Source organism: Zalophus californianus, chromosome 3, assembly GCF_009762305.2.
Source record: "Zalophus californianus isolate mZalCal1 chromosome 3, mZalCal1.pri.v2, whole genome shotgun sequence".
Lineage (NCBI taxonomy): Eukaryota > Metazoa > Chordata > Mammalia > Carnivora > Otariidae > Zalophus > Zalophus californianus.
The window spans coordinates 179262095-179406273 of record NC_045597.1 but is presented as its reverse complement, the minus strand read 5'-3'; positions in this window follow the sequence as shown (position 1 = coordinate 179406273).

The window sequence follows — 144179 nt, the reverse complement described above, 5'->3', positions numbered from 1 at the left end:
GTTCAGGTGAATTTTGCATGTGACAAGAAAGAGTTGTTATATGAAAAGAAGTCTGGATAGAAAGTCAGGGTATTAGGACCAATTATTCCACCAGTGAGGAGTGAAGATCCCCAAATTACTTAATTCACAGTCTCCATATCCTCACCAAAAAATGGCAGTATTAATACCTGCCTTGTTTCTCATATAGAACAGTGACAAATAAAAACTGAAAATATAGGTATGAATATATTTGAAAAATGTTGAGAACCACAAAAATCTGTTGTTGATGATAGCACCAAAAAAGTTAATAAGGATTTCTATGGAAAGTTAAAAAATACATTCAACACAAAAAATACATATTTACTAGTTTTTAACTTAGTCTATGATTGAAACCCTTTGAACATCCAGGAGCTGTCATATAGATCCTAAAAGATTTTCACAAATAAATTTTGATACAAGAACATCTGCAACCAGTTCTTGATTTTTTTTTTTTAACTTAGCTTTAGATATCAGGTTCTTTCTCAAAGTCCAGGTCATATCTTATTTTATTGAAATAACGTAAATTATACTGCCTTCTTGAGTACTGTTCCTTTCATCCGAGAATGTTCCCTCACTACCAGACTTCTAAGTCTTCTAAGATCTGTCATCAGTATTCTTATAACCAGATTTCCAGAGGTTTCTACTACTTCAGTCCTTTATAGTAATGTTTTTGGAGTTAAGGGTTTTTGTTTGTTTTGTTTTGAGTTAGCCTATTTTTTTTAAAAAGCCAATGTTTCTGTAACACCTTCAAGAAGTCTTCCCTTCTATTTCACCTAATCATGGTTTCTTAAGTATAGTTAAGATGAAAACACTACAAGCGAATAAAGAGGCAAGGCACGGCGTGTATTGAGTAACCAGCATGGCAGAGGCATCATGCCGGACAATTTACATAAATAATTGCACATAATCTTCACAACTGCCCTACCAATTGAGTGTTATTATCCCCATTTTATGGAAGAGAAAGGTGGGGTTCAGAGGGATTAAGAGCCTCTCCCTGGGGCATGTCTTGATTCAAATCCTGGTGTGTCCTTTGGTGATTACAAAGCCAGATTTTTCTTTTCTATGGTTCAATGCCTCCCCAATTTTCTTTAATTCCAGAGATATTTCTTGAAGGGCCATTTTAACTTCAGTCTATAATAAGTGTGCTGGTGGTAACAACAAGATTATCTACTTTTATATCTTCCAAAGTCCCTCATACAACCCTCTTGAATAACGAAGACTCAATGAGTTAATGTTGAATAGAGTGCGTCAAGGGAGGTCTTTCATCCTTATAAACTTGGCCTCGGTTACATTAAGCATTTTGTCAGTATTGCTCTTTTCCTTGATCAATTCTTACAGACTAATGGTTTATCCCTAAGTTTTTCTATAATGACTTACAATGAGTTAACTTATTCACTGTTTCCTTAGCCTTGTGATCATGTGTTGATGGTTGCCAGAGGCCCTCAAGGATATGCCCAATTTCATTTGATTTTCTGTTATGTGCAGCAAAAGCATAAAAAATTCCTGAAACACCTTATAGACACCAGTCCTTTTAGTACAAAGTTTCTCAACAGTGGCACCTTGGCCTTTTAGGCTGGAAAACTCTTTGTTTTCCTGCTGTCCTGTGCATTGCAGGATGTTTAGCAGGATCCCTGGCCTTTACCCACAAGATGCCAGTCACACATGTGACAACCAAAAATGTCTCTAGACGTTGCCAGATGGCCCCTGGTGAGCAAAATCACTCTTGGGGGGCGGGGGGGAACCACTGCTTTAGCATATTACAAACGTAGTAAGAGAAGGGGAAAAAGAGCAAAGACTTCCATCTACACAACAAAATTTCTATTAAAAGGCATCTTTTAAAGATGCCTGAATATGTCAGTGTTTAAGATGGGGGTCCATTTGATTAAATTTAGACCATGAAATTAGGTCAAAAGCCATCTTTTCCTTAACTTTATATGGTATTCACTGGGTTGCAAATTAGGTGAATTTTTCTCCACCTTAAGCACTTCTCTTTGAATCACCTGTTCTGTGACACAAAAGAAAACCTGGGATTTTTTGGTTTTTGCTTTCCCCCCCTCAGTTGTGTATTTCAATCTTACTGGGATGACTTGTGAATATAGTTATTACTGACGGACAGTCAGGAATGACTGGGTCAAAGTGGCTGTGATTTCTCTAAGCTGCTTTGCCTTTTCCTGAGTTAATGTAACTTCAAAAAATTCATTATCCCATTTTATTTGTCAACTGGAAGCTTTTTCTACTTGACGTGGAAAAGGTACTTTGCCAAACTGAATGGTTAATTATCCAAAGGGGAAACACTCTCCCCACACTGAAATCTAGGATGCAAAACAATTAGTATCTATGTTTTCACTAAACTGTCAAAGAAATCTATTCTTTTGTCCTCAATTTGGCAAACCCTTGATTTTCTGGTGACATCTGCTTTCTGACTGCATACAACTGATCATGGCTTCAGAGCAGAAATCCTATCCCTTCACTGTGGTTGTTCCCAATGTTACAGGCTCTGATACTAAGACTGTCTTAACAATTAGAGGATTATTCAGTTACCTTGCATTTCTCATTCTTCAGACATTCACCAAACTTTAAATACAAATAACGTATCTTTGGGTAATAGTTTAAACTTTGGGCAACACTATCTTATCTGGTCTTCACAACAAGTTCCTGTGGGATGGATATTTTTATTGTCATGTCAAGGAGTAAAAATAAAAAGAGACTTAGCAAGTTTAAATGATAGGCCCACAGAGCCACAGTGGGTATGTATTTTTTTAAGAAGTACTGGCCACCTACAGTGTGTCAAGCAGAAGTCTAGGCCAATGGTGCCTAATAGAAATAGAATATAAGCAACATAAGTAATTTAAAATTTTCCAGTGGCCACATTAAAAAAACAAACCAATCAGAAATACTTCAACAAACGGTGTTGGGAAAACTGGACAGCTACATGCAGAAGAATGAAACCGGACCACTTTCTTACACCATACCCAAAAATAAACTCAAAATGGATGAAAGACCTAAATGTGAGACCTGAAACCATAAAGCTCCTAGAGGAACACACAGGCAATAATTTCTTTGATTTTGGCTGTAGAAACATTTTTCTAGATGTGTCTCCTCAAGCAAGAGAAACAAAAGCAAAATTAAACTATGGGACTACACCAAAATAAAAAGCTTTTGCACAGTGAAGGAAACCATCGGCACAATGACAAAGGCAATCCACTGAATAGGAGAAGACATTTGCAAATAACAAGGAGTTAATATCCAAAATAGATAAAGAACTTCTATGACTCAACACCAAGAAAACCCAAATAATATGATTTTAAAAAGCAGAGAACTAGGTAAAATTAATTTAAATCATGTTTTATTTAACCATATATATTGAAAAGAATATCATTGCAACAAGTAATCAATATAAAAATTATTCGTGAGCTATATTTCATTCCTTTCTACAAAGTCTTTGCAGTTCCGTTTCGCAGATTATAGCACATTCCAGATGGAGGAGCCACCATCTGAGCGCTCAGTTCATCAGTGTGTGGCTTGTGGTTGTGGTTTTGGTCACACACCTTTAGACATCAAGGATGTGAGGTATCTAAGGCAAGTTCTCTCGTGACATGAAACCCACCTTCCAGGGCAAAAGTCAAATAATAAGCAATAGCACATAAGGAATAGAAGAAGTAAAGCCATGTCTTCTGACTCAAGCTCATAAACATTTTTTTTCGGGACATCTGATGAGTTGCCCAGGTTTTCAGATGGCGGGCATCAGAGCTGGTTTGTCCTGGGAAAGCCACCTGAGGAGAAGGGGCAGTGAAAAGCTGTGGTGAGCGGGAGGGGGTCTCAGGGCATGGGCCGCGTGGGCAGGCTTGGGTTCTGTGAGGACGTGGTCAAGCCTGAGACCTCCGGGAGGTGACAGGTGGAAACAGGAAAGGATGTTCCGGCAGAGAACACGTTGTTGAAGGCCACAGAGGGAGGGAGGCCCTGAGGTTGAGGCCCGGAGCCCGGGGGTGTCAGGGCCAGAGAGGGGAGAGCCACGATGAATGGACAGTTTCTTTGAGAGCTGGCTGAGAGCAGTGGGCTCCCCCGAGCCCCGAAGTCTGCCCACCAGACCACCAGCTCTCAGCGTTCACCCTGTTGTTCATGATCTCAGTTAAGTGCTTTCGAGAGGGAGGGCAGAGGCTGCCTAGGGTGTGCCTTCATTTCTCATTCAAAGCTTTAAAAAGGGCTCTTTTATTGTCTCTGAAGGTGAAGATGCTGAATCAGGGAACCAGTGCAGATCTGGCTCTTTTGTTTATGCCCTTAGGATGCTCAGTCCTCTTTATCATCTCTTTCCTGCAGCGTTGGGTTTGTCCCATTTCTCCCTTTCACTGAGAACAGCGCTGCTGGCTGGCATGTCCTCCGGCTCTAACTGCCGCCCACATTGACCCGCTCCCCACAGCGCCCGCCTGACCTCACTGCCCCTGCCTTATCTGAACCAGGACCCCACTGCACCCTCTCCACCAGCAGAGAGGGGTGGGACTCAGCCAAACTCAGGGAATTGTGTGGCAGTCCTGCTGGTTACACTCCTTTGCTCCTTCCTCAGTTTCCCTTTGCCTGTCCTTCACTTGATAGGGTCTGCCTCCTACAGCTCAGGCTTAGACTCATACTTGTTTAGTTCCCAGCAAAGCTTGAGCCAAGAGCACGAAATACTTGATGGTTAGGCCCTTCCAATGGACATGAGGAAACTTGGACTAGAATACTCAGATTGAGCGTGAGACAGGGGAGAGATGAGGTCCCGCTAAGCCTCCCTCCTGTCCTGATACGGAGCATGTGGTTGAGACCTACTTTGAACTCACGCTGAAATAGTCACTCTGGTATAGCCTAGGAAGTACATTTTTTACAAGGCCTTGTGAAGCCCACATCTTTTCTTCTAGGGGGAGATTGTCAACATCTAGCAGAGCCTTTTGGCTACTCCTGCCACACACCAAGTCACACCTCTTGGGCTGAGTGGTTGTGCCAGAGATGGGGCTGGGCAGACAGCAAGCAGCTCAGCACCTGGGCTGGTGGAGCCGGCCTGCTCCCTGCAGTGGGAATGGCCTGGCTGGTTGGGCTCCTCCCAGGGTACACTTACAAGGCGGCTTCCCTTCAGGCACACCTGTGTCCAATTAGGAGCAGGACTACTTCCAAGTTCAGGAAGGTGCCAGGGTTCGTGAAGGGTCTTCATGTTTGTTCCTCCAACTTGTTTATACCTCTTAGCTACCAGCCTGCAGTATTTTCAAGGGTGCAGAGAAGAGCCACTGCATGCAGATTCCTGGCATGAAAAACAGAGCATTCTTTATAAATGCTGCAGGAGCTGATCACTCTTGGGTAGAGTGGATGGATATGTGTGCTTTGTATGTGCCCTGGAAGGGTGTGTCTGTGCTAGCAGGTCACCTGGATTCCACCACCAGGGACTCCCTTTCTTTATGTTTCCCTAGCAAGTTCTTGTTTGGAAAGGCTTACCAAACAACAACAACAACAACAACAACAAAAACCCTTGCACTTATTCAGGAATTAAAAATATTACAACATGGTTGATACTCATTATCCAGATTCAAGCCATGTAAAAGTTTAGAGTAGAAAGTGAAAGACCCCATTTATTTGAACCTTCTGTTTTCTGGAAGTAACCACCATTACCAGTTCAAATTAGCCCTCCCCATTTCCTTTCCTATGAATGCACTAGAATGTCCATAGAGAATATGCATATCTCTTTCCGTATACACATCCATGGCACCATCCATATCTTCTTAACCTGGGTGAAAGCATAAGGTATATAGTATCCCTGTCGTAAATGTTGTTATGTGACCTGCTTATTTTATTCTATAACATACCTTGAAGTGATACCCGCCCTTTTTATGGTTCTATAGTATTCTGTTGCATGCATGAGCTATAGTTTCTTTAGTTATACCTTTATTGGTGAGCATCTATTCTGCTCCCTTCCCCGCCCCTTAATTACAATACTGCAATAAAGTATAAACATCCTGGCACACCTACCTTTATGACGTTAAATAATCATTATATTTTTTTGAAAATTTTTTATTAACCAAAGACACATGCAACTCCCGATCAGTCTTGCTGATCAGTATGAGATCACCAGTACTATTATTGCATCGAGCTGAAGTAATTCTGGTCAAAAGCTTAGGAATGTGATTATGTAATTAGCCTGTTCAGCCTAATCTGGGAGACATATTTGATATCTGTTAGACTCTTTGAAATGATGAAAATAGTCTTTAGACCTCCCCCCGACCCCATGCCACCTCATTACATTACTACCTTTGAGAACATGAAAGATCTGACCTTGATTGTGAGTGTATTTGACACACTCATGTAACTCACAGAGAAATGAAAAATTCAACTGGTTGTAGTTTTGGCCTGCAAAATTTAAAATGAAAAGCATAAACAGTTTGGCTGACTTTCTTAATGGAATGTCTAATTTGCCTAACTGAATTCACTCATTTGATAAGCTCAATCAGCTTTTTCTTTGGCATTTTGTAAATACTGACTCTATGGACTTAACTACCTATACCAAATATATTACTGATTTTATGATTTTTAATCATAAATTTTGTGGTAACCCAATAATTTTTATCTTTCAGAACTTTTATGGAAGTGCTTTGTAAATTATAATTTTATTGGAAGCTTAATAATTCTGACACAGTAGAAATAACTCTGTAATTTGAATCCTATTGACAGACATGGGTTCAAATTCAGTGTACATCATGATTAGTTGCATGGTCTTGGGAAGGGCACTTGGGATCTTTGAACCTTGCGTTCCTCACATATGAATAGTGGGTAGTAATGATACCTACTTTAACCATAAGAATCGTGAGGATTAAATCAGATAATGTCTCTAAAATAGCTAGGTTATTGCTTGATATATTAGAGGCTTAATATTATTATTAAGCTATTATTGTTATTATTAGCTGATAAATAGACCATGTGTTTATACATTTTTTTAAAGATTTATGTATTTTATTTGGGGGAGAGAGAGAGAGAGAACGATAGGGGGAAGGACAGAGGGAGAGAATCTTTAAGCAGACTCCCCACTTAGCCCGACGCGGGGCTCGATCTCACGACCCTGAGATCATGACCTGAGCCGAAATCAAGAGTCGATGCTTAACTGACTGAGCCACCCAGGCATCCCATGTGTTTATATTTTTACAAAGGCTATGACTAAAATCAGAAGATACCTCCATTGGTATACTAAGAAGTCTTCCTATGAGAGTTTGAAACTCCCTTTCAAGTTTCCCTGAGAGAATAAAGTGGCTCTTATTACAGTCACTTCTTCCACGGCAAAACAGACACCGTGAGATTAAGCAAGTTCCCCTGGTGATGCAGAATGTCAGATGTGGGTCTGGACCTGCCCTACTAGGGGGATGACCTCAATACTTAGCCATTAGGCACACTTTAAAGGGTAATGCCCCTTTAAAGCCCCCTTTAAAAAAATCAAAATTGGGAAGCAAGATTGATGGCCCTGTGATCGCTGAGAGCAATCGCTATATAGAGATAGTATACTTAGAGGGATATGGTTTGACCCACAGTGCACCTGCATCTTTCAAATCCCTAGCTGTTCTCTAACTAGAGGCTGATATATTTCAGAAGTCTTTCAGGAAGAATATAATTTTTATTCTTCAAGTGTGATCACTTTAATCCACATTTTTGATCTTTCACATCAAATCTTGCTCACATCTCTCGAATGATTAAAACCAAACCTGTCTTTCGCTTCTAAAAAAAGTAGATTGTAAAATAAGTTTGTGAACCCGCAGTGATCAAGGAACTATACAAGCACATGCAGACACCTGTGTGTGCCTATTTCTTAAGCCTAAATTCTAGCCCAATGTTTTGCAAATAATAGGTGTTAAAGACAGGTCGACTGAAAGAATTAGGCTTATGGGATTCCAATGGCACCAGGTCTTTTTTTGTGCAACATCCTGGAACTCAATCTCTGTAAGGTGGTTCTGAGCATTGGTCCCCTTGGTTCTAAGGTTTAGAATGAGTGTGGGGTGAATATATATGGAGGAAGAACAACCTAGGACAGACAGATAATTGTAGACACATCATTTGTTTACAATGTTTTTTTTCTTTCTCATTTTGGACTCTGAATCACATCTCGTTGGCTAAAGGTTTCTTGTCACCCTCCCCAGAATGCTCCACATTAGAAGTCCCCAAGTATAAGACCTTAATGAGATGTTTTCCTAAACCTCTTTTCAAGATTTTATGAAGTAGTGCCCAAGAGGACCAGTCCAGTGTGGACTGGACTGTGTATGGGTTTCTAGGGTCCCTACTCAGTGTGCTTCAAGGCAACTGAGGACAGCACCCCAATTAAAATGGAACATCATGTTAACTTAAACTCTACTGTTTGGGTTGGCTGCACATGGGGATATTTTTAGGACCAGAACAAATATGTCACCCTTCCTTGTAGGGTAGATTGTATCTTAAGGAAAGTCTATAATTATTCCTTTAAACTTAAAAGCAGGAAATATTTCCAAAAACTAGCCAGTAACCAGAACACTATCATCCAACTGTTGTTGTGTTTGTATAATTTAAAGAAACACTGGTCACATATTACTTAAAATTTCAGGGATTTGGGCACCACCCAAATGCAGAACAGATTAATTCCATGGTTTCTATATGCATTTGCACAAATTAAAATATAAGTCCTCACTTGGTGTTTTTTGTACCTCTCCCTACAGTTAGTTCTATATGCAGAGCTGGTCAGACAAGAGTTTTCAGGAATAGCCAGGTTCTTCTGTATATTGTTACTGTGTACTTGAATCCCTTTATGTTCTGTATGCCATCGTGATGGGACTGATGTGTGAATTCTAAGTTACCCCATGCTGTTTCAGTTTGCCCCAGTGATAAGTCCTGTATACTGAAACCTGCAAAATTATGAGAAATCTTTCCGTAGGAATCTTCTTTTATACTATTGAAGAGTGAGCATAAACTCACTCTTCAATACCCATGGACAATGGTAGATTTCCCATCTAAACATCAAAGAAATGATTCTTACCTTTAATCTCTTCTAAAGGAAAGCCAGTTCTTGGTTAGAATATTTTAAATGTTAATTTTAACAACCTTTAAAGAAGTTATTGATCTCACAAAGCTTTTCAACCCTAGCTAAATAATGAACCCAAGAAATCAACTCCAATGGTCTGAATTTATAATGAGGAATTAAAGCTTCCAGATCGTTCTCCTGTCAATTACCTGTTTCTGTAACTGGACCATGTCTAGTGATACTTGTGTGTGTATATATATATATACATATATATATGGCAGCCCTAAAGCTCTGGCTTGTGCTAAGTCAGGGACCTGGGAGCAATAGTGGGTTTCTGGTCTAAAGTGAGATTCAAGGGCAATTTTCTTTGTAGTCTTGACAAAGGTGACTAGATAGAGCGAATCCCTCATCAATAAGAGCATAAAAGCAGGGAATAAATTGTGCTTTAGTCTCTTTCCTCTCTGCCTCTCTTTCCTCTCTCTCCTTCCTGTCTTTTCTCTCCTCTCCCCTTCCCTCTTTCCCTTCTTTCTTTTCATCCTTTAGAAAACATGCACAGAGAAGCTCATAATACATAAATATTCTGCTTAATAATTATAAAACAAATATTCAGGCACTCTTCACCCAGGATGCAAGACAATGTTGCTAGCGCCCAAAACCCCTGGCAAGTCCCTTCTCTAGGTAACCTCCTCCCTCCTTGCTAAAGATAACCACTATCCTATTATGGTATCCTATTATGGGATTATGCTACCCACATACCTCTTATAGCATTTATTTCCTTGCTTTTATTTTTAGTTTTGCTACCTAATTATGCATGCTTAAAGAATACAGTTTAATTTTGTTGAGAGTAAAGTTTAATTTTGCCTGGTTTGGAACTTTACACAAATGGAATCACATAGAATGTGTTCTGTTCAATCTGTCTTTTTGATCAATCGTATATCGTTACATTTTTTTATTTGGAAACAATTGAAAATTTTTGAAAAATTGCAAAAATAAAATACTGCAAAGACCTCCTATTTGCATGTTATCCAGATTTACCTATTGTTTACATTTTACCTTATTTGCTTTGTTATTTATGTGTGTCCTCTCTCCCCATAAATAGGTAATTTTTCTGAACCATTTAGGAGTAAGTTATATACATGATGGCACTTTATCCATAAATATTTTAGTGTGTATTTCTTAAGAATGGGGATATTCTCATATGTAATCACAGCATAGTGATCAACTTTATAGATTTACAGTGATCCGATACAATCTACTGTTCACAGTCCAATCTGGTTAGTTGACTAATAACCCTCTGTAACATTTTTTCCCTTCCAGGGAAGGTTTCTGTTTAGTATAGGACCCAGTTTAAGGTCACTTGTTGCATTTAGTTGTCATATCTCTTTAGCTTCCTTTAACTTTGGATACTTCCTCATCCTTTCTTTTTTTTTTTTATACGATAACAACTTTTGTAATACACACATTTCCCTGCTCCCTTTTACATGGAACATTCCTAATTTTGTGTTTGTCCGATTCGACATTATTTCTTAAGATTCATCCCTATTGTATTTTTGGTATGTTTTTCATTTTTGTTGCTAAGTCATGTGTGTGACATTGTAAACATATGGATGCAAATGTAGCAGTTAATAATTATTTCACATGCGTGCTTATATCTTTTATTAAAGAGAGAAATTAACTGAGTTGTTTTGGTATTGCCTCATCGAGTGTTGAGAAAAGCCTCACCAGCCCATTTACCAAATTGCACCCCAGGTTACCTGGTGGAAACCACCTGAGGCCTGAATAATGACCTGGGAGAAATAAACAGCCTCTTCAGAGTCAGGATTGCAAACTCGAAGCCACAAAATGATTGTAATCACATTCCTAGGACTTTGGCTTTAAATATCTGTTCTGAAAAGAAACAAAATTATCAGTCACTGAAGCCATTGAACTAGGATCAGGGGGGTATTAGGATGTACTGTTAATTGGAAAATGACTAGTGATGGATAAACCTCAGAAACTTTAATATTCAGGGATGCTTATGTGAGACTTTTAAAAATACTTTTAATCAAATGGACTCAAATCCTTTTGGTTAAACCCTTTTCCTCAATTACTAGTTCTCTTTCTACTCAAACCAGCCAGAATTCATGTTATTTGCCTTGCCTCCATCAAGATCTCCTTTCTCCTGTGTGAGAGTGATCGTCTTTGTGATACTTCACTTTGAAGTGAGTACAGGGTTGCAGTACATGACCACTTTTACGATAATAACCTTGCATTTGAGCCAAAAGAATTCCAAGAACTAAGTTTGTTCCAGGAAGTGGTTTTAACCTTCATTCTTCCATGTTCCAGTTCTGTATTTATCAGAACTTGCTCTTAAAAGGTAGATGCTTGTACATTTCATATGCACATTTACAACTTGTTGGGAAACTAGTCTCCTTCCTAATTCTTTTCCATAGGATTCAAATATTGGGATCATAGGCAATATTTCCTTCTTTCTAGACTAGATTCATCTCACAAAGAAAGTGATCACTGATGGTTGCAAACAAAGATTGGCACTGTGCTTGGTAATTCTGGTCTGATCCTTTAAACAGAGGCTTGGGGGTAGAATTTTGATTACCTTTAGAGATCTGCAATTGCTGAAAGAAATAATATATATAACCTTTTTTTTGCAGTGAGGTGGAGGAAGAACTAGAAAAAAATCGTATTTGAAGATAGCAGGCAAGCAGGCAAAAGGGTTTCTGTGTCCACAGATGACTCACTTTGAGAATAATAAGATGTAGGTTTGAACAATGCAGCTATACAAAGGTATCGGGTTTCAAGAAAGTAAATTTTGGGGAATTAAGAAATCCGGTGAATAAGGTGCAATAAGAGGAAGTATAAAATTCGCGAGCATGAAAGCAGTGGAGCAATCTTTTAAGACACCATAATTAAAGCTCAAAGAACCGCAGTCCTTCTGAAAAAACAAGAATGTGGGACTTAACAAAAATAGCATGTGTATAACCCGCCAGAGAATGCGGCGAGAGCTGTGTGAAGCTCTGAGAGAGAGAAACAAATCATTGCAGAACGATTGTCCTGCTTTCTAAATGGAAATGATGGGGCAGCTGGAGGGGGAAATATACAGAAAATGAATACAGAGAGTTATCTGAAACCCTTGCTAAAAAAAAAAAAGGAAATGGACAGAAACAATCAAAATTGGTTATTTTTAGTCTCCAGTGATGATAAAACAATTTTTATCCAAAATAACAGAGGAATTACAAAAAGCAAAAACAGAACGATATGCTTGAGAGAAGAAAAGCTTTCCATAGCTGAAATGATGGCGTTTGAACAACCAGTTTAGCTCTTTAAAGGGGAAAGTACACAGACAACTGGTAACGATTAAACTGTAGTTTAATAAATAAATTGTGAGATTTCGAGATTTGGTTAGATGGATGATTCAAGTGCAGAGGCCGTGAAGTAGAGGATTTGGAGAGATGTTCAGGAAGATTACTTTGGTCCAGAGAAACAAACGGTTTGGGTCTAAGAGAGACCCAAGAGCAGAATCAGCATGAAGGAGCCCCTAGGAAAGGAAGCAGTAAATGGGGCATTTTCCCTTGTGATTGAAGAAAATAGATGGGAGAATGTTCAGGTAACCAGGGAGACATGCCAGTGGAATATCAGACCTTTTTTTCCTTGATGATGAGGCTAATCTCACTCTTACATGTGTGGCCTCCTCACCTCTGGTTAGATGCTACCCATCTAAAAGCTCTCCCTGATGCTGGCCCTCCGAGGTATGACCGGCTGTCAGAGGAAGTGAGGCAGCGGGTGATAGAATCTCTGAAGGCCAGAAGGAATATTAGATAATATCGAGTCCAACCCTCTCCTGGACAGATGCTGAAACTCAGACCACGAAAAGGAGCAATCTACGAAAGATCAAAAATTGGTGAGTGTCCACCATGTAACCTGCCCTTTTAACATGGACTCCCCCACCTCACCGTTTTAGGGAACTCCTTCCTGTGGATAATTTTTCTGGAAGGAATCTACCTCCCCCCCCCCCTTTTTTTTTTGTGGCTCTGTGGCCAAAGAAGACAAATGACCTGGGCTTGGCCAACTAGTTTCTGGGAAGTTTGGCTCTGAAAGAAAAATGCAAAGATGTAGGATGCTTAGGAGTCATTGTCACATCAGTAGGACCTTGTATGGACCAGGCCGTTCTTGTTGCAGGATTTTTGTTGTGGTTCCAGTTGCCAGGTCTTTAGATTCCCCTGGTGTTCATTCATTTTTCAAGTTGGATGTTCTGGCCTATTGAGATTTTGCATCCTTAATGTCCTTCCAGTGATACTCTTTTTTGCTTACCATAACCAGAGCCTGTTGCATCCATGAACCATGTTTGGTATCCCAAACCCAAGTAAATCGGATAAATAAGTTGGGTAAATACAAACTGCCTCTTACTTCATTTTCCTTCCCATGACTCATTTCTTTTCAACAACATCAACATCTGTCTCCACCCTGTCCACCATCACCATTGGAGGTGGGGGGGTATTGCAGAAGAAGCAGAACTGTGCGGTAATGAGCAAAGCTATATACACGCGGATGGATTATTTGATGGAGAAATGAACAACTCTTGTTTTTTGCTGTTGGTTCATTGTGAACAAAAGAGAGATATTCCCCCTTTTCAGTGTTTAGAGGGTAACCACGTCTTTGTCAGATGGAAGGAATTCTTTTGCCCTAAGAGAGAATAGAGATTTGCCTTTGGATTATTCAAGAAAGGGGGGGACCAAAGGGCAGGGGAGAGGCTGATGGGTTCCCTAAAGGTAGGCACCCGAGTTCTGCTTTAATACTGCGCTCTGGGAATAGCAGCCCCTTTGATAAGACCTCACTGATACTGAGTGACCGGACACCAAGTGCTCAAGTGTTAGCTTTGGCAACTCCAGATCATGAGAAGTTGTCTTACAACTGAATATTGGGAAACAAATTCATACTTATTACCAATTTCATAATGCTATGCATCCAAATAAAGACCAACTTTAGGCAAATAGTTGAGTTTGTAAGATGTGAAATTTTGGAATGCAAAGTGAGCAGTTTACTCCTTTTGTTTTGGAAGTTTGATGTGGTAGGATGTAGCGAGTCTGGCCCTGACCTTTGCTGAGAAAACACTAGAGAACAAATGATGGAGAGAAAGTTGGCAAAACTGAGTAGGAACTTGGAGTAGAATAAGTGCAGTTGCTATTGGGAAGTCTCTTTTCACACAAATATATCAGAAGGCCTTATTTTAGTATCATTTGGAATTTTTACAACATTTCATACCCTCATGTGTGACACTCAGTCTTCATTCAATCCCCATAAACACTTACTGAGTCAAGCACAGTGGTAGGCACTCTTAAATTTATTTTCTTCTTGGAGCCTTGTAGTGAATGCCCCTTGCAGTATGACAGCCATTTTATCCTCATCTTAAATTGAGCAGGTTAAACTGATAACAGTCCCGGGAGTTGCACATTTTCCTCAGCTGGTAAATGGCAGAGCCAGTGAAACCCGAATCTTCAGACGCTGAGTCCAGTGTTTACCGACTTCCCCATCCCTGCCACCCACCAGATTGTCACTCTGACTCAGTAACTGAGATTTCCAAAGCTGGTTTGGGAAATCAGGCAGATTTGGAAATTTGGCCAAAGTACACTGAAGCAGAAAAGGCAGGGAGGTATGGGAAGGGTCCAAGAGCAGATTACTACAGTTTGTGGTGGGATTAATGGGGCAAGAATGGTGCTGATACTTCACATTTATGGAGAAATGAGTTTAGCTCTTTACCTGAAGTATCTTCTCTAAGCCTTGTAACAAACCCATTTCCCCCACTTTTCAGATGAGAAAACTGAGCCTGAGAGGGGCTAGGTAACTAATTCTAGCTCCCATAACTAGCAAGTGCCAGAATCAGGATCATGACCTTGTTCTGCTTGGCTCCCATGGGAAGAAGCTCTGGTGTGTTGATTTTAAGAGGTTGTTTACATTACTGAATCAGACTCATCTTCTTGTATCCAACTAAAATAGAATGTTTTCACTAACCAGATTGATGGCAGTTAATGAGGAAGACCAATCAGAGACATAAAGGGATCACATTATCTCTGCACATCTGAGGTGGTGAGCAGGTCTGAGATCCTGCAGTTCTGGGAGCTGTTTGAAACAGTGAGGTGTATGGTCTCCAAGCATGACAACGAACCTCTTCCTTTGAAACTAGTTTTTAGGCCAAATGAATTTAGTTGCCAGAAGCAGGAATGGCAGCTTCTTGAAGCACAAGTTCTCATGGGAAAATGGAGTTTTAATAAGGACATTCCTGCTCACCTTCACAAGACAAGAATGGTAGGAGGGACCGCCATGATCATCAAGCCCATTTCTTTTATTTTCTGGATGAGGCCGGGGTGTTTTAGTGGTTTATTCTGGATCTCACTGATAAGTGGAGGAAAGGCTGAGACTAGACTGACTAGGACTTCAGACTCCATAATCATGTGTTCCACCGTACCACGCTGTGTCTGCATTCTAATTTGACTTCTCTCTGTGTCCCGTAGACCAAGACTTGAGGCCATGGACTTGGTTACGCTTTCTCTTGGCATTATTTCCTAGTATGTGAACTATGCTAACTGTGCATTTGAAATAAACTGGCCACTAGGATCTGTTGACAATGTGCACCCAAAATAGACTTGAGCAATGAAATTAATGCTGTACAAAATCCTCAGTCTGTTCAGGAATGCTTCCCTACAAACTCTTTGGAAAATAATCCTCTTAAAAAAATTCGATTCAGTCATCACCATTCCAGTTTGGAGAATTCTTTATCTATTAGTGTTTTTACAGGGCATAAATTAAAAATGCATATAACAACATTTATTATTTTCCCATGCCATTGAATGGGAAATTAACAGAGTCAAGGGATGAAAACATTGAGGTAACACGATATAAACCTACTTTTTCAAGGAATGAATATTGCTGCATAAAGTACTGTATTTGGAAATTCATGAATCCATACTCGCATAGACAAAGAAAGAGCATTCTTCCTAAAAAAATTAGGAGTTTGTGCGGTGAGGGAAATGAGTTGGGAAAGAAACCAATGAATGAAAAATGAGTAACCAGTTAGGACAAAGAAAATAATTCACATTCGTAGAAGGAGCTTTGAAATGTTCCTGAAATGGAGCTTTTCTGGTCTGTCTACCTTTAGCCCCTTTAGCTGGTATTTCAAAATGATTTATGCTAGAGAGTAATTGTATCTGGTGACAGGCTCTCTTTGTGGTTCTGTACTAGCCTGGTAAGGTTATGCCTATGATGGCTGGTAATGTCACTCCCTACATCTTCTGCACTGCCAAGCTCTAAATTACTGGAGGAGCCTTCCTGATGGACCATGGAAGGAGCTGCTGGAGCATCTGAGGCTTAGTGAGTGACACTGATACATGGAGTCTTCGTGGCCTACAAGTAGAACTGATCACAGTGGAAATGAGCCTCATAAAAGACCCTCAGAAAGACAATCTGTGTAAATAACAACGGTTTCCCTTTAGGCAATGAGCGGGAAGGACAAAAGTGTGGGAGGACTTTCTTGCCATTCTTCCCCCAGTCTCTGGATTCATGGAATGACAGAGGAACCTAGAAAAGCCAAGGAAAGCCTTCTTTCTCTCAATGGTTACCAAATGTAAAAGGAAAATGAAGGTGATTGAGTGAAGGGAGCCCTGTAACCCTCTTCACTGTTTCTTGCCTATTCTTCCAGAAAGGCTTGTGCAAACACAAGTGAATATATACAACTATATCTATGCACATAATTAAATTTCTCTTTTTACCTGTTCTTTTCTGTTTACCCAAATGAGATTATAGAATACATATTTCTTGTGCTTTAATCTTAGCAGATTCTTCTAAAACAACATATATACATCCAATCATTTTATTTTAACAGCTGCTCAATATTCTATGGAGTTATCATTTCTTTATGCAAATTAACATTGTTTCTAGTTTTTTGTTGTACATACATCTATTTTTTCAAGAGACCATATCCATTGGATTTGTTGGGTCAAATGTATGTATTTTAAAAATTTGGTAAGATATTGCTAAACTGTCTTCCAAAAATGTTGCATTACTTTGTATGTTCACCAACAATTGATGAAAAAGACTGTTTCTGCAATACCACCAGGCATATGAGATTTTAAATAAACTTTTAGTATTTGAAAAATTTCAACCTTGTAATTGAGAAAATGAGTCCCCTTATTTTGATTTGCATATATTTAATTATGTGTGACATTAAGGTTCTTTTCATATATTTATTAGCTCTTTGTATATCATTTTCTGTGAACTACCTATTGATGGTATTTGCCAATTTTTCTATTGGCTGTTCATTCTTCTTTATTGATTTGTTAAAGCCCTGTGTGTATGATGGCAAATCTTGTCTTTTTCTGCTTATCTTTGTTTTTTGCTCTATCTACATATATACACGCGTGTATATGTTTTTTCCCATAGATGTTTTAATCTTTTTCTTTATGTCCTCTAGGTTTCATGGAATGCTAGAAAATTTTTAAGATTAGGGAATTTTAAAACTGGATTTAAACACAGTTCAATTTTATTTGGTCTCTTTCAAGTTTCCCTAAAATGAAGGGTCTGTGGGCTTTTCCAACCAATGCCAATTTTATTTTATTTTCATATGACAAAGTTCTAGAGGTAAACTACTACAGAGGTGCAGAGTGAAAACACCCATCTCTTTTGAGAATGATGATTAAATTCAGTAAGGAAGGGATGCCTCCCCTCTTCTGTAAGAGAGAATTCCTCTGTTCTGGGGAGAAAGGACTTGATCTCAAAGCTTAACATGCTTACCCTTTACAAAGGAGGGGTCAGCAACACACCATCTAAATTGAGCAGTTTCAGTGTTCTCTGAAGGAAGGATGGCTTGCTCGCAGAGAAGGGTAAAGGAGGGACGGCACTATTATTCAGGGTGAAGGGGTTCTCAGTCATACTTGAAGTTTACATCCCAGGAAAATATGGTTTATATGGAGTAGACTTATATAATTAGATTTTTTTCCCATAAGAATTAATATAAAAAGTTTAAGTGTGTCCTGACTACCACCAGGTAACAAACATACATACTAATCACACTACTCAAACTCATAAGTAACATTAAAATTTATATATTGAGAAATATTGAGATTTTTATAATATTTCTGACCTTAATATAGTTGATTCTGAGCTTGCTGAGAGAATTAGTAGGATATGCTAAAATGCTAGACCAAAGACAAGGGCTGAATAAGCTATTATATAGACTAAGGGTCATGGAAGACCATCCATTCCACCATTATTTCTACATCTACATCCAGATATTGGTACATAAGGAGAAGTCAAAGATGGTTGTGGCGTAAAAGTCCTTGCTCTGTGTCTCTTCACCCTTCTTGTACAGCTTAAGCAGGGCTTCCACAATAAATCCTTTTTTTTTTTTTTTAAGAGAGAGAGAGAGAGAGCGAGTGAGTGGGGTTGGGGGGAGGGGCAGAGAGAGAGCGAGAAGCAGAATCCCCACCGAGCAGGGAGCCCGATGCAGGGCTTGATCCCAGACCCTGGGATCAAGATCCGAGCCAAAGACAGATGCTTAACCAACTGAGCCACCAGGTGCCCCGATAAATCCTGCTGTTGAAAACCACATGCTTCCCCTTCAAAGCCAGAACTGTTGTAATCCTTACCAAAAGGCTCACTGCAAAATTTGTCTTATGTAATGAAATGATGTGGCTACCAATCAACTGGTAGAAGGTTGTTTCTGAATGGTAGGTCAGAGGAAGTGTCCTTTTTTTACATCTAGTTTGTGTTGTAGGCATTCCTACTATCATTTTCCCAAATTGTTGGGTTCATTTTCTGTAGCAGAGACATCTTCCAAGGTGGTTGTGATGGCGAAGGAACCACTGTCAGGGCTGCAATCAAGAGCCTAGACATTCCAGGAGCACGAGAGCACATCGAAGCCTAGCGGACATGTGAGGTCCTGCCGAGCCAAAGAGATGAGGGGGTTACAACCAGCTGGAGGGCGGGGGGAGATGAAGGAGAAAGACAAGTGACCTGAAGTGGCCAAGACTAGTTTTAGAGGTGCGTATGCCGGTATTACTGACTGACACTATGGTAAGGAAGGGCAAAGAGGAGGGAAGTTCCAGGAGCTCTGCACTGAAGAGGTCGTGTTTTGTCCTTTCAACACGGAAAGTGGAACCAAAGGTATTAAAACAGAAACCAGAGGGACAATTTATGAAGGAGGAGAGTGATGAGTGATGTTTCAGGGACTAGAAGTGGTATGGGTGGGATTTGCTGGCTCCTCTCTTTCTCTTGCCCTTTCTCCTTTTGTCTCTGTTCCTGTGGTTTTCCAGATCATTCCCTCTTTCTAATCCTTTGGTGTTTTCATGTTCTCTGGGAAATCTAGTTATCTTCCACATCTATTAATTAATGGCTCTTATGGCATAAAATCATGGCTACTTTTGGTAGATAATGACTCAATTTCAGTTTTTTTTAAAAATAAGAAAACTCACTAAAGTTAATTCTAAGTTGCTTCTTGTAACACCCTGTTTTTTTGCCCCATTTTTTCCCATCGCCATTAGAGAGACCTCTTAACCCAAACTGCCAGCTCAGTCCCAGTCTTCAGTACTTGTCGTAGAGGGCAAGTCAGTGTCCCCCACCTACACCCAAGTGAATCAACAACCAGTTATCCCTGCTCTACCTCTGGGATGCTGGGTTTGTTCTTGGGCTACTCTCTGCCTATTCTTGAATCCTACCATGTAGCCTGGGTCATGTGTCTGAGTTCTTGTCATATCCCCTTATGCCCCATTCCTGTTTGTAATACTCTGCCTAATTCTCTAGGCCTTGTGGGAGAAGAGCCTTACTTTGTTTTTGCCAGAATTAAGTAAGTGATTGTGATCCCAGCAGGATTTTGTAGTAGACTGGTTATCCATTATCATCCACTTTAAAAACCATGTTGTTGGCTTGGTTGTGTCCCCAACTCCGTTGTCTAGTTCTGGCTCCCAGGGCCCCCTTGCTCTCCCTCAACCCCCTGCTGCTAATCCATTTGTTCCGGGTCATGTCACAAGATACCACAATGTTGACTTATATTTGACCTTCAGGTAATTTTTTTTTTCTTTTGGGCTGGTAGCCTACAAAAGAAGAATTCCTCTCACTGCATCTAACGCTTTTTTTAAAATATGAGTGAATCAAAGCATTTTCCTTTTCATCCAAAATGACTGACCAATTTGCCACAGGCTGGCTTTACCCATATGACTTTAAGGTACACACAGGACACATAGGGGTGAGCTGGCCATTTTCGTGAAGGTGGGAGCTTGGGGAAGTGAGGGAGGTGGTTTGTTGAATGTTAAACCCAAGGCCTCAAGGTTTCTCTCAGGTCATTTGCTGGGCAAGTAGCTACTTTATAAAGTTATCCCTTTTATATGGGTATCCCTTTACTGTTGCAATTTGAAAGTACAAGAGTCATCTTTGTTTAGCAGAAGGCAAACAATTCCACTAAGCACAGTGAAGCATCTTTATTCATGGCTGATGTGTCCCATTGATTCATGATAATGAAAATATGGAATCCCTTCTTCTAACAGTGGCTTAAAAGGATCTTCCAGAATTAGCCATGTGTAGGAATCCTTGACAAATTAAGCCAGCCAAATACAAGTTAGCTACATCGAAGAGTGCCTAATCTATATTATTCCACTGAAAATATGGTTATAGAAAACATTTCCAATTAACATATCAATGCTGAATTGTTTTTCTTCTTTTTGTATTTAATTAATAGAATGATGGAACAAGGAAAAGACCTCTTCATTTATCTAGTACAGTGCTTTCATATTCTAGAAAAGAGAGGTGGATTCCAAAGAGATTACATGAATTGTTTGAGGTTACTCAACTTGTCACACAGTTGGGTCCAGAACCCTGATATCCTGGTTCTCCTACTGCGGTCACACTCTTTCTGATTTCATCCCAGGCTAACATGTCCCAAAGGATAGGAGTTGTTCTCAATGCTGGCTACATATTTAGAACCATTAGAGAAGCTTTTACAAAATACAGTTTTCTGGGCCCTGCATTCATTGATTCTCACTTCTACTTGGCCTTGAGTGAGCCTTGAACAGGAGAAGTCCTTTATGAAAACTGCCCCCTTGTGATGGCCATTTATAGCTGGGGTTGAAACTCATTGGCATTACAGAATAGGCAATTCAGAAATTCTGTGCATTTCTCTCCTAAACTTTGTGATTCTTCCTGGTAGAGACCACAGACACTCTCTGTTAAACTTTGTACTATACAATCTCCCATTAATCTATTTTATTTTTGACTAATTTTTCTTTAAAAATTTTAAGTACTTAGAAAAATAAATGGAATATTAATGTACAAAAACATCTGTTTGCACCACCCAACATTAACACTTGTTAACATGTAATCAAATGCGCTGAGTCTTTTTTCATTATTAATAACTGAAATGAAACTCTGCAAACAAAGTTGAAGTATACTCTTTGGGGCTCTTGTTTTATTTCCAGGTTTTCCTCTATTATGGATTAAGGTCAAAGAACAGATAAACAATGTACTAACTCTCTTCTGCCCTCTGCCTCCTCAGAATGCAGAGGATGGGCCTATTTGCAATAAGGAAAATGCTCACTAAGCTATTAAAGAGCTTTAAGATTCTCTCGATGATACTCTTATGGGTATGGAGCACACCAGCTGAGTCAGGATAGTAAATATCTCATCTGCATTTTGGAAGGAGAAAAGGAGCTTAGTGAGAAGTTCATGGAGGTCAGTTTTCATGCTCACAAAAAGACTTGAGAATCACAGACCACAGACATGTATTTAGGAATGCAAAAATCCAATAGCTGAAGATATGCAGAGCTATTATTTTTCTTGGCTGAGACTGATAATTTTCCTCTTTTCCCCATAAATTAGGGTTTAAAAATGTTGTTGCTACCGCTTATTTCTCTTGGCATATTAAATGACTGAGTTTCTTTGTTCCCACTGCCTTTTCCGTGGACCCTCTTGAGCTCCTTCTCTTGAGTAAATAATCTAGTTTTTCCGTGGCTTGTGTAGCAGCTTAGCACTCCTTTGGTAATTCTTTTCCTCTGGCTATGGGCTCTGTTGACCATGTTTGTAGGATAGTATGCTCTCCTTTTCTAGTTTCCGAAATTAAGGGCATTTTGTTTTATTGTTCTCCAATGGACAACTGTCCTTTCCCTGTCTGCTCTTCAGTAAGCACCTTGACCTAGACTTCTGTTCTGATTTCACACTCTATCCATTTATAGTCAGGCAGTGATTCAGCCAAATGCAGCAATTCCCCTGGTACCCTCTGCGTGGGGTATGTTTCTGCTGAATGGCATCATGTTCTATGCTCTACTTTTTTTATCATTAAAAAAAAACCCAGAAACGAGAAAAGACAGGTGAAGACTTCAATCCTTAACACATTTCAGTTATCTCTAGTTTTCATTTCAAGTCTAAGATCACTCTCTCTCTCTCTCCTCCACCCTTCTCTCTCTCGACATCTTGTCTTTTATCATTATGCTCCAGTACCACTCCAAATGAACTTGGGCTACAGCTAATTGTTTTCCCCTTCTAAGTCTTTCCATTTAGCACTTGCTGCATACCCCATAGCTGTCAAATCAAATTTTTGCCAAGAAAGAACAGACCTGGAAGATCCAAGGAACTCCTACAAGCAGATGCGTGTGTTTTGATAGGTTAATGTCGAGTATGCCAAACCATTCAAAGAAGAGGAAGGAGACCATGGGTGTGCGGTACCTTAAAGTGCCACATCCACCCACTTAAGAAGTTGTAATATTGAAAACACAGTGCCTGCCCACCATTCTGCTCACAGAAATGATTTGCTTTTTTTTCAAAGCCTTTTGAATTTCAAAGGGAGAGCTTGGGGATACCTGGGTGGCTCAGTCAGTTAAGTGTCTGCCTTCGACTCAGGTCATGATCTCAGGGTCCTGGGATCGAGTCCGGCATTGGGCTCCTTGCTCAGCAGGGAGCCTGTTTCTCCCTCTGCTTGTGCTTTCTTTCTCTCTTTCTCTGACAAATAAATAAATTAAAATTAAGAACAAAAGGGAGAGCTTGTCTCTCTGATTTGCAGTTTGAAGAGGGTGGCCACATAAACATGAGGAAGAAGGCAAGACTTAAAGCCTGAGAGTGAGCTGTTTTCCTAATGCTTGGGAAGCATTTAGCTTTCTAGGGAGGTTGAGGGAAGCTGAGAACTCTACCCATCCAGGCAAACCACCTGGAACATGCCAATGATATAAAGTTATGAGTCTTTAGGTCTCCCCATATGTCTGTGGTGTGCCTCTCAGAAACATATCACAGGCCGCTAAATTGGGTTTATCCTTTCTTAGGTTGGGCTGGTTCTAGTAGAGGGTCTTGATGGATGAGGAGAGTAGATTACCCCCATATTTGCTTTATGTTGTTCAATCTTATTTTGAATTCCAACTTTTAAAATAGCTTACAAATGGCTTATAGTAATTAATGTCGTTTTCCTTTTAAAAAGTTCCATTGCATACTAATGAGAAGTTTAATGCTAACAGAAGCTACATTGCCATGCAAGCAGGAGTTTGCCATATGCTTAACTCCTGTTTCACACAAGCACGAAGTTTGCAGAATGCAGAGTTGCCACAAATATCCAAGTGCAGAATAAGGTCCCATGTACAAGTATGTGAGTGAAGAATTTGGCTCATGCATTATACCCTTGGAAAAAATTTCCCATAGTTTTCTTTCTCTGAGGTATTGAATGGGCCAACACTTGTCCTCATGTTTCAAACATTTCAGCCCCCCTGAAACATTTTGATTGCCTCTTACATTGACTAGAATTGCAAAATACTATGTTCCAAATGATATCTTTTTCACTGGCGTCATATAATTTCAGAAGAAATCCTCTGCTTCATACCCTATGCCCTTATGTATATGGCTTCTATTTTTACTTTGGTTCTTCCTCTGTTTTCCTTCTACCATTTCATCCAACATGTTTTGAATTTGTGTAGTTGCTTATATTTGAGGCAATCATACTTGAAACCAACAATGCTTACTTTATTTAAAAAATATTTGTCTTGATACAGTTCCCAATTTTGGGACCTGGCACATCAAACTCAATAGAAAGAATGCAAGCCTTGGGAAGATGGAATAAACCCCTGATGTAATCGGCAGAGTTGGTGTGCTGATTCCATCCTGGTGGAATTAGGATCTTTATTTTATTATCTTTGAAACTCAGCAATAACGGAAACAGAAGAGGGATTGAGCCCCACATCGGGCTCCCTGCTCAGTGGGGAGCCTGCTTCTCCCTCTGCCTCTACCCCTGCTTGTGCTCTCTCTCTCTCTCTGTCAAATAAATAAATAAAAAATCTTAAAAAAAGGAAAAAAAATAACTGAAACAGAAGAGTACTCTTTCAAAAGTAATAGTTATTTTTTTTTAACGTGAATGAGAAGATTTGAGAATAAACACTCATGGTCGCTTCATTCCTTGTTCTTTTCATTTCACTCAGTCCTTAAATATGTGCCAACATAACCTAAGACATGACAGGGGTGTGTGTGTGTGTGTGTGTGTATGTGTGTGTGTGTGTGTGTGTGTGTGTTTGCATTTTAAAGTACTCACATTTTGACTGGTTAACAGCATGCCTTGCTCAGGAAATTGGAAGACTAGATTCTAGGTCTATGCCTTAGACCCAGAAGTCACCATACCCTATGGGGTAGGGAGATGCTCATGACACTTGGCTTCATCTCATTGACAAAGTAGAATCAGACACCTAGTTTCTCTGGCACAACTTGACTTCCCAGGGAAAATCCAGTTTCACCAGTCCACTTTCAGCTAAGACTCTACTGTAATTCTCATTAGTTTATGATATGTAGACTTTAAGCTTGTCTATTAACTCTATTAGCTATTATGTAAATTCACTTTTGCCTCCAGCTTTTCCTTGCCTGGATCATGGGCTCAGAACTAGCCCTCAGCTTTGTTTGACGAAACTTCTCCTGCGATCATTTCATATCCCTCCGTCTTGATCCTTGATTCCCTGATTAAGTGGCAGGAAGGTCCGTCTGTTTTGCTTAGTGGTGGCTGCATCTATGGTTTTGACCAGCTTCATGCCTGAACACTTACTGGCAATGGTCAGACTCTCCTGTCTTAACTCAGTGGCTGGGTCTCTGGAAAAGAGCTCTTATTCTTCTTCCAACCCCCTGGCTTGAATTCTGATACTTCCATAATCAAATGTAGTTTTATCTTTGTTCTTTGTTTGTCTTGAATTGCCCCACAGCAGATCTCAGACAAGGATTTGGGTATAAAAGTTAACTGGGGAGATGATCTCAGGCTGCACAGAGAGGGAGTTAGGAAGTGGAACAGGGAGAACAGGAAAATAAAAAAGGGTACATTAAGAATTGAGACCATGGCTGTGGGAAAATCCAGTTCTTGGGCAGGGGTGAAGGGGTAGCGGGACCCTCTGAGTGACTGTGGAGAAAGAACTTCAAGATTATCCAGCTAATGAGGCGCAAAGGTGGGGGTGTTTATCCACTCACCCTCCCTCATGTTTTGAGGTTTGCACTTAACTGGTGTTAACTCCTGACATTTCCAACCTGCCCTGTTGTTCTCTCCTCTGGTCAGATAAAGTGCGCTGACAGATGGAAGCAGGTGTTTGAGGTAAAATGCTGTCAGCCCACTAAAGAAGGGTCCACCAAGCTGCAGGTGACCTCTAGGGCGGACTACATCAGATACGGGTAAGGTACTGGTAACATCCACTGCACTAATTCTCAATATTCATGCTTAAAAGAACTTATTAGAAGGAACTGTTGCCAGGAATTAGGAAGTGCTAGTGATGGAGAATTTATTTCTTTGGGGGGAGAGGGGATTATCTTTCTGGATCCTTCTTTTTCATCAGAGGCAACATCTGAGGTTCCTGAGAGGTAACTGAATAGCCTTTTACCCTGTGGGTGAGAGACAAGGAACATAGAAAGCATTGAAAGCCAAGCAAGAGTCTAGAAAGGTGTTGTAAAATGAGTAGCATTAGATGTGCTCCCTCCCACCCCCAAAGTTCTGGCTATTCGGAATTATTCTGTAATTTACATCTATGAGAATTATTTGTGTTTTCTAAATGTAAGTGTTGTATAAATCTCTCAGGCCATTAAAAAAAAAAAGATTTATCTATTTATTTGGCGGGGGATGGAGAGAACACTGAGTGGAGGGAGAGGCAGAGGGAGAGGGAGAGAGCATCCTTAAGCAGACTCTCCGCTGAGCATGGAGCCCAACGCAGGGCTCGACATGGGGCTTGATCCCAGGACCCTGAGATCATGAGCCGAAATCAAGAGTCAGATGCTTAACCAACTGAGCCACCCAGGCATCCCTCAGGCCAAACATTTTTATAAATGATGGGTCAAGTCCACTTTATTGCTCTTTGTGGTTCTCTTAACTCATATGTATGTTAACTGGCTTGATGAAAGAAACAGTTCGCTTATGTCCTAAGCACAAAGACCTGCTCAGAGACTGAAACTGACATTCAACTGAGCTGGACTCCTGTGAACACAGCAGAAAAATGAACAAAGGCCCATATCAACTCTGTTTCTAATTCTGAGTTGGGGGAAGTATGGGTAATCTAAGTGAAACTCACATATGCATAGTTTATTTGTAGATATGGTTGTATAAGAGATTTGTAATGAGTTGTATATGCTTAATTTGAATGCTTGGTAAATTTTGGTTATACGCTTATGCATATGGTATGTGCATTAAGCCATTCCAAGGGTTGCCTTCGGTTACAAAGTCTCAGCTTAAGAAGTCTGGCAGGGCTGACCCTGCTACACATCTGGTTGTTTCTTTGTTCCCGGGCAGTGACTAATTTTGATCAGATCTCCTTGCACCTCCTACCTTCCAAGTAAACAGAAGATAGATTCCAGAATATAAACCCCAACATTGATATTTATAGAGAGAAATTTAAAATTCCTCTACAGGTCATAGGATCTCAGCATTCAGTGCTGGCAATGAACTTTCGGAAGATTAAGAAATAGAGGTTTCTGGAAGAAAAGTGATTTAGCCAAGGTCATAGACATAATGGCTTATCTTTAACTTGTATATAATTTTGGTGATACAGTTGCTTTGTTGATAACAGACGATCACAGTTTTGATTAATGCTAGTGTCTGGCCTCATGTCCAGTTAAGACTCATTTATGGATTCCTTTCAACATGGTAGAAGCTATTGTAGTCATAAATTTCCTCAACTGTGGCAGCTACTGTGCAAGACAGTAGTAAAAATTCTAACATCAATCTCTCTCGTTTTTTCCTGAAGATTTCAGTACTTTATGGACTTTTATACCATTCTTTACAAGTTGAACTGAGGCCATATGGCAGTAGCTTTTGCTAGAAAGCAGCCAGTGACAAGAAGAGCTTTAATTGATGCCCATTAAGGAAAAATCCTGGAAGAAACGGAAGATTAAGAGCTGTTTCACTTCAGGAAGGGGCATTTATATGAAGCTTTCAGTCCTAACCAGGCAATGCCATGAAAGAATGACCACGTTTGCAATTGGCAAGAAGAAATATGAGGCTAAAAGTCATAGTAAACACTCTTTCTTTCTTTCTCCCTAAAGAGTACCAACACATTTTTAATTCTCAACAGATACATTATACCTAGAGCTAAACAAGGCACAGATTTATCTTTCTGGGAATAAGTATGTATTAACTCTGTAGCAGTTTGGAGAAGGATTGAATCATTTATTTCATGGTCGGTAATAAACAAAAACACACAGAGAGAAAATTATTCCCCTGTACATCATAGACCTCTCACTGTCTGTTTTTGTTTAATAACTATCAATGTTTATAACTATCAAAGTTTTCTGACTTCTTGTCAGAGAAGATGGCTGCATTGTAGTTACAATTTATCCAAACAAATATAACAGATTTCTTTGATGCCATGGTGGTGTTTTTCAGAAATGGATTCCTTAATGGATTATAGGCTCCTTTTTCTTTTGTAAGGTTGGAAAGGCTGAACAAAGCATTTAAAATACAACATGCTAATAACAAACACCACATCCCATAAAGTAAGCAGGAAAACAAAGGACCTCATATTAGGGTACAGAAATATGTTGATGACTTTAATTCAGCAAGGAAAGATAAAATAAATATAGAGCTGTAACTGATGATTTAATCTAATTCATCTTTAAAATCCATGCAATAGTCAAGAGTTGGAGACACCTGCCACCAGGATGCTGAAATCTGAGAAAATGTTACTTGCCCTTGATGGCAATTGGAGGTAATTTAATTGCAATTACTGCACAAAATCTGTTGAATGGCATTCTAATAAACTCTGCTGAGGTAAGTATCATATTATTACAAATATAATTTCCGATTTTCCCTGCTTGAAGTAGATGAATGACAGAATTAAATGCCATTTCCTAAACATCTAAACAGCAGCTATAATCACAACTGTTTATAACGTCTTTAGTCTGTTTTCTGGTCTGTGGCTCAGAAGTCAGAAAGCCATAAACCGGTGTCTGTTTACATGATTGAAAAATACATTTCTCTCCCCAGAAGGAAGGGAGGAAACACATTTTCCCCGGCTCTTTGTGGAATCAATGGAATGAGAAGATGAACACCAGAATGGAAGTTTATGTTCAAGGTTGAATCTGACTGTTGGCTCATCAGGTGTTAGATTGAAAGCCAAACTAAGAGATGAAACTGAACTTCGTCTTAGAGTTCCTTTCAGTCAAAGAACATTTAATGGATAATGGACCATAAAATGGACATCCATTTTATGGATACTGACATATTTAGAATTTGTTTGAATTCACTTGAGTCGTCAATCACAAGGAAACTCAGAATTTAATTTTTTGGAAATCACACCAGGCTCTACTTTTCAAGCTGAAGATGAGGGAAAAAGTAATGGAGGAGTAAGAAGTGGGTAGGAGAGCATGACTGGTTTCCTACCTTGATCAAAGTAACTTGGTGACTCTAGAAAACACCTCTGTAAGCACAGAAATGGGCCAGTCTCTAAGAAGTATTTACTATGGAATAACGTGGGATTTCTGTCTATAGAAATCTGTAAACAGCTGCACCATTAGACCACTGTTTTGGCTAAAAACAAATGGATAGTGTATTAGTTTGCTAAGGCTGCCAAAACAAAGTACCATAGACTGGTGTTGTGGGTATATTGAGAAAGGTAAGTGGAGAACTAAGGTAGAAATTTAATCAAAAGATTTTCTATTCACAGAAATGGTTATTTTAACCTTGGTCCCTAGATTTTCCCCTGAACACACAGCCCTGTCTTTGGGTGGCTCCAGAAGGAAGAAGTAGCATGACAGAGTTGTCACAGGCTCTTGTGCCACCTATGGAATGAATAAGATGTGTCCACAGTATCATGGAAAGTCTTGTCTTGTCATGAATTGTCACGACTGGGAAAACTTTACCCTTCTCGATTGTGAGTTTCTAAGAAGGGAAAGTGGCCAGTGCTCTGAGTCCACTTCTGTTTTTCCATGCCTAGCCAACTGCCAAGCCATCAGCCTTTGGGTTGATACTTAGAATGGTTCTTTATTAACTAAGGCACACGTGTTTTAGGAGAAAGCTCCCTGTTGACCCTGCTTGCCTCCCACTAACTGTGCTACTGGACCAAAGTGGGTCCAAAGTGGGTCCAAAGTAGTTTCCTTGGTGAGCTGTAGATAGAGACCACATCAGGTGGATGTGGTCTCACAAAGTTGGACAAATGAAGAGAACATCGGGAATAATTTCCAAAGTCATGACTCTCGGAACAGGGTTGAGCAGGTTCCTTTTTACTGGGGCTTCGGATGAATATTCAGAGGGGGATTTTAACATTATAATGAAGACGAGGTAATTATCTGGCACTTTCTGATTCACCTACACAGGGATCCTCCTCAAATATTTCTTTTCCTATTCCAGCAATTTGTTAGTTTCTAAAAGATAAAATTGACAGGCAAGAAGCTTCTAGGATTCTCCTGAGTTTAGGAGTTTAGGGGATCAATCCTGAGTTTAGAGGACCAAGGCATCTCACTGGGGACCACTCTTCCATCAAATCATTTGTATCAAATATGTGCATTTAGCCACAGAGATTGCCAATCGAATCTATAGTTTGCAGATGAGACTGGCTTAAATAGTCTAATCGGTGGATTCTCTTAGTAGTAATATCTTCCCCACGAGTTCTCCATTCCTCAAAACCTAATGGAGTTTCTGGCTCTGGAGCATGCCCTCAGGACTCTATGAAGCAATGCTTCTAAGTGCTTATTTTAGGATTTACATTAAAGGTGACTTTTAAGTCACTTATGTAATATACTTAAAATACTTCTTCCTGTAGTGAGGGTTAGCAGCAATACAGATGCGGGAAACGTGAAGGTTATCCAATCTAAATACGTTTGACTTACCTTGTGTAACTTGAACTTGAATAGCTCTTCACGGTGTGTAGGACTTAGGGTTGGTAAGTAACTTTCACATTACTTGTTTTGAGATTCATAGCATCCATATAGGTGGGATGAAGAATTTTGCAGATGAAGGCATTTTGCTTCAGAAGTTAAATGATTTGTCTAAAGCAATATATCTATTATTGAGTGGAGGGACCAGGGCTCCAAGTTCAGCGTTCTTTCTATTACCTTGTACTTGCAGAGAACTAAGTCAGTCCTTTAAACCTGATTTACTGGGTAGGAGGGCATTTTTCTTTGAATGATCACAATAATTGACACAACGTGTTAAAGAAGACTGACTTAGCCTCGTGTTCCTCATAAAATAGGAAAAAGAATCATTAGAGGTCTTTCATCTTCATTTGTAAACTTTGAAGATAATTTCTGTGCCTATTTCTCAGGGTACCTGTAGAAGAATGATACCATGATACTCATGTTTTGAAGAAATGAATTCTTTTCCCCTTTCTTTTTGTTTGGGTATATATGTATATATATATATATATTTATATTTAATATGGTTGGGAATAAATAATCATGCTCAAAAGGGGAAAAACAGTATTATTATTTTATTTTATTTTTTTTTTTACAGGGGGAAGGCTCAGAAAGCCCTGGAGGAAGAAAAATGAATTGGAAAGATTACTCCATAAGAAGTATTTACTCCTCAAAAGTTATAGAATGGTTTAAGATTTGTCAAAATCATGCTTTATTACTCATTCATTTAATAGTTTCCTTGCCCTATTTCTTCTTTCTTCATAAACTTTCCAGATTTTCTGTAGCTCTTTCTTAGAAGCACCCTACATTTGGTATTAGGTTTATTTTCAATAGTTTGACCTAGGTGCATCTGATAGGACTTGGCTATATGAGGTGGACTTGAGATGAGAACCCAGCCATTCTGGTACAGGGTCCAAGCTTATATCGAGATGTGCCTGATTTAGATGTTCACCTATACCTGACATTTCCCTGATTTCTAAGAATTATTTTCTTTTCTGAGATTTTTAGTCATGTGGACAGTATCATGTGGATAGCATCCTAAGAGGCATCAAGTACTAAGCTGTCTCAATATTTTATGTGCTCTTCCCCTCTTCATTTTTTTTTTTTTTTTGGTTGCATGGTATTTAAAAGTCGGTGTACTCACATTGTTTAGGTTGAAATTAACAGAAACCCAGTTCAAAATAACTAAGGCAAAAATAAGAATTTATTAGTTCATGGAGCTAGGATGCCTGAGATCAGGTGGATCTTACTGCAGGCAAGGTTTGAGCTGGGAGTTCAAATAATTGAAGTTCATTCACTTTCTCTTTCTCTCCCATCTCAGCTGTGTTTACTTCAGGTTGGCTTCTGTTCTAGTTACTATTGCCATAAAACAAACTACCCTGAACTTTCCACTACATTCATGGTATTCTGTGGGTCAGGAATCAGAAAGGGCACAGCAGGGATGACTTTCCTCTGCTATACAATATCTGGGGCCACAGCTGGAGAGAATCTGGGGTTCTGGGGGCTGGAATCATCTGCAGGCTCATTGACTCACATGAACGGTGATTGGTGCTAGTGGTTGCTGGGACCTTTGCTGGAGCTGTTGGCCAGAACACTGGCACGGATCTTCTCCCTGTGGCTGCTTGGCTGTGTTCCATGAGCAAGCATCCCAAGAGAACCAGGTCAACCTGATTTGTCTTTTATGTCCTAGTCTCAGAAGTCACAGAGTGCCACTTCTGCCATTTTCCAGATTCAAGAAAAGGGAGGGTAGATCCCATTGCTTCAGAGAGACATGTTGAGGAACAGTATGAGATGGGAGACATTCTTGTGAGCATCTTTGAAAAAATATGATCATCCATGGCTTTCTTCTCAGCCTGGCTCTGCCCACATTGGGGTAAAGAAGGTCCACAGGAATTCCAGTCATACATGGTTCTTATTGCTGGGAGTCTCTGAAGGATAAAGACTCTATCTCCCAGTGTCATTGTCAATCCCCCCCCAAAAGGGCTCTGATCGACCAGCCTGGATCACATAGCTCCCAGTGGCAGAGAAGAAGGTCCACATGACCGCTAGTAGATGCTGAGAAGGCTACAGCAAGCCAGGGGTAGTCAGTTCCCAAAAGGAAAAGAGTATTAGAAGGAAAAAGGGATACTGGCAGACAAAAACAACCAATGTTCACTACAACTGGCTTCTTTTCTCTTCTCTTCTTTTCTACAGTTGGTTTCTTTAATCACTAAATATTATATGCGGTTCCCTCTTTCTTAAGCTAAATCAGCTTATGTGTGTCACCAGGAAGCCTGTAATTTTCTCCCATGATAGCACTCATCAGACCATACCACAATTGTTGATTTGCCTTCTTATCTTCCCTGCGAGAATATAAGATTTGTACATTCACAAACAGATCTTACTTGGCACTATGTCTACAGTGTTACTGCATTCTAGAACAGTGGTTCTCTCTTTTTTTTTTTTTAAGATTTTCTTTATTTGGTAGAGAGAGAGAGAGAGAGTGACAGTACAAACCAGGGGAGTGGCAGGCAGAGGGAGAAGCAGGCTCCCCGCCGAGCAAGGAACCCGATGCGGGACTCAATCCCAGGACCCCGGGATCATGACCTGAGCCGAAGGCAGAAGCCCAACCGACTGAGCCACCCAGGCGTCCCTAGAACAGTGGTTCTCAAAAGTATGGTCCCTGGACCAGCAGCATTAGCATTATCTGGGGACTCATACAGGCAAATTCCAAGACCCCCATTCCAGACCCGTTAATTCACAAACTATGGGGGTGGGGTGTCCAGAACTCTTTTTTTTTTTAATTTAAATTCAATTAGCCAACATATAGTTAGTTTTTGATGTAATGTTCAATGATTCATTAGTTGCATGTAATACCCAGTGCTCATCACATCACGTGCCCTCCTTAATGCCCATCACCCAGTTCCCCCATTGCCCCACCCACCTCCCTTTCTGAAATCCTTAGTTTGTTTCCCAGAGTCAAGAGTCTCTCATGGTTTGTCTCCCTCTCTGATTTCTTCCCATTCAGCTTTCCTTCCCTTCCCCTATGGTCCTCTGCACTATTCCTTATGTTCCACATATAAGTGAAACCATATGATAATTGTCTTTCTCTACTTGACTTACTTCACTTAGCATAATCTCCTCCAGTTCCTTCCATGTTGATGTAAATGGTAGGTATTCATTCTTTCTGATGGCTGAGTAATATTTCATTATATATATGAACCACATCTTCTTTATCCATTCATCTGTTGAAGGACATCTCAGCTCCTTCCACAGTTTGGCTATTGTGGACATTGCTGCTATGAACCTTGGGTGTATGTGCCCCTTCTTTTGATTACATCTGTATCTTTGGGGTAAATACCCAGTAGTGCAATTGCCGGGTTGTAGGGTAGCTCTATTTTTAACTTCTTGAAGAACCTCCATACTGTTTTCCAGAGTGGCTGTACCAGCTTGCATTCCCACCAATAGTGTAAGAGGGTTCCCCTTTCCCCACATCCTTGCCAACATTTGTTGTTCCCTGTCTTGTTAGTTTTAGCCATTCTAACTGGTATAAGGTGGTATCTCATTGTGGTTTTGATTTGTATTTCCCTGATGGCAAGTGATGTGGAGCACTTTTTCATGTGTCTGTTGGCCATTTGTATGTCTTCTTTGGAGAAGCGTCTGTTCATGTCTTCTGCCCATTTCTTGACTGGATTATTTGTTTTTTGGGTTTGATAAGTTCTTTATAGATCTTGGATACCAGCTCTTTACCTGTTATGTCATTTGCAAATATCTTTTCCCATTCCGTATGTTGCCTTTTAGTTTGTGGCTCTGGGCCGAAGATCCAGCATGGCCATTTTTGCACTCTGTCTTTTTTAAAAATTTTTTATTTAAATTCAATTTAATTAACATAAGGTATTATTAATTTCAAAGGTAGAATTTAGTGATTCATTAGTTGCATACAACACTCAGTGCTCATTACATCAAGTGCCCTCCTTAATACCCATCACCGAATTACCCCTTACCCCTCCCCTCCTCCCTTCCAGCAACCCTCAGTTTGTTTCCTAGAGTTAAAAGTCTCTATGGTTTGCCTCCCTTTCTGTTTTCATCTTATTTTATTTTTCCCTTCCTTCCCTTCTGTTCACCTGTTTTGTTTCTTAAATTCCACATACGAGGAAATCATATGGTATTTGTCTTCCTCTGACTGATTTAATTTGCTTAGCATAATACCCTCTAGCTACATCCATGTCATTGCAACGTTCTTTTTGATGTCTGAGTAATATTCCATTGTATATATATATATATATATATATATATATAGTATATATATATTCCATTGTGTATATATATACATATATATATATATCCATTGTGGATATATGTATATATATGTATATATATCCACACATTCTTAATCCATTTATTTGTTGATGGACATCTGGGCTCTTTCCATAGTTTGGCTATTGTGGACATTGCTGCTATAAACATTGGGGTGCATGTGCCCCTTCGAATCACTATGTATCCTTTGGATAAATACATACTGGTGCAGTTGCTGAGTTGTACGGTAGCTCTATTTTTAACTTTTTGAGGAATCTCCATACTGTTTTCCAGAGTGGCTGCACCAGTTTGCTTTCCCACCAACAGTGTAAGAGGGTTTCCCTTTCTCTGCATCCTCGCCAACATCTGTTGTTTCCTGACTTGTTCATTTCAGCCATTCTGACCGGTGTGAGGTGATATCTCATTGTGGTTTTGATTTGTATTTCCCTGATGCCACACAATGTTGCAGCACTCTCTCTTTTAACAAGCTCTGCTGGTGATCTTGAAGTAGGCTTAAGATTGAGAACCACTGCTCTAGATGCTCAAAAGAGTTTGTTGACTGTTGAATGAGCAAAATATAACCCCCAGAACTTTCTGTAAAAAATCCTTTGGCCAGTTGTTTGGATTGCCTGTGCACTGGACATTTGTTTGTGTAGTCAAAAGTGAACACTATGCCAGGGAAGATAGTTGCTAATGGCAGAATTGGAACCAGAACCTGACATTGAAGCATTGCCCCTCTGATCAGCTGTGAATGGAGGCAGGGTCTCCCAGGAGTGGGCAGGGGGAGGAGGGCAGATGGAACCTTTCTCATGGCTACCCATAGGAGCAGCAACTGTGTTTGCCAGGAACCAGCAGCACGCTAAAAGCAATAGAAAGGAAAGGAAATGCTGCTTGTCCTTACATTTGCATTTTCTTTTCATCATGTTGGCATGAACGCAGTATGGCAAAAAGATAACTCATTCCAAATAGCACAAGATGTAGAAACACATGAAGACAAAAGCACATGTGGCCAAATTATCTCCTGTTACACATGTACAACTACTAATGATTTCAATGGGAGTTGCCTGTAATAACCAAGGGTAGGATTTCGCCCATGCAACTTGAATTGAACTAAAGCCCAATTTGTAATACTTTAGTTGAAAACCAGCGGTGATTATAAGACTAGCGTGTGATTAAAGCTTCACCTTCAAAATCTGCTGCCCAGAAATAAAAAAGTTTAAAAAATCATTATGTATTTTTTTAACTTGTAGTAAAGGATGAATTGTTAAAACTTCCAGCCTAAGAAAAGAATTAAAGTATTGGGGGAAATTGGATATTCAGGGTGGCTGTTTTTCATTACTTTGCTGCTAATGAAAATAGTGAGACTTCAAATAGGATTGTGCTCTCATTGTTTCTATTTCCCCACAAGGACCTTCACCACAATTTCTGAAACAATATCTACAACTCTTTTTCTGAAGTCAGTCTGATCCTAGAAAACATTTTATGAATTTTCACATTCTTCAGTTTTAATTATTACATTACAATGTTTTGTTCTTTGTTACTGTGCCATAAAAAACCCAATAGTTAGTGGCCTAGAACAGCCATTCATTTTGTTTGTGATTTTGTGGGGCAAGAAATTCACGGAGGGCTCACTTGGCCCCTTGTCTCTGCTCCACCAGGCATTAGCTGGGGCAGCGAGGCTCTAGATCCACTTCCAAGATGGCTTCTTCCCTTGGATGCCCCTCTCTCCTAGATGGCCTCTCCATGTGGCTTGGGCTTCACCCAGCTTGGAGGTCTTAGGGAAGTCACCCTTCTTCCCCACTGGCTGTCTTCCAAAAAACAGGATGTGGACCCTGTCAGGCTAGTTAATGCTTCGCCTAAAACTGGGACATCGCTTCCATCATATTTATTGGACAAAACAGCTACAGGACCCACCCAGGCTCAAGGTGAATGAAACTAGATTCTGCTTACTGATGGGGGAATGACAAGGTCCCAGTGTAAACACATGTGGGAAGTGGGAGATATCATTGTGCCCATCTTTGGAATACACAATCTGCCACATTCTCAATACCTGAATTAGCTTAATATATCCTGATTTTGACAGCCTTTACAAATTTTTGTATCCAGTTTGTGATTCCATGTTCTGTGATCACAAAAACCAAATAGCATATCATTTCCTATTGTTAAACATGCAGAAACCATTCATTCTTTATACAAAGGAAAAGGTGTCCTTTTATACAAAGAACTAGGGGCACCTGAGTGGCTCAGTCGGTTAAGCATCAGACTCTTAATCTCAGCTTAGGTCTTGATCTCAGGGTCGTGAGTTCAAGCCCCTTGTTGGGCTCCACACTGGGAGTGGAGCCTACTTAAAAATCAATAAATAAAAAAGTAAAAATATAGATTCCTCTTTTCATGTGCTAGTTGGAAATGAGGGCAAAAATAAGTAGAGCTGACTTTAGAATCATGAAAGTTGTTTTGCTCGATTACCCTACTGTACAGATGAGATGATCTGATGAGATTGCCTAAGCACACACAGCTAATTTGTCTTAGTCTGGGTTTCCCCCAGTGTAGACTCTAAGACAGGGACTTGGTTATAAGTTGATTTGGGAAGTGATCAAAGAAGCAGATGTGAGGAAATGGGGAAGTGACAAGGAATAAGAAAATCCAGTAAAGGCAAGTCAATTAATAGGGTTACTCATGTGGGCAACTGAGGCTTTATCACACTGGAGATCCCCCCCAGCCCCTGCCCCCCAAACTGCATGGAACACACCTCAGCAATGTGCAGCCAGAGGATGGAGAGCCTGGTTAATTTATCCACCAACCTTCATCCTCCCTTGGTGGATGACTGCCTCTGGCTGAGCCCTTAACTCCTGCTTATAGTTGAGCAAGTCTTTGTGATGCCAGAGAAATCCTTCAGGCGGTGAAGAGAGATGCTGGTGCTTAAGGTGGGAATTTGACTGTGCTAGAAACTGTCCACCATACCTGCTGGTGAACTCAGGTGTATGAGGGGGGTGTGGGGCAGGGCATAAATAGCATCTGTTACATGGTTAAGAATGGACCAATTGGTAGAATGGATTTTGAAGTGTCATAATCACTCTCCTTTTGGGGGCACTCACTATATACCAAGTGCTCTATATGTATTATTTAATTGAGTCATTGTAACAGTTCTAAGGAATAAATATTATATTTCTCCTTTTTGATAGATAAGGAAAGTAGGACTCACTACTTAGTAAACATTTACTAAGTTCTCCAAAGTCATTTGGAGAACCATGGATCTGCTTTCTGTCTCTACAATTTTGTTTTGCTAGAAATTTCATACAAATGAAATCCTACTACATGTAGTATTTTATGTTCTGGTTTCTTTCACTTGGCATCATGTTTTCAGGTTCATCCATGCTGTTGCATGTATCAGTAAGTTTGTTCCTTTTTGTTGTAGGGGTAAACCATATTTTTTATCCATTGACCAGTTGATGGGCATTTGGATCATTCCCAGTGTTTAGCTAGTTATTATAAATAATGCTGTATGAAAATTTAAGTAAAATTTTTCATTTTTCACCCCACTTGGGTAAATAGCTAGTAGTAGAATTGCTGGATATATGGTAAGTATATGTTTAACTTTTTAGGAACCTGGCTGTTTTCCAAAATGGCTGCATCATTTTATATTCACACCAACAACCTGGGTGTTGGTGTCTCTCCATATCTTTACCAACACTTGGTATTGTTAGGCTTTTTGATTATAGCTATTCCAATGGGTGTATAGTGGTTATTTCATTGTTGTTTTAATTTTCATTGCCCTAATGATTAGTGATGTTGAGCATCTTTTTATATACTTATTAGTTATTTGGATATCTTCTTTGGTGAAATGTCTATTCAAACCTAATTTTTACTTGTTTTTTTGTCTTCTTATTATCAAATTTTAAGTGACTGTAATATTTTTAAAGTTCTTCTGCTTGTGGCCTTTCTTTTCTTTTTTTTCTCTTTTCTTAAAAAGATTTTATTTATTTATTTGACAAAGAGATAGCAAGAGCAGGAACACAAGCAGGGGGAGAGGGAGAAGCCAGCTTCCCGCCAAGCTGGGAGCCCAACGTGGGACTCGATCCCAGGACCCTGGGATCATGACCTGAGCCACAGGCAGACGCTTAATGACTGAGCCACCCAGGCACCCTGTGGCACTTCTTTTCAGTTGCATTAGGATTGTCCCTTGAGTGATAGTATCATGGTCAGATAATGTTAATACAGTCAGTGGCCTTGAAGATCATTTTTAGTTTTTCCTAAAGTGGTGTTCCAAGAAAGAAGGTTTTAGGAGCTGTTAAAAGGGTTCTTTGGTTAAAGAAATTTGGAGAGCTGTGTTTATCATATCTTTCACCTCAGAGGTCATAATATATGTCACTATATTAAAGGCCCTGAGAAGTTCTGCAATAACAACCCATTAGCTCTTTAACCCAAAATCTGCTACACTTACCTGACCATAGGTCACATCAACAGTTGATTAAGACTAGTGATATTACCATATTTGTAAAGCAGAGTTTTCGAAGCTGTGTTCCATGGACATAGTTAATAGACAAACATTAAAAAGAGGAGGTGCAGAGCGTGTAAATGATTTGTTCACGTTAGTGGCAAAGTTAGTGGGGAAGACATAGTTTTCTTGATACCCATCTTGGACCTCTTTCTTCAGTGCTCCCTTGGGTTGCTACTGGCTACTATGAAAACTGAAAGAAAAGAAAACCAGGAGGTTGAAATGTATATGATCAATTCCAGCCAGTGGGTTGGCCCAGGATGCCTGAAGCTCCTTTAACAGAACTAATTCTCAACAGTAAAACGTTGGGACTTCCACTGCTTCCTTTTGTTCTAGCAGGATTCTTTGACATATTATTCCAATAATTATTTATTTATATCCAGGTGTGTAACAGGCAATGCCTTAGGGACTAGGAGTACTGGAGTGAAGGAAGCATAGTCCCTGTGTTCATGTGGTCAGTATGAGGATAAGATGTTCAAGAAATAAATGGATAGACAATGTCATGCCAGATAGTGTTATGTGTTATGAAGGAAAATAAAACAGGGTAAGGAGAAAAGGAATAATAAAGAATAATAGAAGCAGTGCTTTTAGTAGAGTCTTGGATGAAATGAGGGAGACAGCTTTGTGACTATCTTTGGGAAGAAGGTTTAAAACACGCTAACGGGAAATGGAAAATCCCCAGCCAGGAGTGGGCTTGGTGTGCTTGTGTGGGGTTAAATGGGGTGAGAGGAAGAAGAGAGGAAATGAGTGAGCTTGGGTGGGTCACTAGAACCACAGTGGGGGATTCAAAGAATTGTAACATGCAACCACTGCCCCCTCCCCAGGAGTTTATAATCGCGATAAAGACATGAAAACAAACTCTATGATTGCATTCAGTGCAGAAATATCTTTTTATAATGGGGTTTTCATGGAACTAGTTAATAGTGGCTCCAACAAAAGGTGGCATGGAAAGGAAATTTTTAGATACTTTTGGGACCTGCATACTATACACGTATCTTGGAGATTTATAATGCATGCATGTGCATACACACAGTTCTGAGAAGTTCAGCAATGGAGAAATACCCTGACTTTGTTTAACTCAACATACACCAAAGTATTTTATTGTGTATCTTTTGTTTCCTAAAAAAATGCTTACCAACATTCTGAGAACGTATGTACTTACCAACATATGAGAAAGTAGTACGAGGCAGTCGGTTTCGTAAATTGGTGACTTCCTCTTTGGATGATCAGAATTCTCAGGAATTGTTTTCTCCAGTTTGCTGTAGATACATTCTTGTTCTGTTCACACAAGGTGTCGAATGTAGCACATTTGATAATGCGCTAAGTTCATGGCACTAAGAGAGTGTATTAGGAGTTTAAAAAGTTCTATCTTTATTTAAAATTAGACAACTGACATTTTTTACTTTGAAGTATTCCCCACATTTATATCATGTCAGCTGTAAAGATCAAACTTAATAAAGATGAGAAATGTATAGGCTTACTAGAACCCTGCTCAGCTGTTTGGACAGCTCTTTTAAAAAGTCTCGCCTTCTGATTTATGATTCATCTGAAACATAATAGTTTTAAAAAGATTCCATCATCATAACGTCGTTAAAATGCTAGATAAATTCCACCATGGATGTCAGATGAGAAATGTATCCTCTATAAATAATATACTTCAAGACACACACAAAATGGAATTCACATGAAATTTTATGTGCTTCAGAATGAAATAATCCCTGATTCATGTAGGGAGATTGTAAGCAATATTGTATGCATATTTATGGAACAAGGCCGCAAGACTTGGCAGGCGGCCCCCTAGCAGTGTTACCTCTTCTGAAAATGGCAATAAACTCCACCTGCTCTGACTCCATTAGACTTTCTGCACATGTCAAGTGGGCCAACGAAGCCATAAAGCTGCCTTGCATATGTGACTTTCAGATATTGGTCTCATTCCCTTGTACCCCACATTCCAGAAGACCCAACCACTCAAAACAGATTTATCAGGAGAAGAGGAGAACTGAATGAAAAGCCAGTCCACCAAGTCAACCTCCTGCTTCCCTTCACAGGCACTTCTTCCTTGGTCCCACGGGGATGGTCAATATGTGGTCTCTCTGTCTGAGATATTCTGGAAACGATCATTGTAAAGCATTGGGCTTTCGTGACAGAGGACTCACGGAGGGTTGTGTGTTTGGAAAGGTGATCATGTGGATCCTCTTTGGAAGACATACCGCTGAAAAAGCACCACCACAGGAGGGGGTGGAGTTGGAAGAGTGATAAAACACCAGATTAAGGAGTTGTGTGAAATCGGGGGAAGCCACGCCTTCCCTCCAGTCTTCAGTTTTCTGCCCTGAAGGGAACTGTTGAGTTCTGAAAGCTCTGTGATTCTCTATTTTTTTATGCCAAACCTATTTTCAAGTTATTGTCCTTTTAAATGGTTTAAAGGCCAAGTGAATAAAAATAATTAAGAAATTCAGCTTTGGCGAATGTCTCATGTCTCCATATTCAATATTGCACCTTTTGAACCAGAAATCAAAAGCCCCAAGTTATTATTTCACTAGATCCCCCTCTATACTTATACGTCTTATGGGAATTTAAAAGTACATCCTCTTAGACCTGGATCAATCTCCTTGAGCTTTTCGGATAGCCTGTTCTTCCAGCCTTGGTGGGACATGGAGATGGTTCACTTTTTCCATTCCTTCCAAACTGGGGTCACATGGCCTTCTTTCTCAGTTTCTGTTGGAGGAAAATGGGATTTTTATCCATGAGAGTTAAGTGCCATCAAGGTTGGTCTCTTCTCCTGAAACCACAGTCACTTTTCTTAGTCTCAGCTTTTCCAAAAGGCCAGTCTAGTCTAATTATCCAGGTAGAGGGAAGGGCCCGAAAGGTCTGTGCTCCCAGACTTATTGGTTACCTCCCCACATCCTCCTGTGGCTTCCATGTCTACCTCTTTCTCAACGGGTACACACATTTTTACATTGTGTGTGTGTGTGTTGTGTGTGTGTGAGAGAGACATTGAAAGAGAGCGAGCACAACCCAGCACCAGCATCAGCATCCTCTGAGCTATCTCTGCTCTCCAGGTCAGTTTCATGACTCTCTTATCTGAGACACTGAGGTTCAATATCCGGGTGGAGATTGACCATGATGGAAGTTCAGATGATAGGTTAAATCACTTTACAGTGAACACCAGGGAATTCTTTGAGCTCTTTGGTTGCTTTGTAAATGTTTCGCTGCTCCTTAACTTCATTTTCTATTTTCATAGTTCTGTTTTGTTGGAAAACAGTGTACTCAGAGTGAGTACACTGCCGGTCTTGGTGGCATTTTGGGTGTATTCAGGTCCTCAGGACAAGGGCAATCTCTTGTAATATTCATGAGCTTGTAGATGTTCCAGGAATCAGAGAATCTCTTTTTGTACTGTCCCGTGTTTCCATAATGTGGGAGACATGGGTAAGAGGAGAGCTCCCATTGCTCACTGGCTCACTTTCATTTGTTTCCAGGGGGTGAAGAGGGGCAATCTGATGGGTTAGTTTGTGAGAAAGAACAGGATACAGCTCTTTCTTTATCTCTATTTTTCTGGCTCTTTCCCTACTTCTTCCATGTCTATCACTCTGCAGCAGCAGTGTATTCTGTTCTGTCGTTGGCCAGAGGTTTGTGTTTGCTTAGCTCCAGGGACCAGAGAAATGGACAAGCCTGTTAAATTCAAAGGTGAAGAAGTATCAACACTTTCAGTGGTAACTTTAAAGCCACGTCCTCCCATCGAGCCTTGCTTCCTTGCTCTCCTTCTTTGTCTTCTTCCTAAGCAGCAAAGCTAATGATGATTTCCCAATATCTGCTTCCTATGTCTTTCTCTCAGTTTTCTCTGAACACTGGAGAGGTGGTATCATTGGTACTCAGTCCCTTTGACGGAGTCTCAGTTTGGAGCCCTATGGCATTTTTCTGCTCCTAAATTTTCCACTTTTTGCAATGTTTCATGAAACAGAAAGTAACTTCCAGAAATTTTTTACAAATAGAAAGTAGATTAGCTTTCAGAACCAATTAAGAAAAATAACAATGACGCTAGGGAAGTTTACTTAGCAACACAACAATCCTCAGAATGGAATGATTTAATCATGTCCACCAAAGATGGAAATGGGAATAATGACCCAGCCTCACTTTTCAGAAACGTCTAAGTGGATAAACATATGTCCTTTTGGCCTGTAGTTTTCCAGTAATCAGTTTCTGGTTCTTACCCACCTGCACAACAGTAGGGATTAGTGGAAAACTTCCAATTACACATCATACCACACGCATGCCATGTGGGAAATGTAGCATATAAAAAACACAATTTCTAGCTTTCAAAACAAACATAAAAAGGGATATTACACAGGGTAATTCTGGGAAATGGAAGAGAGACCATAATGGTTATGGATGCCTGAGGAAATGTGATGTTAAACTGAACAGAGAGAGAACTGGTATTGGACAAGGGAGATCATCCTTAAGTGGCCAACATGTTGAGTTAAGCATTCTGGAATACTCTCCCATGATCACCTGTAATATGTACTGATTTTTTGTTTTGAACATTTCAGAGGCAAAAAAAAAAATTCCCATACAATATTATGTTTTAGTGATGCTATGAGTGTTTGGTCCCTAGAGAAAAACACCAACTAATGAAGGTTTCTAGAAGAGATTGTTTCTATGAAACTTTAAGATGATCTAAAAAGTCTAATTTTTACTAAGCTGGAACCATTTTGAAAATAGAAGTGTGGTGTTCTCAAAAATTGCACTTGTTTTTCAAACGCTGTGACATTTCTTACAATGATGAAGATATGTCTGAATGGAAAGAGTTTCCAAAAGTTTTGCGTTTTCTTATAAATATTTTCCATGGCTACAGATAGAATAGTTTTCTCTCTCTGGTGCTCCCGGCAAAACTTTTCAGTCCCTGGAAAACAAAGAGGAGACTAAAAGCACTGGGGGGGATGTCTTCTCGGGTTGTGTAGGTCAAGAAGACTTTATCGAGGCTGTTTCTGATAGCAGGTCCCCAGGTGAATGTCTTTTTGGTTGGAGAGTGAGATTTTGTCCCTCGATCTGGCACCTTCTAGTCTGCTGGCTGGGACTCTTTCCTGTGCATCTGCAAGAAAGCTCAAGAAAATAATTCACAGTTGTTCTTGGACTTCTTGGAGAATGCACAACAGCCTGATTTTAAAAACATAGATGCTGGAGTGCAGCCTGATTGTGAAGTGTTTTTAAGGTGCTATGATATGCTTTGCAAGCCCCCCATCTTAGCCACAAAAGCAAATAAAAAGTTCAAAATTGAGCTGTGCATAGGCAGAAAGCAAATATTTGAAAAAGAGTATTAAAAAGCCAAAAGTAATTTGGTGTATGGAGGAATTGTGTCTTGGACTGACTTGCTTTATGATTTGCAAAAAATTCTTACCAGACTGAAGAAAAAAGTAGAGTTAATGTGCTTTTACTGATGCTTCCCTGGCAGGTTTCTGCGTAGTCAACTCAAAGTCATGCATGTTTGACAGCAAAATACAGTTTGTACCTCAGGAAAGGCTGTGTTCTTCAAGGGAGCATATATCTTTGGGAGAGGTGCATGTGGAATAGATGGGCAAGAAGTTGGTGTCTGCTTGCACTGGGATGGTCGTTGGTGCAAAAGGCATTGTTGATTGGCTCCCCAACATCCACTTCACCTCTCCCCATTGAATAGCTGTTGTTGGTGTAAGATTGATCCCTCCCCTCTAACTTCTTGGGTGGACCCCTAAGGGCCTGACCTGAGAGTCGTTTTGCCCCACTGGCTGCTATAGTGAGTGGGTTCACAGGTGGGTATGTGACCAGTAGGGTGAAGCTCAGGGCTTTCATTTAATAGTTGCTGGGTTAGAAGTACTTTCTTTTCTAAAATGAGTGGTCCATGGAAGAGAGGCCTGGAATTGCTAACGCCATTTTACTACCATGGGAAAGGAAGCGAGATCTAATATAACCCAACTAGGACTAAGCCACCCAACACATATTATTTTCTTGGCCATGAGGATTAGTTCAGAGGTGGTCACATGATTGGAGTTGGTTCTTAATAGAGAAGCTGATGACTTCTGTTCAGTGGTTTCAAGGACATAAGTTCTCACTGTCTCTGGGTGATACGGTATTTGAGGCCATTTTGCTACAACGAAGGAAGCTGACCTGAGGGCAGAGCCAGCATGGGGAGGAGGCAGAGTCTGAACAGCTATAGGGAAATGGGGCTGAAACTTTCCTCAACTTTGAATTTTGTGAGCCAATATTTTCTGTTACAAATAAATGAATTGGTTGAATTGGAAGCATGAGTTGATTTAAATGAACTTAAATCAATGATATTCCCTAAAGAAGAGTTGGTATGCTATATGTTTATGCTATCATACATACAAAAATACACATTAATTTTTTAGAGGTGTCCTAAGAGGAACATTAACATGTAGAAGACAAAAACAATAAAATATGCAAATTTAAATTTACACCTTCACTATGTAGGTCAAATGTCACAGTCACTTAGTTTCAACTGATTTACTGGAGAAAACACAAAAGCATATAATAAAAATCAGATGTATTACAAGTTGCATATAACTAATTGGATTCAACAAAATCTTGGAGATGTTTCTGCTTGTTTTTGGAGCAATCCAACAATTTAGTCAAAATAGAAACTGTCTTCTTTCAATTCAGAGTAACAAATGAAAAATATACAGTACAACATAAGAAAACAATGCAATTTTGTTCAATTGAAAGATACACACACATACCAAGAAAACTACAAACATATATACACAAACGCACAGAAAAAATTATACAATGACACACACACAAATAATTTACCCAAACACAAAACTAAACTGTCTCACATGCTAAAATCCATGGGTACCAATATACAAAGAAAGGGTATCTGCCTTATCTCAAGGATTATAGTTTGCTCTAAAGTGACAATCCAAATAATTGAAATATCTAGTGGTTATTAAATGTATGATAAATACTTTAATATATGCATTCTTTTTCCTTCTTAAAAAAAAAAACAACAAGAAAACAAAAACCCAAAGGACAAAGCCATTATATAAAATTATCCAAGAACCGAATCAAACCCTAATGTAAAACTAATGGAATTAGAAAGTGCTTTGAGCTTTATTTATTTATTTAAAAAAATCTAAGATCACAAGGCAGGTAGAACAAAGGAGGAGGAGGAAGAAGATCGAGGGCCAGGTAGGAAGGAATAAGGAAAAAAGACAAGGAAGGGAATGAAAACTAGAATTATGTTAGCAAATGAACAGTGGCTAAATTTGAGGGTCAGAGGGAAATACCTACACTATTTTTTCAGGATCTTTATCAATATCATTATTATCACCAACCAATCCATCAAGTTAGATATGATCGTGCTTATATCAAAAAGGCATGTGAGTTAGACAAGTCAATTATCTTAATAAAAGACTTAAAAGTTTGGGGAATTACAAGAGCATAAACAAAAAGTTTTCTGAGGATGACAACTGTAATACCTGTTTTGCCCGCAGCGCGGTCTAAAGGAGCAATGCCCTGCCCCCAGGGCCTGTATGATGGGCTCTCATGTTTACTCCCTTGTTTATCTAGGCCCTGGGCTCACAGATTAGTAAACCAGATATGAGCATCTGATTCCAGGGCAGCAAACCCATTACCTTTCCAGCAAATTTGAGCATGACATGGCCCCAGGAGACCAACTGGACCAATCAGATTTTCCATCTCCAGGACTGAAATTAAGAAAGACAAAGGAATCTGCCAGTTGGCAATAAAGTGGAAGCTAAAAAGTTGCCTTGGGGTGAATCTGAGGCATCATAAGCCAAAACCATGTGCAGCCAGAAGGATGAAGAAGCAGATATTTGGAGGAGGGACAGAAGGAAGCCGACTGGGAAGACTCTTCCTGCAGAGTCATAAAGCTTAGTTGTACTAAGGCAGAATTAAGGAGCCCTGAACTTCTGCTTGCTGGCATCCCTAGAGGTACTGTGATCTTCCAATACTTTCTGAGGTGGGGATCTATTACAGCACCTGTCTGGGGAGGGAGCTGACTCCTCCCGTGGTGCCAAGTGTATCTTTGCAAGAAATTTCCCTGTTACTTGAGCTAACTTGAGCATCTCTATTCTTGCAAACCAAAGGAGTTGGCTGAAACACTTCTCAACTCATTTTGGGCATTTCTGCCTCTAAAGGAGTTCTGCCTCTAATCTTCCAATTACATGTAAGAATTTGCTGGGGAGTGTGTTGGGAAGAGAGTTTCCTGGGACAGAACTCTGGAGATTCTGGTTCAGCGGGTATGGAGAAAACCCTGGAGTCTGTGTTTTTTCTGATGTCCAGGGACTGGTATTTGGGAACCAGTGCCCCAGTTCATGTAGTTGTAGTCCCTTTACTGGGAGCCCTCTAATCCGGTGGTCCTCCTACTTTTTGCTCTCAGGACCTCTCTTCACTCTTAAAAATTATTGAGGATTCAAAGAGCTTTTGCTTATAGGCTCTATGTCTACCAGTATTTATCATATCGGAAATAAAAATCGTGAAAAAGAATATTTTTGTAAATCCATTGAAAATAATACACCAATTACATGTTGTATTAGTTTCCTGGAGCTACTGTAATGGAAAGAGTGGCTTAACAACTTTATTTATCATCTCACAGTATGGTAGACTAGTAGCCCGAAATCATGTAGGCAAGGTTGGTTTCTTCTGAGGGCTGTGAGGAATAATCTGTTCCATGTCTCTCTCCGAACTCTTGGGAGCCTCAGGTGTTCCTTGGCTTGCAGATGATGTTATCCCTGTGTCTTCACACCATCTCCCTACTGTGTAGGTCTGTCTCTGTGCCCAAATTTCTTTTTATAAGGACACTAGTCATATTAGATTAGGGACCACTCTCATGATTGAAGCTCAACTTGTCATCTGCAAAGATCCCAATTTCAAGTAAGGTCACTGTCATAGGCACTGGAGGTTAGGACTTCAACATTTTTTTTTAAAGATTTATTTATTTATTTATTTGACACAGAGAGACACAGCGAGATGGGGAACACAAGCAGGGGGAGTGGGAGAGGGAGAAGCAGGCTCCTGGCTAAGCAGGGAGCCCGGACGCGAGGCTTGATCCCAGGACCCTGGGATCGTGACCTGAGCTGAAGGCAGATGCTTAACGGCTGAGCCACCCAGACGCCCCAGGACTTCAACATTCTTTAGGAGATATAATTCGACCCATACCCATGTTGACAACAATATTCTGTGAAAATAACCATATTTTCCAACATAAAAACATTGAGTGAGAAGATGGACATTGTTTTACATTTTTATAAATCTCCTTAACATTTGGCTTAATAGAAGACAGCTAAATTCAACTTCCCAATTTTCTGGGATACATTGTTTTAGTTGAAGTGTGTGGAGAAAATCTGATCTCACAGATAAATATAGTTAGGAAGGGAGAGTTATTTTAAAAGAGTTGCCGGATAGTTGTGGATAATTTTCTATGATACTGTACCAAGTCTTGACAAACCATAGTTTCATAAAACTGATTGTTCTATGGAATTTGAAACCATGTTGATAAATTTTCAAATGTTGTTACTTCAAAATTCAGTGATGTCTCTTGCAATTCAAAGGGGTCTTTTTATCCATACATGATTTTGTAACACCATGCAATGGTCATTTAAAAAATGTCAGTTCCCTGAATTTTGCAGAGTTCCCAATTATACAGTGGAAAACTTCAATGTACCCTTATAAGAGAATGAGAAGGAAAAAGGGCACATAATGTTTTAGCATTTTTATGAAATAATTTTTAGCTCTTGGATCAACTGAAAGGGTCTCAGGGGTCCCCATAGGTCCCCAGGCTACACTTTGAGAACTTCTGCTCTAATCCATCATTGCTTGAGGAGATTTTAGCAACATTTCAAGTACCATCTTAAATTCTCTCTTCTCCATGGAATCTCAAATGCTCCCCATGTAGATGGAATGGCCTTTTCCTTGGTGCATACTTGCTATGTGGTCTCCTGGAGCACTCCAGGGGCTGGATCTTGTTCACATTTTTCTCACTATTGGTAAAGAACGCAGTGCCGTGAGACAAATCCTTTCTAGTTGGAACTGGATTAAATTAGTTATCTTGCTTTTATGCAGAATAGCTTTTAATAATCAAAAGACCCAGCTTGCAATTAATTGTCGCTATTGCCAATGTTTATTATAATGTAGTCTTTCACGTCAATTAAAAATTTATTCTAACTTCCCTACCCTGAGAAGGAAAACAGTTTGTAAAACGAAGTAAGTCACATAGGCTTTCTTGAAATTCTAAGCTTTTATAAGTGCTTTTAAGTGACTTAAGCTTTTATAAATGCTGTTCTCTCTGTCTAGATTGCTGTCGGCCTGGTAAACGTCTACTCATCCTTTATGATGCAAATCAAGCCACTTCCTTGACTTCATGAGACACCATTCTTCTCATCAAGTAATTTTACTAATTCTTGTGCTCTAAAGTCATTTTTCTGCATTTTTCTCTTACAGGAATCTCACAAAGATGTCTAAGTGGTTCAGAGAGGGAGAGATCTATTTCTCACTTCTGTTGTGTGGTTGATAAGAGCAGGAGTGCTGAGCTATGTTACTCACATTTCCATGAGTAGAAAAGAGCCCTACACCTTGGATGGGGTAGTCCCAGTCATTTTAACAAATTGATGGGTTATGTTTTCAGTCAGACCCCACAGGTTTCTGGTGGCAGAAATTCAATTCCAACTCAAGTAAAAGGGGGAATTTGTAAGTAGATATTGGTTGGGTGAAAGGGTCACAGAATTGAGAAACAGCCTCAGGAATATAGGGGCCAGGGTTGCTCCAGGGGATTCAGAGACTGGAATTGGGATGGGAATGGTTTTAAAACTCCATGTTTCATCTTCATTTCTCTCTGTAGACCAGCTTTCTCCATGAAGCTAGAACCATGGCTTTGATACCAATAGCTCTTGGGATCATATCTTACCAACATTGCCATCCATGGGAAGGGACTTTTCTCCCAGCAACAGATGAAAAATCTCAGGACCATCGGATGGCCTTGTTTTGGATTACCTGCCCAATTCTTGGACACATGACCATGGCTAGGAGGGTGATGAACTAGGTTCAGGTTGGGTCATAGGCCCATCTTAGGGACAGTTACTGGATGCAGGAAGGGGAACCATGAAAGAAGACGGCAGACATCCTTTGAGCCTAATTATTAGATTAGGGGAATGAAGTAGTGGGAAGAAAGAGTTCTCCAAAAGAAGGCAAGTTCTGTTTTCAAGTGACATGAGGGTCCTAGATAGACTAAGCATTAATTGTCTACCACAATAACTGCCTGGTCTGTCTTCACAAAACCTTTTGTGAAGACATTTGAAAATACCACGTTAGCCAGCCATGGCCAATTTAATCATGTTGTATGCTTTGGAGTAGTGACATCAATTAATGTCTGTGGTTGAATGAACTTAGTTATTTAATAATTGCATTTTAATATTTCAGGTTACATGCTTTCCTAGTATTGCAAATCAGCACTTCACAGGGAACTGTTTGTTATTATTTTCCTATGGTGAATAATGTGATGAAATTACACGGGTACTACTAGATTTTACACAGAATTGGCATTCACATTAGTTTCCACCAGTTTCCCCAGGATTAGTCTGGGCCACATAATATGGTCTTCCTAGGGTAACTATTGCCCTATAAAGATCTTCATAAGATCTGGACGGGTGACTCAGAGCCACTGTACAATTCAGAGGACTTGTCCCTTCAAGTTTACCTTTGGAAACCAAGCACCAGACCTGGCAAAATGGGTATAGGTTGAAAGACCACTTCAGAGCAAATCCAATGTTTAACTGCCTCACCCACAATAATACAATGTCATGAGTAAGTTCATACTCCTTTTTCACCTTACTCTTACTTTCTTATTTATTGATTATCTCTTAATTTTTATGATTGCCTATCATTTGTTAACAACCTTGTTTAGTACTTTGCATATAGAAGGCTCTCAAATATTTTTGTCCTCATCATTCTATTATATTTGCTCTGGCTAAAATCACCAAAGTTGATCTCTGGTTAAACATCAGACAGGCTGATGGGTTTCAATCTACATTAGATTTCTACTACTCAACTATCTTCTCTTGGGGTGCCTGGGTGGCTTAGTTGGTTAAGTGTCTGACTCTTGATTTTGGCTCAGGTCATGATCTCAGGGTCCTGAGATCAAGCCCTGTGTTGAGCTCTGCATTCAGCAGGGAGTCTGCTTGAGATTCTCTCTCTCCCTCTTCCTCTGTCTCTCTCCCACCCCATACTCTCTCTCCCTCTCTAAAATAAATAAATAAATCTTAAAAAACTATCTTCTCTTTCCCTTTTTTCTTTCATAGAACTTAATATAATTTATATGATTGTATGTTTATTTGATTAATATCTTCTCTCTATAACCTCATGAAGATAAGTACCATATTTTTGTTCATTTTTGTGATAACCTCCATCTAACACAGGACTTGACCTAGTAGGTGCTCAAAAAGATATTTGTCCCATGACTGAGTGAGTAAGAGAAAGTACATTTTGAATCATATTCCTCCAAGAAATACAGCTAATTCTAAGAAATAGAGGAGGGGCAGATGAAAAGGAAAAATGGCAGGCAGCCAAAGTACTAAGGCAACATAGGTTTTTATTTTTTGAATATTGTCTCCAAAAATGACCTATGCCCTGTGATGCTCTTGAACACTGTCTGTGAATATAAAGTACACATGTTTTATATTTGAATACATGGAAGCAGGAAGCATCTGGCTTCCCACTGTGAGCACTCATAGGATGGGTGGTAGTGACTAACTTCTGCTCCCCTTGAGTTTGCTTTACTTCTTCCCTTTTCAGACCAAAGAGATTGACTAATGGAGGCCAGTGGTGAGACCATCTTCTAGGACTGGTGCCCAAGATCTTTCCTTCATGTACCTCATATGAGGGGAAGAGGGAAGAATACACTCAGGCAAGAATCATTGGCACTGAAACCATCTTCTTTTCTCTCAACTCCAGCATGTGTTTTTCAGTTAAATTGGAATATTTTTTTCAAAGGAAACAGAAAAGCTATATTTGTCTTCCAACACTTCATCAACATCAAAGTATTTACCAAGTTCTCATCTGCGTATAACACTTCACTACTTGTGTTCTAGTTTCCAGCTCTGCCACTAGCTGTGTAACTTGGACACGTCATTTTATTTCACATCATTGTTTTACTCTGACTTCCTTATTTGAGAAAAATTGACATGCTTGGAGTAAGGTCTTTCCAGGTCTAACCATCAAGGAAGAGAAACAGGCATCATAGCTCTTATTTGTGAGTTAATTTAGTACAACAAAGCAATCATTACTCAAGGAAACTAGCAAATGTATTTATTCCTTCATTCTTCAGTCCTGCCTAGACCTATAGTGTAGTGACTAAGAGCATTTTCACCGGAGCCTGAGCTTGAATTCTGGCTTTGCCACTTCCCTGACTCTGTGCAAGTTACTTCACCCCTTTGTGTCTCATCACCTCAGATATAAGGGGAGAATAATGGCACTAGTACTTAACACAAAGGATTGTTGGGAGAATTAAGTGGGGGAAAAGCGTGTACGATGCTTAGAATATATGATAAATACTCAATAAATGTTAGCGATTATTATTTACTGAGAACTGACTTGGTGCCAGGCACACTGTGAAGCACTGGGGATATAAGACTAAATAATGGGACAGTTAGATTTTACTCAATCCAATCAAGCCCCTAAATCAGTGGTCCTTAAGGTTGGCTGCACATTAGAATCACCTGAAGAGCTTGTAAAATTCTTCTTTGGGCCACTCTGTGGGAATTGGGTCTCAAGAAGGAGCACAAATGTTGATACTCTGGCTACTGTTATTGTTGTAGTAACTGTCTTTTGTCTCTGACCCAGGAGTCTTGTGTCTTCTGCCAGCATCCGGGGAACTGAGGCAGACTGACTTGTTAGTTTACAAGAAGGATAAAATCTCAGACCCTTCACAGTTCTTGACATAATCTAGATCTAAGCACGGGTTTACAGTAAATCCAAGGGAAAGAGAACAGATTAGCAACACGAAGAGGATATAATCAGCCAAACTCAAAATGTGGGACTTCTACAGGAGAGAAAATCCAGTTTCTTCAACAAATAGAATGAAGAAAAAAAAAAAGGCTGGGGAACTGCTATATATTAAAGAGACTTAAGAGATTAACGTCAACTGAAGGAAATGCATGCACCTTGTTGGACCATTGTTCAAGGAGAATTTACCATTTATTCATCTAATAATTCATTTAATTGGTCTAGGAGCTGGCAAAAGAGAGACATAAGACATAGTTTCTCAAGACATGATATTCAAAACAAGACTTAGATGCCCACAAATAATACAGGAGCTGTGATAGAAGTAGCTAGTGGGTGCAGTAGAGGAAGGAGTGGCCATTAATCCTTGGAGACAGGAGAAAAACAAAAAAATAATTCATGTTGGAGCTGATTTTTGAGTTTAATTTTTGAAACATAACTTATTTGAGGCATTTTTATAATCACATGATTTATTCAAGTTTACAATTAAAAGTTTGTAAGTAGATTTATCAAATTGTTCAACAATCACCATACATCAGTTTATATAATTTCCTTTGAGGTGAATTTTGAAAGATGAATAGGTATTTGCTAAGGTGACAAGGGAGGAGACAGATACTCCAGGAAGAGTGGAAATGAAGAGCAAACAATATTGACTAATGTAATAGAATTTTCATTCTGTGTCAAGCTAAGAGCTGTATATGGATTATTTCTTTTACTCTTTGTAATAACACAATGATGTAGGTAGTATTATTATAACCCTCATTGTATAGATGGGGGAGCTAAGGCAAAGTGAGAATATTGCCTTAGGTCATCACACTAATAAGTGGTGGGATGGAACTGGAATTTAAACCCAGGCAGTCTGACTGTAATGACTATTCTTCTGCATTCTGCTTTTCTGCTTGGAAGGTCCTGGTCTAAAAACAGAGTGGTATGAAGGAGTTTGAATGTCTTGAGTACAGAGGAGGTGAGAGTGGGCAGGAGAGGTGGGCTTGCTGAAATGGTGATCCAGTTTGTCTGGTATGATTGATGGATTATGGAGATGAAAAAGCAACTGGAGGAGCAGGTTATATTGAGTCTGGGATTCCTATGGGTCATTCATGCGGAAGCGTCCAGATGGTGTTTGAATACACACAACTGGGATTGTAATAAAGATATAACTCTCACTTACATATAAATGGTAGCCTGAGCCAGGAATGTAAATGAGACTATTCGGAAATGACAGGAGGAATGAAAAGAGAAGGCACAGGACAGAACTCTGGACAATGTGAACTTTCGAAGATAGAGCAAGGGAAGATGTCATAGACTGAATTGTCCCTAAAACAAATTTCACATGGTGAAGCACTAACCTCCAATATGACTGTTTTGGGAAATAGGGTTTTTAGGAGATAATTAAGGTTAAATGAAGTCATAAGGTGGGGGTCCCAATCCAATAGTATTGATGGCCTTATAAGAAGAGGAAGAGAGAGATCTCTTTGTACACTCACCAAGGGAAGGTTATGTGGGGACACAGCAAGAAGTCAGCCATCTGCAAGTGAGGAAGAGAGCTCTCACCAGAAACTGATCCTACTGGACTTTGATCTGGGACTTCCAGCCTCCAGAACTGTGAGAAATAAATTTCTGTTGTTTAAGCCCACCACCAGTGGTATTTTGTTATGGCAGCCTAAGACAGAAAAGGAACCAGTTGTGCAGCCTAAAAATGGGTGATCAGGGCAGGAGAAAAAGTACCAAGTGTAGTGTCATGGAAGTCAAGCGGGGGAGTTTCACAAAGGGGATAGTAAACCGGATATGTCTCCAAAAGGTCATTATGCTTGGCACATATTCATTAGATCTGACAAATTGGAAATGATTGGTGATCTTTCCAGGGTGTGGAGGTGGTGGGGTGGAAGCCAGATTACAGTGGATTGAAGAGTAAATGTGAGGTGAAGAATGGATTGTCCAGCGACCCTTTCCATTGGCCTTACCTGTGAACTTGTCAGAAGTTCAGACTCTCCTGCCCAACTAGATCTACTTACTGAATCATCATCTCATTTGAATAAAAGACCCATAAATTAAAGTTGAGAGGCTCCAGGCTACCATCTGGACCATTCCTTCTAGGAAAATACTTGGGAATAAAAGGAGAGAGAATTACAAAAATCTAGCCAGGGGGAAGCAGAAGTGACTTTTAAAATGGGAGGCACTTGAATCTACTGACAGTCTGTAAGGAAGAAGTCAGCTGAAAGGGAAAGACTGAACATAAAGGGGAAAGAAAGGAGAACCAATGGAGTTTCCAGGTAGAGAAAATACCCTTGTTTGAGAGTAGGATCACGTTTCCCTTTGACCTCGGGAACAGAAAATGTTGGTTATGTAGACAGAGTTTTAGGAAGGGGTTAGGAGGTGAGGGAGTATGTGTCCAACAACCTCATATGTCTATTTCTTCTCTCTGAAGTTGGAGGCATAAATACCTGCTTACAGAGGGGAGAGAATTGACTGAAGGTCCATGGGGTCTGAGCTGGACAGGAAAGTATGTCTCCATGAATGTGTGGAGCAATGTGATCAAAGAGAGAGCTGAGAAGCTGGTGTACATGCTGAGAGCCGTGAGGTCAAGAGCATGTGGTTAAGGATTGCATACTTGAGTCAAGCATGCCGGGCAAAGCAGTTCTGCATGATGATGATGTCTTAGGGGCAGCCAAGGGAGTGGCCAAAAGATCGTTGGAATCATGAAGAGTAAACAACTTTGAGCAGAGCACGTCAGCTAGATTGTCCTTGCGGATGTTGAGGTCATGATCGTGACAGTCGGCTGCAGACGAAAGACTGAAAGCTGGACTTGGCTCTTGTGGCTCTCAAAGAGACGTTCACTGGGACCACCAGGAGAAAGGTGTAGACGATGGAACAGGAAGAGGGGTTAAACCTCCACAAAGAGAAGGTTTTTGTAATGGTTTGAAAGTAGCAACGGGGAGTGGGCAGAATGAGGACAGTGATTCTCAGTCCTGGTTGTGATAGAGTGGACGTGGCCAGGAGGGGAAGAGTACAGTGTGTACCCTGCTGCTCCCAGTTCACCAGCTCCTGTGTGGGCTCTTGTCTGGCTGCCTGCCAGTCACACTGCTTCTTCCTCCTACCCGGTCAGTCCTTCCCACTCTCACTGGTAGTCACTGGACTGAGCTGCTGTTCATCAGCAGCCTCCAGAAGCACCCTTATGGGGATGGTTTCGACCATCCTACTCAAGGCCCCTGGTATGAAATGTGACCCTTGGTGGCCGCTGGGGACTCTACTGCATGAGGGATGTTCTGTGAATGGTAGTCCTCTTCCTTCAGTCTTCCTCTTTCTCCTTGTAAATTTTGTAGACTTGGAAGTGGGGCTTATGTGGATGAGGAGCTGTGTGGGTGAAAGGGTTTTGAGAAAGAATCTGTTGGGAGAAGAGTCTAGACAGATTGGCCCGAGGGATCTATAGAGGTGACATTTGGCTGTCAGGCTTTATAAAATGAAGGAAGCATTGGAGGCTTTGAACCTGGGGCAGTAACAAGATCCATTTTGTATTTGGGGGAAATAATTCTATAGACAGCTAGAAGGATAGATGGATTGGCGGGCAAGAGATTAGGAACCCAGAGATGAGTTAATATTTGATGCTCAGGACCAATCGGTGTAAAGTGAGTTCTGGATCAGAGAAGTAGTTGGAAGGTAGTTTCAAATCATCCAGGCTCATGGGATTAAGAATGTAAATCAGTGTAGTTCAGCACTGGGAAGGAAAAGGAAATAAGGTGTGAAGGTTAGTTTTCCTCACAAATATGGAATCCAAATTGGGTTACAATTACCTTATGACCTCATTACTTTTTTTTTTTTGCAATTATTTTTCTTTGGATTCTTTCAATTGTTTTTGTTTATATAGTCCTATTGAGCTAGAATAGAAACTCCCACTAAAGTTTCATACCAGTTGTTACATCAGAACCCAGGAACTAAAGCACTTCGATTTGTGAAGTAAAAATATGGCTACTAGGAATATTTTTGATGGCTGAATACATCTTATATTCTTGTATTCTTCAGCTATCCATTTTTAGACATATCCCAGACACTTCTTTAGGAGTGACTTCTGAACCGGTCTAAAACTATACGAATGTTGATATTATAGTTATGGCGACAGAAACTGGGAGGCAGGGGTGAGGTGGGGAGAACAGCATTGTGTGAGTTGTAATTGAGAGTTTGCCAAGACACAGCAGTGTGGATCTCCTTATCATTTCTCTGCTTCTTGGTGAAATTTCACTGGGTGATACAACTTTATTCTCTGGACCTTTGGTTTTCAAAAAGTAAATCTATAATGAAATGTAGGTTTTTGTAATAGAGGCACATGGTTCTATAAGTAAAGCCACTTGGTTATACATCCATATCTGCCTTAATTTTTGTTAGAAATTGGCAGGCTGCGGGAGGCTCTCATTCTTTGTAATTCTCACGTGAAACTAAGTAAAATGAATTTGGAACACTGCACTTTAAGAGCGAGTGTGCTGGGCATCTGGGTGGCTCGGTTGGTTAAGTGTTTGCCTTTGGCTCAGGTCATGATCCCAGGGTTCTAGGATCGAGCCCTGCCTTGGGCTCCCTGCACAGTGGAGAGCCTGCTTCTTCCGTTCCCTCTGCTTCCCCTCCTGCTGCTCCCCCTGCTTGTTTTCCCTCTCTCTCTCTGTCAAGTGAATAAAAAGAAGAAGAAGAAGAAGAAGAAGAAGAAGAAGAAGAAGAAGAAGAAGAAGAAGAAGAAGAAAGAGAAGTAAAGCATGAGGACTGAGAGCTGGGTCAGGTGGCCTTGTTTCGGGCACCAGCTTCCGGCTTCCTTAAACCAGTGATATGGCCTCTTAAGCTTCGTTAGTTTCACCTGTAAAGTGACATGTGAACTAATGGAACCCACCGTTGAGAGCTGTTAGATGGTGAATGCGGTCACATACCAAGCCTCGCCACAGTGCCCGGCACACAGAATCCGATCAGCATTATTCCTTACTTTGGTGCCCCTTTCCACGGAAAGCTGCAGAGTTTTCAATCAGGAAAACTGTTTTTCTCTTCAGACCAACAATACGGTAACTAGGAAGCCTGGGAGAATTTGGGGGGAGAGAGATGAAGATATTTTGACAGTGATCAAAGTGCTGGAAAGTGAGAAGTACATGAAAGTCACAAGCACTAAGATACATGGGGCGAACGGCCAGCAAACTGAGTTTCAAGATCACTCAAGCAGCCTCTGTAAGCCCTTGGCTCTGCCTGGGCCTCCGTTTTATCAGAAGGAAAGTAGGGGACAACATTTCCTGGCCTGCCTGACCCAGAAGGTGAATGCGAAAATCAGATGAGAAATAATGAGCCTATGAAAGTGCTTTGTAAATATAAAGGGGGGAGGGTACATACGTTGCACAAATGCAGGTGTTTAGGAAATGACAATCGGCATCTTTTTCAAGAACTCTACAAATTACCCACCTTGTCTTCTTCAAGGGCCATTTTTGGACTTCCATTCTACCAGCACAATTTGAGAGGGACAACCTACGTGGAAACCGATCAAATAATCTGGAGTTCAGTGTTTGGTGATGTTCACTGAAGGCAAACCGTATGCCATGGGGAAGAACTGCATTCAGGAGTCCCGTGTTGGGCCTCGATTCTGTCCTTCAATTTCCTGGGTGTGCAACCCTGGACCGGAGACCACACCCTTCCGGGTCTCTCCTTTGCCATAACCAATGAGAAGATTAGCTGCTCTTTTCATCTTGCTGGGTTATTTTGAAGACCACAGACATTGTGAAAGATTCACCCAGGAACGTCTTAAACAAACAATCCACGAATTCATTTGAATTGTAGATGTTATAAAAACTAGGTAAGGCAAAGTGTTGAAACTTACGGCCCCTCCCTAGGATGAAATATGAAGCCACCCTGACCGGCTGGGTTTATGAAGAGATTTCACGATATGGGGAAAGTGTTCATAAAATAACATCACGTGGGTAAAAAGACATGTGTGCACACCCGCACACAGGGAGGAAATGAACCCTGATAATTATAACAAACACATCAACAGTGATTGTTTTCCTGAGTATGATGATTTTATGTTATTTATTTGTTTATTTTTGCTTATCTCAATCTTCCTTTTTTTTTTTTTTTGGATTTCTCTTTTTATCGTGAGCATGTACTGCTACTTCACAGGAAAAAAAAGTTATTTAACAAAATAAGATGGCGTGTGTGGAAGCTCAGCGTGCCAGGCACCCAGCGTAGGATTTCACAGATGTCAGTTGAACCTGAATGAAGTCTTAAAAAGAGACCTTGGAAGGAGGACATTTGTCCAAGGCTCTGCGGTCAGATGGTGTCGTTCAAAGGAAGTAGATGGAAAGACAAGACCCACCAAACATGCCACCGCTAGGATGCCTGGACATGAGCCTTCAAGTGGATGTTAGGAAAAACTTTGACCCCTAAGCCCTGAAGGGGTATTGTGACTACTTCTACTTCCTTCAAGACAAACAATTAACATTTCAGCTGCTCTTGTTCTGGGTACGATCAGAACCACGTGAAGGACTTAAAATATCCCTGGGATGACATGTTACAGAGCAACTGGCTGGCTGGAGGGGTCCCATAAATGTCACAAGGAAACTCATACCAATAGGGAAGGCAGAAGACGAAAATAATAGCGATAATTTTTTGCATTCACATGGCATCTTTCATCTGAAGAGCTCAAAGTATCGTACAGATGTTATATCCATTAAAACTTATGTGGCAAGCATTATTCTTGCTGGATTACAGATGGGGAGGGGACTGTAATCCTGTCATTCAGACTAAAAGTGGAATAAACATGTAATTATCTTTGAGAGGAAATCTCTCTAATGGAACCCTTTCCTCCTGCAGCTTTTCTGTTGCTTCTGAGTGAATAGGACGGGTCACATCCTTGGGCCTTGGGATCTCTGCTGCAGGTATCCAAACACTGAAATGAGATCACCTCTGAATCTTTTCTTCCCAGACGAAACATATTTAACTGTTCAAGTCTCTCTTCAGAAGCCCGACCTTCCCCTTCCTCATTTCCCTACAACCTGGAGGTGGTTTTCAAGTCGAGTAACTGAAACCAGTGCCTGACGCTTCGGCCAGAATTGGTCAGTGACTTTACCTGAATAAACTCACGGTCTTGAGGTTAGCTTTGTGTTTTTGCAGCTGGGCCTTCCACGAAGATGCATTATCTTTGGTTGTGGTATTTTTCTGATGAGGCAATGACTTCTATCCTATTTCTGATTTTCAGCCCACCACCACCACTTTTTTGGGAGTTAAACTTCTTTCAAAAAGGCAAAGTACCCCCCTTTCTTAACCTAGTAATTATGAACATTTTTGCATATTCTGTTTTGTTTTTATTCATATTAATCTTTTGACGTGGTTAAAATAATACTGTATGTGTCATTTTGCGTTCTTTAAATTGTGTTCTGCTTTTAAGATTAACATTATACCATAAGTATCTTCTCCATTGTTTCTTGGAAAATAAGGATGATGTTGGCAGCATAATCAGGATTCTAAGGTTTATTTGTTTTAAGAGAGGGAGAGAGAATGGGGGTGAGGGGCAGAGGGAGAGAGAGAGAGAGAGAGAGAGAGAGAATCTCAAGCAGACTCCCCACTGAGCACAGAGCCCAACTCGGGGCTGAATCTCAGCACCATCAGATCTGACCTGAGCCAAAATCAAGAGTCGGATGCCTAATCGACTCAACCACCCATGTGTACCCAGGATTCTAAGTTTGTCATAAAATGTGCTCAGTCATACTATTAGAAGATATTAGAATTACCTCCAGCTTTTTTGTTACTATATATTTTTCTTTGTTGAACATCTTGCATTTAAAGATTTTTATATTTTAGGTTATTTTGTTGGGAACTTCAGATATATATTTTCAAATAACTTTCTCCAATGACTGAAGCTAATGACAGCATCCCCAATAATGCTTGACAACATCATTTTCACTACACTTTTGTTAAAATTGAATTTTATTATTTTTCAAGTTGGCGAACATATTTACCTTGTTTTACAATCTAGTTTGAATTTCCTTTCTTTTCCTTTTCTTTTTTCAAAGGCAGACTAAATAAATGTATTCCTTCTTTTCTGGGAATTACACAATGGATGAAGGATGTGGTATAAACCTACACTGTGTTAAAAAAAGTCTTTATATGAAACTAGCAATAATGAAATCTTGGTGTGAAAACAGTAGCAATAATGCAGTCTTGCACTATAAAGCTCTAGAGCTCCAGTGTGCTCTCTTATTCTTCAAAATACTCCTGCGAGGTAAATGAAAAGTGCTAAGAATCCGTTTTAAAGAGGAGGAGAATACGGAGAATGGGGCTTGGTGCCACGACTTAGACCAACTGCTATTTCATAGCAAATGGCACCGATCACATTTTCTCACTGCATTCTCAAAGCAACAACTCTTCAGGCTCTGGCTAAGCCTTATTCAAATTCTTCAGGCATTATTACTTTTCCCTTTGTGTTTCAAATATACATAAGATTATTTATCCTATGCCCCGCTGGATAGTGGAGGAAGAAAAAAAAAATCAGTTGAGCCAGTTTGGCAATATGTGGGGGTTGGGAAAGGCCCTTGTGAATTTAATCTGTTCTTAGAACTAAAAAGATTTTCATATGCATCAAAGGGCCAAACAAGTTTATGCATGGAGACACCAGCTCAGACAGACTGTTTGTCGTTAGTGATATATTTAATATTTGGACCTGACTCTGGTCCCTACGAAACCTTATTTATGATTTAACTGTACGAGAAATCCTGGCCACAGACCAGAGATTTTAAAGTCTTTGACAGTCTGAGGATCAGTCTTTCTCCCTAACTGTGTTTTCTTGTTATCTCAGTGTGAAGTTGTCTTAGCTTATAAATTCAGATGATTTCTCCCTTTCGCCGTCACACGAACGCGTAAACTTGTAAACCTGCAGCTCCATAAAGTGGGTTTCCTCCTGAGGCTCACGGGAGTGCATTTCTTGTCTTTAAACTCAGAGCACTGAATTAGAGTCTTCAACCATCCATAGCCCCCTGCAGTTACACAGCTGGGAGGGAACTGATTTTTAAGAGCATGCAGCACAGTGAGATTTTTGGAATTTAACTAAGTGTTTAGAGAATAACCAAGTGTCTAAACCAAGAGACCTTGCTGCGCGTTATTTCTCTATGGTATCTCCCAGAACCCAGTGCCTTGTTCACGTTTATGGGAAGCAGAATGAGGAAGGAAGCGGCTCCAGGGCCTGCTTGTCTTACAGCTCAGAAATGTGGCCTGGATTCATTTGTCGAAATGCTGCAGATCATTAAATAATGAAACCTTTTCAAATGGGAGATAAAGTAATAAGAAGTGACAGGGGAGAGGGAGGAATGCAGACAGCAGAATAGCAGAGAGTGATTCTGGTAAGATCTTAGGGAATCTGAGACCAATCGATTCAGGCTTGTGATGCTCTCCATCCACCTAAGGGCCTAGGTGCCTTCTTCAGCCTCTGCTTGTGACTTGGTTCTGGCACTTTCCAGTAACTTCTGTGGCCAAGGACACCTGGCCCAGTTCCTTCCCCTATTGTCTGTACCTTCTCCTTCAGGGGGGCTCTGAGCCTGCCCACCTGCTTGCTCCTGGCCATCTTTGGTTGCTGTGAGCCTCAGACCCTGTTCTCCCTTGCTTCTGCTCTGACCACCTGAGAGTATTTACATAGCCTCTCCTACCTAGAGCTCAACCGACTGGTTCCAAAATTATATTTTCCTGGAACATCTTGTCGAACTGGAATGCTTTGGCAGTGAAGGAACCACTGCTCACACCTGAACAAATCAGTCTGTTTTTCCTGAAATGTAGTCCAGGTTCACCCTCCCCCTGGCCCACGCTAAGGTAACTGGCAGATCCAGTGGTCTGACTGAAGCCGACCGCAGTGAGATCATGACAGCATCATAAATCACAAAGTTCAAGATTGCAGAAAATCAAGAGTTATATTAATTGACCTGTAGTCTAATCATGCAAGGAGGTCAGATGAAAAAACTCAGAGAAAGGAAAGACTCGGGAGTGAGCCTGTCCAAAAATAGTGGAAGAGGTAAGTCTACCTCCAACACAGTTGATTTTCCAAAGAAACAGAATTCTTGAAATATAAAGTAATTCTTATGTGGCATATAACACACACACACACACACACACACACACACACACACGGAATATCTGTTGCCCACACCCTAACCCTTTGGTTGGAAAGCAAGTAAATTCTTTCAAGATTCAGAGTTCTAGTCTATATTTGCCTTAACATTAATACTATTTGCGACTTCTTTTTCTCTGGACAAAAGGCAATGATTCCATGCTAATGTGTAGGGCAATTTGTGAAAAAGAGTGTGGCCAACTTTAGTCCAAACAAATGCTTAAAAAGCACTTACCTAAATGAACCTTTGACAGTGGTTCTCCCATTTCCAGACCTAAGGATAATAATTTTGAAAACAAAACAAAACAAATTGGAAGCCTTCAGGAAGACAAATGTATTAGAACCAAAAAGCCCAATTGTTTTCTTTAACATTTCATTTCAAGGGACTGAGCTGGCTCCTTACTTTCTTTTCATTATGGGGGGAACTGCTCTTGAAACATTTCAAAGAACCACTGTGACCAAACACAAAATACATTCTGGGATTGGCCCCCCTCATTGTCTCCCTATCCTGGAGAAGAGTCTTCCTTGTAGCCCATAGAGTGATATTGGAGAATATTGGGGTCACGGCTTGCAAGCAGTGGTGAGCTGCATTCATTTTGGTGCTCTGAGACACGGCATGCCGGTTGGAGACATTAAATATGGCAGCCAAATGCTTTTCAAATTCCATGTGGAGATAGGTAGCCCTTCTCAAGTATACAGATAAACTCAACTATGAGAAAACCCAGAGATGAGACACACTCCTTTGGTAATCCAGTCTCATTTCATTCATTCAAGCATTCTGGGTTTTGGTGAATGCCGGCCTACTCCTTCTTGGGCTGCCCTTCCTTGCATGGACCCATAAGTATTTGCCCCAAAATAATAGAGTGGTAACAAACATTAAGAACCACCTCTCAGGCTTTGAGAGTTTATTTCCCTTTTTTCTTTTTCTTTTCCTTGTTGGAAGGGAAAAATCCATATCTTTGTATTCATGACAATCTTCACATTCGGAGATATAATCAACATTTCGAAGATTGATATATCCTGGGAAGAAATTTTAGATGGGGGGAAGCTAAATGCAAGATTGGCTTTGGATAGTCAATGGAGGTATAAATATTTAGAATAAACAATCAGATTCTACACACTCAGATGTGGGGTTGTTAATCATGTCTCCAAGGTGATTCCTATCAGAGGCTGAGATGATAGGGGTACCACCTCCTCAGTGATAACCAATCACATTCTTTCCTTGTGATCCAACTGATAAATACAGATGCCGGCACTCACTGATTTATTTCATGTCATCTTACATATAATGTGCAAAGCTATGAAAAATTAACAGCACTGCTATGTTTTACACCAAGGGCATACAACGGTAGGACCTCCGTACTGCTAGGGATATATCTTCGTTGTCCTTCTTGCTGATATGTTACTTCAGTTGCTAATATAATGAATGTGCTTATTTCAAGAGACAGTTTTAAACCACAGTTACATTTTATTACTCCCTTAAAAATACTTCTCACAAATCCTGTATTGCCCAAGAGTGTTTTGGTTCAATCTTTTATTGAATACAGCCCTTGCCCTATTTATGACCCACAACTGATGCACTGGCCCCAAAATGTGATTTCTGTAAAGCACTATGGGACAAGTATGTCAGCTCCTATGGCAAGAAGGCGTTTTATAGAATCGCTTTACTGCTCCAACAATGCTTCTGTTGCCAGTATCCCAGAGGGGAAGTAAGGCTTCCCATGGCTTATGCTTCTGCAGGAAAAGCACAGAACGTTTTAGAGAAGGTAGTTCTAATTGGTGTGAAACATCTTGAACTGCTGAAGTTCTAATGGACTTGAAAAAGCCTCTGGAGAATCAAAGGAACAAAATGATGTAATGGTCTTTAAAAGATAAAATACAAATAGAATGAAGAAAGCTTTAACTCATTTCAGAAAGAGATGTCAACTCAGTGTTTGTGGATAAAGTTGCCAGATAATCTTTCTCATTTCAAAATCTATTTTTGGGCTGGTGTGGGGGGGTGGGGGGGAGGGGAAGGGGGGTTGGCGGTGAGGGTGTGTGGGTGTGGGGGGTAGGGGCTCCGGGAGCCATGAGTAGAATATCAGATAATCAGTGCCATCTAGTGGTTGGACAGGATAAAGACAAAATTTCAGCAAATGGAGAGCGGGCTTTTTGAGGCAGTAGTGACTAAAAAATGTACAATCAGGCCAAACTAGAGATTCTAGAGAAGACTGGCTTGAAATTTCATCTCCATGTACTCATTAAGTAACAAAAATCAAGTGATGTGGGTGCCTGGGTGGCTCAGTCGTTAAGCGTCTGCCTTCGGCTCAGGTCATGATCCCAGGGTCCTGGGATGGAGTCCCACATCGGGCTCCCTGCTCCTCGGGAAGCCTGCTTCTCCCTCTTCCACTCCCCCTGCTTGTGTTCCTGCTCTCGCTGTGTCTCTCTCTGTCAAATAAATAAATAAAATCTTTAAAAAAAATCAAGTGATGTGGCAGCAGGTTTAAATAATTTTGATGACGTCTACACAGAGAAGAGTTAAACCCCTGACGTCATATAGAGCAAATAGGCCATTCAAAATATATTAAAGTCGTGAAATTTTCTGTGTTTCAGCCACGGCTGAGTTAAAACTATCAAGCGATATTTAAGGAGGAAAAGTTGCATCTATTTCAAAGTATCAGGTTACTAAGAGTTTCGTTACCTGTAAACAACAAGCAGATTCTAAACAGAGACTACTATCCTCAGGGTCTGTTCAAGAGGAACAGAATTGAATCAAAGGGTCCACAAATCTGGTTAGAAAAACATAGCATCTTTATTTTCAACACTCTAAATCTGAAATTTAGCATTTCCCTCAATTAAGAAAGTAGGCTACAAACCACAGCCTGTTAGCAATACCTGGGACTTTGGCACCAAAAGAAATCAGGTATTTTATCATTGAACATGTTCTTCACTACTTGTAAAGGAGCATAATTGTTAGGCCTGACACCTGATACTGCTTTTTAATGGGTAATAAAGAAGCAAATATATTATTATATATTATATATATTTTATATATTATAATTAAATTTAGTTTTAAAACCATTGAAATAACTGCTTTAAAAATCATTTATTTTCTTTGTACTCCTATGTATTTTATTTAAGGCATTTACAAACATTACTCTGAGAGGAGACCCATAATTTTACCAGATGATCAGAGGGATCTGTGGTACAGAAAGGTAAAGAACTCTGATCTGCTCACTGATATGAGGAATTCTTAGTCTCAGGAAACAAACTGAGGGTTGCTGGAGTGGTGGGGGGTGGGAGGGATGGGGTGGCTGGGTGATGGACATTGGGGAGGGTATGTGCTATGGTGAGTGTTGTGAATTGTGTAAGACTGATGAATCACAGACCTATACCCCTGAAACAAATAATGCACTATATGTTAAAAAAAAAAAGATAGTAGGAAGGGAAAAATGAAGGGGGCGAAATCGGAGGGAGAGATGAACCATGAGAGACTATGGACTCTGAGAAACAAACAGGGTTCTAGAGGGGAGGGGTTGGGGGGATGGGTTAGCCGGGGGATGGGTATTAAGGAGGGCACGTACTGAATGGAGCACTGGGTGTTATACGCAAACAATGAATCATGGAACACTACATCAAAAACTAATGATGTACTGTATGGTGACTAACATAACATAATAGAAAAAATTAAAAAAAAAAGAACTCTGATCTGAAGGGATGGCTAAATCATGAAGTTGAAACACACATAATTTAGTAGTTAAGAGCCCAGTCCTCTGGTTCGTTTACCTGGGTTCAACTCCCATTCCACTGGGTCTTTTACTTAGCCTCTCTGTGCCTTGGTTTACCTACCTATGCCACCAATCTCACAGGAGAGGTGTGAACTTTCAGTGAGTTGGTGTAGGTAACCTGGAAGACATTCTCAGGGAGTGTTAGTGCTTTGCGATGTATGATGCGGTCATCGAGTTTAGAGACCACTAGTCAAAAACAAACAAAAATGACTTGAGTTGATCATCTAAACTACCAGCCATTTTTCATGTTTATTTATTTATTTGTTTTAGTAAGCTCTACACCCAACGTGAGGCTTGAACTCGCGACCCCGAGATCAGGAGTCGTACGCTCTTCTGACTGAGCCTGCCAGGTGCCCCTCCAGCAGTTTTGATTAACAAGATACTTCGACAAATTATTATTGAGGAAGTAAATATTTCAAATATTTCACACTTGTCATAACCCTTAAGAGGGTAATAGTATCTCCGTTTTCAGAACCTTGGATAGTTAAGCACCTGATTCAAAGTCTTGGAGTCAAAGACTAGAACACAAATTAAAATATTTGGGGAATTGGTTTTCACTCACCGAATCTACACAATCCAAAAGCTTTAGGAGTTCTCAAAATGTACTTGAAAGATAAGACTCTTATTCCATTCTGGAAACAAACTGAGGGTTGTGGAAGGGGAGGTAGGTGGGCGGGATGAGGTTACCGGGTGATGGGCATTAAGGAGGGCACGTGATGTGATGAGCACTGGGTGTTAGATGCAACTGAGGAATCAGTGAACACTATATCAAAAATTAGTGATGTACTATATGTTGGCTAACTGAATTTAAAAAAAAGAAAAAATTTGAAAAGAATTGTAAAAAAAAAAAAGATAAGACTCAAAAGTTGACGGAGGATCTATAGCTATATGTGTAAACAGAACTCCTTTAGAAGGCCAAGCTAACCGAATCTGAGAGTTTATCCCACACCAGATTGGGAAGAAGAAAGAGTAAACTGAGTGCATTTGCACATATGAACTTATGTGGTCTTTACAACAAACTATGGATCACGGCTTTTTCTACAAAAGTATTTTAAATGCATACCATGTTTTAGACATTTGAGTAAGAAGAGTGAACAAGATAAAGTCCTTGTCCTTGTGGAGTTTCATTTCTAAAGGTGAGGGTGAGGAATGGCTAGGGTATGCCCATTTAGCTGATGGGGAAACCAACGCACGTAAGTTCATAGAGGCTACTGAGACACAGCAGAGGACTTGATCGAGTTCTTGCTGATTGTGGGTCTGTGACAGTTTCAGCGCACTTGGAGTGCTTTCTGGGAAAAGTCCCGGCATGCCTTTGAAAGTGAAGATTCCTTTGGACACCGCCATGTTGTCAGTAGACTGTTCTTCTGCCACATTGCGACAGTGAATATGACCTTCTGTTTTTTTGTTTGCGATGCAACTGAACGTTAGGCACTGAGACTGGCATCAGGAGATCTGGGTTAGATTCTTGGCTTTGCTACTTGTGAGCAGTGTGGCTAAGTTCTCTGTGGCTGAGTTCTGACTTTCTTACAATCATGGAAAAATTAGAGTGGTCTCACATAAACTGTGTTTATGCACATCTAGAAAGAAGGCTTTCTAGGTATGCAATAACTCTGCAGTGGATATGGCTCTATCTAGTATTATTAACTTGTGGAATTAACCAGGGAGGCAGAGGGTCCCATGAGGGAAATAGCTCTATCTACCTTATGGTGGAACCTTGCCTTTATCTCTAATGTAGATAGCATGCCAAACCGGGCAGTGGTCGAAGTGTTAGCCATAGACCATAAAATGCACCCAGCAGAGTTTCTGCTTGCAGAATAGTCATGAAACTCTACTTGCTGTGGGGTGCCTGGGGTCCTGAGATCAAGCCCTGCACAGGGCTCTCTGCTCAGCAGGGAGCCTGCTTCTCCCTCTCCCTCTGCTGCCGCTCTCCCTGCTTGTGCTCTCTTTCTCTCTGTGTCAAATAAATAATAATAAAATCCTTAAAAATTTTTCTTAAAAAGAAATTGCACTTGTGATTCTTACTGCTTATGAGTCTAATAAAGCATGTATTAACTAGGCAATTTGTAAAATGTGTTACAAATTTGGATTGAAACTCTGTTGATGTTTTTAGTACAAAGACTTTGGATCAAAAAGCCTAAGAAACGAGAAAACATAAAAACAGTTAGAAATGTTTAATTTAAAGGAGAACATAAGAATAACAACTAAGTATGGGTAGAGTTTCCTTGGTTAATTAGGAGTTCATCAGATCTTAATGAGCATCCCTCCAAAAGGTTGTCTTCACATTTCAAGTTTTTTTCTGGCTTCATGTACAAATGAGAGATCGTTTAAATACTACTCACAAGGTGTTGGCTGTTTCTAGAAGAATGAGCATGTTGATGGGGACCAGATTTTCCTACTGACCTTACAATTATCTGCTAAGTGTGGGTATATAAATGGTACAGCAGACTGAATATTTAAAATTGAGAAAGTTTGACCCTGTAGGCACAGACACACTTGTTGGGGTGGAGGGGGGGAATTAAATGAGAGGGGAGTTTATTTTTATACAATATTTGGAAAACTAGAATTCAAATGTAAATATCTGGCCTCAGGGCATCTTTACAAAGGTAGTACCCTGGAAACTACCCATAGGGCTGGGCTGGATTTAATCCTAAACATAAAGAGTGTTGTCCTACAACGAAGTGGGTAAGTAATAATGAATACATTATGGTCATCAAGCTTTGAAGCTTTCTGCTTGGGTTGACCGGTGATTTCTTCCTCCCAACACACATTCTGTCTCCGTCTCTCCCCCAAATCTCATCAGTGATCCTTATTGTGGGGTAATTAGCAAGTTAGGATCTCAACCTTCATTGTATTGCTCTGGGAGAAGCAAGGGGCTTCCTCTGGGAGAAGGATGAGGGAGACAATGGTCACACACTGAGCTCTTTCAAAAGAAATGAGTTCTAGCTCTGTTTGAAGGAGCTCCAGGAAGCCAAGCCTGGAGGCTGGCCTGGGGATTTCGTGAACCGCCGAGTTCCAGAGTGCAATCAGACCCTGTTTCCCTTTTGGCCTCTTAATTGCTTCCTGGAACTTCTTTCTTCTGGGATCCTAGGCGATTCCTGCTCCTTCCAAGCTGCTCCCTCTTTAATTAAGGCACCCTGCTTCCCTACCAGGCCCAGCAATGGGATCTCTCGGTCTCTGATAGTGATTTGGCTTGCTTTACCTCTGCCCCCCGGGAGAAGCCCGTTGCCGCAGCTTTTCATGTTCCGTTGCCCTTCAGTGCCCCCTACTGGCCAAAGAGGTTACTTTCGTTAGCCCTTGAGGTTTAGACTTGATGCCAGAGAAAACACGATTAAAGCTTTCAGTTTCAGTAGTCACGATTCTAATTTTCTTGTTTTTATTTAAGTCTTAAACATAGGTAATTATGTCGAAGCATACTATTTAGGTAATCTGGTTTCACAGGATTAAGCAAAAACACATGGTTTGTTCCACTGAAGTAGCATCTCTTGGTCCTCGTTCTCTAGTTAATTGCACGACTCTGCATTTTACCTAGTTTGGAGGGTTTCATACACTAATCAGAGCTTCTGATATATACTCACAAACACATAAGAACCAGTTCCTCCTTATACCTGGGTGTAACTGGGGTGCTTTGGAGAGTCGTGTAATCCCTCTTGCCCAGTGCAATGGCTAATTGCCAATCACAAGAGTTTGAGTTACGTTCATTCTCGTACATATGTTGCTACATGGTCCATATTTCAACACAGTCGGATGAATCTCGCAAGCTTTAGCAATCCACTGTACTCTCAGCTGATTTCTGGTGGAGGCAGGTGTTTGCAGGTCACTGAGTCCTTAGGTACATGCTAAGAAGGTGAATTTGTCTTTGATACCTTCTCCCATCTTCTGCAGTGCCTTCCACCCATATATTTGAAGATGTCTAGGAACCAAAATCTGGCAAATTGGTCTCTTGAGAACTGCTGAGAGCAGAGCCTCTGGGAGGTCACTGTGCATGAGAGTCATCCAGGGGTCTGGGCAAACTGCAGGTTCTGCTTCAAGGGTCTAGAGTGTGCCCAAGAGGCTGCATTTCTCATAAACTTGCAGGTGATGCCTATGCTGCTGGTCCTTTGTGGACCACACTGAGTAGCAAGGCAATCATCTGATTAAAGGGATTCTTCCTAATTAAAGTGTAAATGAATGTTAGGTCCAACACAGCTGGTGTTTGCATTTTAATAGGAGTTGTGTTCTTTCCAGCAACCCTTGGAGATTTCAGAAAGAACAGTACTCTACCCTTTTTTTTTTTTTTTTTAAGATTTTTATTTATTTATTTGACACAGAGAGAGACAGCGAGAGAGGGGACACCAGCAGGGGGAGTGGGAGGGAGAAGCAGGCTTCCCGCCGAGCGGGGAGCCTGATGCGGCGCTCGATCCCAGGATCCTGGGATCATGACCTGAGCCCAAGGCAGACACTTAACGACTGAGCCACCCAGGCACCCAGTACTCTTATCTTTTAAGCCTCCTTTTGCTGAAGTGATGGGGTGGGGGAAGGGTTAATTGCAGGAAATTTGCAAAGACATTTCTTTGGTTTTCCATCTCTTTTCTGTACCTCTTTCCACCTCTTCTACTGATGGCTCATCTTTTCCTCGTGCCCCTTTTCTACTCTGTGGCTCAAGGACATGAAAAAGCTACAAGTTTTAATAATGTTATTTAATATTTAGATATTCTGTTGCATGATAAAAATGTTTATAAATTATTGGTAAAGCATGGCTTCCTATCCCAATTTTGCCACAGTATTGGGGTACACATATGGCATATTTCTTGACCAAGTGCTTAAGTAGCCAATATCAGCTTCCACAAAACTAGTTAATCTTCAATAATCCTAGAGATACAAGACCAGTAAAAAAAGATAAAAGTCCAAGCGTGCCTGGCTGGCTCAGGTCATGATCTCAGGATCCAGGGATCGAGCCAGCAGGCTCCCTGCTCAGCAGGGAATCTGCTTCTTCCTCTCCCTCTGCCCCCCCCCGCCCCATGCTGCACTCTTTTTTTCTAATAAATAAAAAAAAATAAAAGTGCAAAGTTTATGCTATTATGAATTAACCAATATTTATTTAATAAGGATGTTGCTCTAGCAGAAAGAATCCTGGATTGGAGCTAAGAGAATTTGGCTCTGTTCCAATTCTATGGTCCCTCGCTGAGGGATCCATCCTGAGCAATGACAACAGAACCTGGCCTCAATTTTCCCATCCGTCAGACCTGTTCATTAATTGAACAAATATTTATTAAGTACTTACTACGAGGCTGTTATACATCTGGTCAGTACTCAATACTCTAGTCTTAATCAAGTTCTTATGTATATTTAAGTCTCAGCGTTTTAGAAGTTGGATTCATTTGCTCCCAGGAAGGGATTTCGGCACAGAGGATAAAGACTCTCCTTTTTTTTATATTACTCCTTGACGTGGTGGTAGAAGGCAACCCTCCCCGGTTTCCTGTTGCTTCCCTCAACCTGAGATTATGTCTGGAAGTCCTGAAGACTCAGCAGGCGGTTCTTGTAGCAACTTTCTCTTTTGGGTGATGGCCAAGGAAGGTGTCCAGCTGCACATGAATAAACCGTCTGGTGAGCCGGGACCATTGTAACATGGGTGGGCTCAGCTGTGAAGGATGCTGGCACTGGCCAAGAGGAAGTGTTGGAAAAGCCCAGGACCAGATGGGAGCGGGACTGGGGAACATCCTCAGAGGAAGGGCCCTCTCTAGAGCCAATTGTACAATTTGCAGTGTCAGAAAGGGCAGCTGAGTCATGGCTCCTGAGGATAAGCACATTTGGAAGGGCGCCCCTGCCAGCCACTGGGAATAGAAGGAACAAGCCACAACTTCCGGGGGAGGGACAAGGGCAAGGACTCCACAAGGTATTGGATCCCTGCCCAATGGGCTGTGATGGTTCTAGGCAAACCTCCAGACCCAGCAGTGGACTGGAATGCTAAGCAGGAAACGGAGAGGTGCAGCCTGGTGCTTGGGGCTCATCAGGGCTGCAATGGTGAGATGAGTTCCAGACTCCACACGCAGGTGTTAATCCCTGTCTTGGTCAGGGCTGATTGACTTAGAGTCTAGGCAGGACTGTGTCTATAACTGGCCAGGACTGGGAAGGTGGGTGGAGGGGGGAGGGAGGAATCAAAGGGGGGAGCTCTGGTTGATATCCCCAGTCCCCCTCTTTCTACCTCCTCTCCACTGCTTACGGGCATTGTGCTCTGCTGGTAGGGAATCACTTCTCTGTCTCAGGAAGGTTTTTTTTTTTTTTCTGAGATTTTTATTTATTCATATGAGAGGGAGAGCACGAGCAAGGGGGAGGGCCAGAGGGAGAGGGAGAAGGAGAAGCAGGCTCCGTGTTGAGCAGGGAGCCCGAGCAGGGAGCAGGACCCCGGGATCATAACCTGAGCTGAAGGCAGATGCTCAACCGACTGAGCCACCTAGGCACCCCTTTCAGGAAGGTTTTTAAACAAGAGTAATTTTGTCAAGTGTTAATACTTCTGAGAAATGTAACATCTCAAGCCTTGCTTCCCTTTTCCCGTACTGAAAATTCTGGGGCAAATGTAGAGTCTATGCCCTCCAGGCAAAGACCATCAGAGACACACTTGGAATCAAGCAAATTGAGATGATTACTCATTACAAGGAGAAAGATGTAGCTGGTGAGGATCTGTGGGAAGTCTTGGTGAGAAGGTATTAGAAATGACATTTTATAGAATCTGGGCCTCAGTTGGGTGACTTTAGTTCTAGAGTGGCTTTTGTCAGAAAGCAGGGACAAGTCTATGATTAATAATGTAGTGTTATCCGTAGGGAGGAGAGTCTAGAGCAAAGATAAAACTGCAATTGGTAAAGAAACAGCAGTCGATCACATTAGCCAAGAGCGACTGGAATATTTGGTCTTTTGTAGATCACACAATGACCATATTTTTGTTTGTACTTAGGTGAAATTATGAAGTGCTCTTGTTCTGTCTCAGTTTATCATGGCCTAAGAGCAACTGTGTCTGAGGTCAGTGTTCTGTGACATCTTTTATGTCCAACAGGAGACACCATGCTGTGAGCATCCGGCCAGCCCCTAAAGATACCTAAGTCTTGTTGGAAGTGCCAGAGTAGTTCTTAAATGTCAGTATACTCTGGTTCATCCATTCCTAGTGGGTTGGAAGAAATAGGGTTTAATATGTACAGTTTTGAGAGTAAAATATTTGGGAACATGGAGAAACTCATGTTCTCATGCTAATATTTTGCTGTCAGTCAGGAAATAGAGTAAATTCCATAACATTTTATTAATCCCACTCAGATGTTGGTGTTTACATTTTACAAGAAGAGAAGGGGAATATAGAAAAGTATAGGGTGCCTGGGTGGCTCAGTTGGTTAAGCATCTGTCTTCGGCTCAGGTCATGATCCCAGGCTCCCTAGATTGAGCCCCATGTCAGGCTCCCTGCTCAGCGGGGAGTCTGCTTCTCCCTCTCCATCTGCCCCTCCCCTCTGCTTGTGCTCTTTCTCTCTCTCAAATGAATAAATAAAAATTTTTTTTTAAAGTATAGAAAGTTGGGAAAGGTATCATAAATCATGCAAACAGTGAATCAGGCAGAACCAGAAACAACACAGGCTAAACTTCTTTAATTAAACATTGTGGTTGGTCACCAAAGTCATGGGAAAACTACCTGCTGCTAATAAGGCACCCAAAGTGGCTTTGTAGGGGAGCATGGCGTGGGCAGATGATGATGAAGATGATGATAGTCTTCAGAGTCAGGAATGCATCATACGCATACCTGCTTTTTCTTTAACATTGATACATTCATTCTTTCACATGAAATAGCTCATTATATCATTATCTACAACATTTTTTGAGCCAGCTTATACTTGTGGCCAGTTTCTTCTCTTTGACTGTAAGTCCCTTGAGTTTAGTGCTTATTCTGGTAAGGAGTGAATCCTCATTCAATTTCTTTACATTTTTATTTAATTCACTATACTATGTGTCACTTGAAGGCAAGGACAATATTTTCATGAGATACTAGAGTGGACTACTGAATAAATGACTATAGATGAATGATACTTATTTATTTTCCAAGGAACTGTATCTTCCCTATACCAAGATTTTATGACAAACTCAAAATTTCATCAGCACCATAACTAAAATTATGACTTCTAAATTTCTTTGATCTTAAAAAAAACCAAACCCAAACAACTCTCCATTGAATGAAAACAAATATCCACAAAAGACTGACATGAATGTTCATAGCTTTATAGAATTATTCATAGAGTTCTTCATAGAATAACTATAGAGTTATTCATAAGAGATATTACTGGAAACACCTTAAGTGTCCATCAGTAGGTGAATGAATAAACAAATGGTGGCATTTCCGTACTATGGAATGCCAGCCAGCAATAGAAATGAAGTAAGTACTGATTCATATGCCTTGACAAGGATAATTCTCAGAAACATGCTAAGCAAAATCAGCTAGACACAGAAGATGACATACTGTATGATTCCATTTATGTGAAACTCTAAAAATTTCATTTATAGTGATATAAAACAGGTAAGTGTTTGCCTGGGTCTGGGGGTGAGAGGTTGCTGGGTGGAAAGGGGCACAAAATGTTCTACATCTTGGCTATAGTGGTGATTGCATACATATATACATTTGTCAGAACTCACTGGACTGTATACCTGAAATTGGTGAATTTTATTGCATGTATCTCATGCCTCAGTGAAGTCGGTTTTTAAGAAGTTTCTCTTGACTTCATACCCCTCTTCAGCTACCGTCCCTTTCTTTGATCCTTATTTAGCAGAACTTCTCAAAAGAACTGTCTATATCCATTTTAATCCCTCTCCTTTTATTCTCTGTAGAAGAAAAGACTCTTGGGGCACCTGGGTGGTTCAGTAGGCTGAGCGACTGACTCTTGATTTCAGCTCAAGTCATGATCTCAGGGTCTGGGGATAGAGCACCACTTTATCGGTCTTCACACTCAGCGGGGAGTCTGCTTGAGGATTCTCTTTCTCCCTCTTCCTCTTCTTCTGCCTGCCTGCCTGCCCCCCCCCCCCACCGCCCCACTCATGCACACACATACACACACTCTCTCTCTCTCTCAAATAAATAAATAAATCTTTTAAAAAAAGAAGAAAAGATTCTTATCAAGGTCACCAATGACCTCAGTGTTGCTACTCTAGGGTCAATTCCAAGTCCTCAGCTCACGAGACTTCAGTCAACTTTGGCAGAGTTGCTCACTCCCTCCTTCCAGGCACACTGTCACCAGCTCTCAGAGAGGCACCACGTCCTGGGAAGCTCTTCTTCAGTTTCTTTCCCTGCTTTCCCATCACTGCTTAGACCACTGAATTTTGGAGGCTTACCCCAAGTTGATCTCACCCAGTCTCAGGGTTTAAAATGCCATCTCTGTGCTGATGATTCCAAGTGCCCTTTCCAGTGCAGCCCTGTCTCCTGCATTCCAGATCCTTATAACCAACTACTTACTTATAATGCCCACTGGGATGTCTAATTTATATTCAACATGTCCCTTTCTGAACTCCTAATTTCCATTGTGCCTAACAACCTTGCTTCTCACACTCTGGTCCTCACCTCAGCAAAGGGCAAGTCTGTTCTAGTTCCGTATGTCAAAACTCTGGAGTCATCCTTGGTTTCTTTCACATCCCACACTCATTCCATTGAAATTCTGTCGACTCTACTTCAAAAATACAGCCAACATGTGATTTTTGTCAGCCAACATCTGTTCCCAAATTCTATGTGATCCAAATAAGACTAACTCAATCCCCACAACTTACCAAGGAGCTAAGAACTTAACTAAGACCTTACCCATCATCTTCTGACCTTAGTGATGGGCTCATTCCAGTTATGAAATGAGTAAGTCATGGAGATGAAAGGTACAGCATAGAAAATACAGTTGTAATAGCAAAGTATGGGAGCTACACTTGTGGTGAGCATAGCATAATTATAGTGTTGTTGAATCACTATGTTGTACACCTGAAACTAATGTAACATTGTATATCAACTATACTTCAATTTTTTAAGTAAAAAATTTAAAAATTAATAAAAATAAACTGGTTTAAAAAATATAGCTAGAATCCAACAACATTCACTGGTCTTATTTTAACCCAAGTCATAGTTGTCTTATGCTTGGATTATTGCAATGGCAGCTACTTGATGTCCTTGGATGAGTAAGCAATTGACTTTGTGCTCCTCTGTAGTCTAATCCCCACACAGAAGCTAGCATAAAACTTTTAAAATGCAAGTCAGATTGGGGTGCCTGGGTGGCTCAGTTGGTTGTGTCTGACTCTTGGTTTCAGCTCAGGTCATGATATCAGGGTTGTGAGATATAAGCCCCATGTGGGGCTTCATGCTGAGCGTGGAGCCTGCTTAGATTCTCCCTCTCCCTCTTCCCCTCCCAACCTGAAAAAAAACTTAAAATATTAAAAAAAAAGCAAGTCAGATCATGCATGCTGCTGAAAACAAATGTTCTAAACTCTGATGCTGTAACTCTAATGCTTTAACCCCACATCCCTATAATGACCTAAAAGGCCTCACAAAATCTGGCCTCCTGTTGCCTCCCCTTTGCTCACTCTGCTTCAGCTACACTGGTCAGCCACCTTGCCATGCCTGGCATGTACCAGGCATCCTTGTACCTCAGGACCTTCGCCTTTCTTTTTCCCTCTGCATCCTTCTGGAATGCTCTCCCCCAGATATTCACATTGCTTACTTCTTTCTTCACTCCTTCAGGACTTTGCTCAAATGTCACCTTCTTAGGAGAGATCTTGGACAGCCGTCTTGAAAACTGTAAGCCCTTTCATGCCTTTCTACACTGGGATTTTCAATTCTCTGTCCTGTTTTATTTTCGTAGAATTTGTCACTCTTTGACACACTTTATGTATTTGTTCATTGTACACTTTTCTCCTCTTGAATGTAAGCTCTCTGAAGCAGATTTTTTTCTTGTTGTCCATTTCTTTGGGGGATTTTATCTGCTGAGCCTAGACTACTGTCTGGCACATACAAGACAACAAATATATTGCTAATTAATGAGTGGAAGGACACTGAGGCATGGGGAGATTAAGCGAGTTAACAAAAATTATCTATAAGAGATAGACTTGCTTTTAAGAAAAATCAATACACTGAATTTGGACCTGAGTCTTACACTATAGAATTACACTAAAATTTATTTTCTGTAAACTCACATGTATGTATAATAAACTTCCCCACATTGGCAAGCTGGTTCTATAAATTACTTATCATTTCTAAGTTGATCGACTTTAGCAAAACGTTCTAAAAATTCCTCATGTATGATCACTGATGAGTCAAATTCTCCATTGTCAAAGGATTTATGATCACTGCTGAAAAAATATCGCCATTCTCTGAAAATAACTATATTTGTAGGTAGTTCTGTATTATTTCTATGTATAAATGCTGAAAGGATGTTCAGGGATGGATAGACTGGTATGAAATTTCAGCCCATTTCAAACAGGAGCCTTTGGTGATGAAGCCACAGATTCCCAGCCTTGGGTCTCCTTGGGCAGAGTGGTCCGTGGTTGGGGGTGGCAAATCTGGACCACAGTCTCGTGGGTACATCCCTGAACTCAACTCCTAGGTAAAAACCACTTTTGAGATCCACAGTGCCCTAAAGAAGAAAGAGCGAGTAGCTCCCTACGAGGTAGGTGGTTTAGAGAGGTGGTTTAAGCCCATGCACAAATAAAGCCATAATTTTTGACATATTCCTGTGATTAAAGAGAAGAGTGTTTTCGTGACTGTAAGCTTACTCAGGTGTGCCGTTCAGTGTGTTGTAATGCGCTTCAGGTCTGCTTGGTAATTACCTTACTGAAAACCAGATTACCTATTGTTTGCATGTCAGCTACCTGAGAGTGTGCCAAATAGCTCTCAGACAACTGGGGATTACCAACAATACTTGCCTGATGAAGGCGCCCGCATTTTTCATGTCACGTGTGTTGCCAGGGTGGGCAGACTGTGTTGCCGGGGTGGACAGACTGGTTCCAGGAAATGAACTTCATTCCACACTGCAGCAGGCCTCTGCGGATCCACCCTCCACCCTGGCTCAGGAAATATCAGGATGATCATGTTCTCTGATGGGATGGTGCTCTGAGACAGCTCGAGTCTTCAACAAAGAACAAAGAATCTGACATTAGTCCCTTGGGCAATCTCCTCTGCTTGGGAATTTCTAAAGTGTTATTGACATTATGACATCAGAAAATTTGATATTCTAGAAACAGATCAGCTTTGAAAACTTGAATACAAGCAGAAGATATACACATGTGAATATATATTATATATATATTTTTAAGATTTTATATGAGAGAGAGAGCATGAGCAGAGTGGGGGAAAGGGCAGAGGGGGAGGGAGAGGGAGAAGGAGAGAATCTCAAGCAGACTCCCCACTGAGCATGGAGGGAGCCTGAGGTCATGACCTGAGCTGAAACCAAGAGTCAGATGCTTAACCCACTGAGCACCCAGGGCCCCATATGTATATATTATATTATATATACATGCCAATATAATATACAGTCTTAGAGTCTTAGAGATCTTAGAGATGTTAGTCTGCTTTCTATTGTGAAGGGCTATTTAAAGTCAGGAATTAGCCTGCTGGATTGAAATCTGTTCAAACTTCTACTTCTTACTTAATCCCTCTGAACTCATTTTCTTCTCCCTAAAATGGGGATAAAATAGTAATTTCCCATAGGACTTTTTTTTAGGACTAAATGAGGAAACATACCTGTAGAAGCAACTAAAGCAGAACAGCCAAGTTCAAGCAGAAATCTGAGTGCAGATGGATTGGGGTTATCATTTGACAGAACGCTTTATGAGTTCTCCAATGTCACTAATACTCAGTTTCTTCATTTGCAGTCCCTATATGGTGCTGAGCACAGTGAGTGGTACACAGATAGAGATCAGTGTCCATTAGTTATTATTATTATTGTTGCTTTATGCTCTGAGGTTTAGGAAGCAAAAATCACCCAGTTGGTAAACGGTTATTCTAAGCATTTACTAAGTGCTTACTAAGTACTTACTGAGTGCTTACAAAGTCCTGGGGTAGGAGTGAGGGAAGTAGAAGGGCTTAAAACATGGAATTTGCAGTTTAGTTGGTGAGGTTGACTTTTATGCGTTTATATACACCTGGGCTACAAGTCCTGTTTTTTTTTTTTTTAATTTTATTTATTTATTTGAGAGAGAGAGAGAACAGGGGGGAGGGGCAGAGCAAGAGGGACAATCAGACTCCACACTGAGCGCAGAGCCTGACTCAGGGCTTAATCTCACAGCCTCGAGACCATGACCTGATCCTAAATCAAGAGTCAGACACTCATCCGACTGAGCCACACACATGACCTGATTTTTAAGAAAGAACCTGAGGTATGGAATTAAGAGACTTCAAATTCTGGTCTGCCACTTATTGAGTGAATCCTTGAACAATCCAGTTAATTCTCACCATTAGATGCCTTAATCTGTAAAATGACTGTAACAAAAAACAGGTTTGTGGTCAGGATAAAATAAGGTCATACACATACAACTCTTTACTAAAGTGTACAGAACTATTAACTATTGTTATCAGGAGTTAGAAAGTGAAATCTTATATAACAAGTGTCTAATTAGGCAGAAGTAAAAAGTATGCAGAGAACAGGGAGAATCACTGTAGCTGGAATAATCTCAGACAATTCCATGGAGAAAATGGACCTAAAACTAAGCATCGGAGGGAGGATACGGTTTAAAAAACAGACAAACAGAGGGAAGTCAATTTTCCAGGGGGGAAACCAGTGTGAGCAAAGGCCTGGAAAGAGAAATGCAAGGTATGTGGTTAACATCTATGAGAAGACCAGTCTGGCTGGGATATCGAATTCAAACAGGGAAGAATCAGCAGTCGGGGGAACATGGTTGTTGTAGACTGTGGTGGTCAGAAGTGATTTGGTAAGAAGGCAGGTAGCCCAGAGGTTGACTCTGGGCTCTGATATTTACAAACTGTGTAATCTTGGACAAGTCAAATTTTCTTCCTGGAAATAATGGCTAACTCTCAAACAACCAAAAGCAGGACATATATAATTACCCATGGCATAAACAACAATAATTAAAGATACAATTCCATCAGCCAAGCAGATCAGCTTACTTTTTCAGATTCTTCTTTGACCGTGTATATATCAATATATTTTTCATAGTTTTAACAATTGAGAGTAAATGCTATGTATTTCTTTTCAGTTACACATTCAAATGCTATATATATATTATTTCTAATCTTGAGTCTACTAGAATTTTGGTAACCCCAAAACTTGGAGATATCTTTGAAGTTTCAGATCATTTCTATCATTTGCAAGGCGAGGTCTTATGAATTCAGTTGTTTTTTGCATTTCTTTATCTGTATCCCTCATCTGACTCTTTGGGAATACTGTAGCATGGGAAAAGACCTAGAGCAGTGGTTCTTCACCATGGGAATACTGGGCAATGTCTGGAGACATTTTTGGTGTCAAAACTGGGAGGTGGTAGGGAGGATGGTGCCACTGGCGTCTAGTGGGTGGAAACCAGGGATGCTGCTAAACATCCTGTAATGTACCGGACAATCCCTCCCCCCCGACGAAGAATTATCTAGTCCAAAATGTCAATAGTGTTGGGGTTGAGAAATCCTGACTTGGATAACTTCTTTCATCCTCATTGTCTTGGGTTACGTGATGACATGGCCAGAGGTACATGAAATAGGTAACTAAGCCTTAGATGATGGAATGTGGCAATTTTTTTTCCTTTACTCCTTTGTGTCTGTGTGAACTACCCTAAGCCCATTTTCACTGGCCACAGAAGGACAGGAGCTACTGGAAAACCCTGCTTCACCATTGGCAGATACAGTCACGATGTTTGTGTTTAATTTGGTGCAACCAAGTGCATCATCGCTCTTTGGTGTTAGTAAGTTGCAGATTGAAACATTCAATTAGAACCTATCCAACTGCCCGCCAATATCATCTAGCAGAGGTGTACTTTCTGCTGGATGCAAGATGCTGTTTTAGGAGCTCATCTCACTTCTAATATTTTTGGTTCCTTTCTAATAGAAAGGAGAAATTTCATCAAATTTAATAAGCTATTGATTCTAAGATGCACCATTATTTCTTTCCCAGTAGTGTGCATTCCACTGAGAAAGAGCAAAAATGCTGCCAATTTTAATTGTAAGATGCCATTTATGGTAAGATACATGCCAGTTTCAGGCATGTTAAAAAATGTGGAAAAACGGGCGCCTGGGTGGCTCAGTTGGTTAAGCGGCTGCCTTCAGCTCAGGTCATGACCCTGGAGTCCCGGGATCGAGTCCCGCATCAGGCTCCCTGCTCAGCAGGGAGTCTGCTTCTCCCTCTGACCCTCTCCCCTCTCATGCTCTCTCTCTATCTCATCCTCTCTCTCAAATAAATAAATAAAATCTTTAAAAAAATGTGGAAAATCGTGCATTCTTAAGTTGATAAAGTATGGTCCTTACTGCCCATATTATTGAATGGGCACATTAAACTTATTTTCCCATTAAACTTATTCTCCTTTAAAAATATCATATCTTTTCAATATTTGGATTTTACTTTTGGGTAACTTCAGTATTTCAAAACTGTAGTGCTCTAAAATGTGACCATAGTAAATGTGAGTAAAAATTTGTGTTCAGGAATAATAGATTGCTTTTCTGGGGGAGGGGCACATACCCAGCAATTCCTGTATCTTGAAGAATATAAAAGAGAACACATTTTGAAACCCCTGGAAAAACTATACAGCACTATAATGTAGGTGTATGTGTGGGTATGTATGTGTGAGTGTGCGTATGTGTGTATTTTTTTCTGGTTCTCTTCATTAGCGTATATTCTATCAGACTTGAGATCATGGCTTCTCTCTCATTCATTCTGATTTTTAGAATTCTATCCAGTATGTAGTTAACAATTCCTCAGTCTTCCATAATAATATTGATCTATTCCTAAAAGTTTCTCAGCCTCTACTCAAGAGCCCTAATTAAAGACATGGCTAATTTTGGCTAGAATGGGAAGCAGAGCTGATTGAATCCTTTTGTCTCCATGGAATGAATTTCCTTGTTCTTTGCAGCTATTGGAAAAGTCATAGAGAGGCAGAAACGTCAGGGTGCATAACAGGTAATGATTGAAAACCAAAGCCCAAGTCCAAAGACGCGTAGCCCTTGCCAGCCATAGAAAGGAAAGCTTCTGTTGTTTGTGACTCAGCCCTAGGTTAAATCTGGAAATCTGAACGTGATGATCATTATGAAACAGCAAAGTTCCTTAATAAGTCATTTCAGAGGCTTGCCAGAATCTAGGTCCATCAGCCCTACATCATTGGCGGCTCCCACATGGTGAGAGTTTAGTTTGGACCACCAACCCTTGAACTAACTAGGAGAATATTTTTTAAAAAGTTGCTATTTGAATGAAAACGTGCAAAACTCATTTCTGTGGAGTGGTTTGCTGTGTTCAAGTTTGCTTTCTTCAAGTGTTCTCCTTAAAGTGAGCAAAAATACTTTTTATTGTAAATTCAGATAAAATAGGAAAGCGATAGTGTAGCTTATATTCAAGATGGTTGACAAAAGCTCCTATTTCCGGTACAGCCACAGTCCCCTCCTAAGAAAACAATCCCCGATGTTTCCCTCTCCATACAAAGAAATGCTAAAGGATAAAATAAGAATCATTTTCATATATTTTCATCTAAGGTAGGAGAAAAAAAGAATTGTAGTTTTTGAATATTATGCAAATAAATATTTGTTGCTGTTCAGCTTGAAATGTGGAATCAGAAGATAAAAACAATTCGTAGGAGAAAGAACCAAATCATGGCAAAGCAGGTTAGTTGAAGGGCTGAAAAATCAGCTTGTATGAAATAATTACTGGCTTCACCGGGGATCTAGAATGTCAAGACTGGTAGATTCCTAAACTGAAATGATAACTTTAAAGTTTATTTTGAGCTATAAAAACAGCTTCTTCTTGACAAGGACAAAACTAAGCACCGAGCCCTGTCCTCAGCCCTCTTGTGGCAAATACAGATTATGGTAGAGATGATAATCTTAAAAAGTTCTACACAAGACATTTTTCAGAGAGATGGAATTATTTTTCTCTTATACAAAATTTCAGAGTAAGTTTGCTTAAAAAAAGAATCACAATAGGTGTTGGCAATTGCAAAGCAGAATGGAAATGTCCTAGACTTTGGAGTCAAAAAAACTTGTGAAATATCGCCTTTTTGCCTCCTAACAGCTGCTTCCAGGTCTTTTATGCAAAGCTCTCAACCCTTGGAAGCCTGTTTACAAAGCATGGCTGGGGATGGGATACTTGCTCAACAAACTCAACAAGGCCATTTGGAGGGTCAGATGACATAATTCACCTCGAAGCATTTTTAAACCGGAAAGTGACACAAAGGCAATGTATTATTCACCTAGTAAAAAGAGAAGGGACTAGTTACACTCCCTTCAACTAATCTGAGATACTGACTTGAAATGGAGAATGTTTACGACCCACCATCCTCATCTTCAGAGCCCTGCAGTTCTTAAAGATCTATATTTTATTTATTTTTTATTTTGCCAATTTTATTATTGTTGTTTAAACCACTGTTTTAAGGAACTTTTTTTTAAAAAAAGATTTTATTTATTTATTTGAGAGAGAGAGCTCAAGCAGGGAGGATGAGCAGAGGAGGAGGGACAGGGAGGGGGAAAGAATCTCAAGCCGACTCTGAGCTGAGCTCGGAGCCCAACACAGGGCTTGATCTCACGACCCTGAGATCACGACCTGAGCCAAAACCAAGAGTCGGGCACTCAACTGATGGAGCCACCCTGGGGCCCCAAATATCTACATTTTAAAATGAACGCATTTTTCTTTGCATTTCTTTTCCTCTTTGAGTTTTTAAATTCCTCTAATTTCCTTTCAGCTTTTTATTGACTTTAATAATATTTATCTTTCATATGGCTTAACATTTTTGCTGTTCCTCATTGTGATCATGTCTCCTCTAGTCTTACCTTATATCATTTATACAGTCTCTGGTCTCTTCGTATCTGAGTGCCTATGTGACAATTACTGTTCTATTTTCTGGGGATCCAGTGGTAAAAAGGTAGCATTGCCCCCTTATGGATCCTATGATACACACACACACACACACACACACACACACAATGCTAGGTAGCATTACATACTATGAAGAAAGCGAAACATTGGCACAAAAATAATGGGGGTGAGGTGGGAGAAAAAAATCATTCCAGGCTGAAGGAAAAGCCAGTGTTGGTGTCCTGAGGCAGAAAGAACAAGAAAGCCAGTGTTCGTGGAGTGAGGGTTGTAGAGACTGGGAAGGAGTTGAAGAGAGATAGGCCAGGGCAGATCATGAATAACTCTGTCATCCACGGATAGGAGTCTGCTTTATTTCGAGTGATGGAAACCCCCAGGTGGACTGTAGAACGGGATAACGATGCAATCTGATGCATTCCCGCAGAGGTCACATGGCCGCCATATGCCATAAGACTGAGCTGTTGAGATAGAAGATTACAGTTTCTTTACCCAGTTCCCTAATCAAAGTCAGTTCATAGACTGGAAGCCCATTGACAGAAGGGGAGTTCAGCTCCCCTTGAAGAACTGCTATGGACTGACTTTTGTGTCCCCTCAAAATGTGTTGAAATCCCAATGACCAATGGCTAATACCAATGGTATTAGGAGGCAGGGCTTTGGGAAGCTTAGATTATGAGAGTGGAGCCCTCCTGAATGGGTTTGGTACTTTTATGAGAGAAACCCCACAGAGCTTCTTACCATGTGAGGACGTAGTGAGAAGTAGACATTGGACAATCCAGAAGAGGAAGAGGGCCCCCACTAGAACCTAAGCCCGTGGGCTCCTGATCTCAGAATCCCAGGCTCCAGAACCATGAGAAATAAATGTCTATTGTTTATAAGCTGCCCATACTGTGGTATTTGGCTATAGCAGCCCAAACTGACTAAGACAAGAATGTTCCAATTTATCTGTTAAATATTCTGTGGCTATCTTGTAATTAACGGGCTACTGGGGAAAAGGGAGTGCCCAGATTTTCCAACAAGTACCGGATCAAGGTTGTCTGAGCTCTCAGGAATACCAAGAGAAAGAACCTAGACACCATCACATGTGTGCAGCTAGAGTGGGCCTTTTGGAGACTAGGTGATACATGGAGGTCTGGCCCAAGTCTCTCCCCGGTGGGGCCAATACATGTTTATTCCTGGGAACATCTATGTGGAGGCTGAAATCACTGATATTAGGAATAGTGACAGAGAGAAAAGTATTGAGACCAGTTAGAGGATAAGGGGTACTCACCAGGTGGTGGGGAGACTATCACTAGAGGGGATGGTAGCAATAGGACTGGTCTGATGATGTGGGCTTTTCAACAGCACTGGGGTTCTTAAGGAGGAAGAAATGTCTAGAAGTGGGAGGAAAAGAGGGGCATTTACCTCAGTCCAGGCTGACTCTGGAAAAAAAGAGCCACCATTTTATGAAACTATAAACTAACACATGGCACCGTGAGGTGGGAGCTGTGAGCTGTGTACCACACGTGTTCTGTCTGACAAGTCACTTAACCCTCTTGTCTGACGGTTCCTCAGCTTCCTCATTGGTTTGGTTCAACATCAGGAACCAGGAGACCTCAGAAACAGAATGGAGACTGTGCACTCATTGCTGTTCAGGTCAAAGTCTAAAGAAAATGCTTTTCAGTGCACCCTGGCCCACCCCACTGGGGGCCCCCCCGGTAACTGAGAGCAATATTAAGATAATGTTCAAAGGCCTTTAAGCTCACTGGAAGAAAGGCGGTCCATAAACACAAGGTGCCCGGTGATTTTGCACAGGTGTTCCCTCCCTCAGCCCTCAGTTTCATAAGCTTTGTCACACCCATAATGGATGTCACACCCAGATGGTTAAGGGGAATTCTGTACTGTGGGTTCCTTCCTTGTCTCCTCTTCCCTGAGTACATCCTGACCTTAGGCCTCAAGTGGGTCTCAGGTACCACTCCTTAACAACATCCCTGGTGTTCGCAGAGACAACAGAAGGATTAGTTAGGCCAAGCAGAAACCACTCCATGGAAAGACATTCCACTCGGTTTCTGCAGCATAAACACAAATACACATACACAAACACAAATCCATTAGATGCTTATTTGTACTCTCTCCATAGACACGTGTATATATGTATATAGAGCAAATGACACACAACATGCCCCCCAAAAGGGGACAATACTGGCATCTACTCTCCACTAAGGTACTGGTGAATCTGGGAGCCAGGCCAAGCTAAGAAGTGGATGACTCTGCTTCTCTGTTCAGATCACCTTCTTCTGCTCCACTTTTGATTGGCTTTGGTGTCCCTTTCTGGTTTATATTCCATCCTGACTCATGTGGATAATTTAACCTCTCGACCACACTCAGTGTTTAGACTTTAAGAGAGAGAGACTTCTGCTGTGTTCTTTCTCTGTGAGCTTCAGTGTAGGTCATTGTGACGCTGGCATATCAAAGGGTGTGGGTGTCCTTTGATGCGCACTGAAAACTAGCAAATGGTAGCGCTCTCCAAACAGCCCCCAGATGGCCGGTCTCCACTCCGCTTGCAGAGGTGGAAAGGGCTGTCATCCTCTGTGCCATTCTGGACGGGTGTTTCACTTGGTAGGCTGCATGCTGCCTGAGAAAGTCGGGCTCCGCCAGCACTCACGAACTGAGGGCTCACCATGGGCCTGACCCTGGGTTCAGACTCATCGAAAACACTACCTTCTTTTATGTTTGCTTTTTCCGTCACCCCACCAAACGTCCTCCTCCTTAACCTCCAACCTAAATTGTGGTTGACAGTTCTGCTGTTGCCTCTCTCGGGTCTTATTGTTTCCCTGTGAACTGCAAGACACATAACTTAGGGTTTTTATGCATTTCCCAGCACTTCCTAAAGAGAAGTTACAGGAGCCAAATGCAGGGTATTCGAGCCATAGAAAGTAAATTTTAAGCCCGCCTGTACTCTTTCTAGGTCAGAGCTGTGCAGCCAACAGCTCATTTGGGGAGCCTCTGGGTAGCTGCTCCGTGTTCAGCAGGGAAACTAGAGTCTGTCTTGTTTCTCTGCCACCACCCTGCTCTCACCAAGGCCCCTCCAGGTGCATAGTCTTTTCTGTACCTGTTGTTGCTGGGAGGCTCCAAGATGTCTTCCTGCCTCCCTAAAGGGATCTCTCGACTTCCCTATAATTTCATGTCTTACTGTCAGTGCTAAGGGCTTGGGGCTATCTTCTACTGGGGCTGTTTGACCTTACATTAAAGGGATCTGCCACCACCACTCTGTTGAGTGTGAAATTACCTTCCTAACATGAAGGGGAGGAGGGGAGGAATGTGGTGTACAAGGCAAGGACTTTCGGATGCATGGGCCCCAGAGGGTGGCCCCGACATAAACTTCTCCCCTGTCTTCCTACCCTCATTTGGCTGGTTGAGGCAAGTTACTTTGGATGATTCCCCAAAGCCTTAATAAAGTTACAATGAGTTGTATTTCCTTTATTGTACAGTAGAGGTGACCTGTCTTTATTTACTTCTCCTTTTTATTTTTCCCCCGAACTTCCCCTAGGGAGCCGCCCTTTGCATCACCCTCCCTCCCTCCCTCCCTCCATCCTTTCCTCCCTCCCTCTCCCCCCCCAACTCTCTTTCTTGCTCCTCCTCACGCCCCTGCACTATTTCCTTTTGTCTCCTCGGATTTAACACAATGTGTCCAGCTCTGGCTCAGGAGCAGGCTCTTTGTGGTTCATATTTTCAGATCACCCTGTAGTCTCTTGTCTCTTTGCCCGGCTTAATTTATGGGGATTGCTCAGGATGTCCTCTGGAATGTTCTATCATGGCGTCTCCAAAACATTTGGTCTCTCTTTGGCCAGTGCTTAGGATTTCCATCTTAAATAGGGTTTGCCTTGTCTGAAAACCCCAGGACGAGGAGGCATTTGGTGTCTGTAGGGCAGTTGGACTTCTCCGTAGCTTTGAGGGTGGTGATGCTTGCATGGGGAGAAAGGTCAGAACAATGACAAGAACGACAAAAGTGGGGATGGAAAACCTGTGAACGATCTGCCACCACAGGCTGAGGTGTTTGTGTGAGAGCTGATTTCTCTCCCATCCAACAGCCGCCCGTGTGGGAGGAGAAGGGCTTCCTTTCTCAGGCTTCCCAGCTGGCCTCCACTGACCAGGAGAGCTGGGTGATGAAGGGACTCCGGATGGAAAGCAACCAGAGTGGTGACCTGGGAAGTCACTTTGGCCACTGATACTGCCAAATAGGACTTTAATCTGATTCATCCAAAATGTATGAAGATGCTAAGATGCCCCAGACTCTGTGCTAGGCATCAGGGTCCTAAAGACAAATATGGTCCAAGAGGACTGGCAGGATTTGGTGCTCCACAGGACTTGGAATGGTGGAGCAAGGGTGGGGTAGAGGATGACTGCCAGCTGTCTGGCTTAGGTGATTAGGAGGAAGGTGGTGATGTTAGTGAACAAAGGGACCATAAGAGGAGCAGGTTTGAACAAGGTGGGGCAGGGAAGGAGTGGGGAATGATATGTTTGGTTGGGTAGGTGATGAGTGGAGCACACCATAAGGCATCCAAGTGGAGATTCCAGAAAGCGGTGAAAGTATAAGTCCAGGGTTTACCAGAGAGAGCTCAGAATTGGAAATTTGATCTGGAAGTCATCCATGTCGACAGAGCCAGTTACTAAAGTTGCTCTGACTTTACGCTTCCTAATATGGACAAAGGGAATACATTTCTGCTGTGAAGTAATACAAATGTATATATTGGTCTCTCACTCTGGTTCTTCTCACAGAGCCCCTAAAAGCATTGAAATTTCCTAGCTGATAAGAAGAGCACCAGGACATCTTTTGTTCTAATATTTGTTCTTTGACTTGGTTCCTGATGCTGAGCTCCTAAATCCTTTGGATTTCCTGGGTGATAGGAGTCTCTTTTTTTTTTCTATGAGGCAATTCATGGTGGGCTATTCAGTAGCCTCAGGATGGGGACTGGTCACCAGAAAGACCAAGCCATGATTAGAAACTTGGAACTTTCCACTCCATGCCCCATACTTCAGGAAGGGGAGAAGGGCTGGGGCTAAGTTAATGTTCAATTACGCCTATGTAACGAGACTTCCATAAAAATCCCCAAAGTACTGGGTTTGGAGAGCTTCTGGGTTGGTGAACATATCTCCATGCTAGGATCAGACAACCTGGTAGATAGTGTCAAAATTGAGTTAAATTGCAAGACACCCAGCTGGTGTCAAAGAATTGCTTGATGTGTGGAAAACCCACACTGCTGGTGTTGGAAGTATTGTGTGTGAGAAAAAGAGAAACACAGGAGTGTTTTTCCTTTATATATTCCCTGATAAACTCATGGGGTTATTGAAATAATCTAATGACATAGTTTACTTGAAAGTATTTTTAACATGCAAAAGGATGCAATTATAAGATCTTAATATTATTGTTTGATCACTGTGTTTATAATATGACACTAAGTATGGAGTGTAAAGTGAGAAACCCTTCTCTCAAAGAGCTTGCAATTAATGAAGGGTCTGGAAAAAATACCTGTGCTTTCAAAACAATAAGGAAGATTCTAGGATTTGGATTCTCCTAGGATTTAGGTGGAAGAGAGGGGTACCACATGGGAAATAAATAATTCCTGGTGGGGAAATGGTAGTGATTGAGCTCTACTTCCTGACCAAAAGCCTATGTCCAGGGTTGTACAACTGTTAGAAGAAGACTTTGTCCAAACTGAGTGACTTTTTAAGGCTCCCTTCCATTCTGCGGGCAATTTATAGGATACCTTCTCTATTTGGAAGATGGCCACTTTTCAAAAACCTTGAAACACCCAGTCAGTACCTTCTACACAGGGATTGATAGTGTCTGTTGGCAAAGCATAAAAGCCACAGCCAAGACTGCCTACATAATTTGTGGGGCTCAGTGAAAAATGGAAATAAGAGCCTCTTGTTTACATATATTTAAGAATTTCAAAATGGTGACAGCATAACACTAAATCAAGTGGAAGATCTTTCTAAGTGTGAGGCCCTGTGCTACTGAAGAGGATGCCCACACATGAAGCTGTGTATGTATAGTATTTCTGGAGTCTACTACAGGGACATCACCTGGGTCACCAGTTGAATTGAGGGAAAGAGACTGACTCTCCATGTATTCAATAAGAAATTGTTAAATCATTGCACCAAGCATCTATTATGTGTTCGACCAGCAGAGGGGTGGGCACAGAGGTTATGAGACTAGGTAAAGCTCTCTTCTCTTGAGAAGTGCATTTGCTTGCTTAGTAAAAACAAAACCAAAACCAAAACATATATATGTATGTATGTATGTATATATATAAAATAATATCGTTTGGTCATTGTGTTTATAATATGACACTTAGTATGGAATATAAAGTGATAGAAGATGAAACCCTTCTCTCAAAGAGCTTGCAATTAATGAAGGGTCTAGAAAAAATATCTGTGCCTTCAAAACAATGAGGAAGGTTCTAGGATTTGGATTCTCCTAGGATTTGGGTGGAAGAGAGAATATATATTCTTGTCCAAGTGGTCTTTCCATTAGCAAGACTTCCCATAGCATGAGCCATGATGGGGTCATGGTCATAAGGAGATACTGGTTCCCTGGGGGCAGCCAGGTGGGGCCATGACTGTTGAAGCCCCGCCTGGTCCTTCTGGCTGTGAGCACTGTATTTTCTATGTATGCCACTGTTTTTCTATGTATGGATCTATGTCTGGACAAGTCAGGGAGTCCTGGGTTCCAGCAAAATCCTCTCCAGCACCAAGGTTGCTCAACCATTAAAACTTTCTCGCTCATATTCACGTCCACCCTTCCTTCAGGAATTTCATGTGGTTCTCAGGTATCTTTTCTATTTTCATTTTCCTTTTATTATGGCATTTTGGGGCCAAGACACAGGAGCCATGGTCAGTGGGCCAGACCACAGCTTCACAGAGCATATTTCTGCAGCTCCTTCATCTTTTCAAATCTAGGCAGACATTTGAAATCTAGAAAGGATTTGGCTAGTCTTTTTTCCTCCTAGAAGAAAGATATAATGTTAAGACCAGCCTGAGGAAGGTGATGGCTCTTAAAACCACATCCCTTCCCCGATTCCTTCCCCCTCCCTCTGCATCTGGAAGATGTGATTCTGCCCTGTGCATCCTGTTATGACTCTTCTTTCCTCTCTCCTCCCTCTGTCCACACTCTCTCTCCCCACGTGGCATTGTCTAACCTTTACATTGCTTTGTCCCTCATAGGACCCCTTTCTTCAGGCTGAGCTTTGCCATTGGGCCATCAGTCTGTTTTGAATGAATTTATAAGCCACAGACCCCCAAAACCTCGTGCTGAATTTATTGTCAGGGGTGGTGTTGCCTGCAAGTTGAGAACTGGGAGAAGAGATTTCTCGGAGGCCGTGGTACCCCAAGAACTGGGTCTCTCTTGAAGAGTCTGATTTTTAATCTGATACAAATTGTGTATATGACTTTGTTTCCCCTTTTGAGTGGATGGCTGGAAACCAAATCTGTTTAGGATTTTACAAGCCTGCCTGGTACTCAGAAATTTTTTCTAGAAATAATTTGACATAACTCTACCAAAATGTATGGGGCTTTATTGCATGTTATTTGAATACTGACCTTTCCCTTGTCTTAATTTCTCCTTCCCTTTTTTCTTGTGATTTTCTATTTTTATATTGATGTGATACTTGTATCATGTGACTCTTTTTAGAGAGGCAAAGAAATAAATGCTTTAACAACCGACTGCATACAGAATAAATGAATTTTTAACCAGTCTTCAAAAACCCTCTTTTTGATCCCCCCCCACACACACTTCCCTTCCCATTCCACCTGTTCCACAAACCCTTCACAAAGACTGCAAAACACAATGCTTGATATGCCCATGAGTATTTGCGGAAGAGTAACCTAGGAACACGTGACTAAATCATCCAATCACATGAATCATTGCCCAGTTTCCGGTCAGTGGCTTGCTTGTGTTTTGCATGAGGAGGCACACATGCGCATGCGTGAACGTAAACTCCATGAAGGGAGAGAAGGAGTGTTTTCTTTGATCAATTCCAGGCATCTGCTCCATTTCTGACACAAGTGGAGTGTGCGCAAGATGAGGATGGTGGGGCTTCTGTAGGAGGCTGTGAGAATTTCCAACGGCTGTTAGCAGGATAGACAACTCTGAGTTTAAGATAACTTAGTTCCAGCTTTGTGACCGGGGGCTAGAGGAGGAACAGGATGAACCATTAGAATCATTTTAGCTTCCCAATTTATGGGCTGGAGGTGAGGCCGCACTCAGCTGTTAGATGCTGTCCTGTGTGGCGTTTTCCATAAATTTAAATCTTGCTGCTGATATAGGGCAGATGCATCTCACTTTGTGCAATATCTATGTTTCTGGGCATTTCCATGGAAAGTGAGCACTTGCGCAGTAAATGGTGTCATTTAACATACAGGTGGGCAGCTCTCAGTTCAAAAGAACCCTGGAGTGAATCCTTTTGGAAGCCACAGTTCCTCTGTGGCTTAAGTAATCGCATTCTAATTTATATTTTCTCTTTCTTTTTTAAGATTTTATTTATTTATTTGAGAGAGAGCATGAGAGATAGAGAGCACGAGAGGGAAGAGGGTCAGAGGGAGAAGCCGACTCCCCGCTGAGCAGGGAGCCCGTTGCGGGACTCGATCCAGGGACTCCAGGATCATGACCTGAGCCGAAGGCGGTCGCTTAACCAACTGAGCCACCCAAGCGCCCTAATTTATATTTTCTCTTAATCTGGATTGTAACTTAAGGAGTTGCTTTATAAAATCTTTACTTAATGTAAGTAAATAAATTAGTGCATATCCTATAATATTTTCCCCAGCGGCAAAATGATCAGAGAAGGGTGATACTGGTAATAATATTTTAAGTCAATGATTTAATCATAGCCTTTGAAGAGATAGGGTTGTGAAAGATGTCTTCTCATTAACTTATAAAGCAGGGACAGCCAGAGTTTAGGTTGTTCATCTAAGAATGGCTCACCTGGCTATTGCCCTGGGATATCCTGAGTTCTTTGATGAAAGCCAGCAGAGGACTGTGGGGGATGCCACAAGAGGAAATTGGTTTAAACTGTACCTTGATTCAGTCACTTGTCTTAAACCCGTTTGACCTTGAACTGGCCTCTTAAAATCACTAAGTTTCAGTTTCCTCAGCTTAAAAATGAGCTAAAATATTACATAGGCTCTCTGTTGAGAATATGGAAGGACAGTTTTCATAACACACTTTATAAAGTGCCGAGGACAAAGCATATTAGTCATAGATAGAGGACAGGGTGATTTTGTTTGTTTTTATTTTTTTAAATTGACCTCTTCTTTTTAAACAGTGTTCTCCTAGCAGCCTCTAATTCAGGCTTTTCTAATTGAGCCTACCCAGCTGTCTTATTTTTTATTTATTTTTTAAAAAAGATTTTATTTATTTGACAGAGAGAGACACAGCAAGAGAGGGAACACAAGCAGTGGGAGAGGGAGAAGCAGGCTTCCCATGGTGCAGGGAGGCAGGGCTTGATCTCAGGACCCTGGGATCATGAGCTGAGCCAAAGGCAGACGTTTAACGACTGAGCTACTCAGGCGCCCGTTCCTAGCTGTTTTAAAGATTCCCTGGAAATTAGCAATCTTCTTTAGGAAAGACCACCTTTGAAAGGACGTAAAAGTAAAAAGGTTTTCTAGAGAAGAGAAAGTTCGCCCTCTAGTGTGGCCCATGAGAAAGACAGAATATGAATTTATGAACCAGTCACAATGCGCTTTTTGGAAGAGACTGCTCTCCGAATTATTATTTTATTCTGCCCTTTGAATCGAAACCCTTGCTTCTTTACTAATTTAGCTTGGCTACTAGATATTTACTTGATCGCTCTTCAAATGATCTGTTTTATAATATTAAATATTCTGCTGACTTTTTAAGCCATTGAAGACAGTACAATTTTCAGAATTAGTTCAATTTTTTCTTACCGGATGGTATTTTTATAGTCATAGTTGCAGTGTGAATGCTAAGCAGAATCTTGCCTTGATTTATCTTCCTTTGATTTGATTTCAAATTAAATAACCTCAGTCAAGATTATGAACTATAGTGGCTGATGCTGTGTGTTGTAAAAGTCTCTGCTCCTGGTGGGTAGACGAATGGCAGGGAGATGAACACTCTCATAATTTTAGCATAATGATAGGCATTTAATCACATTAGCATATAATACAGATACGTGACATTTTTTCCCATGGAAATTACTGGTTTCTCATATTGTTTTAAATTGACATGGGCACATCCTCTCCAAGCTTTGAGCTTTATGCCAACATCTTTCATTCCTTTTTGGCACACCTCAATAAAGAAAATATAGCAAGCTTAAGTTTCATAAGGTTAAATGTACAAATATTTCACTATTTTTATTTTTCTATTACCTGACATATTAAGTATCTTGATCCCTATGTTTGTCTTTTAGCAAAAAATGTGACCAAGTCACTTCCAGGTCTGGGGGAGCACTGGAGCTGGCTCGAACCAGCAAGCAAGAACCAATTGTTCAATTTTCAGGAATTATACACATTGGTTGTTAATACACATTAAATTGTACAAACCTAAAACTAAATAAATTATATCAAAAACAAAGATTATTAATATGCAGAACTCATCCCTTCCTAATTAGTTTAGGTGGGCATCATAATATAATGCAGAGGTCTCCCTGCTCTGCATTCACTCCCACATGTCCATCCCCTGCTTCCATTCCTCAGCCCTGATCTTCTAGTCTTTTCCTTCAGGTCTCTGTCCAGCTGGTCAGGCCATTCACCACTGCCCACGAGCCTGGCCCCTTCTCTTTCCTCACAGAGTGGATGCTCAAGTGCCGCACCTAGCCCTCTGCCCACGAAGACGGCTGGTCCTCACATTTATTTGTCAAGGCCACCCCTGAGGGAGGCTGGGGGCACACCTGCCAGCTGTTTTCATCTTGAACCCACAACACGGAGCTGACTGCTATGAAACTGAACTTTGATGCTCCCCCCTCTTTAAGCTGAACATACAGCTTCTCCATGTGGTGTGAGGTATGAGCTGAGGAGGGTTGCTAGCGTGATGGTGATGGTGCCACGAAAAGTGCATGCTCCGTGGTCCTGCTCATGTGCAGTCCTGATGCGCTGCTTAGCTTACGATGGATTACCACTGGGCCCTTATTATGACTTGGTGGATCTGGTGGGACTCAGCTCATAATGAGTAATTATGGTGTAATGCTTACCTGTGGTCCCATCTCTAGCGGGGCCAAACAGCTCGATGAAGATGGTTTTTCAAAAGGTGTATAGCTCTCCACTGCAGAAGATATGGTCTTGCTCCAGAACCCCAAGGACCTGCCTGTGGTGTGATTCCCCAACTGAGGCATGCCACAGGCTCTATACAGTCCAGTATGGACACCCTGACCCGTCCAGCCTTTGCCGGATTGGTTTTCCCCAGTGGTAGGCTGCTCCCCTGGACCTCTTTCGGAACTTTTTCCTGCTCCAGGCTCCACTCAAAGACCACAGCTTTTCCAAAGACCCAGTGGCTGGGCTGAGGCAGTGGTCCTAGCTGTGGAATATGCTGCCCCCAAAATCCAAAGAGGTCCACAATATCACACTTTCTTTTTTGTGATAGGGGTGCACGATGCCATCAGCAGCCTTTTACTTTGGAGGGGATGTCTCGGCATGCCCCCAACCAATAAATCTTCAAACATTTTGCAGATGTGGCAGGTTCTGAGCCTTCGCAAGTTTGATTCCCACCCTCTGTAGCACACGTGTGGCCTGGAACACGCAAGCCACCCTGTTGCTCATCTAGCCGAACCAACATAATATTCATGTGTATAGTGTATTCTGTTGTTTATTCCGTGGGAATGCAAACTGTTTCTCATCCTCTTTTCTCATAGCAGTAGAGAGGAACACCTTCACCAAGTCCATGGCCCATGTTATTAACCGGAGGCAAAGAGGTTGAACAGTTGGGGTTGAGCTTGCAGTAATCCACAGGTCTCCCCCAGGAGTCTTCCAGGTTCTGCAGGAGCCAGACTGGTGAATTAAATGGAGGTTTGATGGGGGCCATGATGCCACATTTTTTAGATCCTTAAGGAGATGTGAGCTCCTAAAACACTTAGAAATTTCCTGGGTGATGGGAACGACTAACATATCTTTTGTTATGTTAATGAGGTGGCTTTTCCACCCCCACCTGAGGATGGGGGCTGGTTGTTATTGCAGCCAACCATGCAATCAGAGGTTTGGAACTTTCAGTCCTGCCCTCTGGACCTCCTGGGAGGTGGGAGGTGCTAGAGATTGAATTCAATCACAATGGCCAATGATTTAATCATTGTAATGAAGCCTCCACCAAAACCCAAGAGGGTGGGGTTTGGAGAGCTTCCGGGTTGGTGAGCACGGGGAATTTTGTGAGCGGCACACAGAGAGGGCGTGGAAGCTCTGCACCCTTTCCCTACACCTTGCCCAGTGCATTTTTTCTTCCATTTGGCTATTCCTGAGTTATATTCATAATAAACTGTTAATCTGGTAAGTAAAATGTTTCTCTAAGTTTTGTGAGCTGCTCTAGCAAATGAATGGCATCCAAGGAATGGGATTGCGGGAGAGTCTGATCTATAGCTGGCTGTTCAGAAGCACAGGGGACAGGCTGAGCTGGTGACTGGCATCTGACAGGTAAGGGGAGTGGGCAGTCTTGTGGGACTGAGCCTTCAACGTGTAGAATCTGATGCAATTTCTGAGTAGTGTGGGAACTGAGTTGAATTGTAGGACACCCAGCTGGTTGGAAACCACTTCCTAGGGGCACCTGGGTGGCTCAGCCGTTAAGCGTCTGTCTTCCGCTCAGGTCACGATCCCAGGGTCCTGGGATCGAGCCCCACATCGGGCTCCCTGCTCAGCGGGGAGCCTGCCTCTCCCTCTGTCTGCCGCTCCCCCTGCTTGTGTTCCTGCTCTCACTATCTCTCTCTCTCTGTGAAAATAAATAAAATCTTAAAATAAATAAATAGAATATTAAAAAAAAAAAAAAAAGGAAACCACCTCCTAGTCCACCCTTTGGAATTGGGTCTCAGAGTCTTTAGCAGTTTTCTCACATCTGCCACCCTCTAGGGGTACAATATTGCTTTGGATTTATTTTCTTGGCCAGAGGGGTTAGCTTCAGAGACTTCTACTTTGCGTTCCCCTCCTTGATAGCTCTTATCCGTCAGAACAAAGTGCAGACTGCCAAGCATGTTGATCTCATTTATATATTTGGGGAGAGGAGAAATGGCAGAGAGGAGAAATGGCACAGAGGAGGTCTGGAGGCCAAGTGTGATACCCTCCCCACCCATGTCAAATGCGATCAGAATTCTATTTATTACGTGTTCCTACTCTAACAGGGGAAGAAGCCTGGGATGCTTCAGGTGTCTGGGTCTTGATTTCATTTCAGATCGCATGTTCAGTCATTCTTGAGATGTCTGGGTAGTCCACTCTCTTCCGCATGCAGTTACACATAAATGACTGTGGATCCCTTTGTAGGACTGGGAGAATCACCGTTGTGTGTACCTGGCATGATGTTGCAGGATCCTTTCTTCTGGGAGCCTGGTCATCAGCCAGAGGGTTCCAGGTCAGACAACTGGCTCAGGTCTGGAAACTGGGAGAGGGATTGAGAGTGTTTATGGGTGTGGCTGCCCTCAGCCTGCTGGTCATCCACCCTTGATTTCTTCTGCTAGTACAAACTGAGTGGTATCCTTATCGGTTGTCCATTTATTTTCCCCCAGGGCCACTTTATTCTCTTAACCATTTCCATAACTAGTGCAGGTAGGACCCCCTTGGCTGTCACTCCAATTTTGCCAGCCATCCTGAGACCTTCCAGACTTCTGGCAGTGAAGACCCATTGCCAGATTTCCATTGTTTTGGCGTCCTATCATTACATTGCTGTCAGGGAACCAAGTTTGGTAACAGCCTCTCCTACCACCAGCCTGCGGAGGATGGCCACCACCGAGCTTCTTAGTAAAGCTGGTGCCTTTTTACTGGCACATTACTATGGCCTTGGTGTGTGTTGTGTCGTCTGGGTCCTCTCATGGAACGGGCCAGACGCAGTATGTCCATTCCTGCATGCCCACTTCCCTGAGCCTTTAAATTCCTCCCTCCACCATCTGCCACCACAATTCTGTTCTCAGGGCATTGGCTATTGCTTTTTCATGCCTCTGGGAGCAAAGCTAGTAATGACTTAGCACTCTCTCCTGGGATCATTGCCAGGGTTGTTAAATCCTATCTCCTGGGACAGACAGATAAGATTCACTTGAATCAACAATTTTATGTCCTGCCTCCCTTAATCAAGCATTCTCAGAATTCGACCCCAGGTGTGTTTCCCCTGCTAGTGTAGTCTTAGTCTTACTGCTCTTTGGGGTTTCTTCTTTTCCAGCCTTATCAGATCAGCATATTCCCCAGCTGGGTTATGCTATGAATTAACCCTCATTATAAACCCAGCAGCCAGGATTCTGAGAGGGCACCTACCAGTTCTGTTTCTAATACAGTCTCTGCAGAACTTCCCTGAGTTCTACACTCTTTAGGGGCCTGGCTCGCCCTTTCCACGGGACTTTGTCTCTTGGGACACTTGTTACATTACACAGTTTTCCCCACTAGGCTGGAAGCATCATGAGATGGGCAGGAACAACCTTCATTTGATCTACTAATGTGTTCTCTCTGCCAAGTTCTGGGCCTGACATGGATATTTAATGTGTGGCTTGAATAGGCCTCCTCTGATAAAGGCCAGCAGGTACCGAGTGTTCACCACAGATGAGGTTCTGTTTAAGCTCTTCCACGTGTATTAGCTTATTTCATCTTCATCTTAATCCTCTGAGATAGGAACTACCTATTGGTTCCTATTTTGCCGAGAAGGCTGTTAGCTTGCCCTCTACCTATATCTTCACAGCATCCTGTACATTCCGTTGTCATAGTAATCATTGCATTATGTCCCTTGAATTAGCCTCTAGCTTAGACTTTGAGCGATATGTATAGAAATCCAATAAACTTTTTTGTGTGGGTATTTATGATGGGATTAGTGAATAAATTAAGTCTCAGAAATTAACCAGAGGGGTTTAAACATTTTATAATTTCACTCTTTTTGTTACAGGCACATTGCATTATATATTGTTCTTAAGTCACGTATGCTGTTATAAAGAAAGGTCAGATTTTTTAATTTGAAGTTCATTAGGCTATTATTGTGCTCACCTTTCCAATCATCTGTGACTAGTAAACAAGCCATATGTTTTATGGACCAGGATATGTAAAACTTTATTCCACACGAGGAACACGCTCCCTTTATGTGTGCCCTCCTCTTGCAAGTGCAAATCAATTTTTTATGTCTGTCAAATACCAGCACACATTCCAGTGATTAACAGCCCAGTGTTAATGTGATGGAAGAAATTAATTTTAGATGTGTTTGGAGTTTAAAGTAATTTGTGTAAAAATAAGATCCTGCTGTGATTCAGCTATTTCCTACCAATCTGAAATATGCTGCTCTGGAAAATGTGTTATTGGCACATTTATCATAGATCACAGCTTATTATTTCAAGGGCTGACAAGTGTCTCGTTGCTCATTTATTACGGAACTGAGCCTTAATCATATCTGTGGTTTTAAGAGTTTCTGTCCTATTAGATTTGTGACTTTTTTTTTTTACAGAAGAATTTTAAAAGGGAAAAATCTCCCAGACCTGAAACTGCAAGGATGATAATTTTATAGAGTATTAAAAAAGAGTTATAAGAACTCACCTACATAAAGAGGATGGCTCCTATTTTATTTTTATATTCTGATGAACAAACTCAGTTTTTTTATTCCATTTGGTAGTTTTAAGCACAGTTATATTCTGAATTTGTAAAATTTCCTGCCTTCTAGAAATTTCACAACATTTGCCTTTTCTTTTTTTTTTTTCTTTCTGGATTTCCATAAGGATCAAATAAGTAAAATAATAAGTTAGAAACACAAAACCAAGAACAAAACTACATGACCAAAAACAGTACTTTTCAAAATGTTGCACTTCTTAAAACATTTTTTTGTTTAATTATTTCAACAAATATTTGAGCCCCTACCTACCACATATCTGTCACTCTTCTGAGTGCTTTAGCTGGGAGAAAATGGCTATGATTATGTGCCTAGGGGGAGCTTACATTCTATTAAGAGTAGACATCAAACAATAAGCATGATAAATAATAAAACTATAAACTATATTAGAAGGCGCTAAATGCTATGGGGAAAATATAATAGGATAAGAAGGAACGGGAGCATTGGGGCAGGTTTGCAATTTTAAATGGTATCACTCTTAATGAGATGCTGACATTTGAGCAAAGACTTAGCAGAGGGGGAGTAGGTCTTGGGTATATCTGGGGAACATTCCAGGTATAAGGAACAATGAGATCCAAAGCTCTAGTTTGTATCTGTGTCTGGAATGTTGAAGAAGCTGTTAGGAGGCCAGTGTAGGGGAAGCAGGGTCATCAAGAAGGAAAGTAATAAGATAGGAGCTCAGAGAGGGACCCAAGGAGGTTCTTGTGGACCACGATAAGGGCTTTGGCTTCTCCTGTGAGGGAAACAGGGGAATCAATCGGTCTAACAAGAGGAATGACAGGATCAGTCATGCGGATGACACTGCTGGGTTAAGACTGGTCTAGGGAGGAGGGAAGCCTGGAGACTAAATTATCCTGACTGAGGAGGAAAGACTGGAGAATTTATCCTCCGTCTTTGTCACAACTGATACAATGTCTATGTCTTTACATAACCCCAGCTTCTGTTGAGTGGTGGCTTCGACTCTCATTTGGGCTCCTGTTGCCTGTTGCACCATTTCCTCTCCTTGCCCCTGCAGACCTAGGGCTGGTATTCACTTCCTGCTGCTGATAGTCCTTAAGGAGCTCAACATCCATTGTCCGCACCCTGTAAAGTTCCCTTCATTAAGCTTTCCTTAGCTAAATTCTGAGAATGCCATCTGTTTGTTGTTGTTGTTGTTTTTTTGCTGGGACTCTGGCTGATACATGGGAAGGGCTCACTTGAGTTGCCTTTAACTACATAGTATAATAAGCTAATAAATACAAACTCCCACTTCTTCCTCTTCTTCCTTTCTCCTAATATTTCCTCACTGGCTCATCTCACAGAAGATCAAGGAGAAGTCACTGAGGAATGGCACATTAACCTACAAAAAAATAGTTCACAAAAATATGATTCTTATTATTATACAGGAAGATGTAAAGACTGTCTATAAATAATATTTATTATTTGAGTTGAACAATAAATGTCACCGAGTTATTCATCTCAGGAAAAGATATTTGTTAAAAATGAGGCTCTAAAATGCCATCCCTGCTTACAAATTTATGAGGAAGAAATTGTAGAATGTTGTTCTGCTGCATTACTCCACAAAATAGTCCTGTGTATAGAGTCTGCCATAATCGACAACCTCCATTCTTTTATTCATTCAGTAAACTTTTATTGAATATCTTTTAAATGCCAGCCGCAAAGATAAATACAACATAATTACTGCCTCAAGGATTTTACGGTCTTGAAAGCTATATTGACAGATAGTTCCTATACAGTGTGATAACTGCTTTGATTGAGGAGAATACAAATGCAAAGAAGCACTAAACAGGGGAAATCAGGAAAGGCTTCCCAGCCCAGATGACACTTGAGATGAATGCTGCAGGATGAGTGGGAGGTAGTTGAGTAAAGGAGGTGGTTGGAGGACAGGAACTTTGGAGGGACTCCCAAGAGGCTAGAGATACGGGTTTTGACATCTATAATGTATAAATAGATGTGAATAAAACCAAGGATGTGGAGGGGGTCTCCCATGGAAAGGATTAAGAGCAGAACCAAGGAGCAGAACCAATATTTGTAGATCGGGAATATAAAGAGAAGCCAACAAAGGAAAAGGCTGAACAAAGAAGGAAGCTAGCAGAGAGGCTGGAGGACAACCAGAATAGAAGGGAAGGGTTTAACCATGTCAGGCATGACTGTAAGACCAAGGATCCTGACCGAGGGTTATTTTGGATGGTGTAAAGTTGAAGAGTGGGATATGGTGCTTGTAAGTCAATAGTTTTGGAGGGGGGTTAACCATGAAGGGGGTGAGAGAGACAAGGTATAGCTAGAAGAGTTTTCTTTTTCTATGTTCAGAAAGATGTGGATATTTCCAAAAATGTGAAAAGAAAAGAAAAGAAAAAGAAAATAGAGAGGAGAGAGTAAAAATACAGGATAAAGTGGGAGCTACTATGAATTAAAATCTCTGAACTATCTTCCTGTTAGGACAGAAAAATAAGGCACGGTTTATTGGAGACATTGTATGTTGAGTTTTATGATGCTGACTTTCTTGTTCTTATTTAACTTTCAGATATATATACTATTCATCTCTGAGGTCCAGCATATTGTAATGCCCACCCTGGTAAGTACTGTGGAATTCAGAGGCACAGCAGGAGAAATCCCAGAAGTACCTTGTTCCCTCTCCAGCATCTCACCCAAGAGCTTTAGTCTCTGTTTGAACAGTTCCAGGAATGGGAAGGACAATACCTTGATAAATCTTTTTATTTTTGGACAACTCCAAAAGTTAGAAAAGGCTTTCTTAGACTATGCTGAAATATGCCCTCCTGCCTTTTTTCTCCAATTGTCTTCATTTTGTCTTAGGACCTACCCTCTGCAGTAGTGACTTTGGGGTCTGGGTTTTTTCCCTTCTCCAGGTTTCACATGCTTTCTCACTCCCACTGCTATTTATGTGACATTGAGCAGACCCTTCTTGATGTATAGTGTTTAGAATTGAACACAACACTCCCTGTGTGATCTGAGAAGCCCAATCTAGAGCCAACTGTGCCCTCTCAGCCTATAGCCTCTGCCGCTCCCTGTTTTCAACACTGTATTCATTGAATCCCAACTTGACCTTTCCTGTCGCAAACTCTTGGCTTGGAAAGTTTAGAAGTCTGTACAAACCAAAGAGTTTAGTACCTCAGATTTTCTTATGCCAGTCCCCTTCCTCATTTTAAATTGTTTTTATACCAAGTGCTGCTATTATTTCTATGCAGAGTTTTTGAGATTGAATTCTTAGACACAAAAGATCAGTGGGCCAGTGAGAGCTGATTCTGTGGAGGCCTTAAAATTGAGGCAGGGAAAAAAGAAAACACTTCCTTTTCTATACTCTTAAGCATAACAAGCTCAGAAATATTTTTGTTACCACCTTAAAAAGTCTCTGCCTTTGGAGCGTCTGGTGGCTGACTTGGTTAAGCATCTGACTTCTCATTTCAGCTCAGGCCATGATCTCACGGTCATGAGATCGAGCCCTACCTTGGGCTCCACACTCAGCCTGGAGCCTGCTTGAGATTCTCTCTCTCCCTCTCCCTCTGCCCCTCCCACCTCTCTCCCTCTCTAAAAAAAGAAAAGTCTCTGCTTTTGGATAAAAGATTCAGCCCTATGCATCACTTGAAGAATTCTTGCAAAGTGATTAGTTCCGTTAAAAGAATATGGCATGCATCATAGTATTAGCCGCACTCATTTATATGCAGAAGAAGTCATAGTTATGTAAAAAAAAAGTTAAATATGCAAAACTGAAAAGCCACAGAAGAAATATGAAATTTAACCTACAAAAAAGTGCAGATGGTGAGCCACCGGATTGTTATTTGCTTTGCCTATTTCTTCTGGGAGAAATTCATTAAATGGGATAGCGAACCCGCTCAAGGAGTAGATGTTGAATTTGCCCTGGATTAACTCTCCCTATATTTGGTTAAGATTATGTATTTATCTATTTCAACTATCCCTCTTAGTTCATCATTGTTCAGGTCCTTCAGGAAATGAGATCTTCCTAAGGAAGGATCTAATGACCACACTCACTAAAGGAAAAGTAATAGAATTTTTGCTGACTGTTTTTTTCCCCCTCACCATTAGTGCTTCCTTATGATCATAATGAAAACCTTGAAATATTAACTCGATTAAATGTTTTATAGTGAGAAGGAATTACCATTTTATAGAAGTTGAATTTCTGATCCAACAAGGGTTTTAGTGGGTTGGCAAAAGTAGAAGAGGTGGTAAAAGAATCAATGAACGGAACACAAATCTCCAAGTGCGGACATTGGAGGGATTTTTAACAGTCATATTTTGTTCTGATTAACTCTCCTCTTCCCAGAAGCAAAGAGGATGTCCTTTGCTAGGGCAATGCAGCTAGGACAATCCATCATCTTTAATAATACCACTTGTAATAAGAAAGCCATTTTTAGGCTCTTTTGGTTTAATTAGATGTTGGGTAACTATCATCATAGCTCATTCTATTCTTTCTTCAAGAGCTCATATATTATAGCCTTTGTGGAAGTAGAAGTCTTATTTCATAGACAACTGTCTAAAGTCATTCTGGCTAAAGCATGTAACTTTTACATATTATTCCTTAAAGGAGGAGGTTTTTTTTAATTTTTAAATTTTGTGATATGAGTGAGCTTGCCCGCAAGAGCAGATCAGGGGTGAGAATAGACCCATGTTAGCCTGGCCAGTCACAAGCATAGGTTTATTTTGGTAGGTATCAGAAGCCTCCAATAGTTTGAGGTAGGTAAAGGCTATAGGTTTCCTCCCTTACAGCCTTGCAACCATGTGGTATGTTATAACTTCATACTGAAGTCTTCCACTCCTGCAAGCAATTGTCATCAAGCAGTCAGAAACCAGCCATTTGGCTGGCTCTTCCTCCTCTTGTGGTTAGTGAGGTCCTGTTCTCTGTCCTTCAGTCTCTGTCTTTCATTGTGTCACACCATCTGGTAGCAAGTTCTCTGCATGAAAGATTCTCTAGAGGCAGATTTGAAACTATTCCAACAGGAGGATTAGCTGAATCCTCCTGTTGGAATAAGGTGACAGAATCCTCCCTGAAGCTGTGGGATTCAGGACTAAACGGGAGGCCAAGGACACCACTTGGAAAGGTGTCAGGCTGCTGGGCTGGCTAGATTCCTATCTAATCCACTGTGATTGAATATCACTCATTTCACCCATGAAATATTATTTCTAATATTCCTTATGCAGATAAGCAAATTCTATATGTTGATCTAGATAGAGATAGTTCAAGTGTTTATGGTTCAAATGCTAGGTAACCATCATGGGTTATTTATGATTTGGGTCCCTTAAATACTAGCCAATTTTCTATCTATCCATCTACCTATCATCTATCCTCATTTATCTGTCTTCTGTCATCATCATTATCATCATCATCATCATATCTATTCATCTGTCTATAACTCACACTGTGTATAGAGTAGTTTTTAGATAGTATAACATTAAGATTCTTGAGATATTAAATCACCGTGAAGCTTCTACCTCCCTTTTATTTTCATTGTTTTTCTTCCCTCCCTCCCATCTTCCTTCCCTCTCCCCTCTTCCTTTTTTCCTTCCTTCCATCTTTCCCTCTTTTCTTTCTCCAAATCTCTCTCTCTCTCTTTCAAAAACTGTTCATTGGATAACTTCTTGGAAAGTCAGAAGACCTGGGTTGGAAACCACCCATTACTACTTTACTAGTATTAGGGTGACCAGTGGTCCTGATTTACCTGGGGTTGAGGGGTGCTCCAGAACCTGAAACTTTATTAAAATGGGAATAGTCACAGGCAAACTGGAATGGAACCCTACTTGTAACCCTGAACTATTTAACTTCTAATGCTCAGGTCTCTTACTTTTAAAATAGGATGTGATAATACCTACCAACTAATGTGGTGGTGAAAAACTAGTAACAGTTGGTATAAGGTGTGTGAAACACGATGTAACAATGTAGAGGACACTTCATTTCCTTGGCATCAGCTTTCTCCCCCAAGGAAAAGACCTGCTGGTTGCATGAATAATTTGATGAGCATTTAAGGTAGAGATAAAATGACCTGGAGGCATGTGTGAGGGGAAATAGATGGCACATAAACTGTTCTCTAAGGGGGATTGGGTGGGGTGGCAGCCTGGCTTTGTCTTGCTGAGTGGACTTCATGCTGAGGGCAAAGCCATCATTTTAATGTACTCTTGGATCTTATTGGCTAGTATCTTGGTGAGAATTTTTGCATCCATATTCATCAGGGATATTGGTCTGTTAATTCTCCTTTTTTTTTTTTTTAAAGATTTTATTTATTTATTTGGGAGAGAGAGGATGAGAGATAGAGAACATGAGATGGATGAGAGGATAATTTCTGGAGGCTCTATCCATGAAGATGGTTGTGTAATGAGAACTGAAATGTCTAGTATGGAAATGAATGAAGCCTTGTATGATGTGTGGTGTATTTTCCCATCTTCCTATGAAATTCTTTCTAAGAAATATACATCACACCTCATGTGTTTGCAGTTACGTCTTACTGTCTTATTTTTGGTTGGGTTGGAGAACTGAGTCTAGCATCAAAAAAACCACAAGACATGAAGAGAGCCTGCCCTCTGAAGGAAGATGGTGCCTACCTCATAGGCCTGTTGTGAGGATTACATGGCCTTTTGTGTATGTGACACCGTGTCTAGAGAAAACTCACAAAACAGTGCCTGGTACATTTTAAGTACCCTGTAAATGTTGGGGGTATTATTATTATTATAATTATTTAATAATAATAGTGATTATTAGAATAGTCTGCTCTCAGTGAACACTAATTTCCTTTTCCCTTCTCTTGGGGCTTGCTTCCACTCTCTGCACGTCCCTATTTTCAATTAGCTCTCACTGTTGGATTAAAATCTAGATGCTGTTTTTACAGGAACCTCAAAAATCCTGGGTAATGTAACCCTTGTCTATGCTGGAGATACTGCCTCTCCTTGGCTCAGCAGGGTCCTGACAAAGTCTTTCTCCCATGGGGACCAAGCTGGTTATTCTCAGAGGCCCCAGTTTTTACTTTTTCAGAATTACCAAGGCTTGGTTTCAGACATGGTTGAATCTCATACATTTTTTTATAACTGCTTGGTTTTTTTTTCTAAATTGGAGGAGAGGAAGTAAAAATAAATTTAGTAAAGACATTCCAGCTGACATGTAGAGCAGGAAAATAAGTAATTTTTGGTAGTTATTGGTGTCCTGGTTAGAAGCTAAGTCTTTTGACCTCCAAGATCTCATAGGTCAAGCATCCACATTCAGAGCCTCATGAATAATTGAAGTAATTATAGAGATAGTTCTATTAAAAATCCCACTTGATTTATTCAGCTTCTAGGTGTCTGACTTCTGGGTTATTCATTCAGAACTGATTCTAGATAAAAATGACAGCTTCTATTACCTAAACCCCAGATCTGTGTATTAATGCCTATAAATTTGAGTAATTTAAGGTGTGGCTTTTTCAGTCAAACCCAGAATATATTGTGATCACATAAGAATCTCAAGTGTTTTTATATCTTACCCCAAACTCGCCTGTACAATGGCTAAGTTATCACTAGACAGTTCCAGAATGCTACGTTGAAAGCTTAAATGATAGTGAGTAAATCATACCTAATCAACAATGCAAGGTCAAGCTAGATTTTTCGTGGGACTTTATGTTAGCATTGGTAGAAAGGACCTCCAGGGGCAGGAGGCACAAACATTATTTGGAAAAAATAAACTTTCCTTGGAAAGGAAATCTGTCTGACTAAACATTGACAACTACTGAATACTCATTTTTTTTTTTTTTTTGAGCTTTGTAGCACAATAGCGATCGAAGAATTCTTGCCTAGAATTGGATGAGGTTACCCATCCATTCCTGATTTTCAGTGTTTAATGTAGATGAAGTATTTTGGAGGCATAAAAATGCTCATTAAATATTAAACCTAATTCGACAGTCAGAATAGTTTCATCTTCTGTGTTGAAAGTCAACCTGACCAGTCATGCATGCCTAAAGTCAGAATTTATGACATCCCAGAGAAATATGGAAACAAAGAAGGATCTCTTAAGTGCTTCCTTATGTTTGTACACAACAATAACAAAAATAAGTACATTTACATTTTTGGTTATATAAAGTTATATGAAGAATGGGGCTCATCTTTTTCACGTATAGAAAAGTATCTATACTCAAGTAAAATATTTGTTATTCTCAACCACTTTCTAATAAAGTCAACCTAGCAGTTTTGTCTTACACAACTGTTCTAATGCTTTTCTCTCTCTCTTCTTAAATTAATACTTTATTTTTTAGAGAAGTTTTAGGTTCACAGCAAATCTGAGGGAAAAGTACAGAGAGATCCTAGAAACCCGTGCACCCACACGTGCATAGCTCCTCCCATTATTAGCATTTCCCACCAGAGCGGCACATTTATTATAATTGATGAGCCCACAGTGACATGTCATTATCACCCAAAGTCCACAGTTCACATTAGAGTTCACTCTTAGTGCTGTAAATGCTATGGGTTTGGACAAATATATAATGATGTGTATCCACTATTAAAGTATCATACAGAATATTTTCACTGCCCTAAAAATCCTCTCGGCTCAGCCTATTCATCCCCCCTATGCCCTGGCAAGCAGTTTTGCCTTTTTCAGAGTATCATGTGGTTTGAGTCATACAGTATGTAGCCTTTTCAGATTGGCTTCTTTCACTTAGTAATATGAACCTAAGATTACTCCATGACTTTTTACGCCTTGATAGCTCATTTGTTTTTAGCATTGAATAATATTCCAGTGCCTGGACATACCACAATTTATCTATTCACCCACTGAAAGGCATCTTGTTTGCTTCCAAATTTTGACAATTATGAATAAAGCTGTTATAAACATCTGTATGCAGATTTTAGTGTAAACAGGAGTTTCTAACTCTTTTGGGTAAAAAACAAGGAGCACAATTGCTGGATTGTATGATGAGTATATTTAGCTTTATAAGAAACTGCCAAACTGTCTTCCAAAGTGACTGTACCATTTTGCATTCCCACCAGCAATGAATGAAAGTTCCTGTTGATCCACATCCTCATTAGTATTTGGTGTTGTCAGTGTTTTGGATTTTGACCATTTTAATAAGTGTGCAGTGGTATCTCATAATTGTTTTCATTTGCATTTCCCTGATGATATATGGTGTGGAGCATCTTTCCATATATTTGTTCGTCATCTGTGTATCTTTGGTGAAGTGTCTGTTAAAGTCTTTTGCCCATTTTCAAATTGAGTTTTCTGTTTTCTTATTATTGAATTTTAAGAGTTCTTTGGATATTTTGGATAACAGTCCTTTATCAGACATGTCTTTTAAAAATACTTTCTCTCAGTCTGTGGCTTGTCTTCTACTTCTCTTGACATGGTTTTTTTTTTTTTTTTTTTTTAACAGAGCAGTTTCTAAATTTAATGAAGTCCAGCTTATCAGTTACTTCTTTCATGGGCCAAACTTTGGTGTGGTATCTAGAAAGTTATTGTCCTACCCAATATTATCAACATTATGTTCTGGTAATTATATAGTTTTGCATTTTACATTTGAGTTTGTGATCCATTTTGGGTTAATTTTTGTGAACAGTCTGTGTCTAGATTCATTTCATTCCATGTTGTTCCAGCACCACTTGTTGAAGAGACTACCTTTGACCTATTATATTGCTTTCACCTCTTAGTGAAAGATCAATTGACTGTATTTATGTGTGCCTATTTCTGGCCTCCCTATTCTGTTCCATTGATCTGTTTGTCCACTTTTTTTTTTTTTTTGCCTATAGTATCTCTTTTTTATTTTGTTAGAAACACATTTTGGTTTCATATACCTCCCCCTAAAAGGGCAAACGGTTTGTGAGTGATGAAATTTTACTTGCTATGGAAAACTAAAGGTCTGTTAAAAAATAAACTGGAGAAGACAAAAATGTACTTTTGGGTCTTAGCTTTCATTTCTGAGAGGAACATGAATTTATCAAGGGCTCCATAATCTATATTGATACAAATAAAACAGCAGAAATTAATTTACCTGACAATTCAAACTGAAAATTATATAAATATTTCTCTTTTCATTAGTAAGCTGCTTAACTTAACATGTTTGGGAATACTAAAATCTACAAGCATCAAGAGAATGAAAAGACGGCCATACACTGGGAGTTAATATTTGCAAAAGACACATTTGATAAAGGGTTACTATCCAAAATATACAAAAATCTCTTAGAACTCAACAATAAGAAAATAAACAACCTGATTGAAAAAATGACAAAAGATAGGCATTTCTCACCAAAAAAAGATATATGGATGACAAACAAATGTGTGAAAAGATGTTCAACATCACATGTCATCAAGGACTTGCAAATTAAAATGAGGAACTACTCCATACCTATTAGAATGGCCCAAATCCAAAACACTGACAATACCAAATACTGACGAGGATGCCGAGCAACAGGAACCCTCATTCATTGCTGGTAGGAATGCAAAATGGTACAGCCACTTTGGAAGACAGTTTGGCAGTTTCTTACAAAACCAAACATATTCTTACTGTGTAATCTAGCAATTTTCCTCTTTGGTATTTACCCAAAGGTATAAGAAATTGACATCTACACAGAACCTGCACATGGATGTTTATAACAGCTTTATTCACCATTGTCAAAATTTGGAAGCCACCAAGATGTCTTTCAGTAGGTGAATTGGTAAATAAACTGTGATATGCCTAGACAACGGAAAATTGCTCAGTGCTAAAAAGAAATGAGCTATCAAGTCATGAAAAAATATGGAAGAAACTTAAATGCATATTACTAAGTGAAAGAATACAATCTGAAAAGGTTCTATACTATATGATTCCAACTAAATGATGTTTTGGAAAAGGTAAAGCTATGGAGAGCGTAAGATCTATGGAGACAGTAAAAAGATCATTGGTACCAGGGGTTAGAGAGAAAGATGAATAGGTAGAGCACAGAAGATCAATGAAACTACTCTGTATGATAATATAATGGTGGATACCTGTCATTATATATTTATCCAAACCCTAGAATGTACAACATCAGGAGTGAACACTGATAATGTAAACTATGGACTTTGGGTGATAATGGTGTGTCAGTGTAGGTTCATCGAGTATAACAGATGTGCCACTGTGGTATGGGATGTTGATAGTGGGGAGACTGTGCATGTGTGCGGATAGGGGATATGTGGGAACTCTGTTCTTTCCCCTCAGTTTTGCTGTGAACTTAAAACTGCTATAAAATAAAGTTTACTAATTAGAAAAACAAAACAAAACTCCTAAGCATAATTTATTCTAAAATTTTCTTGAGAAAAAAAAGAATTTATATAACAAGGGTGTAAATATGTCATAAATTCTATTCATAAGTGAAAAACAACATTGCCTTTAGTGAGCTATATTTTGGCTGGCATTATACTATAAACTTAGGATATTTAATTAATGTTAATTACAATAATATATTAAAAGAGATTTACAAGCAACAAAGTATGTCTTTTTTTTAAGTTTTTTTTTTTTTAATTTATTTGACACAGAGAGAGAGAGACACAGCGAGAGAGGGAACACAAGCAAGGGGAGCGGGAGAGGGAGAAGCAGACTTCTGGTGGAGGAGGGAGCCTGATGCGGGACTCGATCCTAGGACTCTGGGAACATGACCTGAGCCGAAGGCAGACGCTTAACTGATTGAGCCACGCAGGCGCCCTGCAACAAAATATGTCTTAAATCTGTATTTTTCCTTCTCCAATTCTATTCTTTTTTCTTCTTTCCCCCCTCTTCCACTTTTTCTTATCCTCATCCTTTTTTCATAATAAAGCTAAACTTTCAATGTTTTAAAAATGAGAATATTCATGTTTGCATTTTCTATTAAGAAATGAACCCATCCAAAATCTCAGGAGAAAAATCTTCTTGTTGAATACTTCGAAACCAGAAATAAATGTAAATATGCATACGTTTCAGAAGGCTTATGTTTTGTGGTTTTTGTGTTCCTAAAATAAAATGACATATTGGGAATTAGATGCAAATAGCTCATCTAAAGAGCAACTCTGTTCTCTCTTGAGTACCATGAGAATAATCAGGGAAGTGACCAATTATCTTGGATTAATATTATGTACTCTAAGAAAATGAGTAGTTTCTGAGTGCATATGTGCACATATTTGTTGGGAGAGGGGAATATATATGACCTGACCCTACTTTGTCTTATACTAATGGATATGGATCTGTTTTAGACTTTTCAACAGTGTTTTATAAACTGCAAGTTTTGGCTTATTAATGGGTCATAAAATCAACTGAGTAGATTGCAACCAGTGCTTTTTTTTTTTAATAGAATAGACACTATCAGAATATATAGCCCTTAGGAAGGGTAAATAATAAAAAATGAAACTTTAGTTTCAGGATTAGCTACTGCATTAAGGTATACATTATATATATATATAATATCCATATATAATATATACATATTTTTATTGTGGCTTGCAAGCAACATAGGTTGAGAGCCACTATTTTAGATCACTCATATCTCCCTTCAGCCATTAGGAATAAAAAGTAATAAAGGGGCACCCCGGGTGGCTCATTCAGTTAAACGTCCTACTCTTGATTTCGGCTCAGGTCATGATCTCAGGGTTGTGAGATCGAGCCCTGTGTTGAGCTCTGCACTGGGTATGGAGCCTGCTTAAGATTTGCTGTCTTCTTCTCTCTCTGCCCTTCCCCACTGCTCTCTCTCTAAAAAAAAAAGAATAAAAAATAATATCAATGCTAATACTTTAAATGTACCCAGTTGCTCCTCCCTCCTATGGACTCCCAGTACTTAATGAATAATATGATCTCATTTATAGAGATGGGGGTCTTGTATACAATGCAGAGAGCAGCTGTCCCAGATGGGAAACGGAAGCCCACGAAAAGACTCCTATGAGGGTTGTGAATGAGTTGGCCAGAAAGCCTTTAAGTGGATGTGCAAGAGCATGAAGGTGGAGATGGTAAAGATTTTATTTACTTATTTAAGAGAGAGCTAGAGTGAGAGAGCACAAGCAGGAGGGGGAGCAGCAGAAGGAGAGGGAGAAGCAGGAGCTAATCACCCTACCTTCTCTTAAATGCATGCAGCCCTTTGTACCACCTGCCCAAAGTATGTGCCCAATATTTTATTTATTTGTTTTCTTTCTTTTTTTATTATGTTATGTTAATCACCATACATTACATCATTAGTTTTTGATGTAGTGTTCCATGATTCATTGTTTGCGTATAACACCCAGTGCTCCATTCAGTACGTGCCCTCTTTAATACCCATCACCAGGCTAACCCATCCCCCCACCCCCCTCCCCTCTAGAACCCTCAGTTTGTTTCTCAGAGTCCATAGTCTCTCATGGTTTGTCTCGCCGCTCTGATTTCCCCCCCTTCATTTTTTCCTTCCTACTATCTTCTTCTTCTTCTTCTTCTTCTTCTTCTTCTTCTTCTTCTTCTTCTTCTTCTTCTTCTTCTTCTTCTTCTTCTTCTTCTTTTAACATATAATGTATTATTAGTTTCCAAGGTACAAGTCTGTGATTCAACAGGCTTACATAATTCACAGCGCTCACCATAGCACAATGTTTTAAATAAATCTGGTACAAGGGAGAAATATCTAAACCTTGCTAGGAGCCATAGAGAAGCCTGGATATTCAAACGTGCATAAATATACAGTAGATTTGGATTCTGCTCCAGTATATCCTGGGTTTTATTTGTGAAACCTCTAAGGATGATCACTAGTGCTTATGTGGATGTTATCTTCATGATAGGTTTAATTTAGCAAGAGAAGAGAAAGACAATTGTGTGACATTCATCAGGCTCTGGATTGGAGCGTCCCACTGAGGCTCAGGCTGCTCAGCAAAAATCAAAAGATGCTTCAAACGACGAAGACATACCCACCCATTAGGATGACCGTTTCTCAACTGTTTCAGTAACTCACTGCCTAGCATTGAACTCTTCTGTGAATATCAGTGTTGACTCTCCAAAAGGATGGTTTGCTCTTTAAGAGTTCAAGATTCATATTTCACTTGTAGCACCCTCTATTTGACAAACTGTGGTGCATCTTTAAGTAAGTGGTTGGTGGTTGCTGGTGAAAGAATACCTAGGATCGATAAACAACTGGGACTCTATGGTAAGTGCTGAACAGAAGAGAGAGGCAAAGCAAGGGAATAGTAATACAACCAGCGAACACCTGTTTAGGGCTTGTTACATTCCAGGCACTTGACATGCTAAGGGATCTGAGCACCCACTTCCACTATGGGAGGGGTGTGTTTCCCCATACCACCAAGCAGTGCTTTGATACCAGCTGGGTGTCCTACAATTCAACTCAATTCAGACACTATCTAACTGGACATAGTGTCAGGTTCCATAAGCTAAGGGTTCAGTCCCACAAAACTGCCCCCTCCCCTATTTCGGACAGCAGTGGCATGCCCATATTTATCACCTGTGCTTCTGGCCATAGACTGGAGGTTCCAAAGACTCTCTCTTTGGGTTCAATTAATTTGCTAGAGCAGATCATAGAACTCAGAGAAACATTTTGCTTATTAGATTACTGGTTGATTAGAAAAAGATATATAATTCAGAAACAGCCAGTTGGAAGAGACATATAGGACAATGTATGAGGAGGGCTCAGAGTTTCCATGCCTTCTCCAGGAGCACCACTCTTCCCAAATCTGCAAGTGTTCCCCAACCAGGAAGCTCTCTGAGTCCAGTCCTTTGCGTTCATTACATAGACATGGTTGATTAAATCATTGACCACTGGCATTGATTCAACCTCCAGCCCCTCTCCCCTCCCTGAAGGTCTAGTCACATGGTTGGCTTCCTGGCAACCAGCCCCCATTGTTAGGTAACCTAGGGGGGCATTCCAAATTCGCTTTCTCCTTTTCACAACTTAGGAAATTCCAAGGGTTTTAGAAGCTCTTTAGAATGGGGATGAAGTCCAAATATATATTTCTTACCATAAATTACAATATCACACATGCATTATCTCCACACAACCCTTCTTAGTTGCAATTACCACACATGCAATTATGTCCACTTTATAGAGAAGAAAATTGAGATTCAGAGGAGCGAAGGAATTCATTCAAGCTCACACAGTGGCACAGTAGCTAAACTGAGATTCCAGGTGTGCCTTGCTCCAGAGCTGAGCACTTACTTCTTGGTGCAAAGCAGGCCAATGACCGTGTTCTGTTCGCTGAGGCAGGTGGCATCAGGTCCGGCAAAGAGATCCACTATTTATCAACATGTGATTTGGAATAATTTGCTGCTCCTTTTTGAGCCCTAGTCTCTCCTATTAAAGAGAGATAATGATCCTTCCATGATTGATTTGTGAGACTTCATTAGAGTGAGGGAAGTTGTAGGAAGCATTGAGTCAGTGTTTGGCACGCAGAAAAGTCTGTAGGTTAGTTTCCTCCAAGAGCCTGTGTTCCTTAACCTGAAGTATGTCAGTCAGTAGTTACAGATGGTGGACCATGTCCAGGCTCATCCAGAGACTTGCTGGATGGAGATGTAGAGTGAGCGCTGCTGTAGCTTATCCACTGGCAGTGACAGACCCTTGGGGGTCTGCTGTGGACTTGACACTCCTTTCACTTTGATGCTGAAGACTCCCAAGCTTGAGTGCACAGCCTGCTGGAATGGGCCAGACTATGGGGGAGCCCTTCTTTAATAGCTGCTGTTTTCCTACTCAATCTTTCCTTGCGCCATTCCCGACACCTTCAGAAAACACAGGAAGCAGGGACTTAGCTCTAATGCATGATGAATAAAAACACCCTCAGTTGCCTCTTTCTTGACTGTAGAGCAACACTCACCATCTGCTTTTTGAAGCTCCAGCCACAGGTATTTTCCTCTGTTCCTTGAACACCCCAGATTCTCACTTCCTAGCCTTTTCACCTGCTCTGCCTTCCATAAGAGGCTCTTTTCTTGGCTTTTTGCACTCCTCGCTTCTTCTCTTCCTACAGAACCCACCAGAGATGCCTTCCTGACAGCCTCATCTATGGGGCCAATGTCTCTCAAGTGTTATTCTCTAGGAATTTACCCTTTTTCATTTCTTTGTTTACTTTTATTAATATTTGAAATTGTAACATAGACTCCATGAGTCCAGGGATACTTGTCTGTTTTGCTCACAGCCCCTAGTGCTATGAACAGATTTTGGTACTTGATAATTGTTGAGTGAGTAAATGAATGCATGCATTGGTTTATCTAGGTGTTACTTGTCTTCTTTTGTGGGAACATAAGCTCCTTGAAAGCAGGACCTCATCTGTCTGGGTTGCTGCTGACCCCCAGGGCCTAAAAAAGTGCCTAGCACAACATAGGGACATAATAAAGAGTTCTAATGAATCACCTGAACTTGAACTCTAAACCTACCAGGCCCACGGCTCACATTACCAGGGTCTAGGGAGGAAGTAGGAACGGACACCTATATACCATATTTAGAAATCAAGTTACTATATTAAATAAAATCTGTTCTGTTCGCCTACCTTGATAGATAATCTTTTGTACTAACCTAGGGAAGCACAATTTTGGATTCTAAGACTACCTAGAATTCCAAAATTACTGAAATGCAGTGGCACGGGTGGAGTTGTCCTTGGCCGGCCATCCATGCTGAAGAAGGATCTGTTTTAGACTTTTCAACAGTGTTTTATAAACTGCAAGTTTTGGCTTATTAATGGGTCATAAAATCAACTTCTCCTTCCATCCATTGAAGATATTCAGTAAGCCATGTTTGGACACTTTTGCCCATATATTCAAGCTGCCTGTGTCCTTTTTGCAAACAGTCATCCCCTGGATGGCTCTTAGGCCTGAAGGTCTGCCAACAAAAGGATGGACCCAGGGAAAAGCCTTGTACAGGTCCTGAAAGTGGACTGGGGGCAGCATTTGAGCAACAAACTCCAGGATACTAGAGCAGGGCTTGGGGGTGGTGGTCCCAGACCCTGGGTAGGCACAGTCCTTTCACTCCATGGACTCCCTGTCTGAGGCAGACGGGGCCCAGCTGGAAGAGGGGCAGAAGACCATCTGGAGTTCATGGGCTTGAATCTCAGGCAGGCATGTATGTGAGGATGGGGGATTAACTGATTTGAATGTGAGCAGGCACAGAGAATGGAAGGGCAAAGAGAAAGAGACGAGGTTATCTGGAATGCATGTGTGGTTCATGTGGCTGCTCTACCAGCCTCGCCTGTGGTGGGATCCCTGTCTCCCGCTGGAAGACAAATGGAGAATGAAGGCCATGCCTGAGCTCAAACAGAGGCAGGATGGCGGGTTTTGAGCTGAAAGGTGATAGGTTGGTCCCAGAGCATAAGTTCATTAACGTCACCCAGATCAAACCAAATAGGTTAGTCCTGCTGGTGTAACTTTCTCAGTAAAACAAGATGGATAATTAAAAAGAGTTCTCTCAGTGACATTCAGTGAAAACTCAAGGGGGAAAAGCACACGTACAGAATGACCTATGCTATTAAATGTAAAACTGAGAAGAAATATCCACGATGAACTTTTGGAAGTCCATGCAACTTCTGAGTTTATTCAGAACAGTTTGTAACAAAGGTTAATTTGATGAAAGAGTTTTGAGGAACATGTGGATTTTGAGATGATTTAAATTAAGATTTGTTGCACGCTTTTTTAGATTCGTGTCTACATCCTGTGCTATTTATTAATTATTTTACAGGTAAGATCTTGAAAACATTTTACTTGGCCCCCTAAAAGCTTTTAAGTGAAAATGAATAGGTGGGAGGTTTCATTAAAAGAAATAATTTAACTTTCTAAATCAAAATTATGCCCATGCAAATATTGAGCCTCTTTCATTTTCATTAATTTGACTTAAAGGGTCTTAAAAACTGCATTAAGATTCCACAGCGTTTCACTCTAATTATAATTTATGTTTCTTTCCTCCTTTCACCTTTATCTTTCAGGCTTTCTTTTTCACTCTTTATTTCCATTTTACCTCTGAGCAGTGTACAAGTCATCACCTTTCTCAGTAACAGGGGTTGCGATAGTCAATAATTATGTGATTTTTAAAAATGATAAGTTCTTCTAATTGCTTTCGCTAATAAAATGACATAGAACTGATAAGCCCGAAACATGCTGCTTAATTGCTTTTGCTAAAGATAGAGTTGGCTGGCATTACTTATAGTCTTTTAGCTTTGAAGAGGCAATCCAAGTGTTAGGGAAAATGACTGAACTCTTGAGGAAAATGGTACTTAGGTTCTGTTCTTGTAGGCAGGGGAAAGATATAAAAGAATCTTAAATATAGCTCAGTTGCATGATCCCCTAGTTTCATAAAAATCATTATTTTCTAAAAGATAATAAAGCAAAGCATCCAAAGAAAAAGAGATAAATCAGATATGATGCAAATTTTTTAAAAAATGTGTATTTCAGAGCACACCATCAAGAAAGTGAAAAGACAACCCAGAGAATGGGAGAAAATGTTGGTAAAACATATAACTGGTAAGGGACTTGTATCTAGAATACATAAATAAGTCTTTATCTCAACAATAGAAAGAGAAATAATCAAAATTTAAAATAGGGAAAGGAAATAGACATTTCTCCAAATGGAAGAATAAATATTTTTCCAAAGAAGATGTACGAATGGCTTGTTAGTACATGAAAAGATAGGCAACACATTTAGTCACTGGAGAAACTGGAGAAACACAAGTCAGAACCACACGAGATACCACTTCACACTCATGAGCATGGCTGGAACCAAAGGGACAGATAATAACAGGAGTCGAGGAGGATGTGGAGAGCTCACTTTATATTTATACATTTCTGAAGAAAATGTAAATTGGGGAACACTTGGGCAGTTCCTCAAATGATTAAATACAGGATGACATATGACCCAGCAATTCCACTCCTAGGTATATACCCAAGAGAATTGAAAATATATATTGCCTCAATTTGTACATGGATATTCACAGAAGCATGATTCATAATGGCCAAAAAAGCAAATAACCCAAATGTCCGTCGATGGATGGATGGATGGATAAACGAGATGTAGTTTATCTATGCAATGGAATATTGTCTGGTATTATAAAGGAATGAAGGATGAATTCATGTTGCAACATCATTAGACTTTGAAAACATTACACTAAGAGAAAGAAGCTAGCCACAAGTGACCACATAGTGTATGATTCTACTTATATGAAATGTTCCACAATGGTGAGTAAAGATTAGCGTCTGTTTAGGGCTGAGGTTGGGAAGAAATGCACAGTGACAACTCATGGGTATGGGGTTTCTTTTTGGAGTATGAAAATGTTCTAAAATTAGATACTGGTGATGAGATACGCAACTCAGTGAAAATACTAAAAACCATTGAAATGCACAAAACTTTTGTAAATTAAATGGATGGATTGTGTGGTGTGTGAAGCATATCTCAAAAACTGCTATAAAATAAGACAATTATCTGCTCTTAAAATTTTGTAATTTTTATTTTTGTGTTTCAGGGCCTCCTTGGAGTGTTCAAGGGTAACAAATGCTCTTTTAACTAGCTAGCTTAAAAGAGATAGTTTTACTATTTCTACTATATTATATATGTATAATTTCATCCTTTGCTTTCTCCTCAATTTAACCAAATCCATTTTTAATGACTTTACTTTATGATAAGCTCCATAGAGCAATCATAACTTTAAGGGGATGCCTTTTTTTTTTTTTTTTAATGCTACCTGAGTATTTAATGTGAGTACTTAATCTGGTTCTTAGGAGTTCTGGAAAGAATTTAAATTTGAATCCACCCAAATTCTCCCCATCTGCTTTGTCACTCCCCTATTCACTCGCTTATTCAAGCTTCTATTATTTGTCTCCTGTCCCGAATAGCCCCTAATAGGCCTCCCCATATCCTGGCCTCAATCCTGTCTACTCTTCACACTGACGCTAGAAATTTTTAAAAATGCAAATCGAACCACGCCATTCCCCCATCATAAAACTCTTCAATGCCTCTTCACCGTTCTCAAGATAAAGATGAAAGCATGGTCCACGAGGCTCTGCAGGGTTGAGCCTTGCTGCCTTCGCAACACCATCACCCACTGTCTTCCCCCTTACTCAACACTCCGACCAGGAGCCTCCCTGTTCCCAGGAAATACATGCTTTTGCCACAGAGCCACAACACATGTGGCTTCTACTCCTGCACCTCCAGGCTGCTGGTTATCTCCCACCCATGTATCAGATCTCCCCTATCTAGGTTTGGTTTCCTGGTACCATGTTCCTTTCTGCTGTAGTCCTTATCTTAATTTGCAACTACACATTCATTACCAAAGGGAAAGCAGGTGCTATGAGTAAGAGACTGCACTCCAGCCACCACATCACATCATCTACCAAGTACACCACAGTATGTCCAACACAGTAGAAGACTACTGGTAAGGCCATGACTGGCTTGGTGTCAGGGAGAAAGGGAAGGTCCCTCAGTGGTGATGGTATTCTGACAGGGTTCAGGAAGGTAGGTTTTACCAGGCAGAGACTGGAGTTGGGAGAGTGTGTAAGAAGACACAAAGACATAAAAATATTGTGTTTGGGAAAAAGCAAAAGTTCAATGTGGCTGCCAGCTGGACATTAGGGTAAGTGGTGAGTGCTGGGTGAGGCGGGAAACAAGGCAGGGCTGCGTTTGGTAGGTCAGGCTGATCCCGTGTTGCAAACAGCCTTGTGGGCAATGGAAAGTCTTTGAGGATTTCTAACAGGAAAATGGTTTCAGTATGCTTTGGTTCTAGGAGAATGACCTTGGGAGAAGGATAGAAGACAAGACAAAGGAAAGAGCCCCCAAACAAGAGACTGCTCCAACAGGGGAATAGTCCAGAACAAGGAGGCCATGTTCTGAGGTCCCAGTGAAGGGCTTACTGATAGGCCAGCATTGGGAGGCTGAGCAGTCAGGGCTCCACTATCTGAGATCAAAGAGAGTCCAGCTTCCAGAGAGCAGGCCAGACCTCTGGGCAGATATCCAAGGGCCTTTTGGTCATCCTATGAATAAAAGAAAGGAAAATGTCTCCTTTTCTTGTTAGGTTTTGAGAAATGTCTATCTTGCCTCTAAAGAGGTTCTATTTGCAGACAAGGGTTAAATTATATTACTTGATGCCCTTTGTCGTCTTATCTCTTTCCAAGAACACTACAAACAAAGTGACAGAATTAATCAGTATTCAAACTATAAAAATGTTCTTTCCAGTGGCCTTGTTGGTCATTATAATAATGCCTTGAAAAACACACATATATGTATACATATAGATTCATATATGTATATAGTTAGTTTGAAAGAGTCTAAGCCATTAGTAAAGCATGAAATATTTTCTCTGCCCCTAACAATTGCCTTGGCTTTGTAAGACCCGCCCTTTCTCACTGGGTAGAAGGTGCCTTTAAATTCAAATGAGTATGATTCTATACTTCTGATCATATTCAGATATTAAAACAGTCTATTCTCAGATATTAAAACTTACTTCTAGTCAACCTCCAACCTTTCTCCCCATTTTCCCAGTGCAGGCCGGATTTGTGGTTACAGCAGCCAGCGAGGGAGTGGAGCTGGTGAGTGGTCTCTTGTTTCTCACCCCCTCCTGCTCCTTCTCTTTCTTCTCTGGTATTGGTGAGGAGAAAAGGGAAAGGAATGGTGATCACCGCTAATATGACGCATGCTCATGAGTTTATAGGCACATGGTGGATGGGTGCAAGTCGTGAGAGGTTCATGGAAGAGAGACTCAGCCTCTAGCAATTTCCCTGGATTTTGTGGTTGCTTGTCAAGCTCAGCCACATCTCTCCTTTGATGCCCATGTTGGCCCCCAATCACAGCTCTCTGCTTCACTCAATTCTTTGACACAGCTTGTAGTGAGTACCATCAAGTTTATTCCATGTGTTCAATTCTGGAAACTAGAGCTGTTGCCTGTGAACTGGGATTTGACAAGCTGGTCCCAGATCCCTTTATGATGGAATGATCCCCAACACCATCTTGCCCTGAGCTCTTTCCTTTTCTTCCATAGCACCAGGATAGGAGATCTAAGCCTGGTGTTGAGTAAACTTCCAATCAAGTAGCAAAATGTTAAGTCCCCTTCTTGCATATACAGATGAGTATCAGAAATGATGTTTGTGGGGACTCCCTTCCCTGGCACTGGGGAGGGAAGCACCCTCATCCACTCTGAGAGGGAAAGGAAGTCTTGCTTCATGAATTGCTGTTTTTTGCCATATTTGTGGTAATTGTGTGACAGCTCTCATGGTAAGACTGTCAGCTGTGTCAGCATCCCCCACTCCCTGGCATGGATGTTTCTCAAGGAGAGAAGAGGGGCTCTTTTGAACTGGATTCTGCAGACTTTAGTAACTTTATTTATCGTGTGGAGCCTTTCCATTGTAGACCTCCTATTTTTGGTGATCTCAAGCGAGCCGACAAAGGTCCCAATCAGTGTCTCACACCATATATAGGTCTCCCCACTCCCACCTCTTTCTTTAGAGATGTCATTTCTCTTAACTGATGTTAACCTTTCCAAATATCTCTTTTGAGACCATAGATTCCTACATCTTCCAGGACTAGGGCAGAGGTCTTATTCCATCTGTTCCATCTGTTTGTCCTTTCTCTTGTACTTTCAACTGCCGCCTTTCCTACAGCTTGTAAGTATGCTTAAGTCACTTTCAGCTTAAAAAGAAGACAAAAGGGGGGGCATCTGGGTGGCTCAGTCAGTTAAGTGTCGGACTCTTAATTTTGGTTCAGGTCATGATCTCAGGGTTGTGAGATAGAGCTCCGTGCTGGATGGGAAGCCTGCTTAAGATTCTCTCTCTCTCCCCCCACCTCAAAAAAAAAAAAAAAAAAAAAACCCACCAAAAAACAAAACAAAAAGCAACAAAAAAACAAAAGGAAAAAGTTCCTTTCTTGACCCACATCGCCCTCTACCTTCTTCATTATTTCATTGCTTCCCTGCACAGCAAAATTCTTAGAAATGGTAGACTACAATTTTTTCCCACTGGTCATTTACTCTTTAATGTATTTTTCTAGTTATATCAGAAATTTATTTTTATTGATAAATTTTGGTAAGTACAGAAAAGCAGTAAAAAGAAAGTGAAAATTTCTCAGCATCCTGTCACCATGGCGAATCCCATCTACTGTCTTGAGATGTTTCCTTCTTGTCCTTTTGGGGCCATCTTCCAGGAGCCACCCTCTTCAGGAAGTCTTCTCTTTAATCATTCCTTCTGTGCTTTGGCTAGACCCAGGACACATGTTACCTGCACAGGTACTGAACTCATCTGGCCCCCATCCATATCCCCCTCCAGGTTGTAAAGTCATTTAGGGGAGAAATGGTGTTTACCTCCTCTCTGTATCTCCAGCATTTAATACAATATCTGAGACACAATAAATGCTTAAATTTTCAAGATGTCAAGGATATGCCTATGTACAAAACAAATTCAAAACTTTGTTTGTTCCGATGTACCAGGGCAGGAAGCATAAATAACATCATCTTGAGGGCCAATCCTGATCCATTTGTGATGGCTTTCTGTGACGGTTGTGTTGACAGCTGTTGATAGTGATCAGTAGTCCCTAGGCCCAGAGAGGGAGGTCCCAAATAGGGTTAGAGTATATCTGAAAATGATTTTTCAGAAGATATGCAATTTTATTAATTTTGAGTGAATACCATCACTGTAGATAGGCAAAGTGTGGCTCAGTAGAGGACCCACGTCATTAACTAGAAGAGCTATTTGCATTTAGCCTCCAAGCAGGGTCGGTCTTTGCATAGATGGTAATTGGAATGTATAGGAGCAGGTGTTTGTGTGTTTTGTCCAGCACTGAAGCACTCCCTTGGAAACCTTACGTATACTATCACTTCTCAGATATTTCTTTTGTACGTAGTGGAAAGGTCTGTGCCAGCCCAGCTCCCTCTTGAACGATGGCAAGTTCTAAATGAATGAATCAGAATTAATGAGGTTTATTGTAATGTTATTCATTTGCAGAATTTTGTGTCCTTTTCTTTGCTGAGCAGCTGTCTCCGGGCTTGGTGTTTATTTTCGTGTGAATGCCTGTGTTCATGTTGCCTGTTTGGGGATGAAAACAATGAGGGGTCACAGACATCATCAATTTCACTTCATCACGAGTGGAGGTTAAATATGTGAGCTCCGGAGTAAGTCACTGGGTGTGAAGCTCTTACCACTTTGGGCAAATCTTTTCACCTCTCTAAACCTGAGTGTTTTTAACTGTGAAAAAGAGTTAATAAAGATGCTTAAGCAAGATCAGATACATAAAATGCTATTTTTCTTTTTTAAAAATCATAGCGCTTGGCATGTATAAATGTTAGCTACATTTACAGCAGTAGCTATAGACCCACCCATTGTAATAATGTGCACGTAAGCCCTTGATAAGTGTTATGTGATATTGTGGAGTATCAGTTTTATAGCAATTCTTCACTGAGGTTGATTTCACCTGCCAGGGGATGTTTGGCAATGTGGGTAAGTTTTGGTTGTCATAACTGGGGAGGGGCTACTACCGCATTTTTTGCACAGAGGCTAAGGGTGCTGCTAAACATTCTACAATGGTACCAGATAACCCCCAACCGCAAAGAATTATCCTGCCCCAAATGTCAATAATGCCAAGGTTGAGAAACTGTAGTAAAGTTATGAGTTCATTTATAGGAGGCACCGTAGGAATCCTGAAATCCACAAATATATCTAAAACGAAAGTGTTTCATTTTTCTTGATGAATATAAAAGGTTAACAGATTTTTTACTTCCTTTTTGTAGCTCTTTCTTACTAGTAGGTGCTATGTGAGGTACTGTTCCAATGGCTCAGAATGATTTTTGTCCAGCTGCTTTTTAGGTATGAAATGGGCTTCTTAGCTATTCTGGTGAACTCATCCACATGCAGTAAAAATTTAAAATTAAATTATTGGGCATAGAAGGTTTATCTGACCTTGTTATTTATATCTGTTATGAATTTTTGATAATTACCAAACTGCCCACTTCCAGTGGAACCAAAGAAGAGGTAAATTGTTTTATTCACCTATTTTTTTCCTTGACCGGGGCCAAGTCACAGAAAAACCAGAATTGTGTTTCTTAAAGTGTGCTCCAAAAACTCACCACAGTCTGCTCAGAATCACCAAACAATCCAGTGCCATGAGAATTCCTGTGTTCTACCCAAGATGTACTGAGTCAGCATCTTTGGGGGGGCGGGGTTTAAAGCCCAGGAATCTGTATTTTCCAAAAGATTCCAAGTGATTGAAAGCATTCTAATGTCTGAGAACCATTGGAGTACAATACAAGAGGTACGAAAGGAGAATAGGCAGACCTGAGGTCCTGTGGTCTTAGTCTTTGTATCAGACAGTCTGTGAACCTGGATTAGGATGTATAGATCCCTAGAGCTCACTAGTTTAGCATTTTCTTTTATTTTTTCCCTGGAAAAGGCCTTCAATCTATTCTGTACCTGAAAAACGAACCTGCTGTTTGAGCCCTTGGTGAAGCTGTTAAAAGGGAATAGCTGTGGACAAAGGCAAGCTGATTCTATATTTAGAATGTTCTGTGGGGCTGAGTCTGTGACAAATTCATTCTGGTTCCTCTTAGAATTGCCTGGTTTGTAAAGCAGAGAACAGTTTACTATATTCTAGCCCTTCAAGCTGGGTAAAACTTAAGGTTATTTATGTGTCCCTTAGGAAGGATGATATATCTAAAAGCCCATTTCTCTTCCTTCTTTGCACATTGTTAAAACAACATCACACCTTTGGTTCTTATTTTATGAGTTGGTGCCCCTTTCCAAGTGCCAGTGTAAAGTCTATGGATGCTAATTGCTAATAGAAATTAGATGTTTTGAGGGAAGAGTGGGAGGGGGGAGCAAATTAATTCAAACCTAATTTGCATTCCCTTGCCAAGTTTGAATTGGGACCAATTTGCAAACTGAATTATCTCTCTAGCTTTGATAGAGTTTATAATAATGCTGAAAGTTTCTTAACTCATGGCAGTGCCTTTTTAATAAAGACACATTCACAGCTACAGTCTTGGTGCCTTGTAACATATTGCTAATAATTGGGCTAATAAGATCTTAAAGTTAATTAAAAGGAGGGAAAAACCCACAAAGTCTGATGCAGCTCAAACTGGTTGGTGTGTAGTAGGCTGACCAAGCAAAACTGCAAAGAGAGAAAAAGGATAAAACTTGTTCATTAGTCATTTGCCAATGATGGTCCTTTTTTTTTTGTAAAAAGTTACCACTTTTTTCTTAAAAGTAGTAACTTTTGCATCTTTCTTAAAACAATTGATAACCATTTAACAGAATTATTCAATGCCTATTATCTTGTTTCCTTTTACAGAATTTCATAAGACAGCCAAAGAGGTGACATATGGGTAACTCATCACTCTGTAAAATTGATGGTCCCTGAGAGTCTGGGTCATGTCCCGTATCACTTCGTAGGTCAGAGGGAACTTGATCTAGCCTGGCTTTCATGGTCCAGTTGCAATGCTCACAGCACCTCTCAATAAAAGGATTCTAGTATCAATATGGTGAACAGTAATATGGATTCTGTCTGATTTTTCAAAGGCCCTTCAAGCTTCTGCAGTACAAGCCTGCCTTCTTGCACTCCCTTGTGTGTCCTTTTTCAAAGCCTACAGCTTTGTACAAAGTGATAATCCTGGTTCCCATGCTAAGGTGCAGGTGCCCATAAAATAAAGAGGGGTAGAATCTTTGTAATGTATGCTCATTTCAATATGGCATCCAGAGGTAGGATAACAGAAGGGACAGATGCCAACTGTTGTACTGTCTATCCGTTTGTAGATGGTAACATTTTGGTGCCTCTGCCTGGTTTGTGAGCTGATTTGAATGCCTACTGGTCTTCAAATCCCTCAGACTGTTATCTTCTGGCCCAGTATAACCCAGTATATGACTTATAGTTCTTTTTTTTTATGACTTATAGTTCTGAAGGTTTTTTTTTTTTTTCTTTTTGGAAGGTTCTAGATAATTCTGCTAGCACAATACCCAGATTATCTTCCCATAAATCACACTGGACTCTGTTCTGATAATTTCTAGTTTTGGTCTCCTTCTTTAATAACTGGCTTCATCAAAAGAAGCATGCACATGATATTCCAATATGAGCTTAAATTAAATTTCGGTCATCGACATTTTGAAATTCCACTTCACTCCCTCCCCCACCTTCCCATTTTGTGATTGTGAAATTGTGGTGGATCAATAATTGGCAAATAGGCATTTGCATGATAATCCCTATCTACTTCTCACCTATGTACATATTTTATTTTCTAGCATCAGATTCTGATCTGAGCGGCTTTTGGTGACATATCAGTTGTGGCAGAGGTAGCCAGTTGTCCCCAAATGTCCATTCTCCCATTCTATAGAAATATTTGTGATATAGCCTCTAACTTGTAGCTTAGCCTAGGCTGCTTGGAGTAAAGCTTCCCTTACAACTAAGAATTGCCATGGGACTAAATTCTGGTCAACATGGTGTACATTGAAGTAGGCTATTGAACTTCTGGAAAGTGCCCTTATGGGGAGGCAACATTTTTTTCTTCTCTCATTTTCTCCATTTTGCCAGCTGGAATGTGGGTATGATGGCTGGAACTGGAGCAACTATCTTAGACAGAGGTGATCTAGGGAATGGAACCATGGACTGAGGAGCAACAAGAGAGAAGGAACCTGGATCCCTGGCCCTGCTGAATGCCATACCAGCCTTGGGCCACCCAGTGCCAACTTTTTTTGAGAGAAAGATGTAAATACTATCTGGTTTATTTTGGATTTTCTGTTATTGCCCGTCAATGTGAATACTAAGTAATTCATTAGGGTTCCTCAAGTCTCAAAAATTCCTTTACAACTCTGCTTCCTAATGTTTGGAATTGTTTCAAAAAGGCCTAAAGCCCATCATCTCACAGTTTGTTAAAAGAATTAATGAACACGAGACCCTGAGGCATTATAAATATTGCCTTAAATATTCACTAAAGGGTGAATTACTTTCACCAGATTATTTCAGAGACCATGGTCAATATAGGGCTTCCCATATTGAAACCTTCTTTCTGAAGCCTAAGGCTGGGAGAAAAATGGGTCATAAACTTGTCTAGTTCTGGCTCTGTTTTATGAGCACTATATTGATCTCTAGATGAAGGGGAGGGAAAACAAGACAAGAGCAAAAGCATTGAAATCTTTTTCAATTTTGGTCAAATCAAATAAGAGTATACTACTGACCAACAGATTCCAGATAGTTACTGAGTATCTCTGTTATTCAAGGGTCCATGCAAGGTTCTATACTGTTTCCAAGAAGTGAAATCTAGTCAGGGAATGTCTTACCTTTAGGTGACATATCAGTTGTGGCATAGGTAGACAGTTGTCCCAAAGATTCTCCAAAAAGCAGGTCCTGAGATAAGGATTTATGTACTGGTAGTTTATTTGTAAGGTGATCCCAGGAAGCATGTGGAGGAAGGGAAGGGAGGTAACCAAACAGGTTGATGTTCTGGGTAACCAGGGCACAATCCTGTTAAGAATTTTCTGAGGAGCGGTGCCTGGGTAGATCAGTTGGTTAAGCATCTGCCTTTGGCTCAGGTCATGCTCTCAGGATTCTAGGATTGAGTCCTGCATTGGGCTCTCTGCTCAGTGGGGAGCCTGCTTCTCCCTTTCACTCTCCCTCTGTGCTCTCTTGGTCTCAAATAAATAAAATCTTAAAAAAAAAAAAAGAATCTTCTGAGGAACTATGTGGAGCATGCTTCAGGATGTTCCCACCAAGGATGAAGAAGTTGGGGTATTGATCCAGCAACTCTTATCCTTCACTGATTGAGGGTTGCCCTTAGAGGTTTTAACTCATTGGCATTTCTGGCCCACAGCTGGGGATAGGCAGACATGAAGGTACCAGGGATAAGAAACCATTAGCATTTTTAAGAACTGTGCATCAAGCTAAAAGTGACTTCTGGGGTCATCCAAGGGGCTATGAGGAAGGCACCAACAGCATCTGAAGCAGTCCATCTGTTGCATTGCTTGGGAAACACATTTAGTCTACTATGTTCTATTATGAGGAGAGAGCTGCCCATATAAGGTTATATAATAAATGCTTGATAGTATAATCTTAGAAAAACATATCATTTTGGGCCATAGTGCTGGAGGAGGGGTTTAGGTATGATATGAAAATCACTTTAGCTTAAAGCTGGTTAGGATTTAAACAAGAGGAGGGAAGGGGGAAATGGATACTGAGAGTGAAGCATATTATGGGTTAGGCTTGGATATAAAAATGTGAAAGGTACAATGTGGGAGTTGGTGGCTGAAATCAAAGGTCTAGAGTGGGAGGTAAAGTTGGGAAAGTATTAAGGAATGTTTTTTCAGGGACCTTATAGTTAGGACTAAGTGTTCTGGCTTGACTTCCTGCCAAGATATTCTTTTCTATTTTAATGGGACTAAATTTATATATAATTAAAATTTTTAGTCCCAATTTAATGGAAAATATTATACATTCTTACGGGGGTAATTTTAAAGCAACTGCTCTCAACCTTTTTTTTTTTTTTTTCCTATCATGGTAGACATAAAAAAAAATGATGTTAGCATGCAACCCATACGTTAGAGATAGGATATTTCTAATTTCCTAAATGTTAACTCCACCCTTTTATCTCTGGTTCAAAGATGCCTATCAGAACGCAAGTATGCAACAAGAAAGCCACTGGCAAGATTGAAAGAATCCAATTCACTAAAAAGAAAATAATTAGCAAATGTTGGTCCTTTAATGCTTATAGAATAACAAAGTTATTTGTGAAATATTTCAAGGCCGTTTGTAATATAACGGTGTTTCCAATGCAGTGGCTGACAACTAGTGCTTTAAAGTCAAGTTTGCAAATGGATAACCTGCAGGCAGAAGCCACAGGTGGACCTTTTGTGACTGTCCCACAGTGTTGGTCTCAAAGGGATGGAGGGGGCTCCCTTTAATACTAAGGCAATGACAACAAGCTCACTCTATAAAACCAGGCGTTAAAAGGACAGGGAAGACCCAGGTGATTTTGTCAACGCTGCTGCAAATCCTCGCACTCCGGCATTCCTACATGCAACCTCCCTGGAGCCGAGGAGCACAGTTGCCCCCCTCCCTCCCCGGATTTTGGAGCATAAGAGGAACACCTGGTTTCTATAGGCTCCCAAAGCCAGTTGGTGATTGGCCTTGAAGTCTGAAAGCTCATGTTCTCCCTTAATTCTTAGGCAATGGCTAGGAAATCTCAATTAGGGTATCTCAACTGCAGTAGCCTTTGTACCTTAGTGAAGACTACTTTCTTTTTCCTTTTTTTTTTTTTTTTTTGAGGGAGGAGGGGCTGAGCTAGAGAGAGAATCTTAAGCAGGCTCCACACCTGGAGCCTGACATGGGGCTTGATCTCACAACCCAGAGATCAAGACCTGAGCTGAAATCAAGAGTTGGATGCTTAACCGACTGAACCACTCAGGTGCCCCAGTGAAGGCTGTTTTCTATTTCTATAATCCTTCTATCAAATATGGTTTACGGTCTCTTATATTTGTAGCTGGAACCAACCCTTTCCCCTCTATAAGAATATAATGAGTATCTTCAAAGCCCATCAACTTGTGAATCCTAGCTGAGGTCACCTTAATGATTTGTGAAGATAGGATCAATTTTGTTGATTGATTAACAGCTGGATGCGACAAACAACAGCTGTGTACTGAAAAGCTTCTGTTTACCAGGCATGGTTTTAGGTGCTGAGGATACAGCAATAAACTCCACAGAATTCTTTGCCCTTGGTAAGCTTCTAGTTGAAGAAGTACCATCATAGAGAGATGAATATTTAAGGTATCAAATGGTGAAGGTACTAGGAAGAAAACCAAGCAGGGTAAGGGGAAGCTGGGAGGTGTGTTGTTTCATAGAGAATGAGTGAAGGCCTTTCTGAAAGGGAGATAATACCAGAGCCTTGACAGGTCCTAGGACAGAGGTATTCAGAGATTTGAGAGAAAAGTATCTCAGGCACAGGAGCAGTAAATTATGAATTGGGGGTATGCTTGGCTTTTTTTTTTTTTTTTTTAATTTACAAGAAAGCCAGCATGGGTGGATCTTAGGGACGAGTTAATAGGAGACTAGATTGGAAAAGTGGCTGGGGGGGTCAGAGCATGCAGCACTTGCAGGCAAGAATAGGGATCTTGAATTGTATTCTAAATGATTGGTTTGATCAGGGAAGAGACGTGATTTAAATTATTTTTCAAAAGGATTAATCAGGCTGCTGTGGGGGAAACAATCTGTAGTAGACTGAGAACGGACACAGGGAGATGATGACAAAGCTATTGCAGTATGGTGGCTTGGGGTAGGCTGGTAACAATGTAAATGGCGAGAAGTGGGCAGATTCAAGATGGGGGTAGAGCTGAGAGGTGAGGTGTGACATGAAGAGAAGCATCAAGAATAACTCCAAGTTTTTGGCTGACTCTCAGGTGGAGAAGACTGCAGGAGGAGCAGCTTTGGGTGTGTGGGTGGTGGTGGAAATCAAGGTTTGGTTTTGGACATATTGACTTTGAGATGCTCATTCAACTTCCAAGTGGAGATGTCAGATAGGCAAATACGATGTTCAAGGGAGATTTGGGGACGATGAATTAAACTGAGGAGGCACCAGCATATTCAAAGCCCCTGGGGCTGAATGAAATTATTTAGGAAGTGAGTATGCATAGGGAAGAAGACACACTGTGTCTTGGAGTGAGCAATGAGAATAGGTGGTTGGATTTGACCCGTTCTGGCTTACGTAAGAGCAGTGTCAGTGGGTGAGGAAAGTCTGATGGCAGAAGGGAATTGAGAGGGGGAGGGGAGGTTATGGAGGCCATGAATAAGGACCATTCCATACTATAGAACAAAGAAATGGGTGAGGGAGACAAGGCCATAAAACTTCAGGCTTTCTCTTTCCTTACATTCTCTTGTGGACCCTAAGGTGTGGTTAGGGAAAGACAGCGAGTTTCATGTATATGGCACATTTGCTTCCATCTTTTTCTTTTTTCAGCTGGCAGCTCATCTTGTCCTTCTAAATCCAGACCCTTGCCACTGTTCTTTGTTCATGGCATTGGTGCTGCCCACTTGTGACACCCACAGGCTATAGCACTGACCCACATCCACCAGTGACAGCCCTGGAGCATCTACTTCTCTCTCCATCTCTCCATCATTGCTGTCTAGGGCTTCTTAGCATCAGCCGGTCCTTGCATTGCATGCACCTATTGTGCTCTTTGGCTGTAGGAAAGTGAGTGTTTCATCTGCTATTCCATGTCTTATGTCCAATATTTCATGTCATGCTGTGGGGAAGTGAGAGAGAGAGAGCGAGTGAGGGAGAGAGAAATGGGAAGGGACGGTAGATTAAATTAGAGAATGTAGCTGGATACAGGTGGGGAGTATTGTCTGCTTCTTGGCACCTGGCTGGTGTATTAAGTCTTGGCTCTATCAGAGCTGTTAGAGCTGAAATTTACTTATTAGCCTCTGTAAATTTAGCAGATCAAATCAATTAAAAAATGTCCATTAAAATGTTTGTGTTTTGAGGCAAACAATTTTGTCTCTTGCTTGATTCAGCAGGGACCCTGAGTCCTTTTCATACAGTTGTATAAATCTTTAATTTCTGGAAAGGAGAAAACATGCATACATGTGAAACAATCTTGGGCTTGATCAAGGTAATCCTTGCTTGTCTGGGTAATCCCTCCTGAGTTTTTAACCCCCTTTGTTCTTAGAAATCAAGTCCTGTAAGCAAGAATTTCAGAAGAAATTAACTCAGATGTCTAATTTTTTCTCTCTCTTCCCATTTCTTTCCTCTCCAGAGAACATTCTTAGTTGAAAATTCCAAGTCTAAGGCAGAAAACAGAGAGGATTTTTGCCTGTGCTCATGCTGATTGAATCCACAGGAAAAATTCAGTTGTAAAGTGGGTGTGTCTCCAACAACTAAAGATCAAGTGAGTACAGCATTTCAGATTCTCTTAGGGGCACTGGGAAAACTCTTCAAGGTGGTTTTTGTTCATTGAGGAACTCATTCCGTCCAGAATTTGAAGGTGGAGGAAGTTATACCTGTTCCCCTCATACTGTGATTTATAAACCATCTCTTAGGTCTTCTAGCTTTGAAGTTTGTAATTTTTTTGGGGGGGGGGTCATTGGTTATAATTTTGCCCTGCTTGACTCAGGAGTGGTCTGAGGAGTTAAGAGACCTGTAGCTTATTATCAGTTAAAATTTGAAGTCTTTAAATTTTGTAAATGGCACTGATGATTGTCGTTTTGATCGTACCCTTTGGGAAAAGAGCATAATACAAGGAATCAGATTATCCGAGTTCTTCCTGGGCTGTAGATTAAGTTGTAAACTCAGCTAATATTTACAGGTTATATTAGTCCTTTTAGCCCCTGCTATCTAGGAAGGTAGTAGTTTAATCTACTCATCAAAACAAACAATCATTTACAAAATGGGCATTGTGTTATAGAAGCAAAGCCGCAATTTTGTGCTCTTTAGAAACACCAATTCAGCCTTGCTCTCTCTTTAGGGGAACCACTTTTCCTTGCTCTGTAATGACCACTCTTCATATTATTATACAGCTGTGCAATATTCCTCTTTCCAAGATGAAATGTGCAAATGAAAATGTAACTCTCACCTCTGTCCCTGGTATATCAGTAACTTAAATTTAAAAACTGGCATGGCCAAGGGAGAAATACGCATTAACTATGTATACTACAAAGACAAATGAGCCAACTTAGAACAGACGCCCCAAGTCCCTGCAGAAGTGCAAGCGTGGGCCCAAGTACCTTGGATGAAGTGGAGAGTTGGGTTCCTCTCTCAGTCATACAGGAGGACCTGGAGAATATTGCCCCAAGCCCGGGAGAAGACAGTCACTCATACTGCTCAGGGGAAAAATCAAATCAAACCAAAGCAAACCAAACCAAACCAAACCAAACCCTGTAATTTAACATGCTTCTGAGGTTTTTAATAAGCAATGCAACTTCATAAATGGATGATAACCAAATAGGAAAGCACCACTCTCATTTCAGACTTGAAGAAACTTGAACCAGTCTGGCCAGTTTCTAATTATAACGTGTGTTGTAATTAGATGAGTGATTTATCAGAACATTACTTAATCCGAGTTTCGGTTCAGAGGCTTAGAGGGAAATTTTGCTAGACTTTGGATGACTGACTTCATTTTCCTTGCTGAATTTCATTTAAGTTCTGGGTCCAGATGGAGAAAATAATGTTCTTATTCTTTCCTTTCCAGGCAAGTGATTAGTAAGGGGAACACTACATCTGACTTTGCTAGAAATCAAACCCATTGGAAATGAAGGTCATGTGGCTCAATTTAATTTCCCTGACATTTGCTCTGTTTTGGACCTTTGTGATTGGTGGGTCAGTGGAGAATTCAGACTTACCCTACACCTCATTTTTAGTGATTCCTTTTATTGAATACTCATGACAATTTTCTCTTTCTTTTTTTAATATAAAGGTATTTTCTATTTAGTATCATGAGAGCAGGTGAATATTTTATGCTAAATGCCACTTTGAAGACAGAAAAGAAGATGGAAAACCATAATAAAGTTAGATAATTGGTGTAGGAAGAGTATTTAATCTAAGGCTTGAAACTTTTTCCAGCTTGTATTGTGTCTATGATATGATTACTTTTTGGAATTCTTGAGGGCATTTCCAGGCATTTTATCAAGGTTGGTGAATTGATTAGTCAGCCCTCTTAGCATATTTGGGATGTGGGCAGCACACAGTCTGTAAGAATGGACAGGAAGGTGCCATGACACAGGACTAAGACTTCCAAATCTCACTAATAGGATCATAAAATCAGAGCCCTTAAAATAAAGACTTCCTACCCCACCATCACTAAGATTAGTCCTATTTTCAAATTAAAAATATAAGAGGATCTTATTAGCAAACCAAAGTGGAAATTAGGAGCTCATATGTCCTAAATTAAGTTAATTCTAACTGAATCTTACTGTAGCAAGAATGTAATATAGAATCTCCAAACATAGCTCCACATGCAAATTTCATTCTATGATAAGAAATTATTGTAAGGTAATCTCAGTGAGACTATATAATAATATTAAAATGTAAAACACAACTGGAAAGTGATATGATTAAATTACAAGAATTAAATAACACACATTTATGCAATTATAATGGGAAAGCATATGCTAGCTTACTATAGGACCCACCCAAAGTCCAATTACTGGAGAGTCTTCTTGTGAAGAGACTTGCCCAAATCATTTTTCTAGGCTTTCCCTGTAACTTTTTTGGTGGGTCTTTCTTTTAACATAGAATGAATGCATTTGCTGACAGACAGTGAAACTCTGAAAAATACCAAAAAAGTGTAAGACACAGACACTGCCCTCCTGTAGTTTACATTCTAGTTGGGGATATAAGACCTCTGCAGAAGAAACATTTGAAGTGAGTGTGATTGGATGTCTGAATCAGTCCTATAGGGAGGGACTAGGAGATTAGTGGGGCAGTGTGATTGGAGTGTTTGGGGAAATTAGGATTTGATGTTTGGATATGATCTGAAAAAGAGGCGAAAAGATAGATGGATTGAGTATATGGCATAAATAAAAGTGAAAATAAGGGAATGAGCTTAGAATGTATTCATTCAGTAATTATTTATTAAGTGCCTACTAGAAAAATGGTGGTAAATATAATGAGGTCTTGACTCTCATGAAGATTCCATTCCAAATGTGATGAGGGAGACAATAAAAAGAAAAAAAGAAATAAACAAGATATTTCTAGAATGTGAATATGTAATTGAGGAAATAAACAGGCAAGGTGATAAAGTCAAGGAGGTGTGGGTGAGGGTATATTCGGTGTTTCTCAAACTTTAACGTTCGTATGAATATCCTATGGGTCTTATTAAAATTTAGATTCTGAGTCAGAAAGTCTAGGGAGGGCCCAAGGGTCTCTATTTTCAAAAATATCCCAGGTGTTGCCAATGCTACTGGTCTACAAACCACACTTTGGGTAGGTAGGCTTTAGATGGGATGATCTGAGAATTTGGGGAAAATCAAGCTAGTTGGAGTACAGAAGTCCTGGTAGAGTAGAGAGGGGAGAAAGTATGAAAGAGAAGGTTTAGAGGAAGATTTGGACTATATTGAGGTGGTCCTGGGAATGCCAAGATTAGCAGCTAGGATGTTAGCAACAAGGCCAATGTTGGAAATGTCTAACATGGCAGGCATTTGCAGGATGGTATCTAGCAGGGCTTACCATCTCATCATGTCGAGGCACACAAAGAAAACGATGCTATCACTGCACAGTGGGAAAAAGTGGGCTTCTGCTCTGGGAAGATCTGGGTTAAAAGAACAAAAGACTAAAGACAGGATTATAATGATCCAAGCATGCCCTGATGATCCCCTTGTCGATGGAAAGGAAGGAGTGAGTAGGAGAAACAGGAATTTGTGAGTGTTTGTCTTTAAGTGGTGAAGAAGGCGGATGGTCTTAGGGATGGTGAGACATCAAAAATTCCAGTAGGCACCAAAACACACACGACTGGCCATTCAAGTGAAAGTTCTGCGCAGGAGTTAAAGACTTTTGAATCAAACCCTAAGAGTTTAAGATGTATAAATAAGTAATTCCTTTCAGGGCAAAAGTATGAAGACAGAAGAGCAACTAGCTAAAGACTATGCTTCAGGGAGGATTTACAACTACAGAAGGAAGAAGAAGGGCACATATAGAAGGTGGGAAGGGGCTGGTGAGAAATTTAGCAATGTCAGAAAGCTGTCAGGAGTAGAGCATGCCCAATGTGGGCACTGTACACTGTGCGATGTGGGGACTTTAACCATTGTCACTGTCACTGCAAACAGGCTGAATGTGAAGCCGGTCTTTAATTCTCATATCACTTTACCTCTCTTCCCCTCAAGCCATGTGGTCAAGCATTTCCATCTGAGAAGTGCCTTCCAGCTCCAGGGGAAGGGGAGTGGGAAGAAATGGATCATGACCAAGAAGAGGCCAAGCTTGGGGGTGCCTGGGTGACTCAGTCATTAAGCGTCTTCCTTCGGCTCAGGTCCTGGTCTGGGATCAAGCCCCGCATGGAGCTTCCTGCTCCGCGGGAAGCCTGCTTCTCCGTCTCCTACTCCCCCTGCTTGTGTTCCCTCTCTCACTGTGTCTCTCTCTGTCAAATAAATAAAATAAAATAAAATAAAATAAAATAAAATAAAATAAAATAAAATAAAATAAAATAAAATAAAAAAAGAAGAGGCCAAGCTTAGGGCCAATGCCAAATCTGACCTTACACAACTAACTTCAGTCCCAGAAACCCATGGTTCTTCCCAGGGTACACTAATATGCCTTGACCTCCCCCACCCCCCAGAGGAGGCCAAGGGAGAGGAGAGCTTTCCTTTGTCTTTACCGGTATTTTATAGAAAGGCTAAGTCCCAAAGAAGCTCAGGGAGTTCTGAGAGAAAATTACATCTGTTAGCAGTAAGCTCAGAATGAGGACTCAAGCTTTTTTCACTTTCAGAGTGGTGGTCTTTTTATTGCAATTAAAGTAAATAGAGACAAGTGTTAAATATAGAGGGTATATATAGCACACCTTGTTTCTGAGTTGACGGGAGGCTGTTTTTGCATTCATTGACATTAGTTTCTAGCCTTTCTGGATTCAGGACATAAGGTGACATTTTATGTTTACTGTCTTCTGCATGCTAGGAATATGAGAAAACCTTCAGTGAATGTTTTGGGCAGCTCCACATTGAAGTACTAGATGGCAGTCTAATACTACCTTTGGTATTTAGAACTACAGCTTCTCAAAATGGCATTTTAACAGAAATTTTTTAGAGATATTTGTAAATGAACAACTTCAAGAGAGAGTTGTATAGAAATAAATAAATGGTGTACAGTACATTTGTAAATTATCTTCCCCCATCATATTTTTAATTACTAAATGAACATGTGATTGAATGAGATACGAAAAACTTAAGACCTAATCAAAAAATAAACAAAGGACATTAATAGATATTTCACAGGAGGAGAAATACATATGGTCATTCAACGTATGCACAACACCTAATCTCTAACAAGAAAGAATACTCAAACTAAATGTGAACATTTTTATTTCCCCTCAGTTTGACAGAATTATTTTCAAAAGTTTTATCCTGAAGAAAAATTAGAGATGTGGTCAAAGATTTATACATAAGCATCTTCCTTGATGTTTTATTTATGATAATCTAAAGACATTAATGCTTAGAAGCTGGTATTTCTTAAAATGGAATATTATGCATGCTTAATTTATAGGACTTTCTGTTTTGTTAGCCTGTAACAAAATTATATTAATTATGGCCAATCATTGTAAAAATGCAGGCACAATAAGTTTCAAACAATGCAGACAGGAGATATAAGTTAGCCCTTGTTGAAAGGACAGGGGTTCTTGGGTGGTTTTGGGGTCTTTGGGAGCATTAGTCAGATGTAAGTATGTATAACAAAGTCAAGGCCTGGGTTGATGGTAAAGCAGTGGAATCATAACCAAATGGATGGCTGATGGCTCCACTCAGCAGCAGCTGCTTACCTCACCTGCACGAGTGTCAAGGGATGGAAATTCAGTTCCCTTCCTTCAGACACTTTTCAAGAACCACATTACTGCACGTCTGGGGCCTTAATGCCTCCTCAGGGCTGTCTTCAGCTCATAGATTTCCCAGTGGCAACTAAGAAAAAAGGAATTCAATAAATTAGAAAAACCTCAAATCTCCCTCCTGCGTGATTATTAAAATATCATCATTCGTAAATATTTTGCCAGGATGATAAAAGTATTACTCTGCTTTTAATTTCTTTCTTAACACATTCTTTCTAATGCATGTTGCTTTTTTTGGTCAGAAACAAGAAATAATAATTGCTTGGTTTGCTGTTTACTTTATGTAATAATATGGAATAAACAAGACTAAAGAAAAATCAATAGAATTGTCTGGCCCGAAAGGTTGCTTGTTGCATTCTGCTAGAAATATATGAATTGAGTGTTCAATTTATTCACTTAATTTACTGATTCAATTATTCATTGCCTTTACTGTGGAAATAGTAGATAAAAATGAGGGAAACCTTTGGCAAAATGGTCTGACACCTTGGCAATGTGAAGAATGTGGAATATATGGAGTCTAATCTTGGAATCGAGGACTCAATAAGAATTTTTTTAAAGCCCTTAATTTTTGGATGAACATATTTTAAAAATAAGAGCCACATATGGTCCCAAATTAAAAACATAATCATAATCTAAGCATAATCAAAATTCTGGTACTTTCATTTCACAAGCCTGAAATATAACTTGTTGAAAACCTGGTTGGGAGGTAATTTCTACAATGTCTCTGCTTTCAGTAATTTGTAATTTTTTTTTCTGTGAATAACAGAAAATCTCATTAATAGCATTTTTCTGGATTCTGTCCTTTGACAAGGAAACAGACTGTGAGAACTATAAGTTCTTAAAATTATATCATGATTAGAAAAACACATCATTAACCATAAGAAGATTTTTCTGTATCACTGAGATATTTAGGAACTTCCTATTTCCAGGCATCCAGCCTGCCAATGAGGTCCTACCCTTTGTGTAGAACAACAATGCTGCTGACCTATTATGATCATTTTCATGGAGAATCATATAATATTCCATGGGGGAAGAGACAGGGGCAATTGTCCCCCTGAGTCCTCTCATTTCACAGATGAGCTTGCACATTTGAGTGGTTTTCCCAGTATGGGTCAAAACCTGCTCTAATGAGACTGATAAAACAACAGATTTTATTACAATGGAACACAAAGGAAGCTTATAATATTATTCATTATTTTAAAAACGTGCATACTTGAAACAAATGTTTAGTCTGCCTCTTACTTACAATTAGTAAGTTCGGTTAGGGGGAGAAGGAAATAAATGGATTTTAGCAAATGCAAAGTTGGAGAGTATCTGGGGCACTGGGAAGGGTGGATGTCTGTATCTCTTTTATGATTATATTTTAGTGCAGTTTGAGATCATCTTATAAAAATGCTCATGTTTTGTAAGGGTAGCAGAATCTCTCTTTTCTTTGTTTGAATTTACTTACTTATGTAATCTTTATGTCCAGTGTTCCTATAGCATGATGGGCCTGGATTATCTGTTGTTTGGGGTTATTTCTTGCCTATGATTCTATTTTTTCAGAAATGTCAGAGATGAGCCCCATTTGACTTTCTGGTATCTCACTAACTTCTGAAGCTGTGAGAGCTCGAAGACACCCTTGATCCAACCCTCTCCTTTGATAGGTGAGAAAAACAAAGTCTGGGATGTGTTTGTCTGAGGACAATGGCAGAGCTAAAACAAGGACCAGGGTCTCCTGCCTGCCCAAGTGGGGTGATTTTTCTACTATATCATTCTTACTATGCCGGTCCGTCTTATCAGCAATTTAATGACTATGGGAGTCATATTTCTCATAGAGACAAGCCCACATGCTGGAGATCTGACTCTGACTATAGTTTTACTTTGAGCACTCACTGTGTCTTACCAGGGTGACTGAAACCTTACCCTAATCCATTGGTCCTTCCGATCTCCTTCCAATAGGTGGTGACAAGGCATTCTCATCTCTCACAGGGCACTAACTAAGAACTGCTGAACCTACTGGTGATGGTTAGCAATAGTTCCTAGTCACCAGCCTTCTCCCTGGTAAAGGTATTCTAGAGGCTCCCAAAACTACCTCCTGTGGGGAGCCAGATGGAGACGGGCTGCCTTCAGTGCGTGAGGTATGGCTATAATGACATGGAGAACATTGGGCTCAGGAGGCTTGTTTCAAATTTTGGCTTTATCACTTGGGCAAGCTACTTATCTTTGTGTTTCAGTTTGCTTGTCTATAAAAGGAGGATGATAGAAGTATCTCCTTAATAGGATTGTGATGAAGACTCAGTGAGTTCGTACATATAAAATATTTAGAATAGTGACTAATGCATAGTAAGTGCTCAATTAATGGTGGCCAATATTATTATTATGGGTTTTCATATAGAAACAGGACCATATTTATTTTTGGTCAAGAGAGCAGCCTAAGGAATGCCAGGGTTGTTTCTGAACATGATTTTCTGTGTTCCAGCTATAGTAGCCTTCTTTCAGTTCACAGAACAAGCTTTTTTCTGACTTGCCCCAGGGCCTTTGCATATACCTTTCCCTTTGAGTCTAAGGTTTTTCTTTCTTCACTTTTGTCATCTGGTTGGATTCTATTTGTCCTTCTTAGAACCACCATTACTTCTTCAGGGGAAATTTCCATGACCCCATAATACTTTACTATTTATTCTCACTGAACTTTTCTGATAGGATCATATTTGTAGCACTTATAATTTTGTATGTATATGAGTGAATATTTGATCAAAGTCTATCTTCCCCTCTAGACTGTAGACTGCATTCAGTAGCATAAGAATTTTGTCTAATTTTGCAGACTGTTGGCTCCCTAGTGCCTCTACAATATGGAACACATGGAAGGTGTTCAGTAGCTCTTTTTAAAATGAATGAATGAATGGAGATGGGCCTAATAGAGTTTTGGCCCTGAGATCAAACTGGATGACAACTTACATATAATACTGACTCTCAGGAGGTATAGGTCAGGTGGGTGGATGTCATGAGATGAACACCATCACCATGTTTTGTATAATCCACCAGGGAAATCAGGCTCTAAAGACAAGCAGGTCTTCAAACCCACAAAGCCAGAAGTCATCTCCCCTTCTTGTAAAAAGGAAAAATTAACTTCATAATTTTATAATTTTGAATAACTCACATGCAATAAAATACATGATTTTAAGTGCACATTTCAAAAGTTTTGATAAATATATGACCTCATGACCTGCACAATTGCCTGAGCTACTTATATCCATAACTAGTTCCATTGCCCTAATCAGGCTGCTGTTACTCCTCTACTGATCTTCGCACTTCCACTCTGTTCTACTTGGATCGGTTCTCCTCCCAAAGATGTCTACATGCTAATCCCCATAAACTGTGTCTTCGTTGCCTTACATGGCAAAAGGAACTCTGTAGATGTGGTTAAGTGAAGGCTGTTGAGATGGGACAGTTAACCGGGATTATCAGGGTGGGCCCGATGTAATCAGTGTAGTGATAAATGAAAGAGGGAGGGCAAGAGGGTAAGAGTAAGGGAAGGAAATGTGAGGGCAGAAGGTGATATGCTGGCTTCGAAGATGAAGAGGCCACAAGCCCAGGAATTGTAGGCAGCTTCTGGAAGCGGGCAGAGGCAAAGGGTGAATTTTCCCCAGAGCTGTCAGAAGGAACACAGCCCTGCTGCCATCTTATTATAGCCCCACACATAAGATTCATTTCAGACTTCTGAGCTCCCAACTGTAAGGTAATAACTGTGTGTTGTTTTCAGCCTCTAATTTTGTGGTTCTTTCTTTCTTTCTGTTTTTTTTTTTTTTTTTTTTTTTTTTTAGATTTATTTTAGAGAGAGAGAGCCTGAGTGGGAGGGGAGAAGGAGAGGGAGAGAGAATCTCAAGCAGACTCCATGCTGGGTGCGGAGCCTGTTGCGGGGCTCGATCTCACCACCCTAAGATCATGACCTGAGCAGAAATCAAGAGCCAGTCACTTAACTGACTGAGCCACCCAGGCGCCCTGGTTTGTGGTTATTTCTTATGGCAGCAGTAGGAAAAGGATACAAGGTCTCTGCTTCAGATGTCATCTTTACAGGGATGCTTTCCTCTGACAACTGCCTACAGTAGGATTTCTTACTGCTCCCTTGTCCCAACGCTCCTTCCCATTCCTACCTCCTAGTCTCTACTCCAGTTTCTTGTTTGATTCTTTCATAGGAAAACTCACTGCTGGTAATCACCTTTGACTTATTCTTTGCCATGTCCACTAGAATGTGTAGAATATGTGCTCTCTGAAGGCAGGGATAATATCTCATCCACCGTTGTATATTCAGGAACTAGTAGAGCACTTACATCTTTGTAATTATGTGCTTAATAAATATTTATAAGTGATTCAGGTCTGTGCTGCCCAATATAGTAGCCGCTAGTCACATGTGTTTATTGATCACTGGTAATGTGGCTAGTCCAAAGTGAGAGCGACTAAAAGTGGAAAATGCCAAATTTCTAAGTATTCAAATGAAAAGAGAATGCAAAATATCTTTATGTTTAAAAAGAATGTCTTAAATACACACTTAAGCATAATAAACATTTTTAATTAAATGTTGAAATGAAGATATTTTGGATGTACTGGGTAAAATAAATATATTATTTAATTTAATTTTAAATTATTAAAATTAGGTTCATCTATTGGTTTTTGTCTTTTATTAAAATGTCTCCTAGAACATTTAAAATTATATATGTGGCTTACATTATATTTCTATTGGATAGCACTTATTTGGATTGTGGTTTTCTTAAAAGAAAAACCCATATTTTCCTCTTTGTATGACGCAAAATATTTTGCCCATAGCAGCTCCTCAATAATGTTTGCTGCATGAGTACTTGTTAAATGTTACTTGATAAAAAATATATATTGTTGGGGTGCCTGGGTGGTGGAGTTGGTTAAGCATCCAACTCTTGGTTTCAGCTCAGGTCTTGATCTCAGGGTTGTGAGATTGAGTCCCATGTGGGGCTCTGTACTCAGCAGGGAGTCTGCTTGAGTTTCTGTTTCCCTCTGCCCCTCCTCCACTTCTTAAATAAATATATAAATCTTAAAAAAATATGGAGATCTGCTTGAGGTTTGTGTTTATTGCAATGACAAGTTCACCCAT